General features: G+C 43.2%; 3 protein-coding genes across 7 annotated transcripts; 2 read left to right on the top strand and 1 right to left on the bottom strand.

Annotated features, from left to right (window-relative positions):
• Positions 1-2,986: 2,986 nt before the first annotated feature.
• On the top strand, positions 2,987-30,641 carry LOC142490777 (uncharacterized). The gene is made up of 3 exons (XM_075593195.1): positions 2,987-3,060; positions 3,424-4,011; positions 30,496-30,641. Exons 1-3 carry the CDS (start codon positions 3,012-3,014, stop codon positions 30,639-30,641), a joined length of 783 nt encoding a protein of 260 aa, XP_075449310.1. The 5' UTR covers positions 2,987-3,011.
• A 15,498-nt stretch (positions 30,642-46,139) lies between these two features.
• On the bottom strand, positions 46,140-66,056 carry LOC142490239 (uncharacterized). Of its 5 annotated transcripts, XM_075592252.1 has the most exons (4): positions 65,487-66,056; positions 62,932-63,111; positions 58,706-58,893; positions 49,014-52,087 (listed from the first exon to the last, which is right to left on the bottom strand). In XM_075592252.1, exon 4 carries the CDS (start codon positions 52,036-52,038, stop codon positions 49,378-49,380), a length of 2,661 nt encoding a protein of 886 aa, XP_075448367.1. In that variant the 5' UTR covers positions 52,039-52,087; positions 58,706-58,893; positions 62,932-63,111; positions 65,487-66,056; the 3' UTR covers positions 49,014-49,377. The 5 variants fall into 5 exon arrangements, 4 of the variants coding, with proteins under 4 accessions (XP_075448367.1, XP_075448365.1, XP_075448368.1 ...); XR_012800007.1 differs by lacking the exons at positions 49,014-52,087; positions 62,932-63,111 and adding an exon at positions 46,140-46,678; XM_075592250.1 differs by lacking the exon at positions 62,932-63,111.
• FGF9 (fibroblast growth factor 9) lies at positions 65,719-107,599 on the top strand. Its single transcript, XM_075592254.1, has 3 exons — positions 65,719-67,002; positions 92,880-92,983; positions 103,264-107,599. The coding sequence occupies exons 1-3, from the start codon at positions 66,726-66,728 to the stop codon at positions 103,507-103,509; spliced, it is 627 nt and encodes a 208-aa protein (XP_075448369.1). The 5' UTR covers positions 65,719-66,725; the 3' UTR covers positions 103,510-107,599.
• The last annotated feature ends 36,580 nt before the right edge of the window (positions 107,600-144,179 follow it).

Here is a 144,179-nt window from a genome sequence, read left to right as displayed (position 1 = left end):
TCTTGCTGAATCAGGCGAAACAAGCATGTTTTTGATTGCGCGCCATATTTAAAGGCAACGTGTACTGCTAATCATTCTCTGTGTTGTTGGGAGTGAGAGAGAGAGAGAGACGCACAGAGCTGGACGATTGAACATTTGCATATTGACTGAGAGACTTGTTGTGTATTGGGTGAGCTTTGTCCTTTGTTGTTTTGTTTACATCTTTGTCTTGTTTTATATGTGGAAGTGGGTCGTGTGATTGCCTGTACATTTCTTGTCTGTTTTTTGTGAGTGCTGGAAGTATGCCCGCAAAGCGTGGGAAGAGTGATGCTGGTGGGAGTGGGAGTGCTACTCGTGGGAGTACGCGTCGGAGTGAACGTTCTGTTCAGGGGAGTGATGTTGCTGGTGCACCGAGTGGTGTTGCTGGGAGTGGGAGTGCTGTTGTTGGGAGTGGGAGTGCTGGTGCTGCGAGTGGTGTTGCTGGGAGTGGGAGTGCTGTTGTTGGGAGTGGGAGTGCTGTTGTTGGGAGTGGGAGTGCTGTTGCTGTGAGTGGGAGTGCTGGTGCTGGGAGTGGGAGTGCTGTTGCTGTGAGTGGGAGTGCTGGTGCTGGGAGTGCTGGTGCTAGGAGTGTGAGTGCTGGTGCTAGGAGTGTGAGTGCTGGTGCTAGGAGTGTGAGTGCTGGTGCTAGGAGTGGGAGTGCTGGTGCTGGGAGTGCTGCTGGTGGCGCAGTTGCTGATGGGGTGGATGGTGGTGGCGTGCTTGCTGGTGGCCAGCTTTTGGAGGCTCTTCCATTGGAAGAAGGAGAGTCCAGTCAGCACCAGCCAAGCTCTGACCCTAAACCTGCTCGGAAAAAACGTGTGGAGAAGCCACGTAATCCTCGCTTCAATGACCAGGAAAATAGGGCTCTTGTCACTGGCATTCTGGAGCACTATGACAGTATATATGGACATTTAGTAGGTAAGTGTAACTTTACATTTATTATTCAAATACATGTGATCCTAGGTCATCTGAGTTTTGTTCATATGCAAATATGGGTACACAATATCTTTCTATGTTCATTAGTGTGGAAACACAGCTTTTTATCATGCCTTACAAGGACAAATAAACACAGGCGGTCAATTTGCCAGAACTGCATACAATATGAATGCAACCTTGCTTACATGTATAGGTTTAGTAGTGAATGCTCATGTGCTGCACATATTACACATAAAACAGCATGTTTGCTATCACTTGGAACAGCTAGCAGTGTAGGAAACTGGTGCTTATATTATTATTCATTTACCTCATATCTTTTATATGTTTTTCAAGGGCGGACAAGTGCAGCAAGCAAAAAAGAAATGTGGGACACAATAGTCATTGGTGTCAATGCCTGTGGGAATAGTGTCAGGGACAAGTATCATTGTCGGAAAAGATTTGATGATATTAGGTCCAAATTGAAAAAGAAAATACAAGACCAACGCGTGCATGCTACTGGCACTGGAGGTGGGCCCACACCACAACGTCTCATATTGACTCCATTGGAGGAGCTGCTTCGGCCAAAATTACTTACCGTCGTCGTGGAAGGCTTGGCTGGTGACCGTGACATTGGAATTTATCCGTCACAATTTCCAGCAGGTGATAAATATTACTGTACTAGGCGTGTCGTTGCTTACAGTTATTTTGCATAGTTACACTGCTTTTTATACTGTCTTCACAATATAAGCATACCTGCATCTATATATGTATATGTCTGATTCTGTATATATATATCTCAAAATAGACATATATGTAGTAGTCCTACTAAAAGCAGTAACTAATATAGCACGTGCCATTGCGTGCTCATTTACATGTGAATTCCCAAAATGCATAGCTGCAGTGGAAGCAATTGATGGTGGGCGAAGATGGGGAACAACAGGGTAGTACACGTGTAACACATGTTCATGAGAAATTATTAGTAGCTACAGGTACAGAACAGAAATATGTATCATGTTATTGTGTATTTTATTGATTTTACTCCGACAAACATGACATTACTGCCTATTTTAAGCATGCATCAAAGAAATTGCATGTAACGGCCTACAAACATCACTGGCACTAACACATCTATAGTTGCTTATGAAAAGGTCCATTTTTGCTTTATGTCATATACAGACAGCATAATGAGGCACACGTAGCATATGTTATGTCATTGTTTTCATAACTTAAACACTGCAGATGACTACTTAGCTCATCTACCATTGTGTTAAAGCAGCTGCAATTAATATCTCATCACAGCATACACTTCAACAGAGGGGGTGGGGTTCAGCACACACACTAATTACAGCCTCATTTCACGGTCAACTTAGTTCACACCATTTGCACCTGTTTCAAGTCATTGAAAGGTGTGGCTGATTAGGCTTTTTGGGGAAGGGAATACCTTTCTTACAACCTGAATAGCACAACTGAAGTTAATCACACTCATTTGAAAGCTTAACTCTAGCTACTAAATGCCCCAACAACGCATTACTTATCAAAGCGTACGTCACACATTAGTTCACTCATATCTATAGTTGAACTACTATGAAAGACACATTATCACACACTGCATGTGTTGTCTTGTTGAGTCACAGCCACATTCAGGTGTGCCACATCTTCGATTAATGTACCACACATATCCTCTACCAAAAACAACACTTTTTGCAATATGACCACCTTCATGATAACCATTGTGAATGGTCATCTCATGATAGTTATGTACATTATGATACTGATATCACTACACAACATATGATTTTTATGTACTCATTTAATCTATTTATCCTCACGCATTACTGCAGAAACATAGTATGTTGTATGTTAGGGAACTCAAAAATTCTAAGTACACAGGCATGTACAGTGTTATTACAACTATTTATGTTCACTTTCACACACATTTTCGGTTAAGGAACTGATGTTGTTAGTTAATCATAAATACAGAACATACAATAAGTGTTTGTTCAATATTTACACATGTAAATGTAAAACTTATGTTATTGTTATATATAGTTGCCCCTGGAGGACATGTGTCACCTGAGATGGAACAAGTGTCTTCACCTGGGTCAGCCAGCTCAACACTACTAGAAGGTGAGTGTATCATTTGCTGGCCATATAATATGTGCTCTTCTATATGTTATGTTGTCATGTGCATTATTTGTTTTGCACATCTTCTTTAAATAGGATTACTTAGTGTCAGTGAAAATTAAGTGTAAGGCAACATGTATTGTGTTAGTGATGTTAATTATCATGTAGGACTTCTGAGTTTAGAGCAACTTTTCATTCATTCATATTTCATACTGAGTCCAAACATTATTCGTAAGTCAAGGTAGTTTTTAATGAGGTTATAAAACGTATGCTAACATGTTAGGTGTTACTTAGGACATAGTACAATTACATAGTAACACAGCATACATTAACATGCCATTTAATAATGTGTACATTTCTTTTTAGAACATCATGGTGATGAGGATGATGAGTATGATGAGGATGACGCCACAGAAGAGACTGAAATACAATCATGTGACCATGAAGAGGTGCCAATAGAAACTGTTGTACCGCCAAATCGTCCATCAACTTCCACATACGATGCAATTGTAGCTTCAGAGGGAAAAATAGTGGACGCAGAAAATCGTCGCCATTCAGACATGATGACAGTGCTGGAAAGGATGATTGGACTGCAGGAAGAAACAGTATCACAATTGGCACATCTCCACAGAGTCTTCATTGAAGTGCCTAAACAGTTGCAAAAAATCAACACCTCATTCGAAGCATTAGTTGTTCAGCAAACACAAGCTAATTACTGGAGAATGACTAATGTACCACAATTCAACACCTCCCAGCCAGGATCTGTTCATGCAGGTCAGTTTTCACCACATTCATCTGATATTCATTCACCAGGCCCAAATGTTACCGGTCAAGTAGCAGAGATTGCTGTGCAGGTTCCTGACGACATACTACCACTGCCATCTGTACAAAATCAGCAGCTGACACCTACAAAGGAGCCCACAAAAACAAAATACAAGCAGTTACTACTGACCAGTTTTTGGTCAAAAACAACAAAAGACACACATGAAACAGACCAACCATCACTTGTGCAGTGTCTACCAACTTGCTCACATGTGTCACTGGGCACAAGCCCTGTCCGTGAACAGTCACTACCCAAAAGCCCTGTAGGTGAATCGCTGCCCAAAAGCCCTGTAGGTGAGTCGCTGCCCAAAAGCCCTGTAGGTGAGTCGCTGCCCAAAAGCCCTGTAGGTGAATCGCTGCCCAAAAGCCCTGTAGGTGAATCGCTGCCCAAAAGCCCTGTAGGTGAATCACTGCCCAAAAGCCCTGTAGGTGAGTCACTGGCCACAAGCCCTGTAGGTGAGTCACTGGCCACAAGCCCCGTAGGTGAACAGTCACTGGCCACAAGCCCTGCCCGTGAAGTGCCAGAGGCCACTCAAAGTGGCTCTGTTGTGCCTAAAGTTGGTGGCAAAAGAAAAAGGAAAATTCAAGAGACAACAAGCAGGCCTGTTACTCGCTCGCAAAAGGAACAAAAAAAATAAATGTTATAATTCAGAAAATATGTCTTTGGCCTTGTTTTGTTGACTTCAGATTATCTAATTACTATTGTATGTATGCTGAAGACTGTGTTGTTTCCAAACTTTCAACTATGTTCTTGTACACGTGAAGTTTTGGAAATGTTAACACATAATTAATTGTGTTATAAATATTTATGTTGTAATCGTCTGTTCAGTAATGGTCCACCAGGAGCCAGTTGCTAAGTTTAGAGAAGCTGCCATTGACTTTGCAGCAAAACATTGCATTTGGGTGTGTTAATTGATGTAAGAATTGCATATGCATATTAGTCACATGCAATTATTAAAACACCTAAGTAAGTGCAAACATCTTTCTTGTATGTGTACAGCAGGATTATGTGTAAATTATTACTTACCTTTGCCTTGCTTGGCCATTGTAATTTTGTCCTTTAATCAGTTGTGTGTTCGTTTCTATAACATCTCAGAATGTATAATAATATATATACACACACACACACACACACACACACACACACACACACACACACACTGAGTGAGTGTGAGTGTGAGTGTGTGTATATATATATATATATATATGTATATATGTGTATATATATATGTATATATGTGTATATATATATGTATATATGTGTATATATATATGTATATATGTGTATATATATATGTATATATGTGTATATATATATGTATATATGTGTATATATATATGTATATATGTGTATATATATATGTATATATGTGTATATATATATGTATATATGTGTGTATATATATATATATATATGTATATATATATATATATATATATATATATATATATATATATATATATATATATATATAGTACTATATAAACTGGTATACACAAACTAATACACTTCATGCTTCCTTGTGAAAACACTATTTTAATAATACAGGCCTAATGTTTGAGAAATATCCTAAGTATGAGACTCTAACAGTATTGTGCTTAAACAAATGTTTATTACTTAATTCAATCATGTTTCTCACCATTTAAATAGGTTTCATACAAGGTATACTTAATGCCATCAATGTTGTGTGTACTCCTGCAATATAAAAAAAAAAAAAATATTATATATAAATATATATATATTTTTATAAGAGATATATTTATATATATATATATATATATATATATATATATATATATATATACACACGTATTTAAACTCATGCAGACAGGGAGTTAACCAGACTTTCACATACACACAGAAATGTAAGCGGGGAAAAAACATTTCTTTTTGCAGGTGTGTTTTTACTGATATGCCTGGCTAAGAAATATTTTCACACACTGGTCTTTGTTAGTTTTCAAAAAAACACTATGTGAACGCATTCACAGTCTAGGGATGTTTTTCACAAACGAGATAAAAGAAGGAGAAATGTTTCTCCCACAGTCCCATATCACGAACCACAACTGTTAACCCAATTAGACAAACAAATCCAATTGGCGTTTGAAATAAGGAGTCAAAGTAGTTACTTTTGTTGACCTTGACAAGGAAAAACAGGAGTTTGTTAGCCATTCAGCACATTCATTTTGATGAGCAAATAACACAGACCTGCACACAGCTTTTGTGCTACTCAGACATGGCTGATGAATTCGTTAACAATATTAATCCCCTTTTAGGGTATAAGTACATGATCTGTGAAGCCATCTTGAACAGTCGCGGACAGAAAGCAAGCACACGCCAAATCGATGATTTCATTCGAGCAAAATATCCTTATTACCAAGACCGTAAGCATGCACGGAATTTTAATTCCTCAATAAGATTCACTTTATCAAGTAATGACTTTTTTGAACGTGACCAGGATAAGCTACAACACACCTATGGTTTCTGGAAGATTGCCCCGGAAAAACAATTTATCCTGAAAGACGGCACTTATATTGTCGTGAAAGGCATATTTATTCCTAATGGCAATAGCAATGTATCCGCTACTACTGATCCGTTTGAATCGATACGTGCTGCAATATCTGCAGCCTCCATTCCTGAAACCCACATTGTACAAGAACAAAAGTACTATGATTATGTACCAAGCCTTTCAGCTGAAATTGCATTGGAATGGGAACCGGAAGAAATGAACCTACCTCCCGACCAATTATTTGAAGAAAGCAGTGGCGATTCCTATGAGCGCATCCTGGAGGAGATATGTGCCATACTGGATTCAGCGGTTGGGTTAAGCGTGGATGAAAATGGCTTGCATTTCTGGAGCGACCAGTTGCAGCCAGGCGAAGAGTTAATTCTAGAAGAATGGTAAATATAACAATCGTTATGCGTTGACTGCGTTTAAATTTTTTTTTTTTTTGTAACCACCATTTTCACTTTCAATGCGTGGATACAGCGTAACATTGCAGACTGCATAACATGTAGCGATCACAAACAAATTGTTTCCTAATACAATATAGTAGGACCTGAAAGAGTAGTACACATTGCTGACGGAATAAATATACGTACTTTCCTATCCCTTTAAACATATTAGCAACATTTTACCATTACTCTAACACATACCTGTTTTGTTATCATGCAACATCTACAACATTGAAAACCGGGTCCACCACGTATGACGTGGGACCCTTGTCATGGGCCAAGGCGTCCTTAAAAAGGATTAGTGATGTAAGTCCCGCCCCCAAGCGACGTGCGCGCCTCAAAGCCTATTGGCTGTCATGTTTTGTTATAGTAACGGTAACTGCAGTGTGTGATGCGTGCGGCTCAGTGTTTGTAGGCGTACCCTGGGCGTTAGCCGAATGTTAATTGAGTGGGAGGAGTGTTAGCGTGCGTTTCACGCTGGCTTAACATGACGTCACACGTATTGCATTTGCGCATTGTGTTATCGGCCGTGCTTTCTGTTCAAACACGTCTGTTTAAAAAGAATACAGATGTACTCGTTTAGAACGAATGTAGTTTCGTCTTCATTGTATTTGAAATAAAGATGTTATGTTTACTGGTATTTTCAACATGTATTGAACGCACAACGTACGCTTTGTTTTGCGCATGCGCTAACAGTTAGTGGAGCCAAGCGTGAAGTGCGTGCGCACACAAAGATGTGCGCGCACATCTTTCAGTATACAGGCAACGTTCACTTCTTATACATAGTTATGCCTGCTACAAATTTAAAGAAACATTACATACTGATGAACAGTTTTACTTCTAACATATAAGTGACTGACGTGTGTATCTACACAATCATATAGAGCTGCGTAACGCGTTGTCACGGATGCATATCTAGTAAGGTGCCATCTTTGACCATCATGTGTTTGCTGTATTTCAGAGATGTCGGGGAAGATACAATCGGATCAATGTATGATTTCAGAAGAGTCTACCTTTATATGAGATGATTGTGAGGAGGAGCCACCGACTACTATACTACATATGGAACTAATTTTATATTGCTTGCAGCGCTTATTAACAAACAATTAAAAATGTGATACCCTTATGCCTATATTGCATAAGCACTTAATTAACATAATGATGTTGCAAAAGAGTGCCTCATGAATTTTTATTGAGTGTTCTTTAATGACTACTAACATTTTATGACATGGTGTGTTTTATATATAACAACCATTCCCACTCTGCTAACACATTTGTGTATTCTAATATGTAATGGAACGTATGACTGTCGAAACTATGTAACAATAATAATAATAATATGAGCATGTTCATGTATAGGGCTGCTAGTTGTACGCAGCGATTTACAGACACATGTTTCAGCCTGAGGTCCCTGGCCCGTGGAACGTACAAATGTTTTTTTTCCGCATGAGGCACAGGGAGATAAAGTGACTTGGCCAAGGTCACAAGGAGCCCACACCGGGAATTGAACCAGACTCCCCTGCTTCAAACTATCAGTGCCAGTGTGTGTCTTTACTCAGTGAGCCACTCCTTCTCCCAATGTAAAGGACACTTACAACCAAGTAGCCATTTATTTTTAAAATCTCTTGTTACATGGGTATGTAGATAAAATGGTTTGGGACTGTAGCAAATAATGTTACTGGCCAGATGTTATGGTCCCCTCCAATGCATGATGTTCTGAATATGACATCACCATCATGTTATGAAGTACGTTTCTGTGTATATTTCATTAACCTAACTAACTATAGTTTACTGTGTTTATTAATCGTTTAGAAATACATAGTATAGTCAATATGATGATATAAGCTACCATAATAAAGCTGGTGTTATCATTTGTCGGTGTTATACATGGATCCTACACCAATTGATAGAGACACAAACAGTTGTCTTAAAAAGTGTGTCTATGCTAGTGATGAATGTGCTCCCGTAAGTAAACAAATAAGTACAGTTATCCCCTTTTCTCCAACCACCTCTATATTACATTAATGGAAATTATAAGGAAACATACATAAAATGTGATGAAATGTGAGTAATCATTTTGTAATACAATGCACATGAAAGCTCAAGAGTAGCTAAATGCATATACATGATACAGAAAGTACATATATGTAACATTTGTGTTTAAACCAATATGTTGGGTTTTTAGTTCCAATAATTATAGGAAGATTGAGGTAGCCACATCTTATGAGAGATGTCAGCAAATATACATACCATGATCAGTCATACTGGAGATATACCTATAATGCAAAGGAACAATATATAAATTGCAAACATTGACATGCCATCTTCAGTACCGTAAACAACACAGCAAAGTGTGTATTTGGTGTTAAATGTACAACACCATGTATATTTCATGACATTCAAAATGTAAATCAGCCTGGTGTACACATCATATGGATGTACATGTTACACTGCACCAATAACATTGTATGTAAGCATACTAGAAGCATGAATGATTATGGGCATAATATGTGTTTTGTCTTAGCATAAGGAATAACACAATGCTAAAATATTATTGCTTTGTTACCCAAGTTGTATTCACATACACACAACTAAAGTACAATTGAAGAGGGATTATATAACCTGTGCAACAATAACATACCGGTGCCACATCCCTTTGTGCACACAGCAGAGAAAAGAAAGGTGTGCAACCCATATTCATCTGTGTCCTAACAGAAGGTTATATAAAGAAACATTATTGTTAATATAACATAATTAAACTATAAAAGTAGTACTAGGAACATATGAGTTTGTACTTACAAGAAAAAAATGAATTGATGAGATTCTGTCGTGTCTGGCCACCACTGGCTGTTTGTTCATTTTCAGCAGCTACATGGGTGGGATGCTCGTCTACCAAAGCCTCAGCTAGGTCTGACTGTACATTGTGCCTGAGTGCAACATTGTGCAAAATGCAACAGGCAAGGATAATATCAGACACTTTTTGAGGCTTGTATAGAAGAGCCCCACCAGTTCTGTCCAGACACCTAAACCTGGTCTTGAGTAGGCCAAATGTCCTCTCTATAACAGATCTTGTAGATATATGGGCTGCATTGTACCTGTCCTCTGCTTCAGTTTGAGGGTTTAGCACCGGAGTCAAGAGCCACGGCCTAATTCCGTATCCTGAGTCACCTATAATGAATGGAGCACACATAAGCTGACATTAGTGATCAAATTGTACAATGCCAACATTCCTAAATCAACATGTGTTTTGTGTTAGAACATGTAAATATGTACTCACCCAGCAGCCAACCAGGTTCAAAATGTCCCTCTTCGAACGCATGGAAGACTGAAGAGTTCCTCAGGATAGAGGAATCGTGACTGGAACCAGGGAACTTGGGTACCACATGCATTATCCTCATCGTCGCATCACATACCACCTGTACATTGAGTGAATGGTAGTGCTTCCGATTGCGGTACACATGCTCACTCTGACTAGGTGCAATCAAAGCAACATGTGTGCAATCGATTGCACCCAGCACAGATGGTATCCCTGCTATATTATAAAAGCCAGTCCTGACTTCCAGCCACTCTGTCGCCTCTGTAGGAAAATGAATATAATTCCTAGCGCGTCTATTGAGTGCATAGAGAAACTGGGTCAAGGCCCGCGAGAATGTAGATTGCGAGACCCCGCCCACTATGCCCACAGTTGTCTGGTATGACGCGGAAGCAAGATAATGTAATGAGCACAGCATTTTAACAAGCCCAGGGACTGCACGACCTCTGGCTGTGAAAAAATCTAAATCCCCCCTTATCTCCTCATAAAGAGCTAAGATTGCTGCTGAACTCAAACGATAGCGACTTACAATCTCCTCCTCACTCATCCCATCTAACAGGGTTCTCTCCCTGTACAGACGCGGACGAGGCACAAGTTGTCTCCTCTGTCTTCTCCTCTGATCTCCTGTCCCTCTACCTGTCCCTCGGCCTGTCCCTCTCCCTGTCCCTGTCGTATCCGCGTCACTGTCACTGTCCCTCGGTGTGTCCCTACCTTGCCCTATATGATTCTCTTGATCATCAAGCATGTCATAGAAAAGAATGTTCCTGCGTCTCCTAAACATTCGCAACATTTTGAAATGAGTAGCTGTGAATGAGCAGGTAATGTGCGTCCTTTAAATAGGTATGTGATGATGTCAGGTGACATAGTAAAATGCAAGGTGTTACATTAACATAATAAAGTACTTCTGTGGCAAGCTGTGTGCACTTGTTGTTCTAAGTATTTGTTGTGTGTATTCTGCAGGGAATGATGATATTTGGCAATGATGTGACGTGAAGCTTTGTACAAAGATTGCTTGCAAATAAATAGTTGCATGTGCAATGCATGTAACACTTGTGAACGCAAGAGTCAGTCATGTAATGAGACAAAAAGGCTGAGATTGACGTGGGAAAAGTTTTGTGTAACATGTGTAATTATCCATGTTATTGTGACATGTTGGCAACAATGAATAGTCGTGTGCATATGCATGCATTTGTGTAAGGAGGATAGTTGGTATAGAATGAGTTTACAAGGTGTCCCAATGATGAATTACTGTACATGTGTGTATAAGTTAGGTTGAAGTGCTTGTAATGCAACGGTTACAATGTAAACATGCAATGTGATTGAGCGTCCAATAAGTGACGTCATGAAAATAGGGAGGACCCAAAAGTATATGTAAACATGAGAATACAGATGTACATGAACGTTTAAAGATGCGTGTCACATTACAAGCATTGTGTAATGTAAAGGAAGATGAATATACTGTGTATGTGTGACATGTGTGACATGTGTGACATCATGTAAATAATTGTCGCTGAGTTGAGTAAAATGTGTGATATGATGTGAGGTTCTCCTTTAAGAGTGTAGTATAGTATTTTCCCTTGCCACATCATCACATGATGAGTAATGTGACCCGCAAATGCTGAAAACATGTAAAAGTCGAATGTTATGCAAATAAGACACGTCAGCTGTGACACAATGCAGGGAATGCCCCCCACACTGTAATGCAAATGACGTTTGTATTGTGAGCAATGAAACGTAAACAGTACTATACTGTTATACGTCCCCGCTCCATTGACTTCCATTGATGTACAGAAGATGTTTTTTTTCTAAGTGCCGTTCCGGCAGCCTTAGCGATCGTTCTCCCGTCCAAACTGCCAACTTTAGTTGGCGGGAGAAATCGGCCATAACATCTCAATTTCGTAGTGCCGATCAGCCCCGATAAGCTGTTTTTTTTTGTTGAATCCAGCCGATTTAAAAAAGTGGCGATCAGTGTCGAAAACAGGCTTATCGGCAGGCGACTGGCCATAACCAAATTATCGGCTCCGAAACCTGGCGATATGAAGCACTTATCGGCGCTTACTGAATCTCAAACCCAATTTTGGCTATAACATGGCCATATTTCCCTTATCAACGCTTACTGCATGAGGCCCATAGTCTCTCTGATTGCCAAACTGTTAATAATATATCAAGAGTACAGAACTGCACATAATATGTATAAACAAAAGGTTTGAAATGTCTGAAGTGTATGAGATAGGAATGCGATCCACCTGCTCTCCCTCCCCCCTCCCCCCTCCCCCCCCAACCTGCCCCTTCCCCCCCCCACCCTTCCCCTTCCCCTTTCACATGCATGTTGACGAACCGATCTGTAATCCCATTTATGTGTTATACTAGCGGGAGAAGGCACTCGGATGAAGCCAGTGCTCAGGGGAAGGCTGAGACACTTGCCCTGATTGCTAGTCCGGTTGACACACACCAATAGTGCAAAGCTATATGTGATATGTATGACAGGAGGGTGGAAATACTTGAAATGATGGAAATGTGGCTATGGCCCCCCCCTCCCCTCCTCCACCCCTCCCCTCCCCCCCCTTCCCTCCTCCACCCCTCCCCTCCCCCCCCTTCCCCCTCCCCTTCCCCCTCCAACTGCCCCTCTCCCCCCCCACCTCCCTCCCCCCCTCCCCCTCCTCCTCCTCATTCCCCCCCCACCCCCAACCTACCCCTTCCCACCCAACCCCCCCCCCTTCCCTCTCATCCCCCTGTTAGTAAACTCGTCCATAATCTCACCTATATGCAATACTAATGAGAAAACTATTCAGAGGAAACGAATATACAAAAGAAAGTTGAAGTTATTTTTCCTGGTTGCTAAACTGTTCACAATATATTTACAGCGCAGAGCTGCACACTATCTGTATGACAAAAGGTGTGAAATGTTTGAAGTGTTTGAAATACGACTGTGCCCTCTTCCCCCCCTCTCCCTCTCCCCACCCCCCCTCCCCCCTACCCACCCCCTTCCAAACCAACCCCCCCCCCCTTTCACACCCTTGTTAGCAATCCTGACCACAATCTCACCCATAAACTATACTAATGGGAAAACCCTCAGATGAAGCAGGTGTACGAAGAAAGTACAAAAGCATACTCAAGTGTATATCCCAAGATCTAAAGTGGGACTCGGACCGCCCTCCCTCCCCCCCCCCATTCACCACCACCCCCCCATTCGTTGACTAAGAGTCTTTGTTAAAGAAAGTAGACGGTACTACACGAGAAAAGGGAAAGAGGGTTAAGTAAATTTAATAGAGGGTCTGGACCCCTCTGACGTCCAACGGCTGACGAGACCGGAACCACCCCTGAAGGGCTCTTTTAGCCCAAATGCCAGTCGCTCTTAGGACTGGCAATAATTTGTCAAGGTCTATAGTAGACCTCATTACTATCTCTCTCTATCTATCTGCTGACCCTGTCCAAGCAGATCTTTGCCCTAACCTCCTCAGCTCAAAATATCTATTCGAAACAAAAAAAGCACCCAACTTCTATGTTTACAGAAATATAAATCAGGCTCGGACCTACTGGATCACGGCCTCCCAAGTGGGAAAGGTGAGGCCTTACGGTACTACCTAAAAAGGAACCCAAATGGCTAGCCAAACCACAATTAAACTAACCTCACTCAACGTAAAAGGCCTCCAGAATAACAGAAAAAGGAGACTAGCACTCCAAGATATGAAAAGGTCAGGGGGAGACATTATATTTCTACAGGAGACCCACTTCACATCCCAAGACCCCCCAAATTTATTCAAAAAAGTGTTCCCAATGTGTTTTTTCGCATCATTTAGTAGTAAGAAAAGGGGAGTGGCTATCCTAATCAGACAAGGCACCCCATTCAATCACATCAAAACAACAGCGGACCCAGAGGGTAGATTCCTAGTGGTATATGGCTCCCTAGCGGGCTCAGCAATCGCTCTGATCAATGTATACGCCCCAAACGAGAACCAAACAGAATTCTTAAAAAATGTTCTCGAGGGCGTTGACCCGGGATATCTGTCATCGATGATAGTGGGAGGAGACCTAAACATGGTCTTAAACCCTACCGAGGACAGATCAACCACAATGGGACCCCCCCGTACAACCCCCTCCCAGATCATAGGGAAAAGGTTCAGGGGAATTCTGAGCGAGTTTTCACTGGTGGACGTGTGGAGAACCCAGCATCAGGGCCAGAGAGACTACACTTTTTACTCAGCACCTCACCAGACCTACTCTCGAATAGACCACTTCCTGGCCACCAAAAATGTGTTGGCGGCAACTACCAGCTCTGATATAGGACCAATCACATGGTCTGATCACGCCCCGATCACCTTAACCTTGTCAACCCCTTTTGAAAAAACAATAAATTACTCATGGAGGCCAAATGACTCATTACTCAACCATCCTGAGATAGAAAGGGAGATCAGATCCGCTATTCGAGACTACTTTCTTTTTAACTCAGGATCCGTTTCCTCACCAGCAATCCTGTGGGAAGCCCATAAGGCAACCATCAGAGGGAAATTCATTTCCATCGCGTCCCACAGGAAAAAAGCCCGCCAAAAACTAATAAAGGAGCTTACAGATAATATCAAAACAATAGAGCAAACCCATAAAGCTAACCCCTCAAAAAAAATATATAAAACATTGACAACAGCCAGAGCAAAACTTAGACAAATCCAGCTGGAGGATGTTGAAAAGGCCCTCAAATGGACCAACCAACAATATTATGACAAAGGTAACAAGGCAGACAGACTCTTGGCCACTAAATTAAGAGGGGTACATAAAAGGTCCCAAATTACGGCGATCAAGAGCAGGTCTGGTGAGATACAACATAGTGACAGCAAAATAGCAGCCGAATTTACAAAATTCTACACCGAACTCTACAACTTAAAATCTAAAAATGGCCGTCCTGAACCGATAGCATCCAAACTAATAACGCAATATTTAGACAAATGTCAACTCCCCACATTAACGGAGGAGGAAAACACAGTCCTCAATGCTGAGATTTCAAAAGAGGAACTGGAAGAGGCGGTCAAATCACTAAAAATTACTAAGTCTCCTGGCCCTGACGGTTTCACCAATGTCTACTACAAGAGATTCTTGCCAGCACTATCCACGTATCTCTTAAAAATATTTAACGACTTTATGGAAGGAAACCAAATCCCCCCATCAATGTCCCTAGCCACCCTGGCCATAATACATAAAGAAGGCAGGGACCCGATGCAATGTGGAAGCTATCGTCCAATCTCCCTTCTCAACTGTGATCTGAAATTATATAGCAAAATACTTGCAAATAGATTAAACCCCATCTTACCGAGACTAATAAATAATGACCAAGTAGGATTTGTCGCGGGCAGGCAGGCCTCAGACAACACTTGGAAGATAATAGATATTATTGAGCACGTCCACCTCACCGGGACCAAAGCATTACTTCTGAGTCTAGACGCAGAGAAGGCATTCGATAGAATAGATTGGCTATTCATGGACCATGCTATGCGCAAATTTGGCTTTAAAGACGCATACCTAGAAGGGGTCCGCAGATTATACCAAAACCCGTCAGCAACAGTAAAATTGCCAGGGGGCAGTAACCAGAGATTCGAGATCACGAATGGAACTCGACAGGGATGCCCCCTATCCCCTCTCCTCTTTGCACTAACCATAGAACCCTTAGCATCAGCAATAAGAGCCAATAGAGACATCAAAGGAATAGAAATTGGACACAGGCAGCACAAAATATCACTATTCGCAGATGATGTCATCCTAACCCTTACACAGCCCCAAACCTCCCTACCCAACCTCCAAAAAGAACTTCAAGATATTGGAGTTATATCGGGGTATAAAATTAACAACGACAAATCGGAAGCCCTAAATTTAAGCCTGCCAGAGCCAGAGGTGAAACTCCTCAAACTAAACTTTAATTATTGATGGAGCTCCTCGAGTATCAAATATTTGGGAGTTAAGATAGCGAGGACCTACCAATCCCTACATCAACAAAATTACCCGACCCTGTTCCGGAAAATCAAACAGGATCTAGAAAAATGGGGAGGATATCAGATATCATGGATCGGGAGGATGATCTCAGTCAAAATGAACATACTCCCTAGATTATTATATTACTTCCAGACTCTTCCGGTCCACATCCCTGGCTCAGAATTAAAGAACATTCAAAAACTAATCTTCCACTTTATTTGGCAGGGTAAGAAACCCAGAATTACCAAGACAGTTCTCTTGGCCTCAAGGGGGAGAGGAGGACTTGGCGTCCCAGATATCACAAAATACTACCAAGCCGCACAATTGCGACAGGCAGTAGTCTGGAACGCCAACCCAAACCAATACTGCTGGCTAGATATAGAAACGTACTATGCCGGGACGCCTTCACTGCCAGCTTGCCCTTGGTCCCTGAGCAGGGAACACATGCAGAGTAGTAAACTTAAATTAGGCCCGATGAGACACACATGGGAGACCTGGATGAAATGCAAATTTAAATTTAAGCTCACAACACCTCCTTCCCAACTTACACCAATTCATAAAAATCCGAAATTCCCCCCTGGCTGTGAGCCCAGACAATTGGATCAATTCAAAGCAAAAAATATTAGAGCGGTTGCCGACCTCTTTGAGTTTTGGGGAGTTCCTGAGTTATCAAAATTTACAAACCAAATATGAAATAGTAGGGCTGAATGTCTTCAAGTACCTACAAATTCGGCACTTTGTTCAAACACTATCCCCAACATTGGATTTTCCCCCTCTCACTGGATTCGAGCGGCTCTGTAGAGAAACAGGCCACCAGAAAGGTCTCATAACACAAATTTACGCAGAATTGGAGAGGGCCGTAGAAGCCCCCACACATGACTATATGCTGCATTGGGCAGCAGAATTGGATATAGTTATAGACCGAGAGGACTGGGAAAGTATCTGGGAAACAGCTGCAGGAACTTCCATATGTACCACAATCAAAGAAAATATATATAAAATATTGTTTCGCTGGTATCTTACCCCAGTTAGAATAAATCAAATCTACCCCCAGGCGTCCAATCTATGCTGGAGAGGCTGCGGTCAAAAGGGGGACATGGCCCATATTTGGTGGACATGTCCGGAAATTCAGAAATACTGGGAAACTATGCAAAAATTAATTGAAGAGGTCACAGACCTCAAAATCCCTATTGATCCGTTGACTTACCTGCTGGCCAGGCCCCTAGAAAACTTGGACCGACCAACAGGTAAATTAATCTCCTTCATTCTTACAGCGGCTAGATGTGCGGTGGCGGCCGCCTGGAAGAAGGTGTCTCCCCCCTCAAAACAAACGGTAAAAAATAGGGTGCAAGAGGTGATGAATATGGAGAAACTGTCAGCCTTTCTGAAAAGATCTACTGACTCCTTTAATAAGACATGGGACCCATGACTGACCCAAATGGCACCCCTACGTCATTAAACCACATAAGAGAAGAAAAGAAGAAAAATAGCTCAGAGGCTTTAGCGACAGAGACTGAGGACACGGGAAGCAACGGGCCTTCCCCCCTTTCCCCCCCTCTCCTCCCCACCCGCCCTCTTCTCTCTTTCCCCCTTTTTTCTGTTTCAACACTCGCGCGCTCTGCGTAGCCCCTGGAGGGTCAGGGGAGCGTTGAGTCTTTCCCTTTCCTTCTGGTTTCTTTTACTGATAAAAAGGAGGAAAATCTGTATTAGGCTGTATTAATGTTTATGACTTGAACACTGTGAAATGTTTAAATGCCTAATAAAAAATTTTGGAAAAAAAAAAAAAGAGAAATGCTTAACCCTTTGCTTCTAATTTCAGTATAAAATATATTGACATCTTCCTGGGATATCCTAAAAACCTGACCTGGTGGTGACCCTTGAGGACTAGAGTTGCCCACCCCTGCTCTAAGGGGTCTATGCATCAACGTACAGAAAAGTGGGTTTTGACGCACTGCTCCAGGTTTTTTCTTAGCAGAGTTGCGACAAGTGTAAGAACAGGTTCTTACATCTAATGCAGAATTGTAGACTTGTGCCACTGCAGATATGGCAGATTGTTTTGGGATAATAAAATGGGAAAAGAATGGTGCAAAGAGACGTAGGAATTTTTCTTATTAGGAGTTTATTCAATTTCTTTTTAAATGGAGGGCGGGGCCATGGGGCGAGTAGCTTTTTTGATTGGGCGAGTAGCTTTTTAGGTAATTTATCAAGCCCTGTATATATATATGTAACGGGTATTCCCCCCCCCAATTGCACATATAGTGTGGGGTGCAAGGGAACATACAAGGTTACCATAGGTGTGGTGCATTACCTGTTGGCTCGCAGGAGGGCTGAGCTTCCGCCACGGGGAACCTGGGGCAATTATACTAGGGGTAACCACTTACTCAATTCAGCGCCTCCACCTGCGATGGCTCCCACCAGAGGGGGGTGGTTCCTTGCAGGACAATCAATAATAACATACACGGTGAGGTAAAATAACTAAGGACTTTACTAACATGTAAACAACATATCACAGCAATACCATCATATAACCTGTGTCCCTCTCTAGAGGAGACACCTACTGCGTCGCGCAAGACGCTTCCCCAACACCAGGTGATCCCACCCAGTGTCCTGAGAATCCCACCCAATGTCCCGCACTCTTGGAGAGAACGTGGGTGACTGCGCAGTCACAGTTACACTAAGGGCCCGTTGGTGCACTTGTGACTGTATGGTACCTGCCGAGCACTCCGGTACTCGGATCAGCAACTGGCTTCGCAAAGGGTCAGACATGTGATGAATCCGTCTGATCCTCCAACCGAACTCCTTTGTACGCAGACCGCCAGGGCGGTCTCCCTCTGGAATCATCTCTGTGGACCCCAACGTGGGTCCAACCGCTTCCACAGGAACAGCAGCAGCCGCTGTGTCCCTATCTATCTAAGTGGTACTAACGTGACAGGAACCCTAACCTAGGGCCTGTCCCTGTAGTACAGCAACCTGTAGTGGCTTGGGGAACTCCTATGGGCCTGCAGGGGTTATGGCCTGTCCCACTCCCCTAACTACCCAAGTCCCTTCAGCCTCACTAAATGCTTGCAGCCAACGTGCTGCGCAACAAGGTGCCTGCCTGTCAGACCTCACAGCACTAACAGCTGTGACTCTGACAAGGCAGCACTCTACACTAAGGGCAGTGTCCCTATCTCGGGCCTCCCTAAGCACTTACCCACTAATCTAGTGGGGAGTTGGGGCCTACCTGGGGTGTGGGTACCTATATGGGGCAGGAGCTGCACTCGCTCCCCGCACCCTTCCTTCCCTCACAGCTCCCTGACTCCAACTCACTTAACTGATAACTATCAGCGCATGCAGCAACACCCTGCAACTTAACACTAAGTCCGCTGCTGCCTTTCTTCCCTTCTGTTCCCCAGCTCCCACTAATGCAAGTGACAGGGTCCCTAACCTGAGGGCTGTCCCTGGCAACACTCACTTTACTGGGGAGCTGAGCTATCTCGGGCCCTGGGGATACTGGCCTAGTACAGGGAGTCCCTGACTCCTGTACCCTACCTCCTTCCCTGGGCTGCTCCGGTCTCTGACTGATCAACGTGCTGCAAGCCCGCGAATTGTATCTCTTTGCCTCTGCAGAGTTCCTAAGCCCTATTGGCTCCCTGGTGTCACGTGGGGCGCGCAGAGGCTCCTGGGATCTGTAGTCCCTCTCTAGGGCCCTCCCTAATAGGCTCTGGCTTCGCAGGCTTTTCTGCCTCTTTCCTGCGCATGCGCGAACTATAGGGGGCTGCCTTGACTCCCTCGCGCTACCTCTCGCTAGCCGCCGGGCCCGTAGCAACGCGATCGCGGCCCTAGCGACGGCCCGATCGCGTCCCCGGCAACCGGCCTGCACTAGGGGGCAACGCGCTACTCCCCGCTCCAGCCCTACACTCGCGCGACCACTGCGCATGCGCGAACTAACGCGCAATGGTGGCGCCCTAACCGCCCGGCTCCGAGAGTGCCGGGATTCCCGTGACGCGCGTGCGGCCCTGGCAACCGGCCGCACACGTCCCCAGCAACCCCCGAGCCGGGACCTGACCGCTCTCACCTCCCGTATCGCCCGACGGGGCCGCCATTGGACTCGGCGGCACCCGCAACCTCTAGGGAGGTGAGGGGGGTGCTGATACTCCTGGGAGACCTGGCTACATATATATATATAGCTTTTTTTCAGGTGGAACGCAGTTACTGTACCCTATTTCATAGACCACATGGTACATTTTATAGCATTACAGTGATCTAAAAAAAAAAATCCACAGTTTGAAATGCGAATAAATGTGTATATTATTGTGCATGTACAAGAATAAATACCCCCCCCCCCCCCGGACCCATCGTAACATCAGAGTTCCCCAAGCTTTTATATACATATAACAGAGTACGCTATTTAGTTTGTCAGCATAGACCTCCTGCCACAAGTCCTTTTTTTACAAGGGGCGCACAATATAATTGGACCTGAAGCAAAGGGAGATCAAGACACAAAAGCCGTTACTAAACACACCCACACCAGAAATGTGTTGCCCGGTTAAAAGTGAATAAAATGTTACTATTTATTTTTATGTGCTGCTGCCAAAGAACTGCTATAAAAATAAAAAAAAATCTGAACATTGCTAATACAATGGGGTACACTTGGTGCTGGGTTAGTGCCTAACATGTAAATGATTGCAGTGTGAGGTTTGGGTTGCTGCCCTAAAAAAAATAAAACAATTTTAGGATAAATCTGCTCTTGAAAATATATTTATTAAAGTAACATTACCAATGTTAGCATGTTACTGATTTGTTGAGTTATCAAAACACATTTTATATGCTAATTAGATATGATTAGGTACAGTTCTCCCCCTCTGTACACCAGTAGGCGTGCTAATGAGCTACAGGTTTCCAATGGATTTTTATGTAGCGGTGTTTCCCCCTCTCTCTTGGGGATTTTGCCATTACACGGTGTGGTGCATACCTGCTGGCTCACAGTAGATCTGAGTCTCCCGCGTTGGTGTGGAGGAACACAGAACAGGCTTCTAGGGTAGGATCTGATTCTCTCTCTCGGTGTCAGCTCCTCCATCTCTTGCAGGCCCCAGTGATGTGGGGACAATCCCTGCAGGAGAACTTACTTCCCCTCCCCCTGATAGATTGTAGTCTCAGGCAAGAGGATATCTTTCAACAGGATCACTTTATTTAGTACACTGGCAGATGGAACAGCATACACAGCATACTTCACTTTGTGGGGCTTCACCCTCAGGATGTACCCTGGGCCTCCAGTCCAGGCCAAGGGGCCCTGAAGCAGTCCTTGACCTTCCCTTAGTCCCTGGTGGAGTAAAGGGTATAGTCTCCCTCTCCACTCCCCTAGGGGAGGGAATACAGGTTGGCAGAGCCCTGCACAATTGGTATGGGTAGACCAGCCTCTTTCAAGGAGGTAGAGGCACTGACTAAATTGAGCAGTGCAGCTCCTTAAGTACAAGGGAAGTAGGTACCAGGTCTGAGTCCCTGATTGGACAAACACATGCCTAGTCGCACTGCCTCCCCTGTCAATCAAGAAGCTGCCGTGAGTGGGGAAAACCCATGATAACTCCTGGCAGGTCTGTTCTTACCTGGGCTTACTGCCAGGAGGGGGCAGACTGGTAGCCAAGGAAATCAGTCCTGGCTACATTTATGTAGCATGGCTAGAAGAGAAGAGCAAGTAGATAAGCACATAGGAAAAAACTTACTGATGACAGGAGGGTTAGTGTTGAGAAAAGTGCACGTGAGCATCAGAAACGAACCTTTACTTTTAGGATGTAACAAGCATACACTGTATCATGTAAGCAAAGCAAAAAAAAAAGAAGCTACATTTGTTTTGCTATTAGAGTATCTGTGGCAATTGTAAAAAAAAAAAAAAAAAACCTTTTTGCATCTGACGCAGATCTCAGGAGAAATTAGTTTATTTCAAAGTCAGATCAAGCAGAGTTTTGCAAAAAATACAATAATAATGGAAGTCCCAGGCGCAGCATGTGATACAGCTCACTATAAAGTGTGTTGAATAACTCTTAACTCACTTCTCTTTTAACCACTTTCCAAATTGTAAGGTGGTGTAGATTGGGTAATATAAATAAGAAATACCTTATAACAGTATGTTGACAAAACACACCAAATCCCAGTAAGCTCTTTTTGGGAACCCCTGAGCCCCCACAATATATATATGTATACATGTGTCAAAAAGGAGTGCTATTGAGCGTGGCATATGTATACAACAGACAACAGAGAAGCCCAATGCTACATCCAACATGACAAAGATACACAGTAAAATACTTATATATTCTCTTGAAAAGGGGTCATTTAGTTTAACCCTTTAGCAAAAGCGTTGTCAGCTTGCGAGCCCCGACAAGGCAGACACCTGTTCGCAAGTCCTAACACTACCAGATAAAATACTAATCTACCTCTATTAGGATTAAAATTCTCATTTACCTCTATTAGGAGGGAGAAAGACCACATTGGATCTGTATCCTGTAGAATGAAAGGACCTACTAACTTGGGAAGTGGGGAGGGGCGGGCTTAAAACCTGGGAAGGAGGAGCCACTAACCTCCAACAGCTGAGACAGCTGAGAATAGGTTAACAAAACACAAAACCCCAGCAAGCTCTTTTTGGGAACCCCTGAGCCCCCACAAAATACATATGTATATAAGTGTCAAAAAGGAGTGCTATTGAGCATGGCATATGTATGCAACAGACGACAGAGAAGCCCAATGCTACATCATGACAAAACTACACAGTAAAATACTTATATATTCTAATGAGATAATGGCTGTTGTTTTTGCATATAATTAGCTTTGTGTATCCGTGTTAACCTCAGGGAACATGATATCCGTTATTGATTTTTATACCATGACGTTATGAGCCCTGAGTTACCGGAGCTTTCTGGATCTGGGCCTTGGTGCCTTTTCAGACGTTTGTTGAGTGATTTAGCCTTTCATAGAAGAGAAATTATGCATTGGAAATCTCTGGATTGCATGGAACTGCCCTGAAGTTTAAGGCTGTTGACTCAAGGCTTCTGTGAAGTCATCAATCAACGAATAGCAGATTCAGACATACTATTGATAATGTTAAATGCCTTTCTTCTACAGAAGATGTAATAGGACACAAGATTCTGTATTGTTATCGGCCTCAATAGAAATGTTGGTGCTGGCAAAAATAAAGATAATTTACGCTATTTAGAATAAGGAGATTTTTTTTGTAATGTTGGCAAAGCTAAGGCACTAAATAATCCTATTATTTCCTGAGGGATTTTTTTTCATTGTATATCTGGTACTGTGTATGTGCACCCATTTTAAATCTCTCCCTTAGTGTTAATACAACAACTGCTGTTCTCCTGCTTGTTTGTTAATTTGCTGCTTTGTACAGTACATCTCCCTACATTTTACCGACCTATAACTCAACAATCCTTCCATATGCTGCAATGGTTTCTTGTTGCACCCCGCTTTATTTTCCCAGTTCAAAATGTGACACAAAGATGACCAATATTGTAAGAATACGTCTTTATTTTGCACGAGCCCTGGGGCCCTTTACCGCTGCTCTCTAAGGGGTTCTGGTCGCACAACCCTGAGCGTTCGCAATAGGGGTCAGAGCAGCTAAGCTGTTGTGAAAACAGATTTAGCAAAACAAACAGAAAAATACCACCTTCGTAAATCCTCAGTTTTCTTAGTTCCTCAAAGCTCCCAAAAGCAGTGTGATAGTTCAACTTGTGTAATTGAAAAGTTAGCATGGTACAGTAGTGTTAATTGCAAGATAAGGATAGCATGCAGTTACTTGCCAGCCTCTCTAATAATGCACGTATTTAGCTAAAAACAGCAGCAGTGTAAGGTAGTAAAAACAGCACAGAACCCAAAGGGATATATGTCTTATCTACTTTATCCTTTTAATTGTACAGTAGTTAACCCTGGCCTGTGAATGTTGCTGTTGACAGCAGACAGATTAGATTTTGATAGCCCTTCTTGAAATCCTTCTGGCATAGGCTGACCTCCCCTGCCTGACACTTTTCTGCCCTCTATAGTCTGCCACTGAACAGTTAGGTAAACACTTGGACAAATGATTTCTATTGCCTGTTTAAAGCCCTGTGCACGTTAACCCTTCCAGTCCTGAGGAGAACAGCAGCACACACTGCTCTCGCAATGCAAGTTATGCACACTTCACCTCAATCGACTCCTTCTTAGCATCTGCTAATCTTGCATATTTCGCAATTTTTGTCTCTCCCAGACCATGCAGTGCCTCATTCCACTGCTATGTTTATAGAGGGAAATACATTATGAATCTATTTAATTCTGTAAGGGTTAACATGCCAGGGGGAAAAACAACTTTAACTACAAACTATTAAATTGAATACTATTTAAGGCGAAACCATGGGGATTATAAGACATACGACTTGTCCATTCTTCTGTAATATACTGGAGCCCTTTCTAGTTTCACCTTTATGCTCATCAGTAGAAGAAATATAAATGCACTAACTACAGTCATTCTTATAAAACATGCATTAAATAGATTTACAACCCAAAAATGACATTGCACACCCGTCTTAAAGTGACCCGGATATCTATTACATTTGTATGGGTTATGTACTCCTTCTGTATCACGATAGCTTTGATACAGTAGAAGCATTACCAAGACACTAAACTCCCACAGGTGCCCTATTTGGACAGGCCATCAAGTGTGGGTGTCCAGTATGATAAATAATAAGAGTTGTACAGGCAGTCCAGTGGTGTATACAATTTATTTAGACACATGCCCAGATTCAGAAATGTTGATCCTCACATGGACCTTTATCAAGACGTTTGGAGCACATACTATATACTCCATTTGTAACATACAGTAGTGAAGCTTATAAACTTTCATAAGGAGCAAGTCAATGTTTTGGTGTCACTTTATTTCTCAGTGCCTTGGTTTGTATTCAAAATTTTAATCATCGAAAGAACAGGGAAAGGTGTATTGTTTTCCCCCTTTAAATAGACAAGTTGCAGTGTTTTATTGTCCATAATACCTTCCATTTCCAAAGCACAATTATACAATATACCTCTGGGGCCAAATCCTGACAGTGAATTTCTAGTGCTCTGGTTTGCCGGAGGAACAGTGTTATTGTTATCGTCTAATTAAAGCTGGGTAAACTGAGGCCAAGGTAGAAAATAAGCACTCAACCTTGTGAATTCAAGTAGAGCATCTTATGTTGTCCTCAGCATATCCAGTCATGGTTATTCCTTCAATGCAGAATTAGCAGTGGGATTAAATCAACAAAACAAGATGCTGTCCATACATTTGAATGCGTTACTCACATTATGCACCTTTTTATGTAATGGGGCGATCAGGTGTTGTAATATAAAATAAATTGGATGGTTTGACATTAAAACTCAGGAAGTTTCTAAAATGATCTATCCACTGTGTGTTCTTGCAATTTATGAAACCCCATGTTTGTTAAAGTGTACACTGGCCACTGAAAATAAACATGTTACAATGTAAAGCAATGTATTGTGACACACTTCCAAATAGGTAAATGTAGATCCACATAACATTCTTAATGCCCATCAAACACAACTGCACCCTCTCCAACACTGCCTACAAACTGCAATAGGAAGTCACTATTGTGATTATTGCTATGCATTCACATAGTATGGCTCCCAACGGCAGGTCTGCATTCTGCAGGTGATTTTGAGACTCTGTTCAATATGCTGTGAATGAGTCTCTCTAGAGCAGGGGGGCGCAAACTTTTTTCCCTGCGCCCCCCCTGCCAACGGTCTCCTCACTCCCGCGCCCCCCCTCACCCCGTTACCTATGCTCTGGTGCTATGGCAACGTGACGTCACATGACCTTGCAGCGTCATTTGATGCCACGTTGCCATGGCGACGCGAGAAGGAAGCCGCCGGAGTCAAGGTAAGTAAAGGCTTACAGATCCCCAGGCACTTAATTTAAGTGCCTTCAGGAAGCGCGCAGGGGCCTCTGTAAACCCCGCACCCCCCCGCAGACTGTCTCGCGCCCCCACTTTGCTCACCGCTGCTCAAGAGAACTCTTTGCTAGAGAACATCTCAGCTCCATTCAAATGATATTCCTATTGATTTAGGGCAACACTTGTACTTATTTTGAAGCTTTCTTTTTTTTTTTTTCAGAAGAGGAAGGGGATGCGACTTTGTGAATGGCTGCTATAAAAACAAAAAAATGCTTGTTACATTATAATACTTTCAAAATGTCAAGTATTTTCTCATAGTACAGAACTGATTTATTAAAATAAAACTCACACATGTAGGATATTGCTTGGACTGCAGCTGTAAATAGAAATACATTCATAAGACAGTCCATCATATACAGTATGATAATATAAAAACACATTCACCACTGTATTTATTTGATAGCAATTCATTGTGCTTCAGTGGGGACTTAGTAATAAAAAAACAAAAAACAAAGCCCATGCTGGCTCTTTCTTATGAGTGTGTGCACTAACCATATCTCCGTAAGGCAAAGTATTTATAGTCTCTACTTAACAACACATATACACACACGGTCAATTACATTAAGTGAATATAGTGCAAATAGTGAAACACGTTTTAAACAGAACCAGCAGAAGCTTCAAACGCATCAAGTGCACAGTTCATGTGTTTGCTATTACTACGCCCACATTTAAAAACAATACATTGAATATGAAAGGATTTGTAAAAATGGAAACTGCCGTATAGGACCGGTTACAAAAAAATAACATGCAATGCATCCTGTTTTCAGAAAACAAAATGCTGATCAGGAGTGGCATTCATATTATGTGAATACACAAAATAAAGTGTTTAAGCGTTTCTGAAAATGTTAGATTCTACATTTCTCAAACTAAAAGGTTAGTGGAGGATTTCAGTGACTTATTATCAGAGTATCAATAAGAAGAAGTGTACTTGCACCTCCAATCGTTTAATCTAAACATACACAAAACACATTGTAACAACATCACACTCCTGCCGGTTGTAGGTATGAACTAACAATACATTTTATCTCAGCACTCGCAAGTTAAAAACAAAAGTGAAAATAATCACACTCCAGAATAAACACTGGATTGTATTTTTATTAATCAGATTTCAGTTACATTTCCACCCCGCCTAGAGAAATCCAAATTCACGCTGGTTTCTTGATCATAGGTTTGGAACAATATGATGGACTTTGGAACGTTGGCATTTTGTGGTCTCTTTAAAAAAAAAGTCCCTGAAAAAGATTGCAGTGCTACAGTATGTGGCATCTCAAAACATTCTCAATACATAGAAGGAAATATTTAATTAAACTAATATGGATACCAAATTATCTTATTCAAAGTAGGTATATACAGTTAATAATACATTTCTGAGGAACAAACAGTGGTGGACTTAAAGAGAGATATAAAGAAGAGCAGTAAATAAAAGAAATGTCTTAAAACATATGACCTTTGTCACTGAATTAAAAAATTCAGTACAATCCTAGATTAATTAAAATACACAATTGCATACTGTGATGCCCAGACCACGTTGCAGTCTCTTTTAGTCCCAGATTAAGGCCGGAAACATGGTATTTCTCTATACAGGGGGTTTATTTACAGGATTAAATCATACATCAACAGGCCCACCGTCCCTTTAAGTAAAAACAAAACATAAAAACAACACCTATTCCCTTTAGGGAAAACCAACTACACTGTAGCTTTAGCCCTACGAACTGGATGGCCAGCTAAGCTGGTTCCCACCCCAAAATAGGTACTATTATATTTAAATATAGACGTCTCTGAACACAGCAATATAGTGCTAAGTACATTAATATGTTACTTTGCTCTTCTCTCTCTGTTGGGGCTCCAAGTAGTTCCCTCTGAACCCTGTGAGAGTTCAGAGAATCCATCCTCTGTAATTCCAGTGCTATGGATAGGACATCCCTGCTTCAGCACGGTCTTGCGTCCTTCATTCTTCCCTCTGGGATTCAAACCCAGGCAGTCCCAGCAGACTCCACGACCAGCGTGTCTAAGAAATTGTGCCAGCCTCTTCTTTAGCTGGGTGTCACGCTGTGCTGCCCACAGACCAGACTAACCCCCAGTACTGAGGTGGAGAGTGAGTTGACCATGCACCCGCAGTAGTGAGGGCGTGCCCGGAGTGTGAATTTGGTAGCGTGGCCAAGGCCAGGGTACAAGGGACTAGCCATAGTACTTGCCAGATCCGGGTATAGAGAGGGAAGCGTAGTGATATCCGTAGCCAATGGTCGAGGGAGGTATAGGTCCGAGTTGAAGAGGTCCGTGAGCCGTGTCCGTGGGGTCTTTGAGGTAAGCGAGGTCAAGAGGTAGCCAGGGTCGAGGAGCTAGAGAGGCTAAGTGGACAAGACGGTTCGATAACGAGATCTGAAATGTAAGAGGGAGCTGGGCATAGGATCCAAACAGCACGAGGCAAATGAAACTTTGCAGAGCGACGTTGCATTGGAGCTACAGGGGTAATAAAGCGCAGTGGGCCAATCAGAGGAGGAGGCAGGGCAGAGGTGAGCTGAGGAGCCTCCTGTGATAGGACAGGTGGGGATGAGGTGTCTTGCTGCCGCTTCAGGGCTGGGGGCGTGAGCCTGGATCCTGGGTCGGGCGGTGGGCAGAGCCAAGCGCCAGATGCAGTGAATAACTTAAGCTGGGCGGAGCGCACTCTGTAAACGGAGCGGGCGCGTGCCCAGATGCAGAGACGGCGGCATGCAGGAGAGCCGCGGGGGAACGGGGGGGCGGACCACGATGAGAGGTAGGAGCAGATGAGACAGCAACCGGTCAGGCAGACAGAGAAGGGCAGCGCCGATGGCGGCATGTGCCCTGATTCCTCACACTGGGGAGCACTTTCTATCTCTCCCTTTCTCTGGAGAAAAGTTTCTCTCTCTCTCTGTCTTGGAAAAGTCCCATAGCTGCCCTATTCCAGCACCTAGAGGACAGTGATGATATCACATATCCCTCCCCCCAGCGAAATATTGTTCTGTGAAGCGGCCCTTTACACTATTCCCATGCACCAGCCTCTTTGTCAGAGAATTTGACATCCATCTCTTATTTTTCCTTGCCTTCCAGTTGAAGACTTGTTCCTTCAGGGCAATTACTAGGCCTTCTGGGCCTGCAGATCGTGAAGATGCACCTCCACCTTTTTCCTCTTGTGCTCAGAGTCTCCTTTATACCTTTGGTTGTTGCCTGTGGGTTAGGTGAAAGCTTAGTTAACGCTTGCTCCGATGGTTCAGCCTTTACAATCTAATTTTTTTGGGGCAGTGTCCCCAACTATTACTGTACCCTTGTCTTCATGGATATTGGTTTCCGTGGCATCCAGATGCTTGGGCACAGCCAATGCCTTTTCCTGTAGTGGAGACACCTGTGCATTACTGAGCCTCATTCTGTTTCAACTCTACCGCCATCTTTTTCATGGACTACTTCTGTGAGCCAAGTGTCTGTTTTAAGTCAGTAACCTTTTTCTCCAACTTTATCTGAGAAACCTCCTGCTGGGCAGCAGTAGAGTCTAACGTAGCGTCCCGTTCAGTCTTCAGAGCCTCGAGCTCCTCACCCAGGTCACGCTTTTGTTTCTCTGCCTTCTCGCGGCCAGCACGCTCAGACTCTAGGTCAGAGCTTTCCAAACGGTGTGTCGTGACACGTTAGTGTGTCGGTTGCAGTGTGTAGGTGTGTCGTGCGAAACCTCTGAGTGGTGCGCAAACTGGGGCCTTGGGGGGGCGCAAGATTATTTAGAGGGGGCACGGGTGGTCAGGGCCGCCAACAGGGGGTTTGCTGGGCCGTGCGCCATCCCCTCAACAAAACTGGTCACCCCTGGGTGACAAGCACGTGCTGGGGGAAAATAAATGAAAAAAAACCCACCTGATTAGTTGGTGCGCAGCCAATCTCTATCCGAGCTGCACAGTGAGGAGGCGCCTTCTCCTCATGGAGCGTGTAAGGTAAGTACAGCTCCATGCCTCCCTTAACTCCGATTCCCCCCCCCCCATGGCTGATTTGCCCCCCCCATGGCCAATTTTGCCCCCCTGCTCCAATTAGCCCACCGTGTGTCCGATCCCTGTTTGTGTATGTGTGTCTGTGAGAGCGTAAAAGTGTGTGTGTGTGTGTGAGAGAGAGTGTAAGAGTAAGATTGTGTGAATGTGTGAATGAATACAGACACCAATCCACAGTCAGTCAGTCATAGTCACCCACCCATGCACCCCAGTGTCTGTCACCCACCCTCTCCATCTCTCTGTCCCCCACCCTCTCCGTCTCTGTCCCCCACCCTCTCCGTCTCTGTCACCCACCCTCTCAGACTCTCTGTCACCCACCCTCTCAGACTCTCTGTCACCCACCCGCTCCGTCTCTCTGTCATCCACCCTCTCTCACCCACCCTCCCCACCCTCTCCCTCTCAAAAATGCATCCAAACATAGGTAAAAAAGCGTTAAAATTCTTCTGCTAGATTATGGAACTGAGGATTCCTCTGGACCCGCTGACCCTTGTGCTGGCCAAACCAGTGGAAAATATCCTGTCCCCCATGAAGAAACTGATCACTTTCATCCTAACCGCAATGAGATGTTTCTTAGCTGCGGCTTGGAAAAAGATTAAAACTCTGTGACAGGGTGAAGTCAGCCACTAACAGTTATGCCTGGGAGACATATGCCTGAGTGCTTCATCCAGCACTCAGAGGGTTAACCAGGAGGAAGGGTTGAGTAATCAGAAGGGAACTAACACACCAGACAACCAGCATGACATATAAGGAAGTCATTGCTGGTAATCAGGTGGCTCTCTCTCAGACAAGATCCTAGACAAGCTGCTATGCAGATGGATTCACAAGTACCTCTCTAAACCACAGTACAAACTGTTCATATTGTTTTCGGACTGTTTGTTATATGTTAACGGTTTGGTTATGGATTAGCCATCCAGCCTGATAGATAGGCTTGCAGTGTTTGTAAGTTCTCCCAATGTGGAGCAGGTTTTATTTTGCGATGTTTTCTTTATGCCTTAAAAAGGGACAGTGTGCCCACATGTTTAGTTATGCTGTGGAGCAATAAAGCCATTCAACGTTTGCTCTAAACCTAAAAATACACGTGTGGACTATTATCTGACCTCGGTTACAGGCCATCCTGCCACACACCCCATCAAGAGACACGGTGCACAAAAGAATAAACTAATCTGACTGCCCAACTAAAACAAACCATGGATCAGTTCTACCGAACATGGGAGCCTTGGCTCCAAAGATAAGAAGGGGAGAATATGTCCCAGCGCCAATCACTCTACTAAGTTCCTCCCCTCCTCCTTTTTTCTATCTTATCTTCTCTATCCACTTTGCATTCGCACCCGAGACTACAGATCAGCAGCTCACTGTTAAGAAACAAAGTGAACAACAGGGAAACAACCAATGGATCTTTAACTACTCAAACCAAAAACCAATTATATACCATAACTGTAGATCTTAATACAGTCTGGAAATATTTTGTATAATGTGTACCATCTCTAGTGTGATGTTCCCCTTGCAATGTAAAGATTTGTATGTCTCAAAAAATACAATAAAAAAGATTGAAACAAACAAAAAAAAATCTTCTGCAGTTTTCTACTACATACATTTGTGAAGTATCCTTTTCAACGATGACAAACTTAAAGACACTGAAAAGTGGAAGCTTAAAAATGCTTGATGACGAAATGCGAGTGTCTTTATCTAATATTCCACCAAATATTCAAAAGCTGTGTTCATCCCATCAACCTCATACATCTCATTAAAATGGTAAGTAGTTATTGGTATTATTCAATTTTTTTAAATTCTTGCACATATTTACATATTGTTACTCATAAATGACAACAATCTTGGAAATGTATGTTATTATCTTACAAATCATATATTTTTTAAAATATAAACGAAAGGTTTTCATGAGATATGTTGTGTCCCCATACATTTCGTTATTACAATTTATGTATGTGTCCGTATCTCTTATTAGGGGTCAGTTTAACCTCCGGTTTGCTTGTAAAACTGAATTACTGTGTCGCGAAATGATGCATGTCTAAAAAGTGTGTCACCAACATGAAAAGTTTGGAAAGCTCTGCTCTAGGTCCTTCCTCAGATCTTGAAGTTATCCTCCTGCATTTGTTTTTCCTCTCAGTGCAGCTACCAGTTCAGCTTCTTTGGCGTTGAGTCGGGATTCTACATCTCTCAGCTGATTCAGCACAAGGCTGAAAGCTGTTTCCCTTTTTTCATTTCACGCCTGCAGCAAGTTTAGTGCTTCAGTGAGAAACTTCTGTCTCTTGAATACATCTTGCAATTCTCCTCTTGGGGCCTCCATCTCTTCAATGTGCTTGCTCTGGGTTTGCATCAGAGCCTCCTTCATATTTTGAAGCTCTGCAGTTTTTGTCGCTAGGATCGCCGCTGCTTCTGTTTTCCAGGCCTTTTTCTCCTTGGCGTACTGACTCACGGGGATGGAGCAGCCTCTCTGCTTCTCCATCTCTTGCTCCATTTTTTGGACCTTTTCCCACTCCCTCTCATACAGAGTCACCTAAGCTCTGTCTCAAGCGATGTACTTGTGATGCTCAGCATGGCCTTCAGCTCCTCATGCTGCTCTGTAGGGACATACTAGGTACTCCACTGTTCTTGTAGCACTTGTACTTGGTTAGCAGCCTGTAGCACTCGCCATACTTCTAACTTTTCCTGGATCAATTGCTTCTTCACTTTTTCTGCTTGGTGAAGCTTTTCATTTCCTTCACTGGTCAGTCAAGTCTGAATTTTCCTTTCTCAGACTTGTATTTTCTCTTTTTACCGTCTCTAAATGAATCAGGATCTCTTCCTCAGCATCCTTCAATAGACAGACCTCTGTGATGAGGGTGTGTATCTCTTTCTTTACCTTACCAAGCTCTGCTTTGAGCGCTCAAGCCTCTTGCTTAGAAACTTCTAACTTTGTGATGAAGTTTTGAATGTCTTTCTGGGACATCTCATAGTACAGTTTCCAGTCAGCACTCGTTTTCTCTGATTCACCCAGCTTTCTGTTTATGGCGGTAGAGTTTGTGATCCCAAGGCTAGTTGTCATTCCTGTGACGATTGCGCCAAGCGCTCTGGGCTGTAGCTCATCGCTGGTCTTTTCTGACCCCAAGGTGTAAACTTTTTCTGCAGCTTCTGCTGCCAATGGAGACTGTTCTTTTCACAGTGCCAGATAGGAGTCCTCCTCATCATCACCATCATCATCATCCAGTTTGAAGGGACAGTGTTTGGTGTGGTCCAGCTTTTCACACCATAAACATTTTTGATGCGGTTCCTTTTGCGGGACCACACCGGGATACCCATTCCTGAAAGGACATTGTTTTGTGTGACCAGGCATATTACACATAAAAAACATTGTATCCTCCATTTTCTCAAAAGTCCCCTTATTTGTAACAAAAGACAGGGGTGCCCAATACTACATCCAATTGACAAAAACATATAAAGTAATAAGTATAAAGTTTAAATACTTAAATCATAATAATATTTACTTGGTTATTTAGTTAAACCCTTTGGCCAAAGCCTCATAAGTGCTGGGTGATGGAGTTAGAGCTGGCTGGGAATGTGTGTGTTAACCTTATTTGTAACAGTCTGTTTACCCGTAGAAACCCAGCCCAAAAAATGCCCCACAGAAAGGTTACATTCCATTTTGTCCGAGTTCCGAGGGCAAACTGCGGCTACATGTCCAAGTTCATGGCATGTGTAGAACTCTGTATACTTTCCAAAACTGGGTCAGGTTTCGTCTCCAGTCTACTGGGAATAATGGGATCAGAGTCCCTCCTAGGTGCTGTGGGTCTTCCCACTCCTTTATGCAAGGCTTACTGGACCTCCTGAAGTGCAGGAAGCGGTGACTGGAAAACTAATCTGGACTTCAACTCCTGAACATCTCCTCGGCAGTCAAGTGACGTTCGACTAAGGCGACCAACTGCTCGGTGTCTTTGGGGTCACTCTGGCTCACCCACTTCTGGATGGTGCGGGAAAGACTCCTCAGAAACCGATCTATGATGACTGCGGTGGTGGTATATACATCAGGCTGGAGCCACTTCCTTGCAGAGTGTATAAGGTCATAGAGTTGAGAGCCGGGAGTCTTCTCTGTATCACAAAGCCAGGACTGGAAACCCGTTGGCCCGAACCGCGAGGGTGACCCCTAGTCGTGCCATAATCTCCGCCTTCAGGGTGTCATAGTTTACAATTAAATTTACAATGAAAGTCAGAATGTCTCTCCTTAAAGGATGGACTATTCAGAGGATCCAGAAGGTACACCTTAAATCACAATAATTGTAGTTTATGCTCAGTTCTTTATATGGAAGACCCGTAGAGGAAGACAGATCACCCCCCTGACTCCTACTGTTCAGATCGAGATCTTGGCGCTGGGACGCTTGCGTGAACAGATGTCAGAACGACCCTGTGATCCGAACGCCACGCTCCTATGACCTGCACGCCGCAGCCTGCCAAGTGTATTCGGGGGTAGCGGGGGTTGACGAGAAAGATCATTGGGGAACCACTGCACGTTGGAGCTGGTTTGAAAGTGCCATCCAGACGGAGACCGCAGTAGGTTGTGGAGACACGATGAGGTTGGTTTAAAAGTGCCACTCAGAGGAATTATATCCTTCTAGGTCCTAACCTGCTGTCTGTGAGGAAGAACAGTCCCTCCATCCCTCCCCCCCGGAAGACGTCTTCTATCTGGCTGTGGAGGTGTAAGGACCATGAGGTACTGCGCGGTCGACGCACGGAAAACTTACCCTCCATACTGTACATCCAGATACCAGCATAGCTCCCAAATCTCACCCTGGAGCCTATCACCATAGGAGTGCGCGCACAGCCTGCGTGGACCTAGGTGCCAACTCTGCTGGCCCCGCCTCCCAATTGCATCCGCATGATGATGTTGTTGGCGCACAACGCGCGAGTGCAGCCCGCATCTGTATCACATTAATAATATTATCATGAAGACTCTGCACACCTGCCTCCTGCAGCGGAGCTTTCTATCAGAATCTGCTCAGTGACATGTCTCCTGCTGCGATTCAACACAGCTTCCTGTAAATACTCAGCGGAGCCAGAGGCTCATCAGCTGAGCATAACCTCTGTTTGTGCATGTGCCTCTCCACAGTCTGTTCTGTTCCAGCCTTGTCTGCCTTGCCTTGTTACCTGACCCTGCTTGCCTTCAGACTCCGCTCTTCTCCTCTCCTGACCTGGCTTCGTTTGACCGTCCGCATCTCTCCATCCCTGACCTTGGCTTACTCTCGACGATCTGCACTTCTCCAATCCTGACCTCGGTTAAAGCACCCACATTGATCCGTACCCCTCCACTACTGACTCCAGCAAGTATCACGACTATTCTCACCTCTACTACCCTGACCCGGCTACCTCGACTACTCTACACTCCAGACACGCTCACATGGCTGTGGGTTGGTGTGTATATATATATATATATATATATACATACACAAATGTAAATACAACTGTATGCTTATCTGCATGTCTTAGGCAGGTTTGCAACCCCACCTTTCACCATTATCACCCAGCACACAGTACTTCCACTGCAGCAAGGGATTCTGGGAAATGACATGCAAATGAGCACACAGTGCCACTTTTTGCTTCAAAAACCATTTTAACATGGTTTTATATATATATATATATATATATATATATATATATATATATATATATATATGCAAATACAACTGTATTTGCATATTTGCTTTCCTGTGGAGGGTTTTTGTCACTTTTTTTACTCACCATAACTTAACTCAGTATTATGGTATATATATATATATTTATATATTACCCCACCTCAGCAGCGTGGTCCCTTCTTTTTTGTGGTGAGCACACGGTCACAGTATGCTCAGTCCACCACACATGGACCCCGCTAAGGTGGGGCGAGTCTTGAGCACGCACGCCAGCCTGCTCAAGTATTGAAAAATACTTAGAGCAAAATGACAAGCGAATGAATCTCTTGCAAGAGAATTTGTTAACCCTTACCACCCAAGCACGGACACCTTTTGCGGCCCCCGCCGACTCTGCTACTACCAGCTTCAGTACTGCTCCTGTAGCATTGTCCCAGTACTCCGAACCCCGTCTTCCAACACCCAATCGCTATGGGACCCCCATGGTTGCCGAGGCTTATTAAACCAGTGTTTCCTACCATTTGAAATCACCCCGTCTCTATTTCCTACACCCAGATCCAAAGTGGCCTACATCATATCTCTCCTAACAGCATTGGCTTGGGCATCCCCAATCTGGGAACAGTGATTGGATATCACCCAGGACATCGGACTCTTCGCTCGGGTGTTCTGCAAGGTCTTCGATACTCCCGGTCGGAAGGTAACAGCTGCGTATTCCCTCTTTCACCTTTCCCAGGAAGGCCGTCCAGTGGCCAGGTACGCCCTGGAGTTCCGGACCATCGCTGCCGAAACAGGGTGGAATAACGAGGCCTTCTGGCAAGGCCTTTTCGAGACAGTAACGGACGAGCTCGCTGCCCAGGAACATCCCACTGATCGAGCAACTCATTTGCCATCTGCATCAGAGTGGATCAGCGACTGCAAGAGAGAAAAGCTGAGAGAGCTCACCTCCGCACTCTCTCTACAAGGGGCCCATTCCCAACTTCAGGTCAGTCATCAGAAACCTTCTTCTCTCGATCCCCCAGAACCTATGCAGTTGGGTGCCAACCGATTGTCAGCGGCAGAGAAGCAATGCAGACGCACCATTGGACTCTGTCTATATTGTGGGGATTCCTGACATCTGGTCAGATTATGTCCCCTGAAGCCGGGAAACACCAAAGCTCAGGGAGGTCTAGGGGAGCCACATTGGGAGCCATAGCCATATCCTCCATCACTGAAAGACCCCCGTCTAGGATTTTTCTTCCCGTCTCGCTCTCCGGCGAGGAATTTCATGTCTCTACACTGGCTTTTGTGGACTCCAGGTCAGGTGGTCATTTTATCAACCAGGGGTTCACAGAAAGGAACAACATCACTCTCGTACCGAAGGAGCGCCCAGTGGGACTATAGGCCATCGACGGTTGACCTCTGCAGCCAGCCTTCATCTCTTTTCAGAAACCTCTGCTTCGTCTTCTCACTTCAATGGATCATTCCGAAGAGATCTTCCTAGATGCCATTCACACTCCTTCCGTGGATGTGATCCTTGGCCTCCCCTGGCTACAGATACACAACCCACACATCGACTGGATGGGTAAGGAACCTGTTTTGTGGTGAACTTTTTGCATTAAGTCCTGTTTTACACCCCTCAGGAGTCTCTGCGGACATTCTTCTTCCCAGGAGACCAACGTACAATTGCCAGGGTGCTATGCCGACTTCAAAGGCGTATTCGACAAAGCCAGGTCCGAAGTCTTGCTGCCTCATCGCTCCTACGACTGTCCAATTGACCTACTGCCTGGATCAATACCTCCCAGACGATCTTCATATCCACTATCCGTCCCCGAGACTAAGGCCATGAGGGACTACATTATGGAGAATTTACAACGGGGATTTATTCGGAAGTCTTCTTCCCCAGCTGGAGCGGGCTTCTTCTTTGTGAAGAAAAAGGACGGATCCCTGAGACTATGTATAGAGTACAGAGGTCTCAATAAGATTACGATCAAACACCGGTATCCCTTGCCATTAATCCCAGAGCTCTTCGACCGCTTACAGGGTGCCAATATCTTCACCAAACTGGATCTCTGGGGGCCTACAATTTGGTGAGGATAAGACAGGGGGACGAATGGAAGATGGAGTTTAACACTCGTGATGTGCACTATGAGTACCTTGTAATGCCATTTGGGCTTTGTAATGCTCCAGCTGTCTTCCAGGAATTTGTAAATGACATATTCCGAGTCTTGCTCAATCAGTTTGTAGTCTTTTACCTGGACGACATCATAATTTTCTCAAAACCCTTGGATGAACACATTAATCATGTCAAGCAGGTACTCCTACGACTCTGGGAGAACCATTTATTCGCCAAGATCGAGAAATGCCAATTTCACCAAACTTACAAAGCCTTCCTCTGTTATATTATTTCCAGTACAGGCGTTACAATGGATCCAGCAAAGGTTAAGGTGGTCCTAGATTGGCCACGCCCCACTTCACTCAAAGCAGTACAAAGATTTCTAGGTTTTGCGAACTACTACCGCAGATTCATTCAGAATTTTCTTCTAAAGTAGCGCCTATCACAGCTCTCACACAAAAAGGTGTGGATCCTGCCTCGTGGTCTCCAGCAACTAGACAAGCATTTGAGGTTTTAAAGACCACCTTTGCCTCGGCACCCATTCTCACTCATCCTGACCCCAGTCTTCCATTCACATTGGAGTTACATAGTTACATAGTAGATGAGGTTGAAAAAAGACTTCCGTCCATCAAGTTCAACCTATGCTAAATTTAGACAACAGATACTTTATCCTATATCTATACTTACTTATTGATCCAGAGGAAGGCAAACAAAAAACCCCATTAAAGGGAAAAATTAATTCCTTCCTGACTCCAAGAATTGGCAATCGGATTAATCCCTGGATCAACATCCTTCCCATGTATACTTATTTGGTATATCCCTGTATACCTTTCCCATCTAAAAAGATGTCCAACTTTTTTTTGAACAAATCTATTGTATCTGCCATCACAGTCTCCATGGGTAATGAATTCCACATTTTAACTGCCCTTACTGTAAAGAACCCTTTCCTTTGTTGCTGGTGAAATTTCCTTTCCTCCAACCTTAAGGGATGGCCCTGAGTCCTTTGTACTGCCCGTGGGATGAATAGTTCTTTTGAAAGCTCCTTGTATTGTCCCTGAATATATTTGTATATAGTTATCATTTCCCCTCTTAGACGCCTCTTTTCTAATGTAAATAAATCTAATTTAGCTAGCCTCTCTTCATAAGTTAGAATGTCCATCCCCTTTATTAATTTGGTGGCTCTTCTCTGCACTCTCTCTAGTTCCATAATGTATTTTCTTAGGATTGGTGCCCAAAATTGTACTTCCTATTCAAGGTATGGTCTTACTAATGCTTTGTAAAGGGGCATAATTATGTTTACTTCCCTTCCATTCATTGCCCGTTTGATGCAAGATAAGATCTTGTTTGCCTTTGCAGCTACTGCATGATTATCCCACCTCAGCAGCATGGTCCCATCTTGTTTGTGGTGAGCACACCGTCACAGGAGGCTGTCGCAAGATACACACGAGGAGTGGGTAAATATATCCGTACTGAGGTCGGAGTGATTTATACAACTGCTTAGAAATGTCTTGCATATAAATAACTGAGAAAGAGGAAAGGCAAACCCTACGCGTTTCACCATAGGCTTAGTGAAACACGTAGTGTTTGCCTTTCTACCCTTCTTGACTCTGTGAAGGACCCGTAGAGAGAATACAGTGACTCTACTCTGCTATCCAGCTTGAGATACCTCGCGCAGGCCGGGACCACGGGAGCGAGTGCGCAGACCAGCCAATGCGCAGACTAGGAAGTGCTCCGGAGTAACATAAGAATCCGATCGTGGTGTATACTTGCTGCAGCTGGTGCGGAGGATCCGCTCAGCTACAGCACACACCAAAGTATCGGTGTCGGGGAGGCCGCAGGATCGTGAAGCACCCTTTTGAGCACACTGGAACTCCCAAGAACATCAACCGCGCAGAAGGTTATTATACACTGTGAGGTATGAGCAATTATAATCGATCCCATATGGATGTCCTTACCTATTGAAGGCATCAGTTCTTGTGAGAGACTGTATGATTCTAATTAATCTAAAAGGTGCACCTTAAAGTATCCAATTTGGAGGACATTTCAACAATATTCTGTGCACGACATCATTCTAAGAAGTAATTCTACTTTGGAGTACATACACATCCATCTATACTCCATCACTCTGGAAAGATATTAACTTCCAACTCGAAGGAGGATCACCTCATTACACTCTCACAGTGATCCATATCACCACATGCATCCCCATTAGAGCACATGGGACTTTTATTATATGTACTGTGTTTATTCAATGTGTTTTATGAAGTCCTTATATTGATTTAGATATATAGGTTTTTAATACATTTTTTTGTACTTCATTTGCTGTGTTATCTGTTCCCCTTTTCTGGCACTAGCTGTGTCATTAGGAGGTTAATTTTTCAGGATATCTATGCGCCAGAGTTATTTCCCTTTCCACATATAAAGAACTGAGCATAAACTACAATTATTTTGGATTTATTAAATAGTTCACATTTTAGTATTACACATTAGCGCCCCCTTTTTTATATAGTTAATACATTTCCTTTAAATGGCAGATCATCCAAGATCGGGCACATGAAAATATGTACCCTTTGGTTCCTCTGTCAATATGGGTTACAGGAGTTTACAAGGAAGTAATTACTTCCTATGAAACTGCCATAACCCATGCAATTTATTTTTTAAGGTACAGGATATAAAAAAAAAAATAGGAGCAGTACCTCCTTAATAGGTACCGTTGGAGGGTATGTAATAGTCCACCTGTTGGAAGTAACCAAAGCCTTAATCATGTTCAAGTTAACATCCTGTGCCAGAGGCACTACTTATTTAAACATTAAACTCCTCAATGCAGTATATTTTCATGCCTGGGATGTCGGTTATGTGTACTTACCTGTGTACACCATGAGCGCTGTGTAAAAATCCACCATACAGCCCAGTTTCACAATGAGCAACGCTGCTCTTACTAAACATTAACATAATTTTTTTTGTAGCATTGCTAGTGTACAAGACACTGTGCAGACAGCAAAAAAACACAAATCCCTGCAGCGATGCATCTTATTCTCTAATAACGGAGCAGCGTAGGAAGACAAACTGGCCACAACAAGGGGAATCGGCTGTGGGTCTGAAACTGGGAATTCATATTAGAGGTCAGAGTCTTACCCAAGTCTTCACAAAAAGGCAAATAAGCAGTGAGCAATCACAGCAGACAGAAAGCTGGTAGAGTCATTTCACGTGAAAAGAACATGCTGATCTCTTCCATGATTAAGTATGATCGACATTGTGGTTAAAAAAAGAAAACTGCTGACAAGTGGCCTTGAACGCAAAACCTTGCCTATTAACTCTACTTTTATTATTTGTTTCCACTCACCTATCCCAGAGCTTCCAAAATAGATCCACATTTAATTTTATTCCTGAGTATCCAGCAACTATTTGAATCCGCTTCAGTGTTGGGAGGGGATTGCGCTATATATATATATATATATATATATATATATATATATATATATATATATATATATATATATATATATATATATAGCGCAATCCCCTCCCAACACTGAAGCGGATTCAAATAGTTGCTGGATACTCAGGAATAAAATGAAATATTATATATATATCGCGGTGCAGTGAAAGGGTTAAAGGCGTCATGGCACTTCCCTGTCACCTTGAGTTATCAACCTTACATCTGCTCGCTTGATAAGGAGCAATTTACCTTGAAAGCCGAGATTTCCCAGGAATAATAAATCATGGTTGTAGCTTGTGGACAGCCCTAATGAGCTGAAGAAATGCAAAAAGATGTCAACAAAAGCGGGGAATCTCTCAGAACAGATTGTCCAATTTGGGATCAAGTTTCCTACCAAAGCCACTGGGGACCAACTAAGTGCCAGGGAATAAATAAGGGGTAGGATGGGTTCAAAGGTTTGATGGGGGATAGATTTGGCAATATAATTCAGCTAGCAGTGCAATAAGGCACTCATGTGTTGGGCTAATATCAGTCAATATACCCACAAGGTGCATTATGGTGCATCAGAAGAATATGTTCCAATGCTCAGTCAACAACAGAGGGCTTTCTAAGATTAACGTGTGCAGTGCCTGAGAGACCAGTAATTGCTTTGCCGAAAATAATTTTTCTAGCAGGCAGGGTGAGGGGAAGCTGTGCGAAGCTTCCTCTTTTCAGGAAGGACAATTCATCATTCGAGGTTCAAAGCTGACAATTTTTTTCTGTATACGTTCACCCCTCTCCATAAATCCCTTGTGTAAACCCTGCAGAATAAATATACCCCTCGTGTACCCTTAACCAAAGTAAATACTTCCTCTCCAGCATGATAGACATGTAAACATTCAGTCACAGTGCTAAGCATTTTTTGAAAGCAAAGAGAGGTGATCAGTACTTCAGCAGATATATAAGCTTTAAATCACATCCTTTGTTTCCTCAGCCTTTCTGGCCCTCCCCAAATTGTATTACATAGCCTCACCTGTGGTTCACCAGATAATTCTCCTTCCAGTTTCATACTCCGGTTGCAATGGACCCGAGGTGGGCAACCCTGTCGCCAATCGCAACAAGTGGCGAATTGGCCATGAAAGTGTGGCTAATTTGAGTTTGCCAGCTCCCACAGTAAAATAAACTTTTTTTCCTGACAGCGTGTGCTGGTTTCCGCTTTCTGAATGTGTCAACGAAGTGGACCAGCAGCAGCAGGTGATAGTGCTGAGGTGAGTGAACAGCAGCAGGTGATAGTGCTGAGGTGAGTGAACAGCAGCAGGTGATAGTGCTGCGGTGAGTGAAGCAGACGAACAGTGTGTGTTGTTTTAAATGTTCGATTGAGCAACCTAATTTCTCAATTTTTACGTGGTGTGGCGATTTCTACTTCTCATTCACCACACCTGTGCCTCCATGTTCTGACCGTGACCCTGGCTTAACTGGATTAAAAAAAAAAAAAACACATTGGATTTGTGTGGTCAAATGAAGATATGTTAGTGCTTCTTTTTTTAATTACTGTATACACTGACCCCCAGAATCACTAACAGCGACGTACTCACCTCATCCAGGCACAGGAGCCTCCCTCTCTTTCATGACCTCTTAGAAATCATGACCTACCTCCTCAAATATCAGATGCCTAGTAAGAGGCGTGAGCGTGGTGCTCAAGGAGTTAATAAAATGCGGAAATCAAGAAAGAAAAAAAATCTTAAAGCAAGAATCAAAAAGTGCAGTTGGTCAGTGGGTGCTATTACTGCTAAGGGCCTGTCCTGATCCCTAAATGAGCACATAAGGATAGGATAGATATAGCAGCACTTCAAATATAGTAAATAACAAAATACATGTATTGCTCACAATATAAATATTTATTGTCAGTAATACATTTATTTAGTTATCTACTATATTTTAAGTGCTGCTCCATATTTTTTACCTATCCAAATATCAGATTTACTCTACAGAAAGCAGCATCTTCTTGATTATGCACACTTAAAGCAGCATTTCATCATATTTAAAACATATCTACATTGTTAGGAAGCAGGAAGTCTCCAGAGCTGAACCATGTTAATTTGACCTGTCGGGTACCCCTGTTCCCTAGATACTTATCTCCGTAGGGGCTGCGGATACTTCTTAAATCTCCTGCATCCCGTGGGACAACAGCAGAGCATGTTACCTGGGGCACCTATTTAAGGAAATATCTCAGGAAGCAGGAGGTCCCCAGAGCTGAAATTAATGTGGTTTAGTCCCAGAGACCTTCTGCTTCCACCTATATAAGGCAGAACCACGCCTTTAACTGTTATACCATAATCACTTTAATTAAATCCTATTGTATCAGTTCATCTCTTACTGCACTGCTTAAGATTGGAAGCTCTCAGCAACAGGGACTCCCTTTAACGCACTATTAACAATACATTACATGTCATAGGAGTAAATGGAAGCTAATGCAATGTTAACTATCCATTCTCATGGTGCAGTGAAATGTACACATTGTCCTCATCAGTGATGTATACGTTAACCTCTTCAGTAATGTACTTTAAAATTGCATACACTATGGAGATGTGTTACACAATATACAGATAGAAACTATTAATTCCCCTGAATAACATTTGTAAATATTAACCCTCAGTGCATTAAAATGGTACATGTTCTCCTGATATATAATTCCTGGATGCAGAGCTCTAGAACGCATTATTTAAACCTGTCAGAGTAGCAAATTAAAATGTATACATTAACCCTTCAAGTGTAGAAGTGTTAAAGCATATTTCTTCCTCCAACCAAACAAAGTCATCCTTTATATCAGATGCAAAGGTCCCTGATCACTGACTACGTAGGGACAAATGGCATCCCATCATACTCGGTACATTGCGTTTTGTTGTCTGATTTTTCGACGTTAACTTGCAAAGTTATTCATTATGCCTTAACTCCGTCAGAGGCCTACAATGCCTTGTGGGTCCCTGACATAGTTAAATAAAAAGATGTGTCCATTTGCCCCGCAGGGATGGTGCTCTCCTGTACAATAGGACCACTGTTCTGATAGCACCTCTACCATCGGAAGATTCATCTTTTCCACGGAATTAACCCTTTCAGGGAATGATGCCCAAGCTGAGTCAGTGGTGGCATGCAACACACTGCTCTATAATGGGCTGCCGGACTGGTCCTCCGGGCTCCAGGAGACTTCTATTGAACTTTTTTTTTTTGTAATCCCTTCTGTGCCATACGGGTTAGTGAAGCTTTGCTCCTCGGTTGCTGAATGGGATAAGGAGGACAACACCTAGGCACATTTAATTTAGGATTAAATAATATTAAACGCCTAAAGAACTGGGCCTAACCTGACATTCAATGCCCTGGTTGGAGGACCTGAATGGCACATAGTTAGGAAAAGAAATAGAGACACACAGAAAATATTTGAACCCCTTCAGTGCTGGAAAGGACAGCGGGCCATCTAGCTCTGAAGGAGTTAGTTAAAACTGGACATTACCGTTTCACTCCTCACTCTTTAAAGGGAGACTGAAACATTGATGGTATTGTAAACAGCAGGGCTCTTCAACTGCCCCGCCAAGGGTCTTGCTGTGGCCCTTGGACTCTTAGCTGCTTAAGCAACTAGTCTGAAACTGGCAGGAGCAAAGTGACATTTTTCACGCTGAAAGTAATGTAAATATATGCGGTACAGATGCTATAAATGCTTGCAACATGTTGAAATATTATAATTTTTCAATCTTTATATGTATCGTAATTACATTACAATATGCTGGTCACCCTTCTACTCCTAAATGTTTTCTGATGTGGCCCTTTTGGGAAACCTTGCTGAATTTTATTAACACTTTCTTACAAACCTATACTTTTTTTTTTTTTTAAAGAATAAGGGATCTGGCTCATATCATAAATACTATATAGCGTGAGCCTTTTAAAATCAGTTCTGCTCTCTTATTTCACGATATCAGTCTAAATATACTTCTGGATATGCTACTTTGACACGTAATAATAATTATAATGATTATCCCACATATAAAACAAACCACATACAACGGCACAGAAAGTGTTGCACAGCAGGAGTCTATCTCCATGTATTACAGCTGCAGTGTGTCACTACTGGAAGTAGTGCAGCAGCATCAGAATATGTGAGTTCAAGGCATTACCCTAGGGCAGGGGTCTCCAAACTCAGTCCTCCAGGGCCACCAACAGGCCAGCTTTTCAGGATATCCTTGCTTCAGCACAGGTGGCTCAATTGGAGACTGAGCCACTGGTTGAGCCACCTGTGCTAAAGCAGGAATATCCATAAAACCTGGCCTGTTGGTGGCCCTTGGGGACTGAGTTTGGAGACCCCTTCCCTAGAGTAGGGGTGGCCAACTCCAGTCCTCAAGGGACTTCTGCAGCACAGGTGGCTCAATCAGTGGCTCGGTCAACGACTGAGCCACTGATTGAGCCACCAATGGTGAAGGAGGGAAATAATTAAAACTTGAGCTGTTGGTGGCCCTTGAGGACTGGAGTTGGCCACCCCTGTCCTAGAGGTTTCATGGTGTGTTTGTGGAGCAGCCCTAGAGCAACGGTGCGTATTTGTGCATAGCACATTTTGTGCCAGGCCCAACCGACTGGCCAGGGAATTAGGCGGCCCACACACAAATGTACACACTATATACACTCATCAGATATACACACCATACAAACATGTAAGCACGCCATATATATATATATATACACACACACACACTATATATATATATATATAACAGAGAGAGAGAGAGAAAACAAAAAACAGGTTTATTGAGTGTGTTATCTGTGTGTTATCTGTGTAGGTTTAGATAATTTAGATATTGGTAGGCGCTACGTCATTTTTATATATATATATATATATATATATATATATATATATACATATACACACACACACACACACACACGGGAGAGGAAGAAACAGAAAAAGAGAGGCATACTCTCCTAGTATAATATTGCCTTGACAATTTAATACACAGTTAAAAACTGCAATGGTTCAACTCACAAACATCGGGTTTTAAATTGCATTTCTGAGTGCAATACTCAATCAGTCCCCATTTCGGCTGTATATGCTCCACGGTCTTTCCTCAAGTCTGCTCAGCGACGTGTGCTTTTCTGAGTAGCCGAAAACTGGAAGTGATGCAGGTGCAATCTCAGTCCTCTGGCAAGTGGTGGCTCTACAAAGAGATTCACCGATTTCTTCCGGATGGTCCCTGAGTGATGGACTGGATAGTCCTTGACAGGGCCGCTGTATACATTAAACCGACTAGGCACAGTGCCTAGGGCCTACGAACCTTTTAGGGCCTACAAAAGTATCGATGCCAAATATCGCTAGTATCGAAAGAAACAAGCAAACGATTAAATTAGCATAAAAATGAGTAAAAATATCAGACACAGGCCTCTAGAAATAAAAGTGCCTAGGGCCTACGAAGTTCTTAAAATGGCCCTAGTCCTTGACTGAGCTCTCACTCCGTAGTTTTGTCCTACCTAATGAGAAAAGCACACATAATTTATGTTTTTAGCATTTTGAAGTGTTACTTTTATACTATAGTTTCTCTAGTTTTTCCCTCATAATATTTATAATTTACATATAGTCAGTTCTAGCGCTGTTTGGTAAATATATATATATATATATATATATATATATATATACACATACACAATCAACACTTGTCGATCCACTGCTAGATGAAAGTTAATAATCATTCAGGTATTGCAGTTACTAGCCTCCACGTGGCTCCAACAGATGTTCTTATGTCAACCTCCCATCTTACTTTTGGTTGTCATTTTGGTCTTTTGATCCCTTGGAATCCAGTTCATATATATATATATATATGTATATATAATATATATATATATATATATATATATATAATATATACAATGAGGGTCTGCGCTTGTGTGTGGAAAACCAGAAATATAGGATATATAAAATTGAATTAACTGATAAAAATCATAAATAGATAAACAAATTATTAATAAATCAATATAATGAATACTACTATAATAAATCCTGAATAGTGAAATCAATTCATATACCAAAAGTGCACTGTGAATGTCTGATATAAAAAAAGCTAAAACATACAATTATACAAAAAAATATGTGTGGTGCTGTGAACTTTGCCTTAATCTGCTAATAGCAGATAGTCCTCTAGAGTCCAACAAATAGGTCCAATAATTGGGGAGTGACAGAGGCACTATTAGGATCAACCGGCAGCTTCTTAAAAGGGCACAACGACCTCCCTCTCCACCTGCATAGAAAAATATAAGAAAAAAAAGCGCCAAATCCTAGTGCATTACTGTGCAAAAATCGATATATTTAATTCCCAAAAATCTCAATAAAAATGAACTCACAAACATAAAACAATTAAAAGCATTGTATGAGTAATACTCATGCTCCTAGGACCAGGAAACGCTGCTTTGCTGTTGAAGTCCCTCCGTGGCTCCACTGGAACAGATAGCTGCCTCCGTTGTTCACTGCCTGCAGGAACTGACGAATCAGGCACTCCACGATGGTCTCTCCCCCGGTGCACACCAACCAGTTGCTTTTTAGTTCCCACCGGGGACGGTTGAAGTCGCGGACCAGCGGATGACGTCACGGGAACCGTTCTTAATACCGGACCGGTATAGATACTCAGCAGTTCAATTGCAAGCGTTGAAAAGTCCACTGCACACCTTCCCTACGCGTTTCATCTGATTGACAGACTTCTTCAGGGGATGGACTCTGGGTGTGTGGTGTCTCATATTATATACCCCCCAAGTCCAATTAGCTTAATTAGTTGAAAGGCAAAAAACACTGTGTTGGCAATCTAAATTTTAGGTGGAACAGATTAAGTACACATGTGAACACCTAATTTTGCATCCACATCACTGAATACTTGCCAGCACATAGAAATGTATATAAAATACTGATGAATACCAGTTGTACTGAAAAATGAATAAAAATAATTAAAACAAACATGTAGTTGATGTCCTTGTCTATATTTTTAGTAATTATACGGACTATAAGGGTATACCTTAGGATATCGAGAGAGTATACTATAGTTGCCACCACCTCAATATAAATGATATTTAGCAACAGTTGGGCATTTCATATGTTAAACGAAAAATTATTATTCTTATACAACAAAAATTATTTTGTAATCAATGTCCTTATTTGTTTTAATTAAACATACTATAAGGGTATATCTCAAGACATCCTAAATACCCCAATATATCTATTAGTAAACAGAAGAGTTAGATATTTAGTTAGTACAATATAATATAAATGTGGCTTGCGGAGGGTGGATCAATTAATGAACAAGAAAGAGCACAATACTCTATTAGATATTAATTGACTTTTATCTTAATACATTGTATTTTTCTTAGTGTTATCATGGATAAAGATTAGAGGTTGAAACCATAATCCCTTATGGATGGTTCTACTCTTGATATTGTAGAATCATTTAATTAATTTATGAATATGAGTATTAGTAAATGTCCCATAGAAAAGAGGTTAAGGTATCTTTAAGTTTATGTGTATGCAACCAATTTGGCCAATGAAATAGAACCAGCGTGGAAAAGAGCAGTATTTAACTCCATAGAAAATATAATATGGAGTTAAAAAGAATATTGGGAAGTTTAGACCGGGCATGTATCCTAGGTCACTTGAATCGTCAGCCCAGCAAGATTGCATGGTTCAGCTTACTCCCAACACTCCTCAGTAAGGGAGAGGGGGGTAAGGGAATGGGAGGGGGGGGGGGGGGGGGGGGGGGGGGGGGGGGGGGGAAGGGGGGGAGGGAAAGGGGGAAATGTATAAGTGAAAAAAGGGAATCTATACGTATGTGATAAGTGAGTGAATTTAGATGTGGATGTGAATAAAATTCCAAAATCTACTGTAAATAACAAATATTTAATAAGTGTGTCCTAGTATGGCACTATGCTATATATATATGTGTGTGCTACCAATAATATGAACCCTTAACTAAATGATTATGTGCCAACATAAGTTGTTAACACCATGGTGCGTGAATTAATATTAATAATCACTTATGTCTGGCGATCACGAAGGGAACATGTGAACCATGTTCAACCCAGACCTCCGTGGTCACCAGACATGTGTGGTACCTATCCTATAGTGACGAGGAGCAAAAAGAAAAAAGAAAAACAGGAGAAAATTACGTCCCAAGACATAGACAGAGGTCAAATTAGATGACTGTGCTGACATCAATACAATCATTCAGGCCTTCTGGACTCAGTGTATTCAATTCATAGATCCAGTATGTTTCTCTAAGATTGAGCAATTTGTGCCTGTCTCCACTTAAAAGTGTAGAATTTATAGCCTCTACCCCCATGATTACTAGTGAGGACGGATCTTTATTGTGCTTCAATTCGTAATGTCTGGATAGGCTATGTGTTTTTAACCCATGAATTATATTACGTCGATGTTCCAGGAATCGTATACATAAGGCCCTTTTGGTTCTACCAATATACTGAAGCCCACAGGGGCATGTAATGGCATATACAATGTGAGTGGACAGACAGTTGATGTGGCCTTTTATTTGATGTACTGATCCATTTGAGTGGGATGTAACACTCTCAGTCTTTTTTAAGTGTTTGCATGTAAGGCATCTTGAGCGATTGCACAGGAAATTGCCATTTTTAACGTTCTTATTTGTTTGTACAGTATTACTGAATTTTTTTAGTCTACTGGGTGCCACGATTGATTTTATATTTCTGGCTTTCTGAAATATCACCGGTATTTTGGGTGGTAAATTTTTGCCTATGATTGGGTCATTGAGCAAAATTCCCCAGTGTTTGTTTAATATATTTTTAATTTTTTGTGAAGAACAATTGAATTGTGTTATAAATTGAGGGACAATGATCTCATTCTTGTCCCTTGTCTGCCTCTTTTTGTTTTTTCTTTTTGAAATTATATTGCCTTTTGACTGGTCTAAAAGTTCTTGTCTATCCAGTTTGCCAACTTGTTTAAAAGTTTCTAGGACCTTATGATGATTGTAACCTTTATCCACAAACTTTTTTACAAGAGCGTCCCCCTGGGCCAAGTAGTCCGAATCAAGAGAACAATTCCTCCTGATTCTGAGAAATTGGCCCCTGGGGACGTTCTCCAGCCATTTATGGTAGTGGTTGCTATTAAAATGTAGGTATGCATTTGTGGATACTTTTTTGAAAAATGTTTTTGTTACAATTTCGTTCTTATTGTTCACCATTAATTCCAAATCCAAAAAATTGATACTGTATTTGTTTATATCAAAAGTAAACCTCAAGTCCATCTGGTTGTCATTAAATGCTGTTAGAATCTCACTCAGTGCTTCCTGTTCACCGTCCCAGATGAAAATCAGGTCGTCTATGAAACGACCATAGTACACCAAGCCCGCCCCCAGCCCAGCATTACCCCACACATGAGTATCCTCCCATAGGCCCATGTATAGGTTTGCATAGCTGGGGGCAAAGCGGGTGCCCATAGCCGTCCCACAGATCTGTAGATAGTAATCATCTCCAAATAAAAAATAATTATGTTCCAGAATGAACAGGATAGCATCTAAAATGAAATCTCTCTGTGCTTTGTTTATAAGATTGTCCTTATCCAAATAATGTGCTATTGCTGCCACTCCCTTTGTATGACCAATGCATGTATACAAAGAGGCCACATCACATGTGGCCCAAATGTAAGTGGATTTCCAAGGTATCCCTGAGATTGAGTCTATAACATGCAGCGTGTCCCTAATATGTGATCTTAACTTGACCACCATAGGTTGTAAAAAATGGTCAACATACTGGGACACGCTGGACGTCATAGACTCCACCCCAGAGACAATGGGTCTCCCTGGTGGGTTAATGGTATCTTTGTGTATCTTGGGTATGTGGTAGAACACCGGTGTTCTAGGGTTTCGTTTGAATAAGAAATCAAACTCTGCCTGGGTGATGATTCCCTCATGTTTTGCCTCTAAGAGGAATATTTTGAGATCCTTTTGATAGATGTCCATTGGGTCTCTTTGTAGAGGTATATATGACTTCACATCACCTAACAGCCGATTTGCTTCTGCTATGTATGCACTCTTATCTTGAAGCACTATTCCGCCCCCTTTATCTGCCTGTCTTATTACAATTTCACTATCTTCGCTCAACTCTTTTAGAGCCTGTAGTTCGTTTTTGTGTAAATTCCTTTTATGTAATGAAGGTGTGTTTTGACAGAGGGATTCAAAGTCTTTCAGTACCAGTGTGTAAAAAGTATCAATGAATCCCCCCTTAGCTTGATAGGGAAAGAAGGTAGATTTTGGGATAAAAGGTGAATGTTTGATATTGACTATAGAAGATTCTAAGGAAGTAGTATCTGCAACAGTGGAGGAAGACAATACTGGATCTTCCACATTTTCTACAATATCCAATGCAACATCATTCAGATCTGTAGTATGTTGTGTAAAAATGTCCAAATTTGGGCCACAGTTTGTATCAATGTCCGCTATGTCAGAGCCATCTGCCAAGAGTGAAGTCATGGCTTTAATGCACTCCCTCTCTTGAGAACTGAACATCTCCTCCTTCTCCTTGCCCTTCATAGTGAAAAATCTCATAAGTGTGACCTTCCTAATATATTTATTTAAATCTACAAATAAATTGAATTTTTTAGGTGAACTACTAGGTGCAAAGGAAAGACCCTTAGAGAGGAGTGCGGTATGATGTGCTGATAGTACAAAACTTGATAGGTTGAAAATACCGTGACTCTCCGGCATCAATGTCCTTAGTCTGCCTTCCTTCTTTCTTTGTTCACGCTGCCCAGATCTTCTTCCTCGCTGTCTCTTTTTCTGCGTTGTGAGGAGTGTTCCCGCGCTGTGGGATGTCTGTCCCATAGTGGGTAGGTTCTCCTTTTCTCTCTCTCTTCCTCCTTCTTCACCAACTCTAAAAAAGAAGCAGTATGTGAGGTTATTTTAGACCGAGGTGGTGTTGGATCCCTACTAGTATGTTTGGGAATGGTCCCCCTATTCTCTCCCCCTTCTTTAGTAGCCAGATCTAAATTCTTGGGGGAATCTGTCAAAACCTCAAATCTATTCTCTATAGAACACCCCGGTGTAGTGGGTTTGTTTTCCTTCTGTTTGTTCGTCCTAGGTGTATGTGTTCTAGATGTTCCTCCTGAGGTATGTTGGTAGTCCCTACTTCTTTCCCTATATTTATGTTGTTTCTTCCCTTTCTTAGGGGGATAGTGGTGTTTGGAATCATCTCGCTTAGCTCTTTTCCAATTGGTAACCTGATTAGTAGCATAATCATTGGTATCTCTCTGATATTTTGTATCCTTACGTTCCATAATATCTTTTTCATAGTTTAATACTCTCTTGTTCACCAATTGATCCAATTCCTGGAACTCTTCACTATCCACATGTGGCATTAAAATATGTTGTACATCCTCTATTTCCTTCTCAGTGAATTTCACTCTCTCCTCTCTATATGAGATTAATAAGCGAATCAATGAGAAGGAACATTTCTCCAAAATGGAGTTCCATTTTGAGGAAAAATCCTCACTGGTTTCAAATGTTGGTTTCTTTGTTACTCTTAAACCTCTAGGAATTATATTTTCATTCAGATATCTTTCCAATGAAAGTAGATCAAGCCAATGCTTCATCTCCTCCTTTGCCAATTTCTCAAGCCTAAAGAAATTGGTTTTTAAATCTATACCCTCCTCCATGGTCTCAACTATAATAGACTCAACTGGTTTGAGATAGTTTTGCCTTCTTGCTAATCTTTCCTTACTATTAGACATCATAATGAAAACTGTATTTCTGGCACCCAACCAACAGCTGCTGACCGTGGAGTTGAAAACTATTAACAATATATACAATGAGGGTCTGCGCTTGTGTGTGGAAAACCAGAAATATAGGATATATAAAATTGAATTAACTGATAAAAATCATAAATAGATAAACAAATTATTAATAAATCAATATAATGAATACTACTATAATAAATCCTGAATAGTGAAATCAATTCATATACCAAAAGTGCACTGTGAATGTCTGATATAAAAAAAGCTAAAACATACAATTATACAAAAAAATATGTGTGGTGCTGTGAACTTTGCCTTAATCTGCTAATAGCAGATAGTCCTCTAGAGTCCAACAAATAGGTCCAATAATTGGGGAGTGACAGAGGCACTATTAGGATCAACCGGCAGCTTCTTAAAAGGGCACAACGACCTCCCTCTCCACCTGCATAGAAAAATATAAGAAAAAAAAGCGCCAAATCCTAGTGCATTACTGTGCAAAAATCGATATATTTAATTCCCAAAAATCTCAATAAAAATGAACTCACAAACATAAAACAATTAAAAGCATTGTATGAGTAATACTCATGCTCCTAGGACCAGGAAACGCTGCTTTGCTGTTGAAGTCCCTCCGTGGCTCCACTGGAACAGATAGCTGCCTCCGTTGTTCACTGCCTGCAGGAACTGACGAATCAGGCACTCCACGATGGTCTCTCCCCCGGTGCACACCAACCAGTTGCTTTTTAGTTCCCACCGGGGACGGTTGAAGTCGCGGACCAGCGGATGACGTCACGGGAACCGTTCTTAATACCGGACCGGTATAGATACTCAGCAGTTCAATTGCAAGCGTTGAAAAGTCCACTGCACACCTTCCCTACGCGTTTCATCTGATTGACAGACTTCTTCAGGGGATGGACTCTGGGTGTGTGGTGTCTCATATTATATACCCCCCAAGTCCAATTAGCTTAATTAGTTGAAAGGCAAAAAACACTGTGTTGGCAATCTAAATTTTAGGTGGAACAGATTAAGTACACATGTGAACACCTAATTTTGCATCCACATCACTGAATACTTGCCAGCACATAGAAATGTATATAAAATACTGATGAATACCAGTTGTACTGAAAAATGAATAAAAATAATTAAAACAAACATGTAGTTGATGTCCTTGTCTATATTTTTAGTAATTATACGGACTATAAGGGTATACCTTAGGATATCGAGAGAGTATACTATAGTTGCCACCACCTCAATATAAATGATATTTAGCAACAGTTGGGCATTTCATATGTTAAACGAAAAATTATTATTCTTATACAACAAAAATTATTTTGTAATCAATGTCCTTATTTGTTTTAATTAAACATACTATAAGGGTATATCTCAAGACATCCTAAATACCCCAATATATCTATTAGTAAACAGAAGAGTTAGATATTTAGTTAGTACAATATAATATAAATGTGGCTTGCGGAGGGTGGATCAATTAATGAACAAGAAAGAGCACAATACTCTATTAGATATTAATTGACTTTTATCTTAATACATTGTATTTTTCTTAGTGTTATCATGGATAAAGATTAGAGGTTGAAACCATAATCCCTTATGGATGGTTCTACTCTTGATATTGTAGAATCATTTAATTAATTTATGAATATGAGTATTAGTAAATGTCCCATAGAAAAGAGGTTAAGGTATCTTTAAGTTTATGTGTATGCAACCAATTTGGCCAATGAAATAGAACCAGCGTGGAAAAGAGCAGTATTTAACTCCATAGAAAATATAATATGGAGTTAAAAAGAATATTGGGAAGTTTAGACCCAAAGGGGGGGAGGGAAAGGGGGAAATGTATAAGTGAAAAAAGGGAATCTATACGTATGTGATAAGTGAGTGAATTTAGATGTGGATGTGAATAAAATTCCAAAATCTACTGTAAATAACAAATATTTAATAAGTGTGTCCTAGTATGGCACTATGCTATATATATATGTGTGTGCTACCAATATGTGTGTGCTACCAATAATAATGGGAGTAAGCTGAACCATGCAATCTTGCTGGGCTGACGATTCAAGTGACCTAGGATACATGCCCGGTCTAAACTTCCCAATATTCTTTTTAACTCCATATTATATTTTCTATGGAGTTAAATACTGCTCTTTTCCACGCTGGTTCTATTTCATTGGCCAAATTGGTTGCATACACATAAACTTAAAGATACCTTAACCTCTTTTCTATGGGACATTTACTAATACTCATATTCATAAATTAATTAAATGATTCTACAATATCAAGAGTAGAACCATCCATAAGGGATTATGGTTTCAACCTCTAATCTTTATCCATGATAACACTAAGAAAAATACAATGTATTAAGATAAAAGTCAATTAATATCTAATAGAGTATTGTGCTCTTTCTTGTTCATTAATTGATCCACCCTCCGCAAGCCACATTTATATTATATTGTACTAACTAAATATCTAACTCTTCTGTTTACTAATAGATATATTGGGGTATTTAGGATGTCTTGAGATATACCCTTATAGTATGTTTAATTAAAACAAATAAGGACATTGATTACAAAATAATTTTTGTTGTATAAGAATAATAATTTTTCGTTTAACATATGAAATGCCCAACTGTTGCTAAATATCATTTATATTGAGGTGGTGGCAACTATAGTATACTCTCTCGATATCCTAAGGTATACCCTTATAGTCCGTATAATTACTAAAAATATAGACAAGGACATCAACTACATGTTTGTTTTAATTATTTTTATTCATTTTTCAGTACAACTGGTATTCATCAGTATTTTATATACATTTCTATGTGCTGGCAAGTATTCAGTGATGTGGATGCAAAATTAGGTGTTCACATGTGTACTTAATCTGTTCCACCTAAAATTTAGATTGCCAACACAGTGTTTTTTGCCTTTCAACTAATTAAGCTAATTGGACTTGGGGGGTATATAATATGAGACACCACACACCCAGAGTCCATCCCCTGAAGAAGTCTGTCAATCAGATGAAACGCGTAGGGAAGGTGTGCAGTGGACTTTTCAACGCTTGCAATTGAACTGCTGAGTATCTATACCGGTCCGGTATTAAGAACGGTTCCCGTGACGTCATCCGCTGGTCCGCGACTTCAACCGTCCCCGGTGGGAACTAAAAAGCAACTGGTTGGTGTGCACCGGGGGAGAGACCATCGTGGAGTGCCTGATTCGTCAGTTCCTGCAGGCAGTGAACAACGGAGGCAGCTATCTGTTCCAGTGGAGCCACGGAGGGACTTCAACAGCAAAGCAGCGTTTCCTGGTCCTAGGAGCATGAGTATTACTCATACAATGCTTTTAATTGTTTTATGTTTGTGAGTTCATTTTTATTGAGATTTTTGGGAATTAAATATATCGATTTTTGCACAGTAATGCACTAGGATTTGGCGCTTTTTTTTCTTATATTTTTCTATATATATATATATATATATATATATATATATATATATATATATATATATATATACAGTGGTTGACAAATCACCAAAAAATCTACTCGCCACACAAAAAAATCTACTCGCCACCTAGTACCAAACGTGTGCTGCTTGGGCCAATATTTACTCGCCCGGGGGTTAAATCCACTCGCCCGGGGCGAGCAAATGTATAGGTTTGTCGAACACTGTATATATATATATATAACCATACGATACCGTTTGAAGCACGAGATCAGGAGACAGCACTCTGGTAAGTTTGATCACAAGTTTTTCACCACCTTGAGAAAGGTACCACTGGGGGGCCGAAACGTCGGTTTATGTGTCTTTTTCAATACAAAAACTTGTGATCAAACTTACCAGAGTGCTGTCTCCTGATCTCGTGCTTCAAACGGTATCGTATAGTTTATTATTGCTTTATGGGATATATCAGATATTAGATATTACCAGATGGTGCATCCGGAAAGAGGAGACAGCACACAGCCAAGTAGTAGAAACAATTGTATTGATGTAAAATAAAGGCACATCCCTGAGGAAGGTCACGTTTAGCTGACCGAAACGTTGGATGCAGTGCCTTTATTTTACATCAATACAGTTGTTTCTACTACTTGGCTGTGTGCTGTCTCTTCTTTCTGGATCCACCATCTGGTAATATCTGCATTCTATGGGCAGATGGGATAAGCATCAGTTTATTTCTTGTTTACAGTGTGCCTTCTGCCCTTGTTCGTTCGTTATATATATATATATATATATATATATATATATATATATATATATATATATATATATATATATATATGTAGAGGTATCAGTACCGTGTTAGCTGAGCTTCAATAATCAAAAAATAAATAGATGATACCATTCTGTGGCTAACGAAATGCTTTTATTTGTGCGAGCTTTCGAGATACACTGATCTCTTCTTCCGGCGATGTTACAATGAATGAAGCAAGCAAAAGGTATACTTAAAAACAGTGTCTTTTGGAATGTTATCTGTGCTTGTCCTTCCCCCAGTGTGGATGTGTTTTATGGCTAGAGGTGTCAAAAGGTTCCTGAAAGCAAGTGATGTAATAGTGTGTGTGTGTATCTGTGTGAATATAAATGAATGGAGAGCCCACAGTATATACAGTGCTTTACAAAAGGTGTGTGTGGAGTGGGAGTGGATATAAGTGGTGTGGGTGGGTGGGTGGGTGTGGAAATGTGAGAGATTGTAGCACAACTAAAAGTGTGTGTGGATACTACTGTATGTGGTCCCTATTGGTGTTTAGGGATGGAAAAACAAGGAGTATTAGTATGTGTAAGAGACAGCTGTGTGTGCATACATATAGCACAGTATGGACAGACATGGCCTTTAGCGCTCATGGGAAGAGAGTTCACTTGTGTCAGTAATGACTCATAAAATTTCGATCTCTGTTTAGGCCACCGCTAAGTGTCCCGAACAGTTGCATAAATTTGTATTCATGCAACCGTCTCTCTTTCGGTGTTTTAAGATTACCTTTGAGTATGGCAACCCTCAGATCGTTCATCTTATGGCCAGAGTCAGAGAAATGTTCTCGTTAGACACAGAACGGTATCGTCTATTCATTTTTGATTTTATATATATATATAAGATATATATATATAAGAACTCATTTATTCTGCACTATTGCAACTGGACTAACACGGCTATTTGAGTTTATTTGTATTATATATATATATATATATATATATATATGTGTATATATATATATATATATATATATATATATATATATATATATATATAATACAAATAAACTCAAATAGCCGTGTTAGTCCAGTTGCAATAGTGCAGAATAAATGAGTTCTTCAGTATTATGTGATACGTTTTTTATTCGGACTAACAATTTATGTCATAGGACAAGCTTTCGAGAGTATATATATATATATATACAGTGGTTGACAAATCCCCAAAAAATCTACTCGCCACACAAAAAAATCTACTCGCCACCTAGTACCAAACGTGTGCTGCTTGGGACAATATTTACTCGCCCGGGGGTTAAATCCACTCGCCCGGGCGAGCAAATGTATAGGTTTGTCGAACACTGTATATATATATATATATATTGCACACACACAACACACATCATACATGCATCATAAACACTGACAGAAATAAATATATGTACGTTTTATTATATTCACACCAGGGAATTTGTGCACCCACAGTTTACCTCTATATTAAGGTAACTATGATATGGGTGTAACAGGGTTTCCCCCACCCTCTGGGAGATCTCACTATTACACCGTGTGTTGTGCTGGTTACCTGTTGGCTCAGAGAAGTGCTGAGTTTCCGCCGGTGTTAATGGCGAAGACAGGGCAGACTTTTGTAGTGATGGTTGGTTCTCTCTCACTGGTGCGGTGCCTCCATCTCCAGCAGGCTCATGTTGCACAGGTGGCAATCCCTGCAGGAGAACTCTCTCTCACTCCCCCTTATTAATTGTAGTTTCAGACCTGAGTATAAAATAACAGGAACGGTTTTATTCTTCACACAACAGGGTAACAGCATACAGGGTATACTTCTCTTCCCTCCTCTGGATAGTCCCTGGAATCAACCCAGGAGGCTTGAGGCCCCAAGGGTCTATCCTATGCTCTTCCCTCATCCCCTTGTGCGATGAGGGGTAGTTGTCCTACTCCTCGAGGGGATGGAAGGTGGTGAAGCCCTGACTCCACACTACCTGGAACTCTCTCTCTCAGGGGAGAGAACTCCTAAATTTGGCTGTGCAGACCCTTTTGTACCCCGGGGGAGGGTCCAAGGTCTGAGCCCTAGATTGGGCAGTACACAGACTTTAGCCGCCACCCTGTCACTCAAGGGAGCTGCTTACTGCAGGGGGAAACCCGAATTAATCCTAACACTGCCTGCTCTGGTACCAGGGTTTATGTGTTAGACAGGGCAGATTAGTAGCCAAAAAAAATACATGGCTACACTGCCATGGGCCAGCTTTTAATTGCACTACTTACAAAAGCATATGCTTTATTTAACCCCTTCAGTGCTGTCTCACATTTTCACTAGTCCATAGGACAATAATTACACACACACATACAGTTAGGTCCGGAAATAATTGGACACTGATACAAGTTTTGTTATTTCGGCTGTGTACCAAAATAAATTCAAGTTACAGTTAAATAATGAATATGGGCTTAAAGTGCAGTCAATCAGCTTTAATTTGAGGGTTTTCACATCCAAATCGGAGGAAGGGTTTAGGAATTACATCTCTTTAATATGTAGCCTCCTCTTTTTCAAGGGACCAAAAGTAATTGGACAATTGACTCAAAAGCTGTTTCATGGACAGGTATGGGCTATTCCTTTGTTATTTCATCATCAATTAAGCAGGTAAAAGGTCTGGAGTTGATTCCAGGTGTGGCATTCGCATTTGGAAGCTGTTGCTGTGAACCCACAACATGCGATCAAAGGAGCTCTCAATGCAAGTGAAACAGGGCATCCTTAGGCTGCAAAAAAAAAAAAAGAAAATCCATCAGAGAGATAGCAGGAACATTAGGAGTGGCCAAATCAATAGTTTGGTACATTCTGAGAAAAAAAGAACGCAATGGTGAGCTCTGCAACACAAAAAGGCCTGGACATCCACGGAAGACAACAGTGGTGGATGATCGTAGGATCCTTTCCATGGTAAATAAAAACCCCTTCACAACATCCAGCCAAGTGAAGAACACTATCCAGGAGGTAGGCATATCATTATGCAAGTCTACCATAAAGAGAAGACTTCACGAGAGCAAATACAGAGGGATCACCACAAGGTGCAAACCACTCATAAGCCTCAAGAATAGAAAGGCCAGATTAGACTTTGCCAAACAATATCTAAAAAAGCCAGCCCAGTTCTGGAACAGTATTCTTTGGACAGATGAAACTAAGATCATCCTGTACCAGAATGATGGGAAGAAAAAAGTATGGTGAAGGCTTGGAATGGCTCATGATCCGAAGCATACCACATCATCTGTAAAACACGGTTGAGGCAGTGTGATGGCATGGGCATGCATGGCTTACAATGGCACTGGGTCACTAGTGTTTATTGATGATATGCCAGAAGACAAAAGCAGCCGGATGAATTCTGAAGTGTATAGGGATATATTGTCTGCTCAGATTCAGCCAAAATCAGCTAAGTTGATTGGACGGCGCTTCACTTTACAGATGGACAATGACCCAAAACATACTGCGAAAGCAACACAGGAGTTTTTTTTAAGGCAAAGAAGTGGAATATTCTGCAATGGCCGATTCAATCACCTCATCTCAACCCGATCGAGCATGCATTTCACTTGCTGAAGACAAAACTTAAAGCAGAAAGACCCACGAACAAACAACAACTGAAGACAGCTGCAGTAAAGGCCTGGCAAAGCATCACAAAGGAGGAAACCCAGCGTTTGGTGATGTCCATGCGTTCCAGACTTCAAGCAGTCATTGCCTGCAAAGGATTCTCGACAAAGTATTAAAAATGAACATTTTATTTATGATTGTGTTAATTTGTCCAATTACATTTGAGCCCCTGAAATAAGGGGACTGTGTATGAAAATGGTTGCAATTCCTAAACGTTTCATACGATATTTTTGTTCAACCCTTTGAATTAAAGCTGAAAGTCTGCACTTCTATTGCATCTCGGTTGTTTCATTTGAAATCCATTGTGGTGGCGTACTGAGCCAAAATTATGAAAATTGTGTCAGTGTCCAATTATTTTCGGCCCTAACTGTAATATATATATATATATATATATATATATATATCAGATATTACCAGCTCTTCATCCGGAAAGACAGCACACAGCCAAGTGGAAATGACAATATATTGAGGTAACAAAAACCAAGGCACTACACGTGTCATCTTTTGCCTGGAATATCCATTAACATGGAGCCCATTTAAGCTAATGCATCAGAGATGAATGGATCTTCCAGGCAAAAGGTGACACATTGTGTGCTCATTTGCATGTCATTTCCCAGAATCACTTGCTGCAGTGGAAGCACTGTATGCTAGGTGATAATGGTTGAAAGGCAGGGTTGCAGAATTGTATAAGACGTGAATGTGCTCACAAGTGATATTCTTTATTGGCTATATGCTAACGGTGAAGGTTTTTTGTTGCCTTTTTCACCCACCATAACTTAAAATGTGATATACAGTAGAGGCAGCGATTATTCTAACAAAAACCAGTGGCAATTCCCCAAAAGACCCAGGTACACCCAGGTACATTCTGAATACATACCTTAAACTTTCCTTAAACAAGCCCCAGCATTTCTGCATTGATTAATGGCCTATCAGATTAACAGTGGGGGTCCCTGGCAGTCCCATTCAAACTGAATTGGACTGCCAGGGATCCCTGCTGTGTTAATCCTATGGGTCGTTAGTCAATGCAGAAATGCCTTAAACGTGCCTCAAACTAGCCCAGAACATACCCAGCACATACCCTGAATGTAACCCGGCTAGTTTAAGGCAAGTGTTAGAATAATCGTTGCCTCTACTGTATATATGTGTAGCTCGGTCCTCCCTTTAGCTCTCCTCACATCCGCTGCAGGTGGGTAGCCGGTAAGGGAGCCACCATTTTGTTTGTATGCTCGCATGCGCAGAGAAGGTTCGCGCATGCAAAGGTTCCAGCAGCCCCAGGGGCTGCGCAACACATGACACAGTACAGCCAATAGCACTCCTGAGGGGAGATTGGAACTTTGGGTGTGCTTGAAGTTTGAGCTGACAGTTAGGAGAGTGGCAGTTGGAGCTGGGACAAGGAAGGAGTAAGTTATATGTGCAGATGTCAGTGGCATCTGCATTAGGCCAGATACCTCCTATTATGCCCCAGCTAGACCCCGACTCCCACATAGTTTGTGGCTGCGATAGGGACTTGTCCATCAGATAGAAACCCTGCCCTGCTTAGCAATAATAGTGTTAGGTACACAGGGAGACGCCGCACGGTGGCTGCGGTCTATGGTCCAGGACACAGATCGCCCTACATCAATAAAGACATGGTTTACGGTGGTACAATCCACGAAGGACCCACCCAACGTTGAGGTCGGAGGCTTCGCAGTATCAGCACACTTTCCCTAACTCCCCCCCCAATCGCAGATAGGGACCATGTGTGGAAATATACCTGTGTTACTGTGTATGGTGCAATAGATGATAGGCTCACAGGAGGCCTGAATCGCCGCCACTGGGAGCCTGGGGTGTTTCCTGAACGATGCTTACAGTGCCTCCACCTGTGCAGGGATTCTAGTGTGTAGAATAACCCCTGACACAGGACCCACATACAGTAACCACATACCCAGTGTATAGGTAAAACAGTTTACAGTATATGCAAAACAGAACAATAACATTAGCAACTGTGCCACTCTGTAATACTAATAGTACAACTGTCCGGTCGCGTTGCAGAGACTTCACCCCACACCTTATTCTCCGACCAACACCGTGTACCCAGAGTACTACAACCCCACCCAAGTGTGGAACAGCGCTGCCCACTAAGATGAGGTGTATAGTTGGTGCACGTGTAGGGATGATGGTACCTGCCGTGTGTGTCCACACCCCGGCGCGCAGATGTTGTACTTGGCTGATGGATCCGAAAGCGTAATCCACAATGCTTCCGCTCTTGACGTCCCGCCAGACAATCCCACCAGGAAGATAGTCTCTATCTTGAGCGATGGTCTGCGTCCAGACACGATAATCAGGGCCGCACACCAGGTGAACTGTGTCAATGAACTCAACAAATAACTAAAGCGGCAGGATCCCTACCTAGGGTTTGTCCCTGTCGCAACCACAATCAGGGTTATGTCTCAGGGCCTATCTGGGACCTAGGGGGATAACCTGGCCTAGTGTAGGGGCTACTGCTCCCTACACACACTCTTCCCTAGCCTGCTCCCAGCTCTGACACACCTCTCCTTCCCCAGCGTTTCAAAATGTATCTGTCTATGCAGGGGAAGCTCTGCCACACGTTTGGCTGCTGTGGGTCAGGTGATTGGCATGCCCCTATGCATCCTCGGGCTTGTGGTCCTTTGCAGACCCCTTTTCTATTGGGGCTGCGTGTGCGATCGCAACTGCGCATGCGCGACATTGTAATGGCCGCCGCGAGCTCTATCTGCGCATGCGCGAACCTGTAATGGCCGCCGCTTCACGTGAACCTCTGCGCATGCTCCCGCGCATGCGCAAACACCTGTGCCAACACCAACATGGCCGCCCTACCTCCTGGGACCACACCAAGCACGCGCAAGCTCCCACGCATGCGCAGACGCACACAAGATGGCGGCGCCTGACTGCAGATGCCGCCCGGAGCCCCTGGCGACGCGCTCACCCCCGCAGCTCCCCGGCACAGCGCAGGGATCCCCCCACTAAGCGGAGGTAAGGGGGGCCCAGGGGGAACCCTGCTACATATATATATATACTTGCGAACAGGTGTCTGCCTTGACGTGGCTCGCAAGCTTACAACGCTTTGGCCAAAGGGTTAAACTAAATGACCCTATTTCAAGAGAATATATAAGTATTTTACTGTGTATTTCTGTCATGTTGAATGTAGCATTGGGCTTCTCTGTCGTCTGTTGTATACATATGCCACGCTCAATAGCACTCCATTTTGACACATATACATATATATATTTTGTGGGGGCTCAGGGGTTTCCAAAAAGAGCTTGCTGGGGTTCTGTGTTTTGTTAACCCATTCTCAGCTGTTTCAGCTGGTGGAGGTTAGTGGCTCCTCCTTCCCAGGTTTTAAGCCCGCCCCTCCCCACTTCCCTAGTTTGCAAGTTCCTCATTCTGCTGGATATAGACCCACTGTGGTCTTTCTCCCTCCTAATAGAGGTAAATGAGAATTTTAATCCTAATAGAGGTATATTAGTATTTTATCTGGTAGTGTTAGGACTTGCGAACAGGTGTCTGCCTTGACGTGGCTCGCAAGCTTACAACGCTTTGGCCAAAGGGTTAAACTAAATGACCCTATTTCAAGAGAATATATAAGTATTTTACCGTGTATTTCTGTCATGTTGGATGTAGCATTGGGCTTCTCTGCCGTCTGTTTTATATATATATATATATATATATATATATATATATATATATATAACAAATGGGGCAGCCGGCACTCCCAATACCATAAACAGTTTGCGGTGCATGTCCTATACCAATAGTATGAGAAAAGTAATCCACTCCAGCAGGAGCAGACACAAGACAGCACTAAAAGGTAAGTAAGAAAACTTGTATTCAAAAATAAACATAGCACAAACATGACCAACGTTTCGGTCCTCAAGCATTATCCTGAGGAAGGTCCCAGAAGGACCGAAACGTTGGACAGATCTGCAACCCTGCCTTTCACCATTATCACCCAGCATACAGTGTTTCCACTGCAGCAAGGGATTCTGGGAAATGACATGCAAATGAGCACACAGTGCCACCTTTTGCTTCAAAACCATATACCATGGTCCCCTATAAGCTTATGCGTGCTGCATTGCACAGCTTTTGAGCACAGCCTGGGTTAAGATGCATAGCCAGTAAACACACTCACAGACAGCCGTTTTGACCTTAATGGGTCTCATCAGTGTGAGGTTGGTTATACTGGCTTTGCTTGGGATAGGTTTCACCATACTTTGCTAGGCTTAGCTCAGACAGAAGGCAATGCGACGTGCGCGCGCACAGTCCGTCGCAAATTTTCAAACTGAAAACTCCACCGGCAGCAAAGTGCAGCGTTGTCGCTGCGACATTTTGCCGGCACAACCCAAATTGTAATTTTGTGCTACTGTCGCGTGACGTGAGCTGGTTCAGTCAATAGAGGCGAACCAGCTCCGTGATGCGTTCGTTACACGCCCCCGCCACGCCCCCAAACGCCGCGATATGGCTCCTGCTGTTTGAGCACAGATTGCTGTGCTGCAGGAGCAAGTGGCGGGGGCGCGAACGCTAGCAAGCTGCCGTACAAGCTTGTCTGAGCGAGCCCTTAAGTTATGGTGGGTAAAAAAGTGACAAAAACCCTCCACATGTATATAAATATATATATCACACACACTACTTATATATACTCATCATACATCCATCATAAACACACCATACTGCTACATACATAACAGAAATATACACTTACCAGCATTGTAGAGAGCTGTAGAGAGGAGCCGGGAGGCCTAGGGAGGAGCAACTTTGGAGAGCTCTGCAACGCCATCTGCTGACCCAAAGTTGCACTGCAGCAGCCCTTCTCTCCTCTCTATCACCGGCCCCATCTGTTGTATTCTTTTTTTTAATACGATCACCCGGGGGGGTGGGGGAGGGGGGCAGCAATTGCTCCCCTGCCCCCCCCAACACATGCCGCCCCGTCAAGAAGGCGGCGGCAGAGGCAGCAGCAGCGGCAGGCGTTGTTGCATGCAGCAGGTTTAGCCAGCGGGCTGTAGGACCCAGGAGGACGCGGCTTGGCAGGGAGCGAGGCTACCTTAAACCCAACCCAATGCCTGCTGCTGCGCCACTCAGCGAGCTGGATGGAGAGCCTCAGTCAGGAGCCGCAGCCTCAGAGCTGGAGTGCAACATTGCCCAGGGAGCCCTGCACACCGCAAACACCTGTTCCGAGCCAGCCAAGAAGCACACAAGCACTAGCACCAGCACCCTCCTGATCGCCTGCCCACTGGCCGCAACCCGCCTGGGCTCACCCTCCACCACACTGCAATAAGAGACCTGCACCTGGAAAGTTTGATTTTATTATATTTCTCTCTTCCTTCCCCCTTCCCCACCTCATTGGTCTCAGTGATATCATTTCATCCCCCCCCCCTCTCTTGCAGGATTCATGCTGATGTATGCAGTCCTGTTATAGAGTAAAAACAGCGCATGCCTTCTTTCTGGAGTCAGGATCCATAAATTCTGACATAGACTGTGCATCTTAAAAAAAAAAAAAAAAAAAAAAACACCCCTTACATCGGCTGGGTATTTAAGTTGCTATGAGCATTGTGATCTTAAACCAAATGGAGAAACTACGGATTTTTTCCCTGCCTTCCATTGGATGGGCTGAAGACCTCATTGCCTGCTGAGAGCTGGGGATACAGTATGTGCATGCTGATAAATATGTCAGTGTGTGAGTATAAAGTGGTGGTTTCTTAGACCAACAAAGGTTTGACCTTGAACCTGCAGCACTCCAACCAGAATCTTACTTTTATTGGATGCACTGAATGGATTGAAGAGAGAACAATTCTTCCTCCCCCTGCCCCCTCCCCACCCCCTCCACCCCTTCTGTAACTGATCCAGAGTGGAGATCTACCTGAGCTGATATCTCCCTGGGTTTGGAACCATCATCATCATTTTTGTTTATTCACCATCAGTAAAAAAAAGGCAGAGAAATCTGATGGCTCCCTTGGGTGAAGTTGGGAACTATTTTGGTGTGCAGGATGCAGTGTCATTTGGGAATGTGCCCGTTTTGCCAGTGGATACCCCTGTTTTATTAAGTGACCACCTGAGTCAGTCTGAAGCAGGGGGGCTTCCCAGGGGATCTGCGGTCACTGACTTGGAACATTTAAAAGGGATCCTCAGGAGGAGGCAGCTATACTGCAGGACTGGATTTCATTTAGAAATCTTTTCTAATGGTACTATCCAAGGAACAAGGCAAGATCACAACAGATTTGGTAGGTATTTCCTTAACCCTTCTATAGTTTGTGCTACTGTATTACTGTATATAATTTAATTGTACCATGCATTTAGGAATAGAACGAAAAGGTAGCATGAGTAAGCAAGGAGGGAGAGAAGGACAAACTGCTGGCAGCCTACCAGTGTATTGCAGGTTCTGTGCATGTAAATTAAATCATAAGGCATGAAATGCCCTAAGTTTTGGGTCTCTGTATACTGAAAAGCAGTGTCCTGAAAGTTTTTTTTTTTTTTTTTTTTAATCACAAAGACTGCTTCGCTTTCGCATAAGTATGTAATAATCAAATAATACAATGTTCCATATCATTTGCATAATTGGTTCCATTTTATTGACAAACTGTACTAACATGAGGGGTAGACAGCATTCCATGAAATATGCACTATAACAGTACAATGTACACTTATTGTAAGCGGAGTGGCGGATATTAATCATTTACATTACAGTATTAGAAATATAAATTGAACAGTTTCTGTTTTTAGTGTGATAATATGAAGGCACAAATGTATGTACCATTTGCTCTCAAAGTCCTAATTTTAGTGTTCCTGTAGATATAATCGGGATCCCCTCTTCTTTATGGATGGATAAATGCACAGACGTAAGCGAGGAACTAATTTTAAAGAGCATGCCATGTATTTCATTTCTATAGGGTGCTATTTGTGACTCAGCATTAAGAGCTGGAGACTGGAGGGCGCATGGCTCCCCCCTTCTGCCTTTTAACCCTTTCAATTCGGGAGGCCAGATCATTATTCTGCATTGCTGTATCATGCAGGTCACAGTGCAGCGAGAGTGTTAATGGCTACATAGACCAAATAAGAGTTATCTTTATTGGGATGGCTGGGCTTTGTGATCTTACATGATACCAGGGTGGCAGCAGGAGTAAACTTCTCAGTAAACCGACCTGACAGCACTTGGAAACTAGGTCGTGAAAAGAAAATCTTATACTTCGGTCTAGTTTTTCCCCCCCTTCTAAATGCTCGATTTCCAGATGTTGAATTGGGTCTGACGATGCTTCTCAGTTTTTTTTCCAAGTGTACAGTAGATGGAGATGATTTACAAGTGGGTCACTACAGAATTTCAGAAGTTGGGGAAAACCTAAATTCAATGGACAAACGTCCAAAGCATCTTCTTCAAAAGAAACCCTCACAAAAAAAGACCATTTTCAGTTTTGTAACCCTACAAAATAATGAATGTCATATATGGGTTACTGCCACTGGAAAAGGCATCACAGTTTAAGGGATTAGGAGGGTGTAAGGGTAATTTAAAGATAGTTGCTGCATCACGGACCATGGACTAAGTCTATTGATGATGCATAATTCACAAATGCAATAAAACGATGCAATGATGAATTCTTTATCTGTAGTTACTTGGATAGGAAGCTCCAACTCGCAGCTGAGCGAACAGGATAGTTACAGTAAGTGGTACTACTAATAAAACTAATAGGCACAGCCTATGAAACAGTCGTAAGATGTGGGCATGGGGAGGGGGACATGTGCACATGTATACACGATAGCAGCATAGGGTAATAATGACTAGCTTTACATTTAATGCAGTGTCTTCCACCACACACTAACTGCTGGAAGGAGGCAATGATAATTATGACCCTTTTGTAGAGCACGTGCATGGATACGAATACATGTAAATAACCTCAACCGTAACACAAAAATATATACGTATATTAATATACCCCATGTGTGAAGGTGAGCACTACTGGTTTTGCTAGGAAGCTTCCAGTGCAAGATGCTATTAAAGTGTACAAAGAGGCAGGGGATGTACCTCTCTTTCCCCCCATGGGTCACCCATGCATTAGGTTGTCACTCCCTGTTAGGATCAGGGAGGTGTATGTGTGTGAGGGAGCAGACGTGCTGTGTCAGCACGGTACATTGGGGAGATCAGAGCCTGCATAGCTAGGGCGAGGAGCTGAGATCCATCCTGCGGGTCCACGCCTCCAGCAGGTGTCCTGTGTGTGGCTTTGGCGGCCGCGCGGTGTCCTGCCTCCCTCCGCCGGGACAGCAGCAGCAGCCGGTGCTACGGGGTGGTCCTAAATGGTGCCGGCTACCACTGCAACTGTGAAGCACATGGGGCTGCCCCGCGGGGAGGAAGGAGAAGCTCCTGTGGCGCTTCTAAAGAAATGAAGGGAATCGGTTTTTATCTTCTCCCCCCCTAATTGAAATGGCATTTCTTCATAGAGACGGGAAGTGGCAGGAGTCAAATGGGGAAGGTGCATTGCAAGACGTGATGTCCCTAATGCACTTTTGCTGTCTTCCAGTACACAACAGCGTTTTTTTTTCTTTGAAGTAATTACCATATCACATATACTGTATGAGGAGTTATTTTCCTTATCCCTGTGTAATTTCTGCACCGCATTCTGTTATATACCTTTCAGCAAACTACATTCTTTGCGATTTGTAAGGATACAATGATTTTGGTATCACAAGTTTGCTTCCAGAGAGATGTTACAGAGCAAAGTGCTTCTGGACTGGGACTAGCAATGGACGTGCTACTTGTTAAATATACATCAGATCATAAAATACTGATTTATTTATCATAGAAAAGCACACTATGACCACTGGTGAAAATGCTCCCTTTTTTTTCTAACATGTCTAATACGTATTAACGTTCTATTTTAATATTTTTAACGTCACGTAATGTTCTATATCAGGGCTGTAAGTGAAGTTTTAGAAATGTGATTTACAACAAACCCTCTTTAGTTCTTTCCCTGCAGCAGTTATAATATTCCTTTCAAATATAAAGATAACTTAGCAGATTTCTTTTCTTTTACATCTGCAGTTTGGTAATTAGTGTAAGTAACTGTCACTGGAAAAATCCTTAATGTTTCATGTTACAACTATTTAATGACACAGATAACATCTATATGGAGGATGCATATTAGTGGTTGCAAACATATCTTTGATTATAATGTACATTTACAAATTTGTCTGTGAAGGTTGCCTGAGGATTTGGGATAGAGTGGGTGGTTAGAAAACCCCTATGCAGGATAAAAATGGTGATGATCATTTGCACAGATTTCTTATGCACTTGATCAGTTTTACACACATACCAGCTATTTCTAGTAGAAATTTATTAAAATACATTGCTTATTCATTATATATATATATATATATATATATATATATATATATATATATGTGTGTGTATATATGTATGTGTATATATATATATATATATGTGTGTATATATATATATATATATATATATATATATATATATATATATATATATATATATATATACACGTATGTATGTGTGCCAATTCATTATTGTAGGGGTTGCAGTGTTCTTGCTCAGTTTAAAGCATAGAAGTTGCTGAATTGTTATCACTTCCTGTATATGGTAGATGAAATCTGTCTTTATTTTAATGTTGGCATCCTTTGATCAGAGTTTGATCTTGGGACACAATTTTTTTTTTTTTGATGCAGTCTCCTTTAGTGTAGGACATGTAGACCGTGGAGTCATTGTAAATTCAGTAACTCTGTATACTGGAGGCGTGCCTCTTGCATCAGCAGAACTACTGCATGCACAGCATTAAAAACACAAGAGCATGCAGAAAGGCAGAGCCAAGACAAGAGGTGACCTACGCTGCCTCAAGCATGGCACAGAAAATGTTTTAATGCAGCAATTCATGTCCTGGGGAATATGTTTGCCTGCAGTGCATGGCAGAATGGGGTACTGCTACTTCCTGCCTCCCTTAGCTCCATCTACTGCAGCATGTTGCAGTATAACTTGAAGGTGCACAGAAAACAGAATCTTGCCACAGCTGCCATTTTGATTTTGTGCTGCCCACCTCTGCAACCCTCTACCCACACCCCCATAGTCGCATAGAGCACAGGCTGTGGGTGAAACATCTGTAATTATTGCAGCAGTTTTACTTAGGTCGATGTTCAACATCACAGCTTTATAAAGTGTGTCTTTTCTTTTTAGTCTATTGACGGCAGAATATATAATATCGGGTACATCCACTACTTCTGTATGATAAAAGAAATGCTATTTACAGTACATGGTACTAGAATTATTATACAATGTCGTCAGTACTTTTGTTAACAAGAAGTGTTCTGAAATCAACAGCTAAACAAAAAGGTCTATTTATTGCCGTGGATCATAATTCTGCATACAGTACATACTGCTTTCTGATTCTGTGTATTTATCGTGGTATTTATAGTGTATGCAGTCCTTATAATAAATCATTACAAAGTACATAGTTGGTTGTCTTACAGTGTTAACGTGAGGCAATCTCAACCAGATATGGGTCTGACAGCCACTTCAATTCTACATGTCTATGATTCTGTGTAACAAGCTGAGTTCAGTTGAGGTGCTTGGTACACTACAGAAATATCTCAGTGGATGAGGATGGAACTTTTCTGACTGCATCTAAATAAGACACATGCAAGTTTAGAATTGTTTCTGCATTTTTCTGAGAACAGCTTGTTTACCTATTTTTTTTTGCATGAGTTCTAGGTTAATTGTGTTTTCTGAGGTCTCTGGGGAAAATGGGTTAAAATAAAATATGCTTCTAGAAAGCACAGTTCTGTAAAGGACATAGTACATTGGTATACATACAGAATCACCATTTTTATACGAAGGACAAGATATTTGAAAATGACCATTTTGTAATTCAGATAAAAATGTATTGAAAGGTGACTAACAAATAGGTGATTTGATGGTTTGTGTTATTTGATATATTTGTTTTTGTTAACATTTCTTAATTTTTGCATAGTCGATTTCTTGTCTCAACACTTTTCAATATGAAATACATGTTTTAAGATCAACATAGGACAAGTGCACCAGTGCAAGCAAAGTGATAGAGTCTATCCTGAAAATTGCCTAATCTCCTCCAGTTTTGTTCCTATGGTACAGTCTTTAATATACAAGCAATGACATGCAGCAGCCTTTGCAAAGATTCATTTTTAGACTTTCTATCCACCAATATGTTTCATGTACAGCAGACCTGTCAAACTCAAAGTAGCTTGGGGGACAATTGTTAAGTCCGAATGCAAGACTCGGGCCGCACCAGAATTTTTTTTAAATTATAAATTGTCACTATAACCTAAGCATACTTAAAACACAAGAACACATTTTTTTTTCCTTATTAAAAAATACGTAAGTAGCTGGTAACTCTCTCCCTTTCCCCCATCCCCTCTCTCCTCATCCCACCTCTATCTCCCTCTCTGTCCCCATTCATTTACTCTCTCACTCTCTCACTCACCACACACACAAAACCTTACCTTGGGGAGACCCTGCTGTGCGGTCACGGATATTGGGCCTGAGTTCCGTCTGTGCCTTAATTCTGGTGCACATTGGGTGGGGGCAGATGAGGCCTTGTTCAGCTGGGGGAATGATGGCCTGGACCAGCGGTGGGGAGAGGAGGTTCCAGCTTTCCCCCTGGTTTAAGTGCAGGGTCTGGCGGCTGCGGGCCGTATCGCGACCCATTAATGGCAAGCATGTGCCTCCATGGGGCCGCGTGTATGACAGCCCTGATGTACAGCATTGCAGTAGGATGCAATCAAGCTAATACCCAGACACAAGGAAGGTAATACCGGCCTGGTGCGAGACAGAGACAATACTAACCCAGTGCATTTATACCGGTGAAACCCTTATCAAACCATGTTGACAGAGTGTTGTCCATCTGTTTTCGTTGAGCTAGATTCGAAGAACATTTATGGCTACTAATGCCATTTTCCCTTAGCCCAGTTGGCTGCCTGGAATTCTCATGTGTTACAAAAACACTAGCACAATGCATTTTGTTACTGTAGGTAGTAACTTTACCAAGGGCTACGTGGATATGCAGTTTATACTGAACGTAAGGAGTCTTAACACCTTTCAAGGGAGTGTCATCCACCGCAAAACAGTATGTTGCAAGCCTGCTGTCACTGGAGGGCTTACATTACATTGTCTGTTTTATGATTGTAAAATGGATTATCAGAAATGAGACCGTGTTTGCAGTACAGTTTTTAGAGTACTGTAAATGTTAAAAAAAAATAAAAAAATCAGTTCTGCTGCAGCTTAGAACCAATAACAGTCCCAGGTCTGTGTGGACAGTTTGATTGATTACAGCATCTCCAGTAGTGTCTTTGGAGCGTGTGCAGCATTGGTTACTCACAGGATTCTGTGGAGGCAATATTTGCTCAACATCATTTCTCACAAATACATGCTGAGGATGCAGTTATGTAAATATGTTGTACTAAAACTTTAAGGTGGTACTGTTTCAGTGTCTTATGGCTGCAAAACTTTTGCAACAGCACAAGATTTATCACCGGGGAAAACCCCCCCACATATAAGCAATGTTTATTTCTTTGCAAATGCTGTGACATGATAAACTATATCAATTGATATCTCGCGTGTTATGATTTATTTGAGCTGTGACTTGATCTCTTTTTCAGACGCTTGGAAGTTCATAGTATGTTGAATTGGGACTTTTGTAGCAAGACTTTTTGTGCACGGATGTACTTCCGGTAATTTGCTCTGTCTGTGTCGCAGTAGATTGCGATATCTATTAATGCTTGAACGTTTTTTTATTACAGAACTTTTGTAAGTGCACTTAAAGACTTCTGGGATTTCTCAAGAGCTTTGAGCACTTGAATGTTAGATAGTATTGAACCCTCAAGGTGTTGCTCTGCGTCAATGCTACCGCATTATACAGTAACTGCAAGCGCCATTGAAAACAATGGTAACGCTTGTGTTATCTCCTTAATGCATACAACATTTACCACGTTATTTCTAGCATTATTCTGTGTTAATGAGTAGTGCAAACGTTGGCTACATCTCTCTAAATTTCATGGTGGTCATTAATGAGTACCACAATCTATAACCAATTTACACTTCTCCAGGATCAATATGGCTAGTTGACCTTTGGGCTACAACTAAAAGTGATAAAACTGATGACAAAGCCCAGTTGCATTATGCTTGTGTTAATAAATGCTCCCAGAACACGATGGAAGGATAGAGAACAATTGCCTTCCAAGGCAGCAGCAGAAATAGACATGAAGGTGCCTTAACAACTGTTCCAATGCCTACTTTTTTAAAAAGATCAAATACGATGAATATATACATGTACAGTACATAAAAAAAGATTAAGTGATTACAATATGGGAGGAATTTATAAAAGTGATTTTCAGCATATGTTTGTAAGAACAAATGCGCTTTTAAGTTGTCGGTTTCTGTACAACAGGTATTTTGGTCAGATTATAGGATTTATTCTGCTGATCACACATTTGTCTTGTATATGTTCCATTGTATCATTGTGCCTGTATAATGCGGCTTCTGATAGGCCTACAGAGTTCTTTAAAGATTTACGGTAACTTGTGCAAACCTGTTTGCAAGCGCCTCCTTTTTGGTTCAGCATTCCTAACTTTGTTGATTTCAAGCTGTCTCAGCATTCTGTGCCATTAAAAGAAAACAAAAACAGTGTTTTCACAAGAAAAAAAAAAGAAACGGCAAAAATGTCAAACTATAATGGAAAAATACACTGGATTACCTTTTATGTAATCTCTACCTAGAGGGCATAAATTCCTTTCTCATTAGGCCCATAGGGTTAGGATTATGTGATAGTCTATTCTTGCCCTTAGGAGCAGTTATATGTAAAACATAGATCAGGTACGGTATTGTTCACATACAGTATGTCACCTAATTAAAATGATAATATCCTTATACTTTCATCCTCTGGCTTACTCAATGTTGGAATGTATTATATCAAGGTAAATTGGCTTTTTTCTTGTTAACATAAATAACTCTTGTACTGAAGGAAAGCTCACAACACGTTACTTTGCAATATGTTGCATTGCCTCCTACAACAAAGGGGTTAAGATAGTTTTTCGTACTGTACCAATGATTTTGCGGTCGGTCGGAATAAGATCAAATACTGCAGTCTAATTTGTTTTCAGTAGTGATTAAAACCTTAGGAGATAGCAATCACTACTATCCTGCCAGAAGGTTTTCTTTGGCTCTAAGATTAGTCAACTGTACTGCAGGTGCAGGCATAAAGGTATAGCAGTCTATCCTGCCGTTTGATGTATAATGGTTTCCACGTGGATGCAAGCACTTTGTGGAAACACTGAATCAAAGTTAAAGGGCTAGGAAACTCGGCTATAAAACATGGCCAAAAATGCGCTGGAGCCACAAACGGGACTTTTCAGCTTCAACACATTTTTGGAACTTTTTATGCCAAGTAAAGTTACTGTGACTTTGCCACTGTGCTCTGCTTCTAGCCTGCAACTAAACCTTGGTAAGCCAACCAAACATAACTGATTGTATATTATTTGCAGATTACTTGTTCTGGACCAAGCACACCCTGATAGAAGCGTAGGGACAGGCAGGTTAACTCCATCCCATATATCAAGAAAGGGAAACTTCTTACTTGCTGAAGTGTTTATTATGGGCAACAGCATACAAATAAAAAGGGGGGGAAAAGTACCGAAGGAACACTGGGACATGAGAGCAATGGAGAGGGGCAGCTATGAGGAAGTGGGCTAAATGCAAGATATAGGGATAGGTAAAAATCAGTAACTTGACCAGGATAGGAGAGATGACTGCTCAAGATGGCTGCTGGTACTAAAATACAGCATGCTGGTCTGGGCTGATGGGAAATTAACTGGGACAATACCACTTGGGGAGGGGGAGCAGTCCATCCTGGTAAAAGGCAGGGGGGTTGCCAAGAGAACTGGCTGAAGCCAAGAAACCCACAACGGATTGCAACAGCTAGGCTGGGGAGTGCTGGCAGCCTGAAGACAGAGAGAAAACACAATCCTGTTCCAGGAGACTAATGTTGTAGAGAAATGGCTGAGCACTAGTTTTTGGATATTTAGGGACTTATTCTGTATCCATCTAACCAGGCCTGTCGAACTCGAGGGCCGCAAACAGGCCAGGTTTTGAGGATATTCCTACTTCAGCACAGTTGGCTCAATTAGTGGCTCAGTCATACTTTACCCTTGTATGTATTTAATCGGTTCAATGGGAAACTTTGGCCCGAAAACCGCACGATCGGCCGCTTTAGCTGATATAAAATAAGGCCCTGGCTACGCACAAATTATTATTATTTATATGTTACCGACACAGTTCACTTTAATGTGCAAACTATGAAACATGTAAATGTACAGGAGCACAGGGAGTGTTTACACTGATAATTTTACAACCTGTTAGTGGACACAGAATTTGGGTGCAAGAAGTAATGATGTTCGTGTTCTGGATGTTAATTTTATACAGTCAGAGCGTGGAGGGAAGTTGATGTTGGCAATATGTTAACTTAGTCTGCCATGTTAAAATTAGCGTTGGCAAAGGGATGTTCAGGAAGAAAAAGTTGACAGTGACTACAAGACTGATGGCAGCTAAAGTGGTGTAACACATAACACCAGAATTAGCTAAGCATCGAAAAAGAAAAAATGTAATGCAATACATTTTTGTGCTATTTTGTTGCTCTGTTATTGCAGCTGTAATACTATAATAAATAACCCCACCCAGAGCTTTAGAGCCGTATTCAATGCTGTCCGATGCGGCTGATGGCTGGAAGGGCCTTATTCAATACAGTCCGAAGCAGTGCAATCAGCCGTATCGGACAGTATTGAATACGGCCCTTGCAGCCAACATGTAATGAGAGGCTATTAAGAAAAGGAAGATGGACAGTGAAGGGTACAATTTAAGGAACCAATGAGGACCAAGTGAAAAGATTCGTGAGACAACGTCATACAGGTCTACAGTGGGATGAATATGGAAAGGCAGGCAGTGGTACTGCAGGCTCAAAGTTGTTTGGTCGGGGGAGTCTGTTCATTGGTTTGGTTGAAGTCAAGATAAAAGATGAAGTCATAATGATATCAGAGCAGTAGATACTCAAGACGTGTAAAGACCATAGAATCAAGGTAACGATTCTTCAGTGTTGTAATGATGAGGAACAGGATTTGAAACTCCTTTCTCATGTGTAAGGCTATTGCTTTTTCTTCTGGTGCTTCAGTTGAAATATAACAGCATAAATATTAAACTAAATTCTGGTTTATTGGAAACGGTACATGGCAACAATATATGTGGATCTACAGTATTAAAAAAATGAATAACAAGGTCATTGGAGTCCCAAACCATGTTAATACATTATCCTCTCAGACATTATCTGTGACAATAATCTAACAGTAAATTATATTAAACATTTCTATTACATTGAAAATAAATAAAGTGATATTATACATTAAAAACATTTTTGTGTGATTTTAAGAGTCATGGGAGTTTTACATCGGACAACCCAGCTACATACTGAAGGTAAACACTCCCATATCAGCTGTTCTCTGATTCAAACCATTTACTGTCAGTGGGGCCAGCATAATGCATTGCAGATCCTTCTGCCAGCTAAAGGGTTAAAATGACATAATCATTTCATATAACACCAATATTTTTCCTCATTAAACCAATCCAACAGTAATCTCAATTGCCACAAAATGTAACGCTTTTAATCACAAAAAGAATGGTGTGTTTTAAGACATGAGTACAGGATGAAGGAAAAAAAAATATCAAGCATTTATACACACCATTATTATTTCTTCCAAAATCTACATGAGTAATGGGGTTCCCACTAGAATAACCTGTCAGAAGATACTGTATCTATGTATTTCTCAGTTCTAAGTTTATTTTTATATTTAAAAAATGCTTCTACAGTATGTATTGTGTGACTTGGGATTTTATGATACACCCAAGGGAAGCAGGTTGTGGTCAGACACTCCAAGAATGTGCATTATATGGCCATGTACTGTATGAGGAACAGCAGTTGTCATACTTTGCAGTTATTACATGCACTAAACCTATTTACCATGTGCTGATCATAAGCATGCCTTTTCCAAAGCTCTCATAACCACATGCTTACTCCAAAGGTATTCTAATGTATCACCAATTAATGACTCAGTATTTACCACCAGTTTGCAGTCTGAAGACCCAAAGTTCTTTTTACACTAAATTTTTCTTAAAAATTCTCATAAATTAAGCACTTTTTTTTTTTTTAAACAGATATTGCTTTTCTTATATTTGACAATTATCCCCTCATTTTACTGTATGTTTTGTTAAATATGGCATTTTTTGTTTATGGTGAGTGGGGCCAACCTGGGCAAAGAAAAGGGTGACCAATCTGCTGCTAAAACATATGGAGAAGGGGTTGGTAGCAGGTGAACATAAGCCCTATACCCTTCTGGCCAGAGACGGAAGATTTTGTAATTTGGCAGTGAATGATCTAAAGCCAGAGCCATCCCCAACGTTCTGCACTTGTAAGTGAATAAGTTACCCACATACTGTGCACCTAATACATTTCCCTCTGCTAGCATGGGCAGCAAAAGTGAAAGTAAGAGGGACATGAACACAAAAGGAGAAAGTGAAAGCTGCCACCAGACCTCACCGGGTCTGGACAAGCTTACATAGTCTCAAGAGTTGGCGGGCGCAACAAATGCGTAATGTTATAGCCTAAATGAACCTTAGGTACTCAAATTGTAATTAGAAATACATGTATAATGAGTGACATCAAGAAATGTGCATTGCCTTTGTTTTAGGGTAGCCATGTTTTATACTTGTCACAAAGCTGACGTTTCATTATATTAAATACAGGTGGCATGTCTTTCTGACATCTAACAGCCATTGGACTTGAGTGGACCGTAAGTTGCCTCTATCGCCGAAGGTACTTTATGGCAGAAGACTGTTTAGGAAATATATCCCAATGTGTCTTGTGGTTAAATTGGGCATAAACAGCCTTGATAAACTTCACTAAAGCAAAGCTAAGTGGGGGTGTGAGGGGAAGGTGTGTGGGGGGTGGGGTTGTTGTAGTGTATCCTCCATTTTCCACCCGAACATTGTATTCCCTTAATGTTTTAGCAACAACGAGGACAATATTTTCTTGCTTTACAGTAAATTTGCGGAGCTATCATTTACCATCTCTAGTCAAATCTGCAATTGGGTGTGCTGAAATATACAGAATTGTTTTTGACAATATACTGTATGAGTAAATCAGTACTTAAACAAAGTGAGTAAAAAGCCATACTCACTTTAGCAGGAAAGCCTGTTTATTCATTTTTAAGCTAGAAGGTCCCTAAATTCCCCATGATTACCTACCTGAGACAGAAAGATGCATTGGATACCTAAACCTATCGTATGAAACTTGCTGGTGTCCTTTTATGATGTCCAGTAGATGTTGCTCAGGCTGAGATCATTCTTCTTAAGTCATTTAATTACCAGTATCAGGAGGTGGGTCGCAGTCTGTGATCACTACATAAGGAGGGTCATGGTGCTAAAAGGTCCGTTGCAATCTGGTAGCTAATGTATATGTTTCAAAGCCTTTGAAAATGGTGCAAGACCGAAAAGCTGAACTGCGAATTGTGATTGTTTTTAGAGGTATGATTTTATTACAGACAAAGCTGTTTGGTGTAGACTAAGTAATTAATGATTATATGGCGATGTAATTTGTTGGCATATATTAAATTTAGAACACTACTCTGTTTAAACACTGCAAAATTGACCATCAATGGACTGCCTCATACTTGATGCACTCCTATTTAGTAAATATCACCCATATGATCCTAATGTTCTCCCAAATCTGTTGGTAATTGTTTCCTAACATAAATATATTCCTCCTGTAACCCACCCTGCCTGGCTCCTAGGGAGTTTACATCGTTGTGCAAAGGTTGACTACTCAACATGGATTACTTTCACTCGGGCTGGATTCAGACAGCTGGCTGATGTAACAAATTTGTAGAATAATGGGCGCCAGGAACTTTTGTAGTACAGCTGTCATTTATTCATGTCCCCAAACATAGGGACTTCACATATACATATTGACAAAGTTATATTGTATTTTATATCAGACATACATGAATACGGCTCTTCTATCAGTGCCCACTCTTAACACTCAAATGGAGGTACATTGACTTAGGGCAACTAAGTAGGTGTGGGACCCAGCCCCCTTGATTTTTTGGGATCATCGGTATTGATCCGATTTACTCTAGGCCCCTACGGGAATCCTGGTTGGTCTTCCTTACGTGACCCAATACATTTGGCCTGTTTGGGAACTGCCACTTCCATACAAACTGATGAGGAATATTAGTGCAGATCCACGGTTAGAGCTGATCCGCCGACACCCGGCAGCCTTCTTTCCTGAGGCCCTCCATGGTGTCATATTCCTTTTCCTTAACTATTCAGGACTCCATTCCTTCTTTTGGGGATCCTAACTTAAAGGGTACTGTCTATCTACAACATAAAAACACGTTCCTGGTATGCGCTTTTACTTTATTAACATTACTTCTCTACTTTCCCTGAGGCTCCTCTACTCTTGTCCTCCTGGAACATAACCTTCTCAAATCTTCTCCTTCACTTATATAATTTTCCGTGATGTCAGAATCCTTATGGCAACACAGGGTGGGGCCCAGCATATGCTAACCTGCTAGTAACCCTCTAGGAGGGGGTTACACTCTATTATACAGATGCAATATACATCTTTATTTTAAAAAAATGTCCTTAATGCAACAAAATAGATCCTTTTTACACTCTAAAGAGTGTTGGCTGCATTTCCTATTGCACATACTGTAGTTGTGCTGCAGGCCCATCTGCTGAGCATCCATAGCATATTGATTATCATGTTGCTGCATGCTGATTCATAGATTGGATTGAAGTAATTAGTGCAGAATTTTGGATAGAAATGTATTTTCCAATATTCATTCATTATCACGCTCAGCTTCTGCTTGTTAACTCCGTCGCTCTCTGAGAGGCCTACACTTGTATGTTATGCTATGTTTTGCAGACCCCACTAGCAGTGATGGAGTAAAGTGTTTTTATTGGCATGTTATATTTTATTATATGGCCCATTCGTTTTTCAACAGATGAACAATTTGTATAAGTTATTCAAGGCATCATTCCACACACGCAGTCTACATGCCTGAGAGCATATCAATCTTTAACCTTTCATAACACGTCCTCTTATCCCTTTTCACAAAGCACACTTTCACAAGGATCCTGTATTGCATATTATATCTTTTTCTTTTGTCGTGCTGAAATAATCAAAATAGGTCTGAATAAGCAGCACAATTCGGTTTTTAAATAATCATTTGTTTACATATACAATAAGGATTGTATTATCTTTTGCAACCTATAGGAAATCATTCACTATATAAATATATAACTAATCATTAATTGATTTAAAAAAAAATTAAAAATATAACAGGACATCAATTTACCTATTACGTAGGTCATGAGTTCTGTATATCTTATACAGTACATACAAAACCTGTGTTCCATCTAAACCTTTTATGGTGACATAGAGACCCACAAGAAAATTACTGTGTGCTCATCATTTTACTTATCAGCATACGATTTCTATATCCTACAGTAAATGGTTTATTTACACAATAAATTAAATCCTTTTTTTTTTTGCTTTATGTCACTAGCAACGAAATAGTGGAATAACTGTCTTTAAACAGAAAACATATCGGCTATATAAAGTTATACAACATAAAAGTAACACATTAATAATAATAATAATAGCATATTCTTGTATAGCGCTGCCAGTTTTACGTAGCGCTTTACAGAGACATTTTGCAGGCATAGGTCCCTGCCCAGATGTGTTTACAATCTATGTTTTTGGTGCCTGCGGCACAGGGAGATAAAGTGACTTGCCCAAGGTCACAAGGAGCCGACACCGGGAATTGAACCAGGTTCCCCTGCTTCAAACTCTGTGCCAGTCAGCGTCTTTACTGCTGGATGCTGGTGCTAACCCCTCAGGACAGAGATATCCTAAGCCCTGAGCCTGCAGAAGGCATTAAGGGACTTGTGCAGGAGAGAGACACGCCCTATGCAAGATAAAGACTCACTGCTGAGTGGGCATGAAGGGGCTGAGAGATGACAACAGACTGCAAAGAGCTGTGACTGGGCCTAATATCACCTGTTTGTGAGCTGCATGGAGAGAAAGAGAGAGGCTGGGAGAGAGCAGGCAGCACAGAATATCTCCACAGGGAGTAGAGGAGACCCCAGTCTGCATCCATAGGACAGTCCCCTCTAATCCCAGGACAGACCCCACTGAGCACAGCCCCAGGACAGACCCGTTTAGTCACAGTATATTGAAACAGTCTGTGATATATTGTACAGTGAGAGAGCTACAGGACCAGCTGCTGAGGATTTTGCAGGGAGGTGAAAGCAACTGTAGTAATAGTCTGATGATTTCCCTGAGTATAAGAGACATACAGGCCCCAATCCTGTGTCACAAGTGTTGAAGGACTGGGCACATGCTAGGACCTGTGCAGAGCTCTGCAGCAACAGTATTGTGGCAGCAAGTGTGGCAAACAGGAAGACGAGCAATTACCCCAACAACTCAGCAAAAGGACCTAATCTGTGAGCTGCAGGGAGAATTAAAGATGGCTGCCAATACAGTCCTCTTTGAAGAAGGCCTATTGGACCAACGGATTTGAAGAGACACTGAGATGCAGAATAGCATAATACATAGCCTATACAGGACACACAGGTGGGACATAAACAGCGGTTCATGAAGGATCATGACCAGGTTATGGGGCGGGGGAGAAATGTAAGATTGCTGAACGTGTTCTTTATGACATCACAATTATTAATACGAAGACGCTCTTAATGAGAATTACAGTTGGAATTCGGAGTGAGAGAGAGAACCAGTAATATGAGTGTTAATGATATAGGTTTAGTGTTCAGAATTAGAAGTGTGTGTATTAGTACTAAATGTAGGCTATATTTTGATTTCCTTTTTTGTTGTAGTTCTTTAATTTGTTTTGGAGTGAGGGCCAGGTTTTTCAGCCACATACCCTTTGCCCCTGTTACACCAGGTCTGAGAGATTCTTAAACAAGACTCATGTCTTCAATAAAATAACGTGCAGTATTCATATGAGAGGGTAAAGCATACAACTACTTCTTCTTTATTTTACTTATTTACAAGCCTAAACATTTACTTGTTTTAAATAGTAATGGTACAAATCAAACAATCCTTTTTTGCCCTTTTAGCATAACCATTGAAAACTGTCCCACTCAGCTTTGCTTCCCACATTAGTTGCCGGAGAGGCCAGCACCCTAATTTTGAGTGCTAAAAGATTGTCCCGTATTTGTGTTACAGTATGTGTTTTGATTCACAATGTAGACTACAGCCCTATTGATTCATAATAAACCGGTCTGTGAAGGCTGCATTATGGATAGTAAAACAAAACCTGTATAATCCGGGGGAGAAACTGCAGTCCTAAAGTTTGTACCCGAGACACTCAGCGTCTCCCACTACAGAGGCCAGTAATTGAACCATTAGCCTATTAGCAGAGTTCCCAGGGATCAGATTAAATGACAACATTTCTGACGATGGCAGCATTTTTTTTTTTCTGCCACAAGAATGCCTTTAGCTTCCATTGAACAGAATAGACCATGACATACTTTTGTTTAATGTGTACGTTTGTCAAGAGGCGTGTGACACACTGCAATATGCAGGTGCAATGTGCTGCAAAACGCCTCAACAAACCATCAGATTAACCCTTAGACTGCCAAATGGGTCAGCAATGCATGGGAGAGCAGACCCCTTTTGGTAGCAAAGGGATAAAAGAAAAAACTAATGTGTTAGAGAAGGAGTTATACATGAATGACATGTTGATGGTGTTTGCACGAGTGAGCCATGCTAAGCAGCCAACAGCTTTACTTTATGTTGCTATCCGTATGGATTCCATTATTTTCAAGGCATTTGGAGAGCAGTGTGTGGTCCACAGGCTGCACGAATCGACAAACAAAAGGACAACAGGAGGCAAGGGAAAGGCCAGAAAATCAGTTACATGTGAAACTGTGTGTTAAATGTACAATGATTTTCAGAAGTAATGCAGTGTGTTTGAGTTGGAAATCCCTACAGCACAGGGGCTGTTTATTTAATGGTGCAGTGCCAGTTAACATATATTGTAGCTGCCATAAAGGGAAGCCATTTAACACCTTCTATAACATTTGGCACAGTTATATTATTCATGTTTGGGAAAAGCAAAATACACCCAGCTTTGTTTAAAAGACAATTAGACATAATGAGGAAGGAAAGAATGCTGTAGCAATTCCAAGTTTGCAGTGATCTGGGTTGAGTTATGAAACAGTTGTTTAGATAATTACAACGGTCTCCATTTGTAGGATCCCTGATAAAATATTTGTTATAGAGTTATCTCTTCCTTTTTTTAGTGGGATGCTAATAATATCCTTGTGTCTTCATGTTTAGTTCACTGACTGTAGACATGGTGGGCCACCTATTACTAAGCATTGCTACAATATGCCATAAGACGCTTCAAGGCTCATTCAAATGAATAGGGCCTATGGACCAAGGCAATATATATACACACACATACACACACATACATACACACACACACACACACACACACACACTGCATTAACGTACGCAATGGGTCCAGAGCATGTATGTAAAGCGAAAATGTACTTAAAGTGAAGCACTATCTTTTTTCCACTTATCGATGCATATACTGTACTACAATCGTAATATACGTGCATAACGGATGTAAATAAGGCATTTGTAACAGGCTCTATAGTCTCCCCGCTTGCGCACAGCTTCGGTACAGGTAGGGAGCCGGTATTGCTGTTCAGGACGTGCTGACAGGCGCATGCGCGAGCTGCCGTTTGCCTATTGGACGAAATGTCCTTACTCACGAGTGCACTTAAAGTGAGTGTACTTAAACCGGGGTATGCCTGTATATATATATACCTACACACATACACATACCAACAGTGATCCCAGAACAAACAAATCTCAGAACCCAAAGTGCTACTGAAAAATAAATGGTATTTTGCAACCTGCACTTGCGTAACCATCATCCTTAGTGGACGAGCCAAAAGAAAAAGAAAGCTACCTCAAGGAAATGGAGATTAAACATTATAACGAATCAAGCAATCTCACCCAAATGTATCAAACGATACCAAATAATTTTGGTGCTGGTGAATGTGAGGTTGTATGATTTATACAGGAGATGAGAAAGAACTGTTGGAACTGTCTTGGAAGTGGGAGAATACTTGCTTCTGTTAGACCCTGTGATGGATCACTGTGCTGGTAAAAATATATGTTTAACATTGCATACATACACTGTCGGCTCTATGGAAATATAGAGTATTCAAACGATATCATTTTTGCTGAGATTGTAAAGGATATTATAAAAAAAAAAAGGTAGTCCAAGTACGTTACTGTATGGTGAGTAAATAGGTGGAAAAAACCTACATCGTACAACAATGATCACATGTCTGAGAGCGGTCTGCAAATCTGGCTCACCCATCATACAACATTCCAGAATTCCACAGCAGCAAAGGATTCTGGGCAACGGCGTGCAAATAAGCACTTAGTGTGTCATAATTTTTTTTATAAAATTGTGTCGCAACAAGTATTAATTTTGACATTTACTTGACAAATATGCAGGACAAGTAAAAGTTACGTATGTAGCCAAAATTTCTCTTGATACCTTGATCACTTTTTAATATAACTCTTGCTTCTGGCTTAGTTAAATACTATGTTGAACTGGTCTGGAGTTGAGAATCAGGCAACCTATTGAAAGAATATAATTATTTTCCCATATATGAACTATTCCCCATGTTAATTAAGTAAGCAATGCTACTATATAGTAAACATGTATGTCGTGAATAATGCATAAAACAGTGATCAATGTAAGGAATCCATTTCATCTTCACATTGTTTGAGCTACACATGTTTCTCCCTGGGGATTAACCCCGTGGTGTATTACATTTATGCAGTTCATGGCTGTTATTGATTAGAATATGGTCTTTTTTTTTTTTTTTGTAAGGGATTCAAAATTAATTGTGTAAAAATCCATATAAGTGCTTTTTTATTAGGCTCCTGGGACGGTGAACCCTGTAATATTAACGTGAGTTATTTTACTGTAATATGTGAATGCTATCTGCAACAATTACTGGACAGGTATTTTTTTTATATATATATATATATTATATATATATATATATATATATATATATATATATCCAACAAAGGAATGTAAATGGATAAATCCTCAAAAAAAGCCTTTTCCACCCAGCCTCCCCCAATCATTTGCAGCCAGGGCAAAGCTTTGAATTTCTGAGCTCTGTGGGGTGAATAGCAATATACTGTAAATGAATGGTGCCCAGCAAAATGCTAAAAATAGCAGATGGCATCTCTGGAGAAAAGTTAATGATATCTTGGCTTACTAATTACTTAACACCTTCGTTACAGTAGAAGGGCGGGCAACACTACAAATATATTAACATGTTTTAAAGAATTCCCTTTAAACAGTTCTGTATATAAGTATTTTTTTTTCTCTGTAGCTAGTGTGGCCCAAGGGTGTAGTTCTTTTATGCTAATTGAAAGGAAACTTGGAGCAGACTGAACAATTGATATCTCTTTATAATATATGCATGGTCTCGGCCTTTATATTGTCTCCCCAAATACAGGACAAAATACGTGGCCCTAAAAGACCTGAAAAGGCCTTTATGATCTACTTGACACCTTTAGTGCCAGAGTAGTCTGGTGCTGACGTGGTTAATACCCAAATTGCTTTGATTGACAGACCCAATATTCTTATACTAGAAGAGACCGTTATGTTTAACTGGGAGCCAAAAACATTTAAATAGGTGCCCAGGTTAAATTATGGCTGAATTAGAAGCTTGCAGGTAAAAACACTACTACATTACATTTGGATTTCAATAGATGTATAGAGCTTCTCTGATTAGCAGTGGGCACACACATTGCAAGTAGCCACATTGGCTTTACCAGCTGCAGTAGCAATGTATTACGTTAATGGTTCTGTTGAGGGGTTACTGAAATCACAATAATCTCATACCACCTCTGTGGTCCTGTGGTGTTGTCAGGTTCCACTTCCAATAGAACCCCATATCCTTGCCATAATATCACAACTAGTGAGGTAAGCTAAAGGTACTGTTAACCACTCCATTCCCAGAAGGCCTCCAAATAACGACCTATTTAGCACTGAAGAAATAGAGTAAGGACAGTGCATATGCGGCGTTCTGCTGAAATCACAGCTTAAGTGACTTGGATATATGTGCACAAAACATGAATCATTTACAATACTGAAAAAGGAAAGGAGAGGTGGTGAGAATAGGATTTTCAGCAGTGTATCATGTTTGGTTTGCAGATTGAAGTTAGTAGCAAATAGGGTCAATTTGAGTAAATGATGAGGGTGTTATAATCACATCAAAACTTTGATATTTTAGATTATAGGCTAAAGATGGTAAATTCCAGGCATTATTGAAATCCCTGATCTCTGATTGGATAATGCCCGGAATTTTAACCAATCCGTAATGGCCCGAAATTTTTGGCAGCTTGCCAAGTTTTTCAGCGAATCAGCTTTCAGTTCTCATTCACAAAGAGTGAACTTTGCTCTTAGACAGGGGAGGTGATTGGACAGAAGGCACTGACTCCTCCCCCATCCTGCCTTTTAGAGAGCTCCGCACAGGAGTGAGGGGAAAGGTGTCTGTGTGTGTTTTGTGGGTGTAAAGGGGCCAGCAGAGTCTTGTTGGTGTGTGTCTGCAGTGTGTGTTTTGTTGGTGTAGAGGGGGAGCTCAGTGTGTGTGTCTTCAGTGTGTGTTTTGTGGGTGGAGGAGGGGTGCAGAGTGTTTTGTTGGTATGTGTGTCTGCAGTGTGTGGGTTTACAGGGGGCTGCTGGTGTGTGTTTTGTGGATGTAGAGGTGGCAGAGTCTGTTTTGTGTATGTCTCTGCAGTGTGTGTTTTGTAGGTGCAGAGGGGGGGGCTGCAGTGTGTGTTTTGTGGGTGGAGGAGGGGTGCAGAGTTGTGTGTGTGTGTATCTGCAGTGTGTGTTTTGTGGATGTAGAGCTGGCAGTCTTGTTTGTTTGTGTGTGTTTTGTGGGTGTAGAGGGGGGCTGCAGTGTGTGTGTTCTGTGGGTGGAGGAGGGGTGCAAAGTGTTTTGTGTGTGTCTGCAGTGTGTGGGATTACATGGGGGCTGCAGTGGGTGTAAAGGGGGACTGCTGGTGTGTGTTTTATAGAGGTTGAGGGGGCAGCAGTCTGTTTTGTTTGTGTGTCTGCAGTGTGTTTTGTGGGTGTGGAGGGGGGCTGCAGTGTGTGTGTAGATGGTGGAAGAGAGGGCTGCAGAGTGTTTTGGTTTGTGGGTGTAGAGGGGGGGCTGCTGTGTGTGTTTTGTGAGTGTAGAGGAGGGAGGCTGCACAGTGTGTAGGGGGACTGCGTATATAGAGGGGGGGGTTGCTGTGTGTGTGTGTGTGTGTGTGTGTGTGTGTGTGTGTGTGTGTGTGTGTGTGTGTGTGTGTGTGTGTGTATATGTATATAGAGGGGGCTGTGTGTATGTACAATTTCCTTTTAATAAACTACAAAAATGTATATTTAAAAAAAAATATGCCTACATTTTAGCCTATAATAGTAATAATCCCCTCAGAACAGGGCATTATTGGCCAGTAATGCCCTGTTCTTCGGAGATTATTACTTAAATAAAGTCTGGTGGGCCTTCCTCCTTCGTAGAATGCACACATGCAGCAATCTAGTCCATTACCTGCTGCAGACTACGCCCTTTCCTCTATTGCTCTACTGCTAAAATCTTAACTCAGGCCCTCATTCTCCCTGTCTCGACTATTTTAACCTTCTACTGTCCAGCCTTCCGGCCTCTCATCTGTCTCCCCTACAATCTATCCTAAACGCTGCGGCTAGAATCACTTTACTCTCTCCTAAATCTGTCTCCGTGTACCTCCTGCTGAAATCCCTCTCATGGCTTCCTATCAAATCCCGTATTACACATGCACTTCTTCTCACTTACAAGGCTATATATACACTCTTCCGCCCATCCTTGCATTTCAGGACTAATTTCTTGCTATATACCTGCCCGACTCTTGCGTTCTGCTTAAGGATGTTTTCTTTAGATACCCCTTTTGTATATAAAGCCTTCTCCCACCTAAAACGTTTTTTTACTGACTGCCCCACACCTCTGGAAGGCCCTTACCATCAATAACCAATTAGCACCCTCTCTATCCACCTTAAAACCCATCTTAAAATACACCTCTTTAAAAAGCATTTACTAGCTCCGTGGTTCTGACACTATACACCTCATACATCGGCCTTGGCCCCTTGTAGACGCCCTTACCAAAACGCCCTCCTACTGTCTCTGTACGTTCTTCCTACTTGCCACTTAGATTGTAAGCTCTTCAGGGCAGGGACTCCTTTACCTAATGTTACTTTCATGTCTCGAGCGCTTATTCCCATTATTTGTTATATTATTATGGCACGTGTATTACTGCTGTGAAGCGCTATGTATATAGATGGTACTATACATAAAGTACTATTAATTATTTTGATTCAGATGCAGCTTACTTTTGCAGCATTGATCAATTGGTGTTGCTTCTGCGTTTTTTTTTTTTTTTTGCCTTTTCTCTCAAAACGTTGTCGATCGTACAAGGTTTTCTTCTGCATCAGCTATCTTGACTGCAGAGGTCTGTTCATCAGATGTGATCTCTAAACAGAAGGTGGTAAGCTTAAATACATGGCGCATGCGGTTCATCACAGCAGGGGTCTTCATCAGCGAATGTGGTGTTGAGAAGATTAGCTTTCTCACATATGCACCATATCTGACCCCAACACCAGAAAACCAGTTGGTCGCCACTTTTCCCTATCCGGACATTCTACTAATGATTTATCGGTATTGGTTTTAAGAGGCCAGAAGGATATGAGAACTTAAATACATGCTTATTTTGGACTCCAGAAAAATGGCTTGAATGAGGAAAGCGAATTCATGACTCACTAAGCAAACATTTAACACCTACAGCACACCCTAGGGCAGGGGTGCGCAAACTGGCGGGTGCAGGATTTTTTTGGGGTGGGCGCGGCGGTTGCAGCAGTCCCGCGCTCTTCCCCAAAGGCATTTAAATTAAATGCCGGGGAATCACGTGAAGCCTCTGCAACTGAACTTACCGAGGTTCAGCCGGCTTAAGATGACACGTTCAAATGATGCCATGGGCTCATGTGACGTCACATGACCCACGGCGTCATTTGACGCTGACAGGAAGGTAGGGGGGGCACGAGCACCGGGGGAGTGGAGGCAGGGGGGCACAGCAACAGAAATTGCGTACCCCTACTCTAGGGGAAGGTGTATACAGCCCTATTCATACATTAATCTGTTACCTGAAGACAATACCCTTTCCTCAGTATACTTCTCCTCTCACCACCTCATCCAAATACATTATTGGACAATCACCCAGCTTCAGTATGCTCAGAGCCAACAGAGATCCAAGACAGCCACCGACCTGGTGGAGCAGCTCAATAACAGGTGACTGCTGACAGCGGGCCTTAGTATGTAAATATTCTGAACACCTCATTTACAGATCAGTACCCCTGCTGTGATGACCCTTATGCTCTTATTTATTTAAGTATTCAATCTCCAGTTTAGAGATCACGTCTGAAGAGACCTCTGCAGTCTCGAAAGCTTCTACGATCAATATGTTGACCCAATAAAAGGTATCACAACGTACTATTTCTGGGACCAATATCGCTACTTGAGTGAAATATTTATGTGAAAACAAAGAGTGCTGTGTAATGAAACCCCGTACCACTAGGAGTCATTTTAGAAACGCATGTCCTGGTACAAACGCATGTCTCTCTGTAAAGTTTGGTTATCTGAGTGTCCTGTACATGTGGTGATTTGGGGAGTGTTGATATGAGATTTATGGAGGAGTTAAGCAACACACACAGCAACATCAAATTACAAAAAAACGCAAAACGCATTTGGCACCAAACTGCTTGCAAACCTATTTTGGATATGAGAATTAAGTTTACATTATAACCCAAAAGGGAATATCAATACATGTACAGTGATGAAATCTTCTTAAATATCAGAGCCCTGGAAGTCATTATAGTCAGTTATAGGTGCTGATCAAACAACCCACCCGTAATGCCCTCCAATTAATGAACACAACCTACAGATTGTTATTTCACATCGTATATACTGAGAACCCCAGCCCACTCTTCCCCTCGCCATCTCCTTTGACCTCCAAACCCTTTCTATCTTTTAGATTGTAAGCTCCTTGGAGCAAGGACCTCGTGATCTGTGATCAAAATGTTCATTCAAGGCGAGTGGCAGATATATATATATATATATATATATATATATATATATATATATATATATATATATATATATATATATATATATATATATATATATATATATATATATCTATATCCTCACCATCTTCAAGCAATAACCCCTTCACAGCCAGAGGGGTTTGCAAAGCATCTCTCTGTGCACTGTGCAATTAAGCATCACACCTGTATCATGTTTGTTGCAAATATACTGTACGTTCACTTATTCCTTGTTGTGGCATTAAATTATATTCATGTATTATGTGCTAATCCAGCTGTGATTAAAAATAGAACGTCTTGTACTGCAAATCACACCACAGAGTTAAGTTAGAAAAAAAGGGTGCAGTGTGAGCTATTTTTTGGCTGTGACACTCGCCTGCTATCTGCAATGCATCATTCAATTACAGTTGCAGGGAATATTAACTCCTCCATGTAGTCACTGGGTAGAGAACATGTGGTTATTGGATTCCTAATCAGAGCAGCAACGCATCTAAAGGATGCAATGATTTTAGAAACCGTAAAATGTATCCAAAATGCACAAGGGTAACCACAGGATATAACTGGGGCATGAAGACAAGTGGGCTATTTAAAAATAGAGTCTCTCCGAAACCAGTGTTTTATTTTCCCTACTTTTCTTCTGCCCTAGATGGGTCTGCCATGCTTTGACTTCCAAGCTTCTGAAGGGATTACAGGCCATACAGTATTTACTAAGAGGCATTATAAAACATCTCATGTCTCATCCACTTGCATGGATTGTAAAGTGTCTTCTGGTGCTGAAAGGAGTTTTATCACATAGCGGTGTTAGTGCATATGGGCCGGAGTAAAATATCATGCATTTCAGTCTCCTGCATAGAAAAAGGTTGAAACCGCTATCAGTGCTTCATCCTTGTTTTTGTTTTTTTCCCCCTTCCTTTTTACACACATATATACGTTACCGTTCCAAGGATTGGTAAACAAGAGACAGCACTCAATGTTGAAAATCAAAGTGTATTAGTGATAGCAAAAATACATCCAGAAACCCAACGTTTCGGTCCTACAGAATGGGACCTTCCTCAGGGGGATATAAAAAATAAAAAAAATCCCCCTGAGGAAGGTCCCATTCTGTAGGACCAAAACGTTGGGTTTCTGGATGTATTTTTGCTATCACTAATACACTTTGATTTTCAACATTGAGTGCTGTCTCTTGTTTACCAATCCTTGGAACAGTAACGTATAACTACATTCTCTATATGGGACGTGCACCTGTGGCTTACCAGCACCTATTGGAGTGCCAACTGCCTTATCTGACATATATATATATATATATATAACCATTTTATTTGTATTTTTTATCAAGGGAGAATCCACAGTACTCCAAGCTAGTTTTTTTTTTTTTTTTTTTTTTTTTTATAGATACTGTATTTCATTTAGAAAATGCCCTTAGAAGAATTCTTGTCCAGGAGAAACAGTAAGGCCCCTGGGGTCGGCCTTACTCCGGTAGCCAACAGAAAGCCATGCCATCTGATTGGGTGACTTGCAAGTACTGGCAAATATGAAATATCTTTGCGATTTTGGAGGGTCTTGTGATCTTTGAGCGCCGCAGTTCAGCTCCAGGGGAAACCCCTAGTGCACATAAGGTATAAACAAAATACTTGCTCTTGTAGGAGGTTGCTGCTTTGGGTGATTTTCTTAATATTCGGGGGGCAAGTCTTCTTTGATGCCCCAACACTTGTGCCATTGTAACAAAATAATAAATGCTCCCTGCTTTCTGTTTTGTTGCTAGGAATTCTGGAATTTATCAGTATAGCAGTTGGCCTGGTGAGCATTCGGGGTGTAGACAGTGGACTCTACCTTGGAATGAACGAGAAAGGGGAGCTGTATGGGTCGGTAAGTTTCTAAAATGATAGCACATTTTGTAGTTTATGTTCCATTGAATCATAGATGATATCAGCAGATAAGGACCATTTGGTTTACCTAATTTGTTCATTTTCTTACCTGGTATGAAACCTCTAATCCCTGTGTTGTTTTTATATGAAGATTCTGTACCATTGTGTTTATCCCAAGCACTTAGGAATTCCTTTACCATGTTGGTCTTCACCACCTCCGATGGGAGACTGTTGCACAAATCCTTTCAGTGAAGCACTTCCCAATATTTCTCCCACCCTTTAACTTCAAAGCTTAAACAATTGTTGTATGTACGTAGATTTTGGTGGGTGAAATAGTGTGATGGCCCGCCCCTTTCTCGCACGTATCTGATTCAAAACAATGGCCGCTTCTCCCTGTGGTGCGTTGTGTACATCTCACTGCACTATGCCAGAGGGAGTAATAACATTGCCTATGTTTGTTTTATATAGATGTATCAAGTACTTTATCTCAATTTGTCCTTTCTTGGTATCAATAACTAAGCCACCCCCGACTTAATGCACACTTCTCTAACTTATAGGGCTCTGCGTATCAGGGCAAAAATAGAACAATTCTGGGGTCAGATAACATCACAAATTGTATCGAAGAAAATCGTTCCATTGAAATGAATAGAATATTTTTCATTCATACTGTACACATTGTGCCATTTTCTTACCCCAGAGTTGCTCCAATTTTGCCTTCATACACAAATCCCATAGCCTCCAACAAATGTAACTCTGTTAGCCGTTTCACAAGCTGTGAAAATAGGCAAAGTTTTCCTTGTGTCGTTGTTGGTAAAGTTGTCAGATTTTCAGATGGCAAATAGAAATATAATAATAACTGTTTCATATAGCGCTTTTGTTCCCAATGGGACTCGAAGTGCTTCACAATTACGATATAGCGTGCAATAAGCAGCATTGTATATAGGATTTTTACAGACACAGTGTCTGCCCAGATGAGCTTACACTATACGTTTTTGGTGCCTTAGATACAGTGAGATAAAGTGACTTGCCCAAGGTCACAAGGAGCGGATATAGGCAAGCAATCTAAAATTGTTATATCCAATATATTCCAGACGTATCATTCAAATCACTGTCTGATAGTCTCTACACATGAGAAGGATTTCCATCCATCAGAGTTGCATTACAATTACAGTAGTCATTACTGCTTGCTGAAGTCAAATAATATTTAGCCTAAATAATAGATTTGATTCCATAATGTTTTAGTACATAATTGTGTCCCTCTTTTGTAGCCATTTGGTGAAATATGTAAAAACAATTACTTGGGAAAAATTGATTTCTAGAAAATATTTACAACATCTCTGTACCCCATGAGATCTGCACCAGGGGAATTACCTCCCAATTGCTTTCAGCTGTAACACAGACTGAATTTAAAAAAAAAAAAGTGCTATCGTTTTTAAAAAGAAATATTAACGGTTCTCCTTATGCTGAATAAAACTGGTCTGATTATGACAAAATTTTAGAATTGGAAAAGAATAATCTAAACAAAAAAATAGTTACCTGAGTAAAGCATTCAATGGGAAGTGGGTACCCGTTGTGCTCTGGAGACGTATTTCCTTCTTTAATTTTTTTTAATTTTTTTTAAAAATTTTTATTCCCAGTGTCCTTAAAACATTCTAACATTCAGCTTTCTATTTAGTTCTTATGTGAAAGATTAGGCTGGTGTCACAGCTCATGTAGACAGTGGCTAGGCATACCCCAATGACAATATGCTCTAAAAAATATATTCTTCTACTATGAAGCTTGCCATACTTTTTGGCTATCACTATAATAGTGTTCAGTAACACTCGTACCTTTTACTATTTGTTTATTTTTCTAAGAATTGTAGATTTTAACAGATATGTACTATAACCGATATATATACATACACACAATACAAAAGTCACAGTGGCACCCCTTAAAAAAATGATAAAGGTAACTGGGCATGTGCAAGCACAATATATCAATAAACAATAGAAATCCATCACCCAAACCAAAGGCTGATAGGAAATGAAGAATGCAGCACATGTAAGTGTTTGAAGAGTGTATTGTAGTCCAACAACACCAACATTGCGCTCCTATACAAAGGACCGAAACGTATAGTATTTCAGTTTGGTGGTGCAGATTTTGCTTCATCCCCAGTGAGATGCGTGCCAAAAATGTAAAGCAGATTGAAAAGAAAATGATGATCTGAAAGATTGAGGGGGTAGTGGAGGCTCGTACTGCTTGATGAGTTAATGTGTGATAGATGTACAAAAGTCAGATGTGTGCTCAAAATGAATTCTAACACTTAGGAATCTATATTGGTCAGAAAAGAATACACGGCATTGTAAGGAGTCAACCATAAATCAAACCTGTCAATCCCCTGCTGGCGTTCCCCTCCATACAGATACTCATTCATGTGTCTGCTAATGTCCTAAGGGTTAGACAGCTTTAGGCCTGGTCAGAAAGGGATGCAGCACTCGCATAATAAAGTAACCTGAGGGGTTTGAAAACAAAGTGTGGAAGGGCAGCTCTATACAAGACAACACAGAGCATTTAAGACATAAGGATCAGACATAACCTATCTGTCAGGGCACACAGTGAGGGATCACATGGGTTTGCAGCAAAGGATTTGCAAACATAGCACTCATCACTGATGCCTCTATTGAATAGTGGTCAGATAACCCACAATTTTCATGAAAACGGAGACAGTGGCATCAACCAACCCCAAAAGAAACCTCTATAGAAAGTAAGAAAACAGTATTCCCACTGAACGACCATCGATTGGAACACCAAGGAAGCTGTGTTCCATTGTGACGAGCAAAAGAATTGTCATTTTCGGACAACTAGTTACGCAAGTTAAGCTGTTCAAAGCGCGATTGTTTTCTAAATGCTCTTGAAGCTTCTGTTTGTATGAGAAAATTACATACTGTTTAAAGCTTTTTAGAATTAAAGTAACCTACAAGGTTTTTTTTATTTTTTTAAATTCACTCTATTTCATGTTTCACTACCAATCGATAGAATTGAACAATTCTCAAATAATAGTAATATGCAGATAAGCAAAAAAGCGCTCGAAACGATGAAGACAAATATTGTATTGATGCATCAAAAAAAAAAATATCCAACATTTTGGATTTTCATCAGGCATAAAATTACAGTGTACATACAAATCAAATCTCGACCAATCAATTCAATTTCTCTTCATTGGTATGTATATATACTATGTTAAAAGTATGAGTTGCATTTCAGGAGCATAGAGGGGGAGGTGACGGATCAAGATGCATAATTTGATCCATCTCAATTAACGTTCCTTGGATAACTCTATCTCTACCCATAACAACTTCCCAAGCATCGAATTGATGCATTAGGTCCTGAAGCAATCACATTTGGTGTAATCTATTTTATTTCTCTTTATTTGGATCTATATATAAACCTTATTACAAATAGAAGCTATTTAGCAGGCTCCAGAAAATGGCAGAACTAGATGCATAATTTGATATATCAAATGATATGCTCCTCGGGAAGCTCTCTCCTAGCGCTACGCATAACCACGATTAGGTGCTAAATGCAAAGTACACGTTTTATTATTCTGATTCATACAGTAGCCCTCAGGTATTGGATTACTAACCGTGAAAGAAGGCAGAAGATGTTTTCCTTGATGGGACATTACTGCCAATGGTCATTATGTGGTTATGTTGATCCGACATATCCGTTTCTTCATGTTATATCCTTTTGTGTCAATATTGATGGTGTTTGTGCCAAATAGTATTCACTTGCTGCTATGAGCAAAGTAGTGAGTGGTTATTGTAGCAGTTAAAGGAGTTGCTAAGAGCAATATTACAATGAGATATATCCACATTTTGCCTGGCTAGCTGGAGCAGATTGACTTTCTTTATGCTTGAGATCATTCTCCCAGGTCAGTGGTGATATTAACATCTGTCTCCAAGAGATCTGCTCCAGATGAAAGAAACTCAGATAACAATGATCAGGGATCCACTTTTTTTTCTTGGGGAGAGGGCGGCGGTCACAGAGGTCCCGCACTCTTCCCCAAAGCATTTAAATTAAATGCCGGGAGCGTGCGAGGTCTCTGTATATTCACTTACCTTCTCTCCGATGGCTTTGGGCGATGCGTCGCCATGGCAACGCGGCATCAGATGATTCCGGATACCAGGTAGGGAGGGGCTGAGCAGGTAGGGGGCGCAGGTCAAAAGGTTTGCACCCTCCTGACCTACACTACACACCATGAATTTGCCGCAGACGCAAGTAGACATGAGACAGTTTGTGCTCTGCGCCAAGACACCAATTAAGTCATCTTGTTGCATATCTCCTTTGATATTTTGCACGGTGTCATGCCATTTATTGCATTGGTATAAAATCGCTTCTGTTGTTATCGCGGATTACTGCTTTAAAGACACTATCCGTACCAACGACGGGGTAAAACCTTCTGAGGGCAAAGCCACATTCTCTATCTGCTGCCAATAAATATCCATCCCCTTCAAGCTTTCCATACTTATCTAGGAGAGATCAAATTCCTTGCCTCCTGTGATTCCTTGCCTTCTGCGATCTATCCCTAGCATGTATCCTCTAATAATTAATCCTGGCACTATCCGTATCGCAGGGATAGGCAAAGGCACAACTGTCCACACTATAATTTAGTTCTGTTTCGATAATTCACACAATGTATATAGACAAAAAGGTCTTCTTAAAAAGAAGAATGAATTGAAGTGTCTATCATGATTTGCTTGTCAGATACTGTCCTTGTCATTCTCAGTTATTAATAATGCCTATTAGGGCTTTTTCTTTAAATCATGTTTGTTATAATTGAGGCGGGTCTTTAATAAGGCGGGTATGTGCCCCCTCAGATATGTGGTGGGGTTTGGTACACAGAAGTAAAGAGAACAAAATGACTGATGTAGTCTTTCAGATACCCCATGATAATATGTGCACTGCTTAGCCTCCGTAAATAAGTCCCAATGCACATCCAATATGACAAATAATTGTAGTAATTTGTATAGATTTTGAGCTTGCTAAGATTGTGCATGTCTCGCTGCTTAACCTCTCACTGTCTCCTGTAGACACTGTTCATTTCCCCAGTTGACATATTTATATGGTTAAATATAAAAAATGTAGGTTATTCCACTTTGTTTTATGGTGTAAACTTTAATGGCTGCTTAAAAAATGTCTGCCACTGTGAATCTTCTGTTGAATTGCTTTACAAATCTTAATATAGCATCATTCAAATTGCTGCAATATACTCTTCTTATTAGTACAGTAGGTATTATTACCCAAGCCCCAAATAAAGCTGTGAAAACGGCACATTCCCTACTGCTTTCAAATTTAACACCTTGCAGCTAAAAATAAAGTGAAGAAAACAAAAAGTATGTTATGTTGGTACTGTAAGTGATTTGTCTTTACTGGAGCTCCAGTAAAGTCAAATGATTTGCAGTACCAACATAACATAAAAGTCGAGTAACCGTCCCTAAAAATGCCCAAATTCTTTACAAACAGAAAATAACAATGATGCATGTTGTACCAAAGGACATGAAACCCCACATTAACGTACACAATGGGTCCAGAGTATGTATGTAAAGCGAAAATGTACTTAAAGTGAAGCACTACCTTTTTTTTCACTTATCGTTGCATGTAGGCAACTGATGTAAATAACGCATGTGTAACAGGCTCTATAGTCTCCCCGCTTGCGCACAGCTTCGGTACAGGTAGGGAGCCGGTATTGCTGTTCAGGACGTGCTGACAGGTGCATGCGCGAGCTGCCGTTTGCCTATTGGGCGATATGTCCTTACTCGCGAGTGTCCTTAAACCGGGGTATACCTGTACATACATACATACATAGTGGGGGAGTCGCACACATTTGAAAATGAGGCCCTTTTTTCTGTGCTCTCTGCCACCCAAAGTTTAATTCTTTTGGACACAAAAAGAAAAAAAATTGTATCTGTGGTACAGATGAAATAGAATGTATATGTATATATGCGGGCATGCTGTCAGATACCAGGTTTGCTTGCAGTGCATTGCAGACTCTCCCATAAGAAAAGTATATATTAGGACACCGTCGGGTCACTGCACACTCTTTTGCAACAAAATCAGTTTTATAATATAAATATTTAGTCGGTCAAGACAAAAAAATTAAACATTCTTTGTTTCTCTTCACAGCACTGTACATGTCATTCCCAGTTAAGAGATTCCTCTGATGATATTAAATAATGCATTTTACCATCATGCAGATGAATAATTAAAAGTAGGAAATAGCCCGCTGATCACTACATATTACAAACGCCTCTTGAGTTCTGCGCATTAAGGAGACAGTGTTGTATATAATTTTCTTATTCTAATCCTTTTAAGGGTTGCCGAATGTAAATATTCTAGGTTGTTATAACTTCATTTCATTATTTATTACAGTAGACTATGCATTTATGATTTTTAGTAATTGGAGTGTCAGGTGGGGATCTGTTACAGATTGAACTTAATGGGAAAATTATAGTGTTAAACAAATGCTCGCTGTCAAGAGCAGTTAAGGCGCTTTTAAATCAAGTGCAGGTTGTGTCTGCATGTATTTAATATTCTGATGATCACAATTAGCACCGTTGATCATATTCTGGTCTCCGACACATGTTCACATCTTAAAGACCCTGGAGGTTGTATGTAAAAATATGAATGGACATTTTAACATATCTGGCAATTTGAGACGAGATTTATAATGAAAGAAAAAAGTGACTATTGTACATGATCTCTGTCCTTAATAAAAAGTGTAAAAAAAAAACTTACAGAGAGCTAATGGGATGTTTGCACAAGAATTACAGACCGGATGTAGTCATTCCAAAAGATTCACTTCGAAGCCACCTTCTTTGAAATTCTGCTATACAAACCAACTGATACACGCAGAATACTATGCACAAATAGTTTGTGCCATATTAATGATTACTACCGTAGCTCTAGTGTATTTTTGTACAAACATGCATACTCTGTCAGAATAACTGAGCCACTGATTGTGCCACCGGTGCTGATGCTGGGATATCCTGAAATCCTGACCTGTTGGTGGTCCCTGAGGACTGGAGTTGGTCATCCCCGGATTAGACCTACCTGGCATCCTCATGGAGAAGTATGGAGAGGGAGACGGAGTGGGAAATAAACTGGTGAAAATTCAGCAATAAACAAAAGTTTAAGAAAAAAAATGTAAAAAAAAATTCATCACCACATCATGAACGAACGGCTTATATTATCACTTCATTTGCTGGGGTTGGGGAAGTGGACTCATGTTTGCATTAGAAATATAGCCATGAATTTCAGACATGCATAGCATAAGTATAAGGCAGCGGTGCGCAAACTGGGGGGCGCAAGACTTTTCGGGGGTGGGGGGGTGGCGTTTAGAGGCCCCACGCTGAGAATGCGAGGCCTCTGTAAACTTACTTACCCGGCTGTGGTCACGCGTCTCTGACAACGCGGCGTCAGATTATGCCAGTTGCCATAGAGATGAGACGTCAAATGACGCCGCGGGTCATCTGACATGAAGTCACATGATGCCGCAGCGTCATTTGACCCAACATTAGAAGCGAGGGGGGGCGCGACCAAGAAGGAGAGAAGGTAGGGGGGGCACAGCGCAGGGAGTTTGCACACCGCTGGTATAAGGGATACTAAAGAGTAATACCAAAATAGTAAAGATTGCAGCTGGAATTTTCTTCTACTATAGAGACAGCTAAAGACAATATGTAACATTTCTAACCTTGAGGGTGTACTTACAGTATGTATTTCTTCTCTTACTAAGGAGGAAGCTGTTTGTAACTTTTTTTGTTTTTGACAGTGTTTGGGTACCATTGTTATTCCTATCAGTTGTTGGTTAAATGGTTACAAAATTGCTAATCAAAATATGGTGTTAAATGTATTAATACGATTAGTACTGTTTGCCCCTCCCTTGAAACATTCAGTTCATCTCAGTTCTATATCAAATTCCCATCACATGAATTGCGGTTGTGCCTTTTGTGAGGGAATAATTGTTTCTTTGAGGCAAAATCTTCCCAGTGTTTTATTTTATATACATTGCTCTTCAATACATTTTATGTTACATTTCACAGTTTTCTGTCTTGTATTACTTCTGTGATGAGCTACAAAGATAATTGACAGTCTGTAAAAATATACTACACTACACTACACTACATTACTGTTACTGTTTTATTCTTCTGCATATGAGGGATAGACCGATGAGCAAAACATTTGCAAAATGGGTACATTTTGAAAATTCACATTTAAAAAAATAAAAATAAAAATTAATCGCCAACAATGGCTATTCTAGACAAACACCTGCGGGAAACAGTATTTTACTCCATGATTATATTTTGCCTGAGTTTGAGAATTTGTGTAACTTTGTAAAACGTACAGTGAAATTTGCTAATTTGTTTCCAGTGTTGCATAATTGCATTGTAGCGGAGGTTGAAAAAAGACATATGTCCATCAAGTTCAACATTTTGCTGTTCGCAATTCTTTTGTCAAATTCGATTTATGTTTATGATAATGAGGAAAAAAATGCAAAACCTTTTAAAACTTGCCCATTTCCACACTAAAAAAATCCACACACACTTTTCGCAAGAGCGAACATTTCTTGATATATTCACAGAAATATTCACAAAACAAACTGGGACAACTTGGCACATCTTTTTTTTTTTCCAACTTTTTATTTTCATCTTTTTCCAAGCATACAGCAGTGTGAAGACATTTTTTGGCCCATATTAGCTGAAGTTGCCACATTACTTGCTGATTCTTATACACATGAAACATCGACTCAGGGAGGGAAGGGTAGTGACACATTAGGGGAGACACATGTGGGAAGAAGGAAGGGGGGTAACAGGGTAGGGGGGATGGGGAGGGGGGTTGACCCATATTCCACAACTTCTTGCATCTCTTTGGAACTTGGCACATCTTTAATAACAGAAGCATACAAACAACATAGATGGAAATTCTTACAGAATACAGGTGTAAGATCACAAGACATAGACGCAAACATGGGGAGAATGGAATCTTGATAAACAATTGTACAAAGACTTGAGTACACTTCAGTTCAGGCTCTCATAACGAAGTGGTTTATTCTCCTCTCTGAACTTATTTGGTCTGACTGGCTCACTGAGGATCCTTGTTAATTCCACAGGGGAACCCGCCATTGGGTGTTCCCCGGCACAAGTGCAGAAGGCAGCTCTCCATCTCTCTCGTGTGTGTGTGTGTATAGGAAGTTGGGAAGTTGCTGGACCGGATAGGCACTCATTCCCACTTCTTACAGGCAGCCTTTTAAAGTGCGCTGATGGTTACGGCCCTGCTCCTCTCCTGTGCTATTCACTAGTTTCCAAGGGTAAGGAGGCTAGCAGGAAAGTATTTATCAGCGTGCTGGCATGAAGAAACTGATCTGAGGAAGCAGCGAGAAGCTTCTACCTGCGGCTCTAACATCCTTACTCCCTGTGCACATGCAAGAGAGTGGGTACAGCCCCTTTCCATGTCACTCTCTATACTCCCATCATCACCCTCTCTCTGCTTAACTCTCTTTCCCACTCATGTCACTAATCCCTTCATTTCATTCACTCTCATCCACCCATGACACCCACTCTCCCCCATGACACCCACTCTCCCCCATGACACCCACTCATTCCCCCCATGTCACCCCCTCTGTCCCACACCCCCATGTCACACACTTTCTTTTCTCCCATGACACACACTCTCCTCTTGCCCATATCAGCCACTCTCATCTCGCCTATGTCACCCACTCTTCTCACCATGTCACCCACTCTTCTCACCATGTCACCCACTCTTCTCACCATGTCACCCACTCTTCTCACCATGTCACCCACTCTCTCCCCCATGTCACTCACACTCTACGCCCACATCACCCAATCTCTCCCCATGTCACCCTCTTCCTCCCCCCACATCACCCACTCTCCCCCCATGTCAGCCACTCTCTCCTCCCCCCATTTCACCCATTCTCTTCTCTCCCATGATATCCACCCCCCACCATGTAATGTCAATTTCATGGTGTATAAAAGGTAACTAAAAGGGCTAAATGGATATTGTTGCTTTATCATTTAGTAACCTATATTTGTGGATATTGAAATATGCCATCCAGTTTAAACTGCACCCTACACATTTTTATAGGTTGACTATAAGAAAATATTGTATTTAATTTGTATTGAGGGATTGCATCTTTATCCTCTTCCCGTATTAGAGAGACCTGCCATGTACTGCAAGCAGGTAGAAAATACATTCAGTGACACTTGTTTTCTGTTTTCTTTGCAGGATAAGTTAACACAGGAGTGCGTGTTCAGAGAGCAATTTGAAGAAAACTGGTACAACACTTACTCATCGAACCTCTATAAACATACGGACACTGGGCGTCGATACTACGTAGCATTGAATAAAGATGGGACTCCAAGAGAAGGGACTAGGACTAAACGGCATCAAAAATTTACGCATTTTTTACCTAGACCGGTGGACCCTGAAAAAGTACCTGAACTTTATAAAGATATTTTAAGCCAAAGTTGACAAAGACAGTTAGTTCCTTCACTCGAGCCCTTAAGAAGTAACCACTATAAAAGGTTTCACGCGGTGGGTTCTTATTGATTAGCTGTGTCATCACATCGGCTCCACTGTTGCCAAACTTTGTCGCATGCATAATGTATGATGGAGGCTTGGATGGAACATGCTGATTCTGTTCTGCACTTAAGGGTTTGTCCTCCTGGAGGAAAGGCTGTGCCCACTCGCTTGATTTATTACAAGGCAGAGAGCAAAAAAAAAAAAAAGAGAGAGAGAGAGAGAGAGAGAGAGAGAGAGAAGTAAAAACGAGGAATGAGGCCTGATGCATGCTGGGAAATAGACATGCTTTTACATTTTTGATCAGTTTGACTTCATCGTATATCAGCGTAGCTGCCATACTTCGGTTCATCAGGATTTTGGGCTGAAGGCCTGCTCAAGTGTACGCGCATTTACAAAGGCATGGATGGGTGCAGTCTTACTTAAACAAAAAGACTTTTCAGTTAATTGCTCATTGGGGTTCCATCCCACTGAGCGTAAATCAAAGACCTCTTAGTAAAGAAAAAAAAAAAAAGAAAAGAAAAAAAACAACAAAACAAAAAACAAAAAAAAAAGTTACATTTATTTATAGAAATTCCAAAGGCAACATTATATTTATTTTATATATTTATTTATTATATAGAGTTTATTTTTAATGAAATATGTACAGGCCAGATAGGCATTTTCGAAGCTTTAGGCTCTGTAAGCATTAAATGTTAAAGGCCATTATGAACCTGTGGTAAATTCATGCAAGTTTATTATTACGGTGCATGGATAAAAAACAAAAACTCTTGTGACCCTAAAGGTGACAATCTATTTCGTGCCCATTACTTTGTAAAAGTATGAACACCATTCATGACAGTAAGGGTCTCACTGTAAGCTTGTTGCTTGTTTGTAGCACAAAACAGCTCTGGCTTGTTAAGTGAGTGTGCAGCATACATTTGTGCACTGCACACTTTTGCCCTCAGTTTGCAACCCACAGCTGTTCTGCAGTAGGATTGGGATCTTTTACAGCTTCCGCCATGGAGAAGTTTGCAATGCATTGCAGGCCTCTTCGGCGCTGGGGTGAGGGTGGGGGTGGGGGCGGGGGATCGGGTGTTAATATAAACCCTCAAGTATTCACTCTCCCGACTGCTTAACTCTTGGCTTAACCCACAAAGGATTTCAGACAAAGCCGGGCTTTCAATTTCTATGCTGTGATCTTTAAAAGTTCCTCTCCAATAAGTGGCTTATAGCACCCTACCGTTGTAAACTTCTCTACTGTTCAAAGGCACCTAAGGTTTACTATATATGCATATATATATTCTACCTGTTTAAACCTATTGCAGATCAGATGGTAAGATATTTTAATTTTTTAGCAAAACTCCAAGGAGCACGATATAATATAAACTGTTGTCATAGTTAAAGGCTCTGTGCAGTAAAATTGTAGGTGCCTTTTCACAGCAATATAGGAAATGGCTATGGGACTGACAGGTGTAATGTGGCAGCAGGTACTGTAGTCCCACAATTCTCGCTAAAGCTTAAACAACTCCTGGGGGGTATTAAAAGGCAAGACCTAGGTTAACAGAATAACTCCTGTACGTAACCTTGTTTATTTGTGCACTGACTATCTTATAGCAGATCATTCAGTTTTCCTAGGGGTCATTGTAACAACTGTTATGGAAATTGCTTTTGGCGTGAACTGTCATAATACATTAGCACCCTTTTTTAAATAACTTGCAAAATGAACCTAATAAATCTTTACGAATAACAACAAGGGGACAAGTATTATACTTTTTTTTTTTTCATTTGGTTTTGTGTTTCCAAACATGTCTGCACATCACAAATACTGGGCCCTGTAGGGGCAAGGTTGAAATGTGTGGTACATTTTGAAAAATATAAATATTGTAATATTTTTTAACTAATAAGCATAGAAATAAATATTTATTTAAAAGTTTTCTGAAATGTCTTAATCCGGGAATGAGATTATATTTCATATATATTTAAAAAAAAAACGTCAACAATGGTTATCGAAAAAGAAAAGTGTCAGCTTTCTTTGTAAAAGTTATTACTGTGTGTATACCATGAAATTCATCACTGTCTACTTGGATTCATATCACAGAGGGTAATTCTGATTATAGCGTCTGCACTCGGGAGAACTTCTCATCTCGTCTCTGCTATCCACTACTGTTCTTAAACACAAATATTGGACCCATTCACATAATTTCCATGTGTGTTACTTTTCAGGTTCTCATTACTTTTTGGTCAAGCTAATAGTTGTGAGTTTATCGGAGGGGATTACCTGATATTTCACTGAAATACGTGTCATTTATCTACTTTCCTTCTGATCAAAGTTTAAATATCCCAATGTAGACACAACAAAAGGTTGGACATCTTTTTTTATAAAGTAAAGGTATACAGGGATATACCTAATAAATAAACATGGGAAGGATGTTGATCCAGGGAGTAATCTGATTGCCAATTCTTGGAGTCAGGAAGGAATTTATTGTTCCCCTTATGAAATATAATTGGATAATACTGTCACTGGGGTTTTTTGTTTGCCTTTCTCCTGGATCTATATACTGTAAGTACGGATATAGGATAACGTGTCTGTCGTCTAAATTTAGCATAGGTTGAACTTGATGGGTGTATGTCTTTTTTCAACCTTATCTACTATGTAACTATGTAATTTCATACATCTTATAGAAGGTAAAGAAATAGCCCTTATTTTCCCTTCAGATCTCTGGGATCAGTGAACTGCTGCCCTCAGTATCAACAACACGGTAACTTCTAATTAAGATGCTAACATATTTAGCAGTGCAGTACAATATGTAAACGAGAAAATATTTCATACAAAAATTAGTACTTTAACCTTAACACAAATAAATACAGTAGTTAGAGAGCAGTTTATGTTCCAAAGAGCTTGTAATCTAAAAGTACTAAGCAGAATCTTAAGGGTTTTGAAGGTCTACGTAACGAGCCTGGTCTTCCCTGGGTACTGGGTGACAAGTCTCCTGGTGGAAACCTAATGGGGAAGTGTAAGGTAATCGGGAACATCTAGGTTAAGTTTCCTATGAGTAGAGGGAGTATGAGTAGAGAAGTAGAGCTTCCAAATGACTGCTCATTCTATGTGGCCTCTTCACGAAGGTCCGATGCAGGGAATCACCCCTATCCAGAGGTAACTGGCATTCAAGTCAATGGGTGGGATACCCCACCTCGGACCGTAGTGAGTCCCAGCATGTAAGTCCCATCCTATAAGAAACTTACATTCTGTCTGTGTGTTAGCTCAACTCTACAGTTAAAATCAATAAATATCACTAATGGCTCGTTCTTCTTGTGCCAACCAACATCCGCAGTTTCAAGTTTCTCTTCGTGTGTGTCTAGTCCTCTGAAAGTGAACGTACTGTATACATCCAGACATCTGCTAAAAATAGTACAATTTATTCCTTTTACACTATAAAATGTTTCAATTGATCATGCACGTTCGTTAGGTATCGATTCAGTAGTAACAGCACTCTATTTAAATCCTAACATTTTGAGTGGGAGAAAATGCCCCGAGATCAAACCATTAGAACAGGGGCGGCTAACTCCAGTCCTCAAGGGGCACCAACAAGTCAGGTCCTCAGGATATCCCTGCTTCCTCACAGATGGCTCAATTAGTGGTTAAGTCATTATTAATAGTGAATTGTGTGCCACCATACTCACCCCTCACCGTTTGTACAGAAAAGATAAGCAACAACTTTGCTTTATTTATTTACATTTATTTTGGGACCAGGATGAAATGAGGAATAGTCTTCTTTAATCTTTATTACATACGGCAGTAAATCAACTTCTTGTGGATGAGATTAAATGGGAAATGCTGAATTGTGTCGAAATTAATCTGCACCTCCTTTTCCAGAGAGTTCTTGAAGGTCAAAAAAGGATAATATATGTTATGTCTTGGATTAGGCCATTGTCTTTTGGCAAAAGTAATACAATGGTGGGTTCAAAGTGGTAAGTACTGTGGACCGTGAAACACATGGGGAGAAGTACAGGTATAAACTAATTGATATCAAATAAAAGCAAAATTATAATGTTTATATATTTGGGGAGATTAAAAGGTTGCTGTGTTAAGCATCTATACCAGAAAAAAAAAGTCTGAATCCTGCACATTATAGGTCACATTATTTGTCAGTGATTATGATAGCCACCTGTGCTGAAGCAGAGGTATCCTGAAAACCTGACCTCTTGGTGGCCATTGAGGACTGGAGTTGGCCACCCCTGCATTAGAATATCAGTTTCATGAATAGCATATACTGCTGCATTTCTCGACATGGAAATCTATCTAAAAAGAGGCACTTCAGGCACGATAAATTTGCATCTCATTTCAATGTGGACATGCTTGTCTAACAATGCCTGTGTGTAAATGTAAGTTTTATTTGCTTGATCAGTTCTTCTTGTGTGAGCATTTCCTCATCTCACGTGTCTCACATTCCCAATGCTATACAAAAGATGGATTATAATTATATTGCTCAAGTTTCTGCCTTTTTTGAAAAAAAAACAAGCATTTGCTGTTCACTGTGAGCAAGTACTATCCCAACATGGGGAGAAAAGATGTCTTCAAACAAAGCTGGGCAAAACTGGTAAAGATGTAGGCGCAAACTATTTCACGTTTTTGTTTCCAATTTTCAAACGTTTAGCCAAGCGTCAAAGGTAGAATAATGTCACAAAGTAGTCTTAGATTTTGCATTTTGCTACTTTTTCAGCAAAATATAGCCAGACAGTGACCAAAACATGGCATATATGCCCTACCTATAGTCTCGGCATTCAGTGAATGCAGGGATTTTGAAGAATTTTGCAAATGAACATAAGTGGAATTACAATGCATGTTGACTTGATGCTTGGCGAAGCGCTTGCGAAGGCTGACAAGGTCGCAAGTTTTTTTCCTGTCTGAAAAAGAGCACATTTTGCTTGACTGAGTAACCTTGGGCAAAAGTTTCACACATCTCTCGTCTTCAAATATCTAGGCAGAAAATCACTGTTTTGGCTGCATAATGAGGAGGAGGCCTGAGTTTTGGATATGCCCGTGGTTCAAAAGCAAAACTTTAATCCTAGAATTACAATTTCCACCTTTACAAAACTAATGGCTATTTCTAATTTTGTGTATCTTGTGTTCTTCCAAAGTGCAATAGGTATTGCAGCTGAAATCCATGCATTTACACATCATAAAGTGCCTCTTCTGTGATATTGAGAGAATTTTAATAAAATAGTCCTGAGAGATTATGCCAGAAACCTTGCAAATCATTTTTGTGCCGCTGTCCAGTTTAACTGCAGCACAGTCCGATTAAGTTCTGTGGGCAATCAAAACGAAATTAATAATGCCTGTAGCAGATTAGTCAACTAAAAGCAAAAATGGAAAATATGGCCTCAACATTGTCAGAAAACATAGCACCACTCAAAATATACTGTACTATACAGTACCTCTAGTAAACAATAATCCAGAACAGAGACGGACATGGAGCCTATTAGACTTGAACTTGAGGAGAATCCAAATAAGTGTCCTCACTTTGCTGCTATTCTTACTAAACACAAGCACTTGCACTCCTGCGCAGTCCTAGAAAGTAGAAAAATTGAGTGCCAAATGAGATATATATATATACAGTGCTTGACAAATCACCCAAAAATCTACTCGCCGAACCAAAAAATCTACTCGCCACCTAGTCCCGCCCCAACCCCGCCTCTAGTCCCACCCCCAACCCCGCCTCTAATCCCGCCCCCAGACCCGCATTTAAAAAAACCATAAATGAAATAAATTGAATAAATTCCTAGTAAGAACATTCGTTTTTGACATAAGTTTATTTATTGTATTACATTATACTACAATTAGTCCTTGTGTGTGTGTGTATAAATGTCGAATCTAGAAAAAAAAGCCAGATGTGAAGGACTAGTTTCCTGCACCCCTTAACTAGTGCCTGGATGCCCCCGCTTTACAATATTTAAAGCAGCAATCCCGCCTGGGATCTTACCTGATCCGCAGACCCTCAATGTCCAGGTACCTCATTCCCGCAATGTTATACATTGGAGGGGAGGTGTTCCCTACCTGTCTTCTGGGTTACGGGGAATTCCGATGTCTTCTGTGTGAAGCTCGAGAGTTAGATCTGGAAGACAGCCGTATAGGTTATTTCGGTGTTGTATAGGGCAGTTCAGATATACAGGGTAAATAAAATATCCAGATTGTGAGAGAGGGTGAGACAGAGAGAGGGTGAGACAGAGAGAGGGTGAGACAGAGAGAGGGTGAGAGAGACGGAGAGAGAGGGTGAGAGAGACGGAGAGAGGGTGAGAGAGACGGAGAGAGAGGGTGAGAGAGACGGAGAGAGAGGGTGTGAGAGTGAGAGAGTGTGAGACGGAGAGAGAGTGTGAGACGGAGAGAAAGTGTGAGACGGAGAGTGTGTGTGAGACGGAGAGAGTGTGTGAGACGGAGAGAGTGTGTGAGACGGAGAGAGTGTGAGAGACGGAGAGAGGGTGAGAGACGGAGAGAGGGTGAGAGACGGAGAGAGGGTGAGAGACGGAGAGAGGGTGAGAGACGGAGAGAGGGTGAGAGACGGAGAGAGGGTGAGAGACGGAGAGAGGGTGAGAGACGGAGAGAGGGTGAGAGACGGAGAGAGGGTGAGAGACAGAGAGAGGGTGATTGTGGGGGGATGGGTTGACTGGGTGGGGTGATTGGGGGTGTGGGGTGACTCGGTGGGGTGATTGGGGGGGTGGGGTGACTGACTGGTTGATTGGGTGGGGTGACGGGGTGACTTGGCAACTGGGCAGGTGGTGGGATGACTGACATTTTACTGACTGGGTGGGGGGGTATTACTGACTGGGTGGGTGGGGGGGGGGTATGACTGACTGGGTGGGGGGGGGGTATGACTGACTGGGTGGGGGGGGTATGACTGACTGGGTGGGGGGGTATGACTGACTGGGTGGGGGGGTATGACTGACTGGGTGTGGGGGGGTATTACTGACTTTATGACTGACTGGGTGGGAGGGTGACTTACTGACTGAGTGGATGGGTGACTGAGTGGGTGACTGAGTTAGGTGACTGACTGGGTGGGTGACTGACTGGGTGGGTGGTGGGTGACTGACTGGGTGAGTGGGTAGGTGACTGGGTGGGTGGTGGGTAGGTGACTGACTGGGTGGGTGGAGGGTGGGTGACTGACTGGGTGGGTGAATGGGTGGGTGGTTAGGTGACTGGGTGGGTGGGTAGGTGACTGACTGACTTTGGTAGGTGACTGACTGGGTGGGTAGGTGACTGACTGACTGGGTGGGAGGGATGACTGGGTGGGTGGGTAGGTGACTGACTGACTGACTGGGTGGGTGGGTAGGTGACTAACTGACTGGGTGGGTGGGTAGGTGACTGACTTTGGTAGGTGACTGACTGGGTGGGTAGGTGACTGACTGACTGGGTGGGTGACTGACTGGGTAGGTAGGTGACTGACTGGGTGGGCGACTGACTGCCTGGGAGCATTTAGCCCCCCCCCCCCAGCCTGTCTCTCTCTTCTCCCCCCCCCAGTCTCTCTCTCAGTCCTCTCCCCACTCCAGCCTGTCTCTCTCTCTGCTCTCTCCCCAGTCCAGCCTGTCTCCCCCTTGCATCTCTATTCACCCCCCCCTCCTCCCCCAACTCCGTTCACCCCCCAACTCCGTTCACCCCCCCTTACCTCCGTTCACCCCCCCCCCTTACCTCCGTTCACCCCCCCCCCCCTTACCTCCGTTCACCCCCCCCCCCTTACCTCCGTTCACCCCCCCCCTTACCTTCGTTCACTCCACCCTTGCATCACCGTTCACCTCTCCTGCACATCGCCCGCCCCGCGCGACCTAAACGGGAGGCCGCAGCAAGAGCGGAGCGAGGCGCCTGCTGCAGGGGGGAATAGATCTGGGACCCGGCAGCCCGACATGGCGCTGGTGGCACCGGGTTCGGTCCACCGCAGCCTCCCGGTCCGGCAGAGGGTGGTGTGCGTCCCCTCCCCCCCGGTACCTGCTCGGGCCCGGCCCCGGCCCACTGCAGCCTCCCGGTCCGGCAGAGGTTGGTGTGCGTCCCCTCCCCCCCGGTACCTGCTCGGGCCCGGCCCCGGCCCCGGCCCACTGCAGCCTCCCGGTCCGGCAGAGGGTGGTGTGCGTCCCCTCCCCCCCGGTACCTGCTCGGGCCCGGCCCCGGCCCACTGCAGCCTCCCGGTCCGGCAGAGGGTGGTGTGCGTCCTCTCCCCCCCCCGGTACCTGCTCGGGCCCGGCCCACTGCAGCCTCCCGGAATAGCCGCCGCAGCTCTGCAGGGGATGGTGTAAGTGTGCGTCCCCCCTTCCCCCGGTACCTGATCGGGCCCGGCACACCGCAGCCTCCCGTGATATAGCAGCCCCAGCTCTCACACACACCACACACACCACACACACCACACACACCACACACACCACACACTACAAGAAACGGAGCCGGGAGTCCCACTCACCAGAGGTATGTGGGTATATGGGCCTGCGGGCGACATCGAGGTCTGCGGGTGACATCTGGGGGCATTGGGGGGAAATTTAGTATTTAGTATCCGCATGGGAAACGTGGCCGGACGGGGACGCGCTGGATCCAGCAGTCAACTTTGCTTGCGCGCGCGCGCGCTGGGGACGGAAGTGAGAGCCCCTGGCAGCAAGCGGGGATCATGGGCAGGGGAGGGGGGAGAGAGAGGCTGACCCAGAGCTGCCAGCCGGTCCTCTTCCCCACGTCAGACCAATCAGGGAGAGGAATTTTTTATTTATTTATTTATTTAAAAAAAAAAAATTTGAAAATTTTGGCGCGAGCAGGGGAATTAATAGAGCCGCAGCACGGATCGCCAGCGGCCTAAATCCACTCGCAACGGGCGAGTTGTTATCATTATTTGTCGAGCACTGTATATATATATATATATTTATATATTTATGGGACCAGTATGAATTGAGGAGCAATCTTCTTTATTACATACGGCAGTGAATAAACTTATGTGGATGAGCTTAGATGGGGAATTCTGAATTGTGTCGAAATTAATATGGCTCACAATAAATTTTCTAAGCAGAAATCCGCAGTGCCCAGGTTTTTCCTTCCTATCAGATTTTGGAATACCACCCAGAGATTCCTGAACCAGGAGCACCGGTGTTTATATCATATTTGATTATTTTGGGGAGTGCAGCATTATCCTATTGTTTTTAAATTACAGTAATATGCGCCACCTTTTCCAGGGGGTTCCTGAAGGTCAAAAAAGGATAATATATATATATATTATGTCTTGGAGCGAGCCATCATTATTTGGCGAAAGTAATACAGTGGTGGGTTCAAAGCGGTAAGTGCTGCGTGCTGTGATACACGAGGGGAATGTACAGGTATAAACGAATTGATATCAAATAAAACCAAAATTCTAACGTTTATCCATTAGGGGTCATTGAAAGGTTGCCGTGTTAAGCGTCTATACCAGTAAAAATAAAGATGTCCGGAAATGCTACACATTAATAGGTCACATATCTTTCAGGCACAAGCTGCCCTGGTGCTATTTTCTGACAGAATAAATCTCTGGAAAGCTTTTCAAAGAATGTTATAAGTGAGCCCGATTAAAAGTTCATCCTACAACCTGAGTGTTAAAATGATCTTTTCGACAGTTATAAAAGTCAGAATGAGTTAGTGGGGTGGGGTGTGGGTGGTGTTGGTGGGGGGGTGGTTGAAGAGGAATGATTATCCCCTTGTTAAACTATGAAAGTCTAAGTGGAGAGCTCAGAAAGTCAGAAGAGGGTGTAAGCAGAGAGAAATAAAGTGGCAGTACAAAGATTATTCTGTAGTTTATTACGTTAGAAACAAGTTGCCTTGTCCTCTTAGTAAATTAGAATTGTAACACATTTGTTTTATATGTTTGTTTTATAACAGCACAGAGCAAAATGTTTGCTACATAAAGTATTGGAAATTGAAAATATCGTAGTCTTTTTTTTCTTTTCTTCTGGTGTATATGCTGATATATTCCTACAGCCTAATAATACTATAATTGTCACGCTTGTGCTCGCCACAAACCAGGGTCGGACCGCGTGGCTGAGGTGGGGTTGTATAAGCACTGACCTTAGACCGCGCAGGCTGATCCGGAGTGCGTAGTTTGTAGTCGTACATAGCAGGGTCGGGACTGGAGAGAGCAGCGTAGTCAGTGGACGAGCCAGGGTCAGGATAGGAGACATCAGGGTGAACATTATCCAAGCGGAGTTTCGGTAACAGTAAGTCAACTAGGTCCCGCTTCAGCATAGCAGCTGCAGGGCGGGAGCGGGTTCTGCGCGTGCGGCGGCCATGGCCCATGGTACCGGTCTCCGGAAGGGGTAGGCAGACCGGAGTGGGCACACCGCCAGGCAGCACTGGAAAAACAATGCTTCAGCGCAGGAGTCCAGAACGAGGCTGTGCGGGTAGAGAGAGCTACAGACCTCAGGACTCAGCGACAGGCCTCTGCTATGGGAAGGGCAGCAGGCCTTAGGAAACAGGGAGCTGAAGTTACGCTGGAGATCCACCGCTTCAGCACAGGAACCAGGAGATTTTCACGACAGCGGAAACTTGAGCTGAAGCAGGGGGATTATAGCAAAGAATATCCAAGGACTCCGCAACCTTAGGGGAGACATTCAGTGCAACCTCAGCTGTCGGACTTGGGGGTTCATTCTCAGATGCTAGAAAGGACGCATTAGCCTAGGGGCAGCAAGGATTTACAGGGGTAAATGCAGATAGTACCTGAGAGTCAAAAAGAGGGAGATTTGCCTCTGAAATTGGGGACAAGGAGTTCCTCCTCTGGAGCTAAGGACGTAACCTTGGCTGGCGAACAACAGGGAATTACCAAAGGAGACTCATAGGGCTGCCCCGCTGGGGTTAATACAGGAATGACCTTGGGAACAGAACTTAGGGATTCTAAGTTAGAAATTGGGGCTAGAAGGGGTTCATTCTCAGACACTAAAGCCATAGTTTCGGCTTGGGAAATACACGTATACTCCATGGGAACCTCACAGGGCTGATTGGCAGGGGTTAACGTAGACATATCCTTTGGTCTAAGTAACAGGAGGAGCATTCAGGGCTAGACACCGTGGCAGCTTCTACCTTAGGGGGCAGTGATAGTGGGACAGTTTGGTTATTTCCTGGAGAGGGAGGTACCCCCACAGGTTTAGCAACAGGACTGGAAGTACAGGGGAACTGCCAAGCAGCAGCGTAGCTGGCAAGGAGGGGGTCCTGTTCTTTTATGCAAATGTCCAATGTTAGGGAAAGTACACGGAGTGTGTCTTGAGCCTGAGCCAACATGGAGAGGGGCCTGTTGTACTACGTGAATGTCCAATGATAAGGCCAGGGCATATAGTGCATCTTGGGCGTCTGCCAGTTCCATAGGGTTCACATTATCCCAGGTTAAAGGGGAACCAGGGGAGCGAACACAAGCGACCAGAGACTGTTTAAAGTCCTTGAGGCAGTAAGCCTTACTAATGAGATCATAATGGCATTTTTTTTGCAAAGGGGTTAAACCTTCAAACATAAACTGATCTTCAATGAGGGGTAGTATTTCGCACAGATACTGTTTTTTAAACTGGGATTGGTCCACAGGCCTGGACAAGATTTAAGATAGAAACATACCAACCCTCACCACAGGGCAGTCCGAGTTTGTGGGGCCGAGCATACTGTCACGCTTGTGCTCGCCACAAACCAGGTTCGGACCGCGTGGCTGAGGTGGGGTTGTATAAGCACCGACCTTAGACCGCGCAGGCTGATCCGGAGTGCGTAGTTCGTAGTCGTACATAGCAGGGTCGGGACTGGAGAGAGCAGTGTAGTCAGTGGACGAGCCAGGGTCAGGATAGGAGACATCAGGGTGAACGTTATCCAAGCGGAGTTTCGGTAACAGGAAGTCAACTAGGTCCCGCTTCAGCGTGGTAGCTGCAGGGCGGGAGTGGGTTCTGCGCGTGCGGCGACCATGGCCCCTGGTACTGGTCTCCGGAAGGGGTAGGCAGACCGGAGTGGGCACACCGCCAGGCAGCACTGGAAAAACAATGCTTCAGCGCTGGAGTCCAGAACGAACCTGTGCGGGGAGAGAGAGCTACAGACCTCAGGACTCAGAGACAGGCCTCTGCTATGGGAAGGGAAGCAGGCCTTAGGAAACAGGGGTCTGAAGTTATGCTGGAGATCCACCGCTTCAGATCACGAACCAGGACACGGCCTCTGCAATGGAGAGAGAGCAGCAGGCCCCAGGAACCAGAGACAGGCCTCTGCTATGGGAAGTGGGAAGGGCAGCAGGCCTCAGGAAACAGGGAGCTGAAGTTACGCTGGAGATCCACCGCTTCAGCACAGGAACCAGGACACGGCCTCTGCAATGGAGAGAGAGCAGCAGGCCCCAGGAACTAGGAACATGAACTAGGAACAAGGAACATGAACATGAAAACAGCAACAAGGCGGCCAAGACAGGTGGCTGTGGCAAACACAGTGAACATCCAAGAAGGATTATGCTCGGCAGAGAAGCATTGTGGGAATGCTGTATTTAAAGGTCAGCGAACCAATAGCAGAAGGGGCGTGTGACAGCATTGCTCTAATGACTGAACCCAGGCTGGGGCTGCAGTAATAGCTTGCACAGCTGCAGTAGATATCATGGGGAGTGTTCCAGGACTGCACAGGTCTGTAAGGCAAGGTAAGCAGTAAACTGAGGTGTGGATTCCTTACAATAATAAAATACAGTATCATTTAAGTTTCAATATCATAACAATGCCATTTAAGTCTTCGTTCTTCAAGTCTCCATTTTCCATATAAATACAGGACAAGTGGAAATAAATGCACAGGGATTGGAGCTCACGGTGACGCGGACATCTGGATTCACTAAGCTTCAATGCGGGGTATCGCACCACAATTCCCCGCTACGTGCTATTGACTAACAGTAAGTGGCAGTGACCTCTGGGATTGCGGTGTGATAACTCACACCGGAGCTTAGTGAATGTCCCTTGCAGTCTAGTTGTTGATGCTGCATAATAAGGGATGTAAAGTCTTGGATGTGGTGACAATTCTCTACAGCCTGCATGTTCACATTGACTCTGCCGCCAGGCTTCTGAGAAGCATAGTTGAATTCACAAATAATGAAATCCCTGGACTACCATTGTTTTACTTTGTACACAAGACTCATATGGAGTCACTTAAAAAAAAAACAAAAGGAAACAGGCAGTTCGAACATGGGACGGAAGTGGCAAATTATGGAATTACCCTTCAAATCTGTGGAACAAATTGATATGCCCTTATTTGATAAGGTGCAATAGCGCTGATCCCGTGCTATCTCACAGAAAGCCACCTTGAAGGTAATGGGGCTTTCTTTGCGATAGCCTTATAGAACAGGTCTATAGTCTATAGGATAGAAAGGATTGTAACTGGGCGCTCTTAGGTGGGATAGGAGTGTATGTAAATTGTGAATAATAATGTGCTTAATAAGTGATGTGATAGTGAATTTTACAATTATTTACACACAGTGAAAATAAAATACAATTGTGCAAAAATACAATAGCCCAGTGTATGTCACCAAATAAGTGAACAAAGTATAAAATAATGTAAAGCAGCTCATTAAACCCTATGAGGACCGATCCTTAGTTCAAATAGATGCAAATTTCTTCCAAAAAAAGCGGAGTGCAGATGTTCACATGAAGAGCATGTAGAAATAAAAAATACAGAATGCACAGTAGTGAAGCCAATATGGGTGAATATTAAAAGTTTTCTAAGCAAGGTAAGTGTTACATTCACAAATTCCCTCTAGATAGATGGCATGTCAGAGACCCAGCATCTCTCTGACTGGAGGAAGATATAGTGCAGCGTCAAGGATAGCCAAAAAAGAGGTACATTTCTCCAATATTCCTCAAAAGAAAGAAGACTCACAATAGAGTGATATGTCTATACATATAATGTGGAATCAATAACATATAACAAATGTGCACTCACATTTTGCACAAAGGCAATGCACATGTAAATATATGGAGATTTCCTGGTCTCAGCCGTTCCCAGTCCTGCCTCTGCTTTTTCCTGCTTCTTGCGTCATTCGCATCACTTCCGGTGACATCAGCTGTGTGGGCGGAAGAAGCTGAATAGGGTAACTCTGGTCTCCAGTGCTCAAGGTCTCCAAATGACAGGGTGCAAACGATTCAACGCGTTTCGCTACTACTTCTTCTGGAATCTGACTACCATCAACCCCTTCTCTATATTTATACCCTTAGACTATCATTTCAATTATCCAATGATTGATGTTGTTACTCAAGTCCATTACATATGGGGGATCTTATCCAGGGGTGGATGAATACAAGATGCGGAAATGATTCTCTGTGGCACTATTATGGCAATGAATGCTGAATACAAGTATATAAACACTATTTAAAAAAAAGTTTATCTTCAAAAATATATATATATTTAAAAATGTAAAATACATATGATAATACAAGGTAACTACAATAATCATTTTAAAAGGACATATTTTTGCCGGCTTTTTGCCAAGGCTACTCTGGATATATCTTCAGCAGATTGTTGAGGTGCCTTGTTTACGTTAATTTTTTCAAGCTGCCTATGAACTTCTTCCTCCGTTAACCAATTGTTAATTAATATGGAGGTTGTGGCTTCCTCCTGCGGCACTACAATTGAAATGTAATCTTCCCTGGTAAACACAGAGGCAAATCATTTGTTTAATACCTCTGCTTTTCCCTTATCTCCAATAATCTGCCTGCCCATCTCACACTGAAAGGGTCCTATATTTTCTTTTCTCATTTTTTTTGTTATTAAGGTACTTAAAGAACTTTTTAGGGTTGATCTTACTTTCTATTGCAATCTTTTTTCATTATCCATTTTTGCTAATTTGATTGCCCTTTTGTAATTTTTGTTACATTCCTTATAATTCCGATACGATGCCTCCGTCCCTTGTGCCTTAAAGAATCTAAATGCCTGCCTCTTCTTTTCCATTTCCTCCCCTACCTGTTTATTTAGCCACATTGGTTTGGACTTATTTCTTTTATACTTATTACCCAAGGGTATACACTGATGAGTGTGCTTTTCTAACAATGTTTTAAAGACTGCCCATTTATCTTCTAAAATTTTCCCTGCAAAAAACACCATCCCAATGTATTCCTTGTAGATTAGTCCTCAGTTTATTAAAATCTGCCTTTCTAAAGTTTAAGGTCTTTGTTGAACCCAAGTAATCTGTTTTTTGATAATTTATTTCAAATGAGACCATGTTATGATCACTGTTACCCAAATGTTCCAGGACTTGAATATTTGCTATTACTTCTACATTGTGTGATATTACCAAATCTAATATTGCCCCTCTCCTGGTTGGTTCCTCAATAATTTGGGTCATATAATTGTCTTTAAGCACCCCAAAAAAACTGTTTCCTTTTGTTGTAATGCTAATCTCATTGCCCCAGTCTATGTCTAGAAAGATAATTAAAATCACCCATTATGCAAACATGACCTAGTTTTGATGCCTTCTCAATTTGCAAATGTATTTCAGCTTCCTCAATCTCACAGATATTTGGTGGTTTATAGCATATCCTTACAAACATTTCTTTTATACTTTTACCTCCACTGTTAATTTCTATCTACATGGTCTCTGCATTTTCATCATTCCCTTCATAAACATCTTCCCTTATAATAGGTTTTAGATCTGGTTTAACATATAAACACATTCCTCCTCCTCTTCTCTTTGCTCGATCTTTCCGAAAAACGGAATAACCCTCTAAATTAACTGCCCAGTCATGAGTTTCATCCCACCATATTTCAGTAATGCCTATGATATCATACTGCTCCCTTGCAGCTATTAATTCAAGTTCCCCCATTTTATCTGTTAAGCTTCTTGCATTAGCAAGCATGCATTTAAGTTTTTTTCAGCCTGTACTATTATCTTATCTGCTTCTTCCTTTCAGAGCCAACTTGGTTTAGTCTTTAGAAGTTTTCTAGTATTATCTGTATTTATTATGAGTGTTTTGCTGCTTGTCAAACTAGCACTTTCCCCAATTCTACCTCCATAACCCCTATTTTCCTCATCTATTGTATTTAGTTCATTATCTGTTTCATTCCCCTCCTCACTCCATCCTAGTTTAAAATCTCCTCCAACCTTTTTAAAATTCCCCCCCCTGGAACAGAAAACCCCACTTCATTGAGGTGCAATCTGTCCCTAGAGTAACGATGGCATCTCTCAAAAAAGGCGTCCCAGTGCTCTTAAAACCCAAAACCCTCCTTCCTACACTACTTTCTTAGCCATGCATTAACCTCCCTAAGCTCTGACAGTCTCCCTGCGGTAACGCATGGCACTGGTAGTATTTCAGAAAATACTACCTTGGAGGTCCTTGCCTTAATCTTTTGAACTAGATCCCTGAAATCATTTTTTAGGACTCTCCATCTTTCTCTAACTTTGTAATTGGTGCCAACATGTACCAAGACTGCCGGGTCAATCCCAGCCCCTCCGAACAATCTGTCTACCATATCCACAATGTGCCGGACCCAAGCGCCCGGGAGGCAACAAACCATTTGGTTCACGCGGTCATGGCAACAGATTGCCATATCTACCTTCCTAATAATTGAGTCCCCTACCACCACAATCTGCCTTGTCATCTGAGCATCCTGAGTCCCCTCTGTGCTGGAGGAACTATTCCCCTGGCTGCTAGAGGAATTAGTCTCCCCCAGCCTTGCCATTTCTGCACCGACATTCCCAATATCTTCACTCAACATGGCAAATCTATTGGGATAGGTCAGCTCAGAACTGGCCTTCCTCTCCCTATTGCCCCTGCTTCCCCTTCTAACTGTTACCCAGCTACCTATCTGCTCCTCACTAACAGCGCCACCATCTGCACTATTCAAAGCAAGGGCCTGCTCAGTGAGAACTAAACCCCTTTCAAGATTGTCAATGTCCCTCAATAATGCAAGTTTCCTCTTCAGATCAGCAATCTCTGACTCTAAAGAGACCACCTACTCACACTTCTCACAGTGGTATGCTCCCTGGAATGGCTTCTCCAAGTGCACATACATGTGGCAAGATGTGCATTGAGTGGCATCTTCAATCCTGCTCATTGTAGCAACTATGAAGTTTAAAGTACTAACAATAAACTGTACTTCAATATACTATAACTTGTTTAACTGCTTAATTGTTCAAGCTGCTTCTAGTTCTAACTGCACACTTAATACAACCAACACTTGAAATCAACCAGCCACACAGATCAAGACACGCAAGCTCATGTTTCTACATGCTCTTCATGTTAACATCTGCGCTCCCCTTTTTTTTGAAGAAATTTCTATTGTCTATAAGCAGGGGTGCGCAAACTTCTGATGCTGCGCCCCCGTGCATCCACTCCCCCGGTGCTTGCGCCCCCCTTACCAGCCTGTCGGCGTCAGTTAGGTCATGTGGCATTGCCATGGCAACGGGCATCAATGCGGGGTCATTGGACGCTGTGTTGCCATGTCAATGCGTCATCTGAAGCTGGCTGAACCTCAGTAAGTTCAGTTGCAGAGGCCTCACGCGATCCCCCGGCATTTAATTTAAATTCTTGGGGAAGAACGCGGGCCTCTGCAACAGCCCGTGCCCCGCCCCCCCCCCCAAGAAAATCCTACGCCCCCAGTTTGCGCATTCCTGCTTCTATAGAATAGGTCTAGAGTCTATAGAATAAATCTATAGTCTAGAAATAGTCTACATCTTAGATTATCACGAGGGATGATAATTGTTGAAGTAGTATCTTTCTATAGCAACATTAGCCTTGCGCCTTAAAGTCGTTTTGGGAAAGAGGATCATGGACAATGATTGGCTCACTTCTCTTCTGAACAGCTTATCATTAGGAAACTACACAAGTTTTTCATATTTGAGACTATATAGTATCACAAGAAGAAAATTGCCTGTGGGATTCAGATGTTTTTTTTTTTGCCTTGATAGCTGTGCACAAACAGCAGTCACCTCTCCGTCTGTGTTTTTCTAATGTCACTTCCCAGGGGTCAAAGTACATTCAAAAGCAGTGGTGGTACGGTGTGTGACTTAAAAGAAAATCAAAATGTATTAAACATTGGGGCAAAGCTCTTTGGACTGTATTTTAAAGATATGCACCTAATATTTTTGTTGTTAACATAGGAAGGTGGCGAGGTTTCCTTAAATAATTCCCTTATTCTTTAAAAAAAAAAATAGTGGAATTGTAAGAATGTTAATACAAACGTAGTGGCAATATGGATGTGAAATAAAAAAAGTAGTGGTTCTCTTTAACCTCTAGCACAAGGGTCTACAATCTTTCAAGGAAGAAGAGCATTTTTTTTTCTTTGACCAAAATAATTTGAGAGCCACAACACGTGCATGAATATTAATACACCCCCACAAATACATACTGTACATGATACATACATATACCGTACACACACACTAATAGGTATATATAAGCATTAATATACAACAAACACTTAAATCAGAATTAGGGAAAGAAAAAAAAATTCTCCATCTTCTCTCACTCTCTCCCGCCCTCCCTCCACACACACTCAATTCTTCCAACCCCACCTCCCCTCATACTCAAAGAATTTTACCTTGGGAGGAAGTGAGAGGCATGCTCTAGTCCTGCGTCGTTGGAGTCGCCACAAGGAGAGATACGGATGTTGGGCCTCACTTCCGGGCGGGTCCAATTTCTGGCGCCCTGCAGGGGTGGAAGAGATTGGCCGCAGAGTGAGGGCCTTGCCCCTGCAGATGGAACATGAAAGTGTGGCCCGACCCCAACTTCCAGCTTCAGCCTGCCAGGCCCATGGAGAGAGCCACATGTAATTACTCAAAGAGCTGCGGGTTGCAGACCCCTGCTCTAGTATCATCCCACTTCAAAGCTCCGAATATCAAAGTGACGTGTAATTCGAAGAATTGTTTTACAGGTGTAACATGACTCAACTTCACCAGAGTCACAGGTACTTGACACAGGAGCGTCATCTGTAGTTTTGAATGGTTTTATTTTTGACCAGTTCATTTGGGTATGTAAAAAAAAAGCGGTGAGGGCTATTCCACTGGTGCACTAATTGAGTTTTATTATAAATAAGGACCTGATTATAGACAGGGAACAGGGAGTTGTGTTTATATTTATGAATGTTAATTCCGTAATGCATTGCGTGCATGGCTGGCACTGTTCAAACAATGTAATCATCTATCATGTAATGTATTTTTTTTTCACCAGCCCCAAAAAAGAGCTGACGGTATGTCTTTCCTTGTAACCTCTGAAACAACATTTCCCTCGTCACCGTTGGACTGAACTTGTTTTAATCATTTGTTCTTCCCAATGCTATACCTATTACAGTACTATGTTCCAACATAAACTCCAGTTGGTACAGTATTATAGAGTCATTTACAGACATAGGTGAAGACAACGAAAAAGGAACATGCACATTAATATTAATACAAATAGATACGTTGTGTAATGGAAGATAATTATTAAGCTCACGTTTTCATCTTTTTGATTATGCATCTACTTATAAATTAATATAGCACACCTTGGAATGCATGCTCTCATGAAGAAGGTCATTACATTTGACCAATATGCGCATGCATATCTAAATACAAAGTACGTGCTTGATAAGCATACTCCTTGTAAGGTGCAATCAATGTCAGGGACAATCTTTTCATTTTGTTAGGCTAACAGCGGCTGCCATTGCTGACACAGCCATTGTTGCAAATTATAACACTTAACAGCAAAAGAATCAAAAAATGAGAAGATAATTTTCTTTCTCTCTTCAATGCACAGCTGACTTTCTGGTGAGAGAAATAGGACAAGGGCAAACTGGGTCATAGACACAGTGTCTCCAGAAGGGCATTGTTGGCAAAGTGCTTATTCAGCAGAACCTTAATAAGGCAGAGCGCGCATTCAGCAAGCTGTTTCTGTGGTGAAGCAGTGATGTTGCTCATTAAAATGAGAGCAATTCTGACACTGTCCATTAAAAACATCACTTGACGAATCTGGTGACAAACAATGTATAATACACATCACAATATAATTTGGCACACGTTGGTGCTTGCAATGTGCCACAGGTTTATACTATGTATTTTCTAATTGTCCTTGGTTTACCTCATCCATTTTATAGCGTGAGGAACTCAGGGGATGTCCATTGCCCTCACTAATTTCCATGTTTGCTTCTATTACTTTTCTTTTCTCATTAATAAAATGAATGTACTTGTGTCCCAAGAAAAGGCGGCGTTTAAAGTAGCAATTCTTCTTCAAAAGCTTACCTGAACAAGGGGGTTGTCTGCAGGTGTTCGGCAGCCACCCCTGGCCCCCCATCTCTGTGCACCGCGGTTCCCGAGTGTCAAGAGTCTTAATTTTTTTAATAGTTTTTTGGGGGGAGATGTTTTTTCAAACATCTACACACATGGCGTGCCGGGTTCACCAATAGAAAGTGGCAAAATCATTTACCAATGATGTTGTAGCTTCCTATTGACTGCGAGTAAACCCTGACCCCATGGCCATTTTATGTCCACCAGACTACCATGGTCGGGCGACCATGTAACAGCGCTGGGCCCCTGGGTTCATGTTAGTAAAACAACAAGAAAACAATGAGCAGCACAGATTGCTGCTTTGGGAAAAGGTACAGTAGTATGCCAGAATGGTGGGATTACATTCATGTGCATGGTTTACCAGACATAGGGGCCTATGCACTAAGTGCCGGGGAAAAAAATCGCCGTCCAGTTTAAATTGCCATTTTTGACAGCGTTGCAATCACGGTATGCAGAAAGCCCAGAATACCTGTGATAGCAACATTTGCGAAACTGGTGAGTAGCCGGCGACGTGATGAAAGAAAAAAGAATTTTGTTACCTGTTCCGGATCTTGAAGGTGGATGGCGTTCGATTGACTTTGATGATGTCGCGGTACGAGAGCTTTCAGAATCATCGGGATTCGGAGGGCCAACGCTTCTTGCATTGCATGTATGTAGATGTATTGTTTTCAGGTTTTTTTATTGTATTTTTTCCTTTTTATGTTTTTTATTGCCCATTGACTGATAATGTATTAATCTGTGCCCATTTAGGGTACAGATAAATACAGAAACAATGCATTTTTATGGCAAAAGCCTTTTTTCTATTGATTGTTGTTTATTATGTGTCTTTTTAATGTTTGGCTTACATTGTTTGTAATTTGGATGCCTTGTTTTGATTTCATTTTCCTATTGTTTAGTGTCTTTATTAAATATTTTTTTTGTTGGCTACTAGTTTTAATTGATGTGTTACCTAGTGGTTTTATTAATTAATTGACTTGTTGGCTAGTGTTTTAAATTCATTCATTGTTTAGTTGCTAGTGTTGTAAATTAATCAATTGTTTTGTTGGCTAGTGCTTTTATTAGTTTAATAGTTTGCTTGGATAGTTGTTTATTTAATTGTATTGTTTTGGAATAACATAATAGTTATAATTTAGCTATTTTGGTGATAGATAATAACAGCTCAACCCCGTTATAGCGCGGTCCTCGGGGGCCACCCGATCTGACCGTGCTATAACCGGGGTCGAGCTAATTTTTTTTAAAAAAGGCGGCGGCGCGCCCGATCGGGAGGAGGAGGGAGGAGGGGGGAAGAGGTGGAGTGAGGCGCCCTACACGTCCTCCAGCAGCCACCGTACTTCTCCCAGCATTCCCCGCACTCCCCTCAGCAGCCTCACTTCCCCCAGAAGCTCCACACCGACCCCCCACTGATTCCTCCCCTCCAGCCCCGCACAGATCCTGCCCCGCACCATTCCCCACACTAATCCCCCAGGCCCGCACTGATCCACCCCCCCAGCCCTGCACCAATCCCCCCCCCCCCCAGCCCCGCACCAATCCCCCCCAGCCCAGCACGGATCCCCGCCAGCAGCCCCACGATGCCCCAGCAGCTGACACCAAAGGTAGGGGGTTAGGGGGGTAGGGGGGAGGGGGCTGTGTGTGCATGCTGTGAGCATGCTGTGAGTGTGTGCAGTGTGCTGTGAGTGTGTGCAGTGTGCTGTGAGTGTGTGCAGTGTGTGTAAGTGTGTGTGTAGTGTGTGTGTGTAGTGTGTGTGTAAAATTTTTTTTTGTTTTTTTTAGATATTCTGGTTCCACGCTCAAACCGCGTTATAAACAGATCCGCGTTATAGCGGATCGCGCTCTAACGGGGTTGAGCTTTATTTGTGATGTGTACGATTAGGCTATTTAGTTCTTTTACTTTTGGGGTGTTTAGGTGCTTGTGTATTTATGTGATTATTGTGTATTTTTGGCATTCATTATTTTTATTAGGTTGACCATTGAGTGATATACAGGCATATCCCGGTTTAAGGACACTCACTTTAAGTACACTTGCGAGTAAGTACATATCGCCCAATAGGCAAACTGCATCTCACGCATGCGCCTGTCGTCACGTCGTGAACAGCAATACCAGCTCCCTACCTGTACCGAAGCTGTGCGCAAGCGGGGAGACAATAGAGCCTGTTACAAATGCGTTATTTACATCAGTTATGCACGTATATGACGCTTGCAGTACAGTACATGCATCGATAAGTGGGAAAAAGGTAGTGCTTCACTTTAAGTACATTTTCACTTTACATACATGCTTCGGTCCCATTGCGTACGCTAATGCGGGGTATGCCTGTAGTAGCTTATCATTCCCAATAAAGCTGCTGTTGTTCCTTAACCCCTTCATTGCCTCAGCAGTTAGCCGCTAAGGTAATGATGTTGCCTGTAAATGCATTTTTATTGCATGGGATTCGTGCCGGAGGCCTCCGGTGCTGATATTAATGGGTATCAGCTCCGGAGACTCCTGACATCAATCCGATGCAGGAAAAATGCATTTTTTTCTAAGTTTCCTCTCGCCGCTTATCAGCAGCTCCTCACCACCTTCCTGCCAACTTTTCCTGGCGTGAGGATTTTGAGAGGAAATCTCTATTCTAGAGCCGCGATTAGCCTCGATAAGCTAATCGGGGCTACTAGAATTGCACGAGTTTGAAAACCTGCTGACAAGTGGCTTCTCGCCGCTCGTTTGGCGATTTTATTTTTTCGGGGAAAAAAATTGTCGAAAGGGCTTTAATCGCCGACTTATCGGGGCTTATTGAATAGCAGTAGGCCTTTTTGCCGAAAAAGCCTCGATATGTGTGTAACCCTGCTTCCCCTCTTCCCCCAGACTCTTCGGTGGTGTCTAGGGTGCATGAGGGCAGATTACATGCGGTGTGGTGCATACCTGTGAGGAACAGGAGGGCCTGAGCTTCCCGCGATGTTATTGGGTAGCCAGGACCGGGCTTCTGGGGTGGTAGCCTCCATGATCTCTTAGTGGTGCAGCGCCTCCATCTTCTATACTCCCAGGAATATGGGACAGGACCTGTATAGAAGAACCCCTTGGGTCCCAGGGTAATAGCTTCCAATTCACACACAGTCTTTGGTAACAAAGGATAGTCTCTTTTATTGGCAGATCAGCAACTCCCAACGGTAATGGCGTCCAGCAGCCGCAACAACAACAGCCAAGCTGTACTTATTACTCCGCTCTCCTCCCACACAGATAATTCCTCCTCTCCTTCCCTCCAAGTCTCTCCTCCAACAGGATGGTCTGGGATGGGCTGGGCGACCCACCCCCGAGGTTATCCTCGCGGTGGGGCTTGAATTCTCCCCATCACCCCAGGCAGAGGGCTGAGGGCATTGGTCCACCAGGTCTATAACTCTATCAGCTCTACTAAAAGGAGGCTGAATCTCTCCACTCCTCTTTCTGCTCCTGCACGCTGTGCAGGGGAGACCGCGGTCTCCTCCAACTCCTCGGACCGATCCGCAGGACTCTTCGACTCACGGCATACTAACTGAACTGCAGACTCTCGGCATAACTAACCCTACTCACAGGAGTTGGCTGCTAAATATAGAGCTAGCCCCACCTCTCGTGATGTCAGCAGAACCTCCCCTCTTGCTCATGCCTGCAGCAGAGTCCAGGCCTGCATCTACCACTCAGGGCAGGGCTATGAAGGGGGAAAACCCATGATGATTACTGGTGCCTGATCTTAACAGGACTTACCACAGTAGAAGGGAGATAGGCATAGCCTGTGCTGTTTACAGGGGGCTACATGTGGCTTATCAGTGCTTACTGCATAGGCCCCATAGTTTTTTCATACTGTGCCCCATTATTCAGATTATCAGGTCTAGATTCTTGGAATACAAATGCAGAATGTTTAACGCCAGATAATAATTTTTTCCTGTATTCAGATTAGATGAATGTCACTTCCTATTTATGAATAAATAATTCTTAGTGAATACGGGAGTAATTGTAAAATAATATCACCACAAGCTAATTCCTTAAGGCTGCTATATCAATCTTTAGTGAATCTATTAATGTGTGTGATTGCTGTGCTGAAGATAATTGCTAACCACTGCAATGTATTATAACCTTGAAGCTATTATCACTTGATGTGATGTGTTTTAAGAATAGTACAAAGAGGACCTACTAATTTGTGTCCATAAAATATACTCCACAATGCGGAAGTGAAGTGCCCTTGATGGAATACTGAGAATGTATGTACATGCATCTGTGCAGTGATGCAGATAAACATCAATTCTAGTATCTATGTTGGTTCTGGAGGAATATAGATTCATGGTAAATTGTGGTGCATTTTAAGGGACCCACATTGAAGTTCATCATAGAGTAAATGATAAGAATTAGAGTTTTCAAAACCAGGTTTATTCTTCCAGTGCACTCTGTGGCAGATTATACGTGTGGTTTAGAAAGCTAATTTTGTGTGACACTTTAGACTTGAAGACGAAACTTGTGGGGTGTCTCTTTTTCTTCGGTAAATATATATATAGCCATGGTAGGTTTGGCTATTCAACTGTCCCCCTGTTATGTAAGCCCTGATAGATGCAGGCTATAACAGACTGTCATCTTGGGTTTTCCCCTATTCCTCAAAAAGCCTTTCTGAGTGATAGGGTGTGGAGGTGGAACTGGGTCTGTGTACAGCCAATAAGGGTGCAGACCTAGTGCCCTCCCCCTTCTGGGCCTTAGGGAGGAAGCATGCAAAGTTAGTTCAGGTTCACCCTTTAGGGGGTAGAGACCTATGCCTCCAGCCCTGTTATGGGCTGGGGAAGAGTTGAGGCACTTGGCCGGGCCTCCAGCCTACCAGTGTGGCCTAGGGCCATCCTAACACCTGGATCCTGCTAGTAACATCATACATCCGCTGTTACAAGAACTGCAGTGGCTGTCTCAATAAAAGATCCTGTTTTATATACAGTCTACAGTCTATTGGGTAGGGGTATGTTCAGAGGACTGTCACAGGAGGGACTGTCTCCAGAACTCTGGAGCTTACTGTGACTGGAGGCGCAGCACCATGAGAAGAACTACTGCCTAAAACCGCCTAAAGCCTGTCCTGTTTCCCCACAACATAGCGGAAGCTCAACTTCTCCTAAATCAAACAGGTATCTAGCAACACACTGACCTGTAGCCAGAGTAACTCTCCCACCAGAGGGGAGGAGTGTGGGGGGAAAACAGCTACATATACTACATATAAACAAAATATTTCAGCAAAAATAACACCGTGCAGCAATTTATTTTCAAATAAAGAACCATCTGGCAGGTCTAAGGTTCTAATGGATGACAAAGCACCCTGCCTAAGAAACAGTACATTATCTACAAAGCACGTGTAACTGTGTTTCCCCCACCCAATCGCAGATAGGGGTCATTACAGGGTGTGTGGTGCATATACCTGCTGGCAACAAGAGGGCTGAGTCTTCCGCCGATGGTAGTTGGGACACAGGAACATGCTTCTGGGGTTCATTCCCCACATAATTACTTAGCAGTGCAGCGCCTCCATCTGCCATGGACTTCAGGAACCGAAGGTGATCTTCCACGGTAGAACTTATAACCTCTCCCCCCAGTAAGGTTACGCACCAGGCAGGAGGTATATTGCAAAACAGGAACAGAATGTGAACAGGTGATCTGCGCTCAGAATTCTGTGATTTAAATACCTATGTACATTGGTTAGAAATACCAATAGCCCAATATTGTGCAAATTATAGTGAATATACATACATACATCAACTTATTAGTGATAGTGAGTGTTATACACAATAAGAAGTGCTGTGTTGGTGTGACAAAAAATAGATTTTTGTAAAACCTGTTAACAATTAAATGATAATAGGGAGGTTGCTGCTGCTGTACTCATGGATTGGCTCCACAAACCCTTGTACTATAGCAAAAAACAAAAATAGAAAACAGCGCGAAACCTCATAGTGTAGTATATGTAACGGGTATTCCACCCCACCCAATCGCATATATAGTGTGGGTGAGTAGAACGTGCAGTGTTACCGGTGTGGTGCGTATACCTGCAGGCTCACAGGAGGTCTGAGCCTCCGCTAGTGAGAGCCTGGGGTGAATCCTCTGGAACGTATCTTCTTTCAGCGCCTCCACCTATGTAGGATTCTATGTTAATGTAGAATGACCCTACATAGGAACCCACTCAGAAACCACGCACACAGTGATTATATAACTAAGGACTTTACTAACATATAATAATAACCTGTGTCCCTCTCACGAGGAGACACTGACAGTGACGTCTCGCAGGACGATTCCCCAACACTAGGTGATCCCACCCAGTTTCCCAAGAACCCCACCCAATGTCCCGTACTCCTAAGAGATAGTCAATGGGTGACTGCGCAGTCACTATGAACCTCTAGGCCTGTTGGTGCACATATGATGGTATAATACCTGCCGAGCACTCCGTTGCTCGGGTCAGCAACAATCTTCTCAAAGGATCAGTCGTGTGATGACTCCGTCAGATCCTCCGGCCGAACTCCTTGCACGTGCGGACCGCTAGGGCGGTCCCACTCTGGAATCGTCTCTGTGGACCCCAACGTGGGTCCAACCGCTTCCACAGGAACAGCAGCAGCCGCTGTGTCCCTATCTATCTAAATGGTACTAACGTGACAGGAACCCTAACCTAGGGCCTGTCCCTGTAGTACAGCAACCTGTAGTGGCTTGGGGAACTCCTATGGCCGGCAGGGGGTAATGACCTGTCCCACTCCCCTAACTACCCAAGTCCCTTCAGCCTCACTACTTTCTAACTAGTCCCAGCGCCTACAGCAGCAAGCTGTAGCTCACTGGAGGCTGCAGCCAACGTGCTGCGCAACAAGGTGCCTGCCTGTCAGACCTCACAGCACTGCCCGCTGTGACTCTGACAAGGCAGCACTCCAAACTAGGGGCCGCGTCCCTATCTAGGACCTCCCTAAGCAGTTACCCACCCAACTAGTGGGGAGTTGGGGCCTACCTGGGGTGTAGGTACCTATATGGGGCAGAAGCTGCACTCGCTCCCCGCACCCTTCCTTCCCTACAGCTCCCTGACTCCAACTCTCTTAACTGCAGACTTCCTTTTCCAGCTCCCACTAATGTAAGTGGCAGGGTCCCTAACCTGAGGGCTGCCCCTGGCAACACTCACCTTACTGGGGAGCTGAGCTATCTTGGACCAAGGGGGTGCTGGCCTAATACAGGGGAGTCCCTCTCTCCTGCACCCTACCTCCTTCCCTTGTCTGTTCCTTCCTCTGACTGACTAACGTGGCCTCAGCGCGCGAAATGTATCCACTTGCTTTCTGAGGCTTCCTAAGCCCTATTGGCTCCCTGGGGTCACATGGGGTACGCAGAGGCTCATGGGATCTGTAGTCCCTCTCTAGAGCCTCTCCTAACTGGCTACAGCTTCGCGGGCTTTCTCTTCCCTCTCCTGCGCCTGCGCAAGCTTTATGGGGCAGCCTCAACATCTCCCTGCCTTTCCCTGCTCTCGCGCGAGCTATCTGGGGGCCTTTCGCGATAACGCTACCACTGCGCATGCGCGAACCGGCGCCCTGCTCTATGAACCGCCGGGGCCGTGACAACGCGATCGCGGCCTTAGCGACGGCCCGATCGCGTCCCCGGCAACTGGCCTGCACTAGGGGGCAACGCACTACTCCCCGCTCTTGCCCTACACTTGCGCGACCACTGCGCATGCGCGAGCTAACTCGCAATGGCGGCGCCCTCACCACCCGGCTCCGAGAGCGCCTGGATCTCCGTGAAGCGCGTGCGGCCTTGACAACCAGCCGCACACGTCCCCGGCAACCCCCGAGCCGGGGCCTGACCTCCTTCACCTTGGCGATCGCCGCGCGGGGCTGACAGTGTACTTGGCGGCGCCCGCGATCGAATATCAGGTGAGGGGGTGCTGTTCAACAGGGGAGACCTGGCTACACACTCCCCCTGGTGAAAAATCCAACGTCCTCGCTTGGAGAACGCCATACCCTGACATACGGTTACACAATAAAAAATTGCATGTCATAATTGGTACACTTAGCAGGTCGACTTCAACATCCTTAAAACATGGCACATCTTCACACAATGAAAAATTACATGGCATATCACACCCACTATTACCCGAGGCTAGCTGAGACCATTTGTGGGGTGCCCCTAACTGATCAGGTGGGGGTACCTCACTTTTGCGTCCGTGAGCCTCCCCGGGGTGAATCTCTCGGAGAGCACACTCTGGGATACCAGTCACGGGTTCAGCACTACTTCCTCCCCCTGGTGGAAGGAATAGCACAGTGTCTTTCAAACCGGTCTTTACCCGGTCATCCCTGCCCTGGAAACAGCAGGCCAGGCGGCCAAGACCTTTCCCACGGTCCACTACTTGGCGGATGGGCCATGTCTCTTTCAGCAAAGTCTCTGTTTCACCTGGCAGGGGGTAAAGGGTAGATAAATTACCACTGCAGTGATTCACGGTGGCCAACAGGTCCTGGGGGACGCTGTCAGTTCCCACCTCGGCTGTCTTGGGACCTGCCCCCGGCACTTCTGGGGCAGTCCACTTACTCACTGGAAACTCGGGAGCGTGGGATCACACTACGCTCAGGAGCCGTAACTCTGACCTTCTTCACGGCCACCTCCATCGGAGCCTGTGGGGAGCAAGGGGGTTCCCTACCACTCGGCTGGCTTGCGATGGGTTTCTCTTCTTCTGGCACGATAGGCAGTGGGCACTGGTCCACTCGCACCACTGGACAGCTATCTTCTAATGAGGACACTTCCGCCAGGACGCGATGCAGAGGGGAGCCCTTCGCCCGGGCGACCAGACTTAAGGAGCCATCGTGCTCCGCGGTCACCTGGAGGCTCACCCCCGACACCCCTGGGGCAGTCGACTCACCCTTGTCTATAGGTACTGGTCCCACGCCTAGGACCGATGGTACCTCTGTAGTAGGCCGGACGGGTCGTTGTAGGGCACACGGGCCCACAGTAGGGTCCGCAACATCTGGATACACCTCCTCTAGGGCACACGGGCCCACAGCAGGCTCTGTATCCGCCGAAATAGTTGGTTCGATGATTTCACTAAAGGAAGACGGGGGTATAGACACCTTACCCTGTGATTCCTCTGTCTCCTCTGTATCACCGCTGGGGTGGTTCGCCGGTAGGCGCATCGCCACCGATGGGACTTCCATCTCTTCCCCGGAAGATATCATGACAGTATCCTCCGCAAGGTAGTCACCAGATTCTTCTGTAATACAGCCAGTGGTTGTGGGTACGAAGCTGGCGTGCTCCGGTACCTCCACGGCAGTCGCGCTCTTCTCCGCCAAGGGTTCACTTGGCTCCTTAGCTGGCTCTGTAGGCTGGGGTACAATAGGCATCAAGAAAATTGCACCGCAGCAATCACACCTGGGCTCCCACGCCAGTGCGCCTCTAGAACAGTCAAAGGTGGGGCTAAAGCATTGTACACCCGGTTCTCCGCCTACCTCAGTCTTCTTGAAGTGTAGCGGTAACTGGGACATGTCGGCTCCGTCAACATAGGCTTCTTGCAAACAGGGGCACATTAGCATAAGGAGTTCTATTCCTGGCGCTCGCCAGGGCACATACACATTAGGGTGCATCCCCTGACAGTCTATCTCATCCTCATGCATCATCTCATCCTCAGAGATCAAAGAGTCTATTACTGCATCGACGTAGGGTTGAAGATCACAGTGCTTGCTCCCCCTGGTGGAATCTGAAGGAAGGGCACTTGCTACAAGGGAGTGGTTTTGGCTCTGCACTGAGTCACTCACATCACAGGGGAGGGGCTCTGATTTTCGCGCCAAACCCGGACAGATTGTTGCAACATCTTGCTGTGCAGGTTGGCAGTCAGCAGCACGTGCGCTCTCCTGATTTGGAGGGAGACGCCATCCTGCTTGGTCTGCGTAAACTAAGGGGTACCCTTCTGAGGGGCCCCCGGGCATAAACAATGCGGATGGTGCCTCTGCCAGGCATATATCTGCAGTGTGGGTCACTACAAAAAGTATGGTTTTCCATGTGGACGTGGGATCTTGTTCTTCATCTAAGAAACATGAGTACGGCCACCCAGGAATTTTACACATATACTCCCGGACCTTAAGTGCGGGTATAATAACGGGAATGCCTCCTACCGCCACTACCTGGCCAGGTTCCATATACTGCCTCAAAGCCCAGGCAAGGACCTCGTCTCCGGACTTCACAAACATGGCGACAAAAATAGGGACGTGACAATTTGGAAAAAAAATGGACAGGGCACCCCAGGTGGTCTCTCAGCAGCGCCTCCAAATGTAACGGGTATTCCACCCCACCCAATCGCATATATAGTGTGGGTGAGTAGAACGTGCAGTGTTACCGGTGTGGTGCGTATACCTGCAGGCTCACAGGAGGCCTGAGCCTCCGCTAGTGAGAGCCTGGGGTGAATCCTCTAGAACGTATCTTCTTTCAGCGCCTCCACCTATGTAGGATTCTATGGGAATGTAGAATGACCCTACATAGGAACCCACTCAGAAACCACGCACACAGTGATTATATAACTAAGGACTTTACTAACATATAATAATAACCTGTGTCCCTCTCACGAGGAGACACTGACAGTGACGTCTCGCAGGACGATTCCCCAACACTAGGTGATCCCACCCAGTTTCCCAAGAACCCCACCCAATGTCCCGTACTCCTACAGAGATAGTCAATGGGTGACTGCGCAGTCACTAAGAACCTCTAGGCCTGTTGGTGCACATATGATGGTATAATACCTGCCGAGCACTCCGGTGCTCGGGTCAGCAACAATCTTCTCAAAGGATCAGTCGTGTGATGACTCCGTCAGATCCTCCGGCCGAACTCCTTGCACGTGCGGACCGCTAGGGCGGTCCCACTCTGGAATCGTCTCTGTGGACCCCAGCGGGGGTCCAACCGCTTCCACAGGAACAGCAGCAGCCGCTGCGCAACAAGGTGCCTGCCTGTCAGACCTCACAGCACTGCCCGCTGTGACTCTGACAAGGCAGCACTCCACTCCACTTTCCCAAGAACCCCACCCAATGTCCCGTACTCCTACAGAGATAGTCAATGGGTGACTGCGCAGTCACTAAGAACCTCTAGGCCTGTTGGTGCACATATGACGGTATAATACCTGCCGAGCACTCCGGTGCTCGGGTCAGCAACAATCTTCTCAAAGGATCAGTCGTGTGATGACTCCGTCAGATCCTCCGGCCGAACTCCTTGCACGTGCGGACCGCTAGGGCGGTCCCACTCTGGAATCGTCTCTGTGGACCCCAGCGGGGGTCCAACCGCTTCCACAGGAACAGCAGCAGCCGCTGCGCAACAAGGTGCCTGCCTGTCAGACCTCACAGCACTGCCCGCTGTGACTCTGACAAGGCAGCACTCCAAACTAGGGGCCGCGTCCCTATCTAGGACCTCCCTAAGCAGTTACCCACCCAACTAGTGGGGAGTTGGGGCCTACCTGGGGTGTAGGTACCTATATGGGGCAGAAGCTGCACTCGCTCCCCGCACCCTTCCTTCCCTACAGCTCCCTGACTCCAACTCTCTTAACTGCAGACTTCCTTTTCCAGCTCCCACTAATGTAAGTGGCAGGGTCCCTAACCTGAGGGCTGCCCCTGGCAACACTCACCTTACTGGGGAGCTGAGCTATCTTGGACCAAGGGGGTGCTGGCCTAATACAGGGGAGTCCCTCTCTCCTGCACCCTACCTCCTTCCCTTGTCTGTTCCTTCCTCTGACTGACTAACGTGGCCTCAGCGCGCGAAATGTATCCACTTGCTTTCTGAGGCTTCCTAAGCCCTATTGGCTCCCTGGGGTCACATGGGGTACGCAGAGGCTCATGGGATCTGTAGTCCCTCTCTAGAGCCTCTCCTAACTGGCTACAGCTTCGCGGGCTTTTAGCGACGGCCCGATCGCGTCCCCGGCAACTAGCCTGCACTAGGGGGCAACGCGCTACTCCCCGCTCCGGCCCTACACTTGCGCGACCACTGCGCATGCGCGAGCTAACTCGCAATGGCGGCGCCCTCTCCACCCGGCTCCGAGAGCGCCGGGATCTCCGTGAAGCCGGGGCCTGACCGCCTTCACCTTGGCGATCGCCGCGCGGGGCCGACAGTGTACTTGGCGGCGCCCGCGATCGAATACCAGGTGAGGGGGGTGCTGTTCAGCAGGGGAGACCTGGCTACACATATAAAAAATGTATTGATATATATAAGCAGGTGAGTATTGCACGTACATTAATTAATATAAATATTAGCATGACATGTTTGGGACATGTTACCACATCAGCTACTGCATCTCGTCACATCAGTTCAGGCCAGACAAGGAAATCAGACCCCTTTTCTGTCAGATGGTTGCTTCTAGGGTCCTGTTGCTTTTGTCGGTGCGCATCTCACTGTGGGGAGGAACACTGCTACCGTAGGCACGAAGCGACACAGGCTCTTCACAGGATCTAGATGTCGGATCTCCGGCAGTACACAGATGACGTCATCGAGACTCCGTCGCGTCTTATGCAAATTTCGCTGATGTAAATGTCCACAGAAAGTCACTAATTGTGATGCAAATGTAGCCAGGTCCCCTCTGGCTCCCCAGACATTCGGTTCTCTCTCTCTTACCTGCGGCAGTGTGAGGGCAGTTGCAGGGGTGATCGCGTCACCGGGGGCTCCCCATGACATCAGCTACAGGGCGCCGCCATCTTGTGTGCGTTTGCGCATACGCGGAAGTTCACGCGCTTGCAGTATAGCCTCAGATGCGATATGGCAGCCATAACAGGGAGTGAGAAGAGACGCTCCATAGTCAGTGACATCCCCCAGTTCGCACATGCGCAGTTAGCAGCGGCGGCGGCCATTACACAGCGCGCACGAGGCTCCAATGTTAAAGAGAGCCACCAAGGACTACAATTCCCAGCAGCCTCTGGGGACTGCACTTTCACCCTGGTCACAGGCAGCCAGACAGCCAATAAGGCTGACAGATTCTCATGCTGCAAAGTTGCAACAAGGTTGTGGGACTCTTGGGACTTTGGGTACAAGGACTTTGGGGATACGGTGTAAGGAGGTTATAACGCAGTTAGGGGCAAGGTTATAGCTGCCAGCTAGTGGCAGAGGGTGGCATATATATATCGTTGTGTATACTGATGATGTTGCACTGTGAAAGTATGATAATCTGTGTTGTGTTGCTATACAATATGATGTGATGTGATGTTATTATGTTATTTGCTCGTTCAGTAAACCTTTTAGCCATAACCCTGGTGTATGTGGTTTCTGGGTGGGTTCCCATGCTAGGCCCATTCTGCATTCCTATAGAATCCTACATAGGTGGAGGCGCTGACCGACGAGAACGTTCCAGAGATTCACCCCAGGCTCTCACTAGCGGAGGCTCAGGCCTCCTGTGAGCCTGACAGGTATAACACACCACACCAGGTAACATTAGGTTCCCCGCAAACACACACTATATGCGATTGGATGGGGGGGGGGGGGAGAATACCCGTTACATTTGGAGGCGCTACTGAGAGCAGACCTGGGGTGCCCTATTCTATTTTTGTGTCAAATTGTGCCAGTTAAGTCCCAACCATGTTTGTGCTCTCAAGCCATGAGATCCACGAATGGGCTTGGTGGACAAACGTATCCCCGCAACATGTGGTAATAGTAGGGAATGTTCCCACTAGTGCGGTGAAGTTGAAGGAAATTTGTGAGGCCCTAAAGGGACTCCTGGGCCTAGACCAAAGGTGGAGGAGGATAGAGCACCGGTACGACACCACTGAACATTGGAATAGACTATGGCTAGTGGCGGATCAGGAAATATGCCGGGAAAATGCCCTTCTGACTTTACATTTCCCAGAGGCCCCACCAGAAGGCTACCCTCTTATATACGCAGAGTGCCCTAGTGAAATTAACAGAACTGTGATCAAAATGGAGGCTCCCTCATCCAGTGAGTCACACCTAAAATGGCGTCTCCCGCCAAATCAGGAGAGCACACGTGCTGCTGACTGCAAGCCTGCACTAAATTGTGTTACAAAAATCTGCCCCAGGACTGGCGGGAAAACCAGAGCCCCGCCCCCGCAATGTGAGGGACTCAGTGCAGAGCCAGAACCACTCAGTGATAAAGCATGCCCCTCTTTTAAATTCCACCAGGGGGAGTGTTGCAGGGTACATGCAACTACACACGTGGCTTTCTTGACAAGGCTTATTATTTAGCCTTAAAAGATATACAGCACACAAAAACAAAAATAGCTTTTCATCAGCAAACAAAAGAAAATGGCTTTTTCTTCAGCAAACAAAAGAAAACAGTTTCTCTTTAGCAGACAGTCTATAAATAAGGTAGCTATCCTTTTTCTATGCAGGGGACAGACAGTTCACAATTCATCTACTTTGCTAATCAGACCTTGTATCAGGAATCTCTTCAGCAGCTTACTCCTCTCTCCTCAACAGCCAGCTCCATGTGTCTACAGCCTGGGTTTTAACACACCTTGATTAGGCAGCTGGGATCCAACTAATTGTCCTGAGGTTCCCAGCTGAAGTTAACCTAGTCAGTGCTGCACTGCAGACTAGACATAGGTTTTCCAGGCATATAACTGGCGGCTTTTATTTACCCTGTCACATTCCTCCCCTGTTAGTGTGTGGCTGGGGCTACGCATGGCTGAAGCCCGACCATCCACCCCTTCTCTAGAAAAGAAGTCAGCATTTGCGTTCTCTTTTCCCGGCCTATGCTGAATCTCAAATGAGAAGGGTTGGAGGGCCATATACCACCTGGTCAATCTAGCATTGGAATCCTTCATGCTATTTAACCACTTCAGTGGAGCATGATCCGTCACCAAAGTAAAATCGACTCCTGCCAGGTAGTGCCTCAAAGCCTCGATTGCCCACTTTACTGCGAGGCACTCTTTCTCAATCACTGTGTTGTTTTTTTCCCTTGGGAACAATTTCGTACTCAGGAAAAGGATAGGATGTTCAACTCCCTCAAACTGTTGTGACAACACTGCCCCTAGCCCTATCTCTGATGCATCTGTTTGCACTATAAAAGGGCTGTTGAAGTCTGGGCTTCTAAGGATGGGACCCTCTGATAGACAACTTTTTATGTCCTCAAAGGCTCCCTGACAATCCCTTGACCACACCACTTGTGTAGGGGCACACTTTTTTGTGAGGTCCGTTAAAGGGGCTGCCACTTCCAAATAGTTGGGGATGAACCGCCGGTAGTATACTGCTAAACCCAGCAGAGAGCGTACCTGCGTTTTTGTTTGGGGAGTCGGAACTTCTTTCAGGGCAACTACCTTGTCGGCTAGTGGCCTTACTTTTCCACCTCCCACTGCATACCTTAAGTATTTAGTTTCCGCCTTACCCAGGGCACATTTCTTAGGGTTGGCTGTGAGCCCTGCCTCTCTTAGAGATTTGAGGACCGCTTTCAGCCTGTTTAGATGGGCCCGCCAGTGTTTACTATAAATGACAATGTCATCTAGGTAGGCTGCGGCATAAGTCCTATGGGGCCTCAGTACCTTATCCATGAGTCTCTGAAATATGGTTGGGGCTCCATGCAGTCCAAATGGCATTGTCACAAACTGGTATAAACCCATGGGAGTGGCAAAGGCTGTTTTGCATTTGGACTTTTCCGCTAAGGGTATTTGCCAGTATCCTTTTGTCAAGTCCAATGTGGATATATATTCCGCGTTACCAAGGGCGTCAATTAATTCGTCCACCCTTGGCATCGGATATGCGTCAAACTTGGATACCGCATTGACCTTTCGGAGCTCCACACAAAATCTTACCTTCCCATCGGGTTTAGGGACCATAATTAGTGGACTACACTCACTGCATGATTCCTCGATCACTCCTAAGTGTAACATTTCTTGTACCTCCTTCTCTACCAGAGCCCGATGACTTTCAGGCAACTTATAAGGACGGGAACGTACTTTTACCCCAGGTGCTGTCTCGATTGCATGGGAAATTAAGTTAGTTTTTCCTGGTAAGTCAGAAAAAACATCCTGGAATTGTGTAATTATTGCTAACAAGTCCCCTTTTTGTTCAGAGGACAACTGTTTACCCATTGGGATTTTATCGTCACTCACGATGTTCTCCCGTGGAGGCTGAGGACCCAAGTCCGTTTCCTCCTCCACCGGGTGGATGAATAGAGACCGTTGCATCTTCCAGGGTTTCAGCAAGTTCACATGGTAAATTTGTTTACCCTTCCTGGATCCTGGTTGAGCGATCTCGTAATCCACATCACCCGTACGGCGGAGTACTTCGAATGGGCCCTGCCATTTGTCCAGGAGTTTACTCTCGCAACTGGGTAACAGTAACATCACCTGGTCTCCTGGGTGAAACACTCTCATGCGAGCATTCTGATTGTAATGTCTCTCCTGATTGTCCTGAGCTGATCTAAGATTCTCCCTGGCAAAATGGCCGACCACATCTAGGCGCTTCCTAAGGTCTAGTACATATTGCAGGGTATTCTTAGAAGGGGACTGCTGTTCCTTCCAGGACTCCTTTAGGAGGTCTAGGATACCCCGGGGTTGGCGGCCATAGAGCAATTCAAATGGAGAGAATCCCGTGGAGGCCTGGGGAACTTCCCGCACTGCAAACAGCAGAAAAGGGAGAAGTTCATCCCAGGCTCTCTTCTCTGAATCTACAAATTTCCTCAGCATCCCTTTTAGAGTTCAGTTAAATCTTTCCACCAATCCGTCAGTCTGTGGATGGTAGATCGATGTCCGAACAGACTTGACCTCTAGTAACTTTAAGACATCCTGCATCAGTTTAGCCATGAAATGTGTACCTTGGTCTGTCAACATAACCTGGGGGAGTCCAACCCGTGAGAACAGTTCCAACAACTTGTTGGCTACTTGCTTCGCCATTGCTGTTCTCAGGGGGAACGCCTCAGGATATCTTGTCGCATAATCAACTATCACAAGGATAAACCTGTGTCCTTTCGCAGAAGGTTCTAGAGGTCCTACCAAGTCTACCCCAATCCTCTCAAAGGGAACTGACACCAAGGGTAGAGGAACCAAAGGGGCTGGTTTTTGTCCTTTTGGACTAGTTAGCTGGCACTCCGGACATGCTGCACATAGCTTAGCAATATCACTATGCATCCCTGGCCAATAGAATCGGGATGAAATACGGTCCAATGTTTTATCCCTGCCCAGGTGACCACCCCAAGGGACAGTATGGGCTAGAGTGAACACAGATTTAACAAACGCCTTGGGAACCAATATCTGTCTGGTGACCTCCCCTGTTTGTGTCTGCCTATTCACCCTAAACAGGATATCCTTTGATAGCTCAAAATGGGGGAATACTATCACCCCCCGTGCATCTAAAATCTGTTCATCAATTTTCACCACCTTGTCATACTGTCTAGCAAAGACTGGGTCTTCCCTTTGCTTCTGGCGAAAGTCAGGGAGGTACAGGTCTGGTAAATCTCCAGGGCCCATATCCCCCTGCCTTTGGAAATCCCCAGCCATCACTTGTGACCTCTGACTACTAGAATGGTCACCTTGAGACCCAGATTTCTCAACCAGTCCTGTTTGTCCAAGCGTCTTTGCTTCCAAGTCTTTTGAACCCGGTGTCTACTGGGAAAAAGGTCTGCCGAGAAGGGGAACAGTTTACCAGGGTTCTCCTGAGCCCTAGAAGGAGGCTCCTCGTGAAAGACTAGGGCCATTAGGTCCGAAAAGAAAGGCCAGTCCCGACCGAGCACAATGGGGCAGGGAGCCAAGGAGCGACTCCTACTTCAAGGTAAGCCTCCTAACCTTTTACCTGTAGCCGGATTTTGGCCGTCGGATAGCGTTTTACATCGCCGTGTATACATTCTATGCTCCATGGGGAGTCAAAAGAACACATATTGGGCGGTAACAGTTCCTGGAGGACCAGAGTTTTCCCAGAGCCCGAATCTACAAGGGCCTGGATGGTTTTTCCCCCAATCAGGGCTGGAAGTAGCCAGGGCTTGTAATTTTCCCCAGTAAAAGCCGAGGCGACGGTTCTGCTGAATGAGCAATCCATCTGTGTACAGTCCACATACCGGTGGCCTTGTTCTCTGCAGGCGGAACATGGAGAGGGTTCCCTCGCAGGAGGGGGCTGTGGATTGCGCTCCGCTGGACCGGTTACTGGAGACTAGGCATTTGGTGGGTCCTGTGGGCGACGTCCTCGGAAGTTCCTCTCATTTTGCGATGAGCACACATCCGGAAGGAGATGAGGGTCTCTGCGGGGACCAGCATTTGGAGTCCGTCCTTGCTGGAACGACTGCTCCTTCCATTGGACTTGGCGGTTGCGTGACGGGCCGTAGGTTCCCCATTGATCCGACCTCCCTCTTTGGGCATCCGCAAGTGCTGGTGGAGTCGGGTCAAGGACACTCGCCTGCTGCTCAGCCCCAAGGAAGTTCTCCACAAGTCGGACCGCCAAAGCTAGGGTTTCAGCAGCGTGGCATTTTACCCACGTGCGTGCGGAAGGGGGTATTATTTGTAGAAATTGTTCCAAAACCACCTGCTCAATAATTGCCTCCTTAGTGCACTCCTCGGGTTGTATCCAGCGCGTACACAAGTCCAATAATTGCTGAGCGAGGACCCGGGGTCTCATCTTAGCGGTGTACTTCATGTTCTGGAACTGCTGCCGGTAGGTCTCTGGGGTCAGACCTAAGCGATCCAGTATGGCGGCTTTTACTCGGTAGTCCATTGCCTGATCTGTAAGGAGGCCCTGATATGAGGCCTGGGCTTCTCCTATGAGGAGCGGGGCCAAAGCAGTTGCCCAGCAATCTGCAGCCCAGCCCTGAGCTTCGGCGACTCTTTCAAATGTCAGTAAAAAAGCCTCTGGATCCTCGTTCAGAGCCATTTTCCTCAGGAGTATCGGGGGTCTGCTTGCCAGTTCTGCACTGGCAGACCCTTGGAATTGGGTCAGCAGCTTGGCAATCCGCTCATCCTGTGCTGCTTGTAGTCTTTCATCTCTCTCCGCTTGCAGCTGGGCCTGCCCCTGCATTAACAGTCCCTGCTGTTTGGTCTGCTCCTGCATTAACTGTCCCTGCTGTCTGGTCTGCTCGCACAGAAAGGCTTTCAAAAGTTCTTCCATTTTTTTCATTATTGTGTGTGTGTGGCCCTTTAACTGCAGGAGCCTTTTGAAAAAATCCTTCCCACTTCTTTGACACCATATGTTGCAGGGTACATGCAACTACACATGTGGGTTTCTTGACAAGGCTTATTTATTTAGCCTTAAAAGATATACAGCACACAAAAACAAAAATAGCTTTTCATCAGCAAACAAAAGAAAATGGCTTTTTCTTCAGCAAACAAAAGAAAACAGTTTCTCTTTAGCAGACAGTCTATAAATAATGTAGCTACCCTTTTTCTATGCAGGGGACAGAGTTCACAATTCATCTACTTTGCTAATCAGACCTTGTATCAGGAATCTCTTCAGCAGCTTACTCCTTTCTCCTCAACAGCCAGCTCCATGTGTCTACAGCCTGGGTTTTAACACACCTTGATTAGGCATCTAGGATCCAACTAATTGTCCTGAGGTTCCCAGCTGAAGTTAACCTAGTCAGTGCTGCACTGCACACTAGACATAGGTTTTCCAGGCATATAACTGGTGGCTTATATTTACCCTGTCACAGGGAGTAAGCACATTGAACAGCAATCAGTAACTTCTGTTCCCACTAAAGAAAGTACAGAGTGCAGAGAAACACACCCTCAGTTGTATGGAGTATGGCAATCAAAAGGAGGGAAAGTATCCTTTCTTGTGTGCCCGTGCCTACTGTACAAAAGGACTTGAATCTGTCTGGTGGTATGGACTTTAACCACTTTAGGCTACCAATGGAATACCGGGTGGCAGTGGTGGATGAAGAGGGGTGCATAAGATGTGTTTGTAACCAGTGTGACTTCCCAGGTGGCAAACAGACCTGGGGTCCCAAATGTGTTTGCTGCGGAGCACAGTTTCTGAAGCCAGTGCTGCTGTGTGCTACGGAACCCCAAGAGAAAGATGCGGCGAACCAACCTACCTCAACTACGGAGGGCCCGAGCACCCTAACCGCGGTTCCACAGACGGAACCACAGATGACGAAATGAACGAACGGTAAGGTGACTGCCCGGGGAGAATGGGGATCGCTACCACTGGTACCGCCGGAGCAGGATCGCTTCATGTTGATTGCCGCCAGTAATTGTGAGGTGCCCCGACGCTGTTCCCCTGCGGAGGTGTCCCTACCCCCATCCTGGTCTACTGATGACAGCAGCCAACCAGCCGTGGTTATGCGCCAGCCGGCAGACCACCCCAGTGAAGCTGAAGCATCTGCTGTGGGCCCGCTGCACATCAACATCCTTTGGCAGCAAGCGTTGGTGCAGCCAGAACCGCAGAAGAGTCCCACGGCCGTGGCGACTTCCAGTATGTCGGAGGGACATCCGGAGATGGGACCGGAGGAAGAGGAACCCATCGCAAGCCAGCGGAGTGGTGAGGAACCTCCTTACTCCCCACAGGCTCCGATGGAGGCGGCCGTGGAAAAGGCCCCAAGT

This window comes from Ascaphus truei, chromosome 3, assembly GCF_040206685.1.
Source record: "Ascaphus truei isolate aAscTru1 chromosome 3, aAscTru1.hap1, whole genome shotgun sequence".
Lineage (NCBI taxonomy): Eukaryota > Metazoa > Chordata > Amphibia > Anura > Ascaphidae > Ascaphus > Ascaphus truei.
Note: the sequence above shows the minus strand (reverse complement) of the source record. Positions and strands in the feature narration are given on the sequence as shown.

Excerpts from the sequence above, each read along its gene's own strand:
- LOC142490777 (XM_075593195.1), top strand. The coding sequence starts at position 3,012 with ATGGAACAAGTGTCTTCACCTGGGTCAGCCAGCTCAACACTACTAGAA. Across the intron at positions 3,061-3,423 it reads CAGCTCAACACTACTAGAAG|AACATCATGGTGATGAGGAT; the intron begins GTGAGTGTATCA and ends ATTTCTTTTTAG. Across the intron at positions 4,012-30,495 it reads CAAGCAGTTACTACTGACCA|ATTATGGAACTGAGGATTCC; the intron begins GTTTTTGGTCAA and ends TTCTTCTGCTAG.
- LOC142490239 (XM_075592252.1), bottom strand. The coding sequence starts at position 52,038 with ATGGGACAGACATCCCACAGCGCGGGAACACTCCTCACAACGCAGAAA.
- FGF9 (XM_075592254.1), top strand. The coding sequence starts at position 66,726 with ATGGCTCCCTTGGGTGAAGTTGGGAACTATTTTGGTGTGCAGGATGCA. Across the intron at positions 67,003-92,879 it reads GCAAGATCACAACAGATTTG|GAATTCTGGAATTTATCAGT; the intron begins GTAGGTATTTCC and ends TTTTGTTGCTAG. Across the intron at positions 92,984-103,263 it reads AAGGGGAGCTGTATGGGTCG|GATAAGTTAACACAGGAGTG; the intron begins GTAAGTTTCTAA and ends TTTTCTTTGCAG.